Raw genomic sequence first — 120860 nt, 5'->3', positions numbered from 1 at the left:
CCACAATTGAGCTATAACACTGCTGAGGCTTTCCGCAGCTGTGCTGTATCACAGTTGAGCTGTTTGCACTGAATACAGTCTCCTCACTGACTTGAATTGACGCCAACAACCAGCTAATTAAGTGGCCTTTGCATTGCTACATTTTCTTCTCTTGTTAAGAGTGTCTGCATCCTGTTGCCCAATCTAGTGGCTTTTCCTTTAGCTCCCTCCCAAAAGCACTTTCTGACTCTACCCCATGCCATCCTTAGCCTCAACTGCTGGGCCATCCATCTCTAGGCTTCTGGGCCCCAGCACTTCCAATCCAGCTGCCAGGAACTCCGATGGAGCCCCTGCTTCATCCTCAGTGCTCACATGCCCACAGCAGGAGCCCCATAACCCACCCAGCATGCCCCTCAGATGCTCGTCCTTCAAACCCCTGCCCCACCTCTGTCTCACATCACAGCAGTCACTGGTGCAGGAATGCTCTCACCCCTTTCATGAATTCTCGCCCTTTTTGGTACTCAGCTTCTGAAACTCCTATTGGTCCATGGAATTTTCCTCGGCTAATACAGGAGCAAGAGCAGTTCTCCACTTTGCTGGTTCGGAGTAGCCCCTGGGTTCTGCTGTTTACTCGCCCTGGAAACGGGGGAGGTTTTTAAGCCTCAGTATCCTCCCCTCTGGCATGGGATGATCACACCTACAGTCAGGATTGTTAGGACAATTAAATAAGATGGCCCATGAAATGCTCCTAGCACAGAGCAGGGCACAAAGTAAGCACTCCCTTCATATTAAGCTAGTATTATTATCTACATGTACAATTTCCATGATTCTTATTATTTCAACATTTACTAAGAATCCACCACGAGTCAGACACTGTACTAGAAATTCAAAATAGCAAGACCATTAAGCCCGGCTGAGCATGGCCCAGCTGTTGAGCACCAACCTATGAATGATCCAGGAGATCACAGTTCAATTCCCGGTCAGGGCACATGCCTGGGTTGTGGGCTTGATCCCCCACAGGGGGTGTGCAGGAGGCAGACGATCAATGACAACTCTCTCATCATTGATGTTTCTCTCCCCCTCCCTTCCTCTCTCTGAAATCAATAAAGATATATTTAAAAAAAAAAAAAAAGAAGACCATTAAGACTCAATTCCTTTTGTGAGCAGCTCTCAATCCATTGAGGAAGACAGACATACCAGTAACACAATGGGATGTTAACCATGTCCTAACATAGTTAATACTATTCACAACTGCACAAGCTAGTAGCTTCATAGTAGATGCAGGGAAATGAGATTTGGGGGAGTTAGACAACTTGCCCAGTTTCCAGCAGCTAGTGGAAGAGCCAGGACTTGAATCCCAGTGTATCTGAAACCAAAGCTGATACTCTCTGCCGCACCCTCCTGCCAGTCTACAGAAGTTTCTCCCCCAGTTTCCATCCACAAGATGTATTTGCTCTGTTGTTTACACGTAACGTTCACATTCTATTTACATATGTTCCTGTTCCCTTATTTCTTCAGTATCATCTTGCTTAAGTACGTCTAGTGTATACTGTAAACTATCTGTCATTTCCTATTTATAGCCCTGCACTCACTGCACAGGGCCTGGTGGTTGGGGGACGTGACATCCACTCTGCTAGTCCTACTAGGACTATGTGGGCTGGGTGCCAGGCACTCCTTTGCAATTTATAGTTTCAGATACATTTAGTGTGCAGTCATAACCCTTAAGCATGAACCCCAAGGGATAACATCTAGGCCTCAGTTGCGTTTCAGCTCTGGGCCCAGGAAAGCAGTAATACCAGACAAGTGATGTCATAGCTGACCTCAGGACCAGCTGCACTGACTAATGACCCCTGCTCCGGCACCAACCAATCAGTGGAGACCACAACCCTGAAAGAACACACCTGGAAAGCTGATGAATTTTCTACTGAGGTTCTCCCCTGGGACCTCCCCTAAAATCACGGTCCTTAAAAGCCCTTAGGACAAAGGACCCAGGGCCTCTCCCTCCCCTCCTCTCCTCCCAGGCTCTTACCTTAATCCTTCCTCTCTCCTAAGCTCCAAGGGCCCTTCTTTTGCCTCTATAAGTTGTTTGCTGAGTCCATTTCTTCTAAGGCTCACTTCTCCCGTGGCTGTGACTTTCTAGATAAACTCTGTCGTATAGTTTGAGTCTTGGCTCTGAATTGCTTCTCAGCCGGAACCCAAGTCCGAGGCTGCTGACACCGCCTGTCTGACGCCTGGCGCGGCTCTTGCCACAGCCAACGGGATCTCGTGTTTTGCTTCTTTTCCGAGGTTCACAAAACGTAGCCCAGTGCTGCGTGTACATTAATAAAAGTCAACAGTTTGAGCATTCAATAGTAGTTTTTAGAATCATTAGATATTGGCAGTGGCACATGCGCTCACAGTTCTACTAATACTCGTTTTGTTTTGTTTAAAGGAAACCCTGCATTTTCGAGACCTGTATTCTCATTGACTGCTGTCATCCAGGTGAGGCAGGAAGATAACATTTAGGAAGCAGGAGAAATCTATAAGAAGCCAAAGTAATGTTTCTATTTGGTTTATGCAGACAAAAGTGCAGGCAGTTAAGTGGGGTAATAGTTCAGTTGGCCAGTTCACGGAAGGAGACATCTGTTCTCATCTCACTGTCCTTTGCGGTTTGGCCACTGACCACGTAGGCCACGGGAGATTTCTTTCTCAACGGGGTGTCAGGTAGAGTTCATGGTGTTAGTGTCTCAAGCCTAAAGGAATTCCTGTAATTCATTAATAAGGTTATCACTACTTTAAACAGCTTCCGGGCAATCACTATCTCAGATAAAGATAACAAAGAACAGAGCAGGAGCATCGAGCAGGATTTCCGTGCTCAATTTATTGTATTTTCAGAGGAGATTTGGGTACAAGGTACTTTGGGGAAACACAATTATGTCCATCTGTGTGTTTGGTTTGGAAGGTGCCAAAGTTTTCAGGATAAAGTCTAATCCTTCTGTTTCTACATGCTGTTTTCCCCTCTGCACCTCTTGCGGGGTCGCTGTCCTCGGACCTCCACCAGAAACTGCCTGGGCTCCACTTGCCCTTTGTTGTTGTTTTAATGTTTTATCTAAATTTATGTAATTTTTAGACTTACATAAAAGTTGCAAGAATACAAAAATTCTCACATACCCTTCACCCAGATTTCCTCAAATGTTAATATTTTACCACGTTTGCCTTCTTTCTCCCCCTCTCTCTCTCTCTCTCTCTCTCCACACACACACACACACACACACACACACACATATTATCTAGACTATTTGAGGGTAAGTTGTGAACATTAGGCCCCATTATCTCTGACTACTATATATTTCCTAAAAACTGGAACATTTGCTTACATAGCCACAATACAATTGTGGCCAAAATAAGGAAATTAACACTGATTATATATAGATACATAATATATACAATCTATTTGTTTTTTGTTTTTTTTAGATAAGCCATCCTAATGGGTGTGGGGAGATATTTTTTGTGGTTTTGATTTGCGTATCCCTAACAATCAGTGATGTTGAGCATCCTTTCCTGTGCTTACTGGCCATTTGTGTATCTTCTTTGGAGAAATGTCTATTCGAGTCCTTTGCCCATTTTGAATTGGGTTGCCTGGGGTTTTTTGTTGATGGTGGTCATTTTTTTAAGTTCTTTATTTTGCAAATTTTTAAACCTTAAGAAAATTGGATAAAGAATGCATCCCAGAGCACCAATTGTTAGGATTTTGCCACATTTGCTTTCTCTCTTTCAATGTCTCTCTGTATGTTATTGTTATTTGCATAACCATTTGAGAGTAAATTACAGGTACCATGGCCCTTCGTGCCTAAATACCTGAGCATAGGTCTCCTTAGAACAAAGACCCGGAATCATGGTTAGGAAATCTGACACTGACACAATCCCATTATCTAAATACATCATCCACATTCAAGTTCTACCAGTTGTTCCAATAACATCATTAGCAGGAAATTTTTAATGATCCAGGGTCTAATCCAAGTTGTCCTTTCCTTTTAGTCTTCTTTGATCTAAAATAGGTCCTTGGCCTCTTTTTGTCTTGGATGTTACTGGCATCTGTTAGAAGAACAGGTCAATGGTTTGTAGAACCCAACCTCTATTTGGGCTCGTCTCATAGTTTCCATGTGGTTAGGTTAGGGTTGCACAGTCTTTGGCAGCCCTGCGGGGCTGAGATGGCTTTGTTCTCGCTGCATCCCTTCAGGAGCCACGCCACGTCATTCATCCGGTTATCCCTGGTATCGACTCTGATCAGCTGAAATCAGTGTCTGCCAGGCTTCTCCATTGGATTTTTTTTAGAAAGTAAAATTACCTATTAAGATTTCAGTAAGCACCAGAATTATTACTCTTATTGTTAACAAAGATTTATTATCTTTCACATTTTCAGGGTTGGTAAAGCATCTGCATGTTTTTAATTCCATTTCCAATCATGGTTTTTCGAATTTTTATTTAATATCAATTTTCTTTTATATTTTTATCTCTATAATTTTTTGTGAGAATATTTTTATAACTATGTCATGTTCCATGACAATGTTTATCCAAAGACAGTATTACGGGAAACTACTGAGAGATTAATCTCAAGAGCTTATATTTATGGCTTCTCAGAGCCTGTTCTTTTTTTAAAAAAATATATCTTTATTGACTTCAGAGAGAGGAAAGGAGATGGAGAAAGAGATATAGAAACATCAATGATGAGAGAGTCATTGATCGGCTGCAGCCCGCAACTCAGGCATGTGCCCTGACTGGGAATCGAACCCCAATCGTCTGGATCCTAGGTCAACGCTCAACCGCTGAGCCATGCCCGCCGGGCTCAGCTCCTGTTCTTAATTTCCTTATTTCCACAATGGATTTTCCTTATTAATTTAATCACTATCAATACTCTATGCTGGTCATTCATTCTTCATTAATATTTATTGCGCACCCACTACCCACATGACATTGTTCTGGGCACTGGGACATACCCGAGGACAAAAATATCTCAGTGGAGAAGATGGACAATAAAGGAACAAATAAACAATTATATTGTGTCAGTGGAAAATGAGTGAAGTGCTATGAACACAACTGTATTAGGAGTGACGTGGGTGGGTGGGTGTGAGACGGATGTGGGAAGTTCTCAAGGAAACACCTCTGCAGCAGAGGCCTGGGCAGTGAGGGAGGAGCCCTGCGTGCAGGGAGGAGAGCTGCAGGCAGAGGTCTGGGCGCCGCCTCGGGCCCTGGGGCCGCAGAGGTCAAGTCCATTAGCAAGAATGAGCTCCCTCTGTTCAAAGGCGGTAAGAGGTGGATGAGCTGGGTGAGCGAGGGGTGGGCCCCTCAGCCCTGTAGGCCCCAGGAAGAGCTTCTGACATTAGGAAGCACCAATATCAAAACCAAAGGGAACCAACCAAAGTACCAGAGTCCGCATTGTCATGACGGAGTTCACTGCTGCCTCCGTTGTGGAGAACACTGGTGGCAGGAGAGTCCAGAAGAAGGGAGCCGGGAAGGGAGATGAGTCCAGTGGGAGGCTAAAGGAGACATGGTCACTGGGAAGGAACAGCTACAGAGAGCAAAACCCTACTGTTTCCTCAATGAGTTTAAGCACAGTCAGCTCTGCTATAATACTAGCTCAGAAATGCAAATCTGTCCCAACAAAAATGATATTAGGAAATAATTAATGTGGTTTTGCATATTTATGTAAAATTTTATCTTCAAAAAACACCAGATGAACACAGAAAACCGCCTCCAGTTGAACTGAGTGGTGAAGGAATGGGTAAGGGCCCAGGCGCCCAGCTCTGGCACGACACCCAGCTGCCCGGCCGCTGGCTGGGTCGCAGCTTCCCGGATTCAGGGCCTCCTCCCACCTGACAGGACACGCAAGCAGCCACCTTGGTCCTGGCCACCCTGGCCTCTGGCCCAGCGATCCTCTGTTCTGTTTCTCCTCTGTGTCCTCTGTCCCTTTTCTCTACTTATCTCTCATTTCTCACACTTTTTCTCTTTTTTGTTCCCTTCCCCTCACACAGCAGTGGGCCTGGGCCTCAGGTCTTTCCCCAGGTAACATGCTAGAGCTGCGTGTGTGTGTTTCTTAACCATTTAACCTGCACCAATTGCGCTACCATTTGTATTAGGTTTCTATGTTGTTGTTTTTAAATTTCAGTGATGAAGTTTTTGAGTTTTATGCCCCAGCCCTGTGGTTTTTATTTCTGCAGCGATTTTCAGGAAAACACGTGGCATGTGTTACAATCAGCAGAACTGATCACATTTCAGTAACAGACGTCAGCACAGCAAAGATAACTGACATTCCTTGGATGCACCTGGCTCCCTCTGGTGTCAAGTTTTCAAGTAAGAAAAAGGTGATCTGCTGATGCTGTCCCTGAGAGCGATGACATTTAGGCCACTGTGGGACTGAAGGGCACCTGGCCTATTTCCCCTCTTCAGCTAACCTTGTCTCCCCACAGATGGCCATGGATTTCCCCTTCCAGATCTTTCTCAAAGCATCAGCCTGTCCCCATGTGTCCTCCTGGAGGTGTCCCTTGGCTTCCTGCCCACTGTCGTCTACTTAGACGGCAGAAATTACCTTCTGACAGCAAACAGTGAGCCAGGGGACTCATTGGACAGGAGGGTAACTGGATCAGCAGGTGAAGTGAGGTGGGAGAGGGGCTTCAGGGACAGACAGACTGGGCAGGACTAAACGCAGAGGGACAGGGGAGGTCTGGCCAAGGTAATGCTTCGCCACAGGAATCTTAAACAAGTCAGAGCTGCCTAGAGTAGGCACAGGGATACTTTGGGGGTAGTGGCAGGCTGAGGAAGATTCTGGAGCATGGTTTCCGAAACGTGCCTCGTGTAAAAGGACTTGGGCTGTGGTTTTCTGCTTGTCCGAGTGTCATGCTGCCGGTTGGACCCCAACCAGGGTCTTATCAAGGCTCTATACCCACAATCACGTTCCCTGAAACTGCACTGGGTTGTAAGAGAGAGCCATGTCCTGGACATAAAACTCAGGGTCCAGGCACAATTTCATACTACATGAGCAGAGCTGACCACAAGTGACGAAGTCATCACACATGCAGTCCCGCTGCACTGTGTGACAACAGCCAATCCAGAGATGTGGAGGCCAGGTGGCACGGAGGGCTGGAAGAGCAGCCTGGCGCAGCCTGGCACACGAGGTAGGGCAGGTGTGTCTCAGGTAGCCAGGAGCCACCAGAAGTGTGTGAATGGTGACATCAGCTGAGGTGTGCTCTGCAAAGATTCGTCTGTCAGTACATTTAGGGGGGATTCGTGAAGAAATCACATGGAAATAGGAGTGTCAGAGACAGTGGAGAAGATACCAATGTTACAGAAGCCACAGGAGGAGACGGAGGACAGGAACGTGGCAGCCTCGAAAATGCGCTCAGACCTGGGACAGGGAGCAGTGCTGACAGCCGGCCGCAGGCACCGAGCACCCAGCACGCCACCCGGGCCGGTGGGTGCTGTGCAGGCCCGTTCCTGCAGGTGTGCGCTCCTCTGCCAGGTGACTTTGTCAAGAAGTCCCATCTGCCTGACCAAGGGTCATGTAGCACCTGAGCACCTTCCCCCCCACCCTCCTGCCTCCTCCCTCCCCCTCAGGTGGGAGATCTGCACTGAGGGCCTGTGCCCCTGCCTCCCCTGCTCCCTCCCTGCATCTTTTACAGGCCAGGTAAAAGGTGAGGTGTGGGGACTGTCTCACTCATTGTCCGCATCTGTGCCATTTACAAGGCATGTGGTCGTGTGTGTGACATCATCTGATCCTTACAGCAGCCCCATGGGATAGGAACGATGGCCTCTACTTTCCTGGTAAGGACGCTGGGCCGAGGGGGTGTAAACAGTTGCCCTCGGTCTCAGCAGCTACTATGGGCATGGCTAAGGCTAAAGCACAATCCCAACTCCAAACATCACCATCTTTCCACCAGAGAGTGATGCTCAGGTCTTGTTTAAAGTTTCTAAAGCAACCCGAGACAGCTACCCTATGCCAGTATTTTTCTTTTTTGTATTCTAACGTTATAATATGCAAATGTTCCGACAGGCCACACGCAGTACACACAGATCCTTCTGTGTTCACTTTTTTCCAATCAGCATGGTGACACAATGATTCACATGTTGAGACATCACTTTTATAATCATTATTTTGCAGACATTGCATTTATTAGAGTAGAATTAACCTGACCATTTCCCTACTTTTAGTATTTAGGCCACTTGTATTTATTTGGCTATTATTTTAAAAAATCTGTAGTGAATATTGCTCTTTCTCTCTGGGAATTATTTCCTGAAATCCTTTGCCCTCAAGTGGGATTACTGGGTCAAGGATGTGAACGTTTTTTGGCCCCAATATGTCATTCTTGGGAGTGAGGAGCAAGGGCGTTGAAACGCTGGACATGGAAAAAATCGCCACCAGCACTGGAGAGACAGGACGTGTGCCTCTCTGCCTGTCCACAGGCACAGCTCACGTCTACCTCCCGCAAAAATCCTCCCCAGATCCCCCGACAGAGCTCATCTCTTTCCTATACCCTGTTAATCGCATCTCAGCTGAAAGCTCTTTAGTTTACAAAGTACATCTACAATCTCATTTAATATGCAGTATTTTCACCCCCATTTTATAGATGAGGAAACGGACTCGAAGTACATGTGTTACCCAGGGACGCCCAGTTAACAAGAGGCAACACCAGGCCTCTAGTCTGGGCCTTTCCATTACAGAGCTAGGAAAGGACAACTCCCGTCACCGTGAGCGTCCCTCTTTGCTTCTGAAATATGCTGACTTCGCCACGTGGCCAGGCCGCCTCCTCAGCTTTCAGAACCTCTGCCAGGGACAAGAGCACGTCCAGCTGGTTTCAGAACCTGGTTCCCAGTCGGGTGATGGAGAGGCCAGAGACTTTGCAGATACCCTCTCCCTTCAAACTGTGCAGACCTAAAGTCCTCCAGTACAGTTAGATGATCTAAAACAGTCCCCCATCCACTCATTTCAGCCAAATATGGTGCGACAGCAAGGCCCAGACGCATGCCCTCAGGCTGTCACGCAGCTCAGGCTTGCGAAAGTCAGCGCTTCTCTTCCCCCAGGAACTGGAGCGCTAAATATTTACAGATGCAGAGGCCAGTGCTGCCACTCTCAGGGAGGCCTGGTTGACTCAGGGGTTTTTTTCTTTCTAGGTTTATACTGAAGATACATTATGGCAAAACAAATGATGAAAAATGAGAAATGTGTTCAACGGGTTGTTTGGACAACAGCAGAGCTGGCTCATCTGACCCACCTGGGGGCATTTTAGTCCCATCTGCTCTTCTCAGCACCAAATCCATCCTCTTGTTATAATGTTGGGGCGCAGTTGGGCATCCTTCCTGCTTCTCTGAGACTGAGTGAGCAATTGGGCCTGAAAAGCAGATTTTTTTATATTTTCATTTTTTAGTTGCATTTTAAATTAATGTTACCCCTCTCTAATGTGTGTTTTTCATTAAAATATTTAGACTTAAAAAAATACTTTCCCTTTTCTAAATTGTAAAAATAATGCACGACTGTTATCCAAAATGCAAACATTCAGAACCGTATAAAGCAAAAAGGAACGCTTGTCCCCTCCCCTCCCCAAACTACACACTTCAGTGGGAATTTGGGATCCATATTAGGAACAGGGCTCTGGAGTCAGAGGGCCTGGGTGCACGTCCCAGCTCTGCCACGCTTCTCGCAAGACCCTGGGCAAGTTACTTGACCTCTTCATGTCTCCCTCTGTCATCTGCAAAATGGAGACAACAATGCTACCGTCAGGTGATGGCGGTTGCTGCCAATTCAACACCAACAGGAATCCTGCATGCGGTGCCCTGAACAGCCGCCTCCTCCTTCGGTGGGAAGGGACAGCGCCCCGCCCCACCGCCGGAGAGCTGGCTTATATAGGGAGAAGGCCCTGCCCCTGCTCCCTGATTGGCCTGTTGCCATGCAAATGAGGACTCTAGATCCTTGCAGTTTGATTGGTTCAGCAGGCACTTTCCTGATAGGCCAAAATGGAGCTTCTCTGATTGGTCAGTGAAGATGTTGGGGGAGGGGAACGGGTATAGCTGTGCGGCTCTGATTGGGTGGGGACAGCCCCAGCGCCCTTGGTTGGAGTGGGATTGGCGCGCTCCTCTGCAGGGCGGCTGGGTGGCAGGAGCGGGCGCGGGCTGGCGGGTCCGCGCGGGCTTCTCCCAGAGGCGCGGTTTGCGCGAGAGGCTCCTATAGAAATGGCGGCTGAGCTCTGTTTTTTTTCAACTTGAGCCCATTTAGTCACCAGGATCCCAAATCGGCGTCTTCTTTCTCGGGGTGCACCCTACTCACCTCGCAGCGTTGCCTGGAGCTGAAAGGAGTCCCTGCGCGTCGCGTGCCTGGAGCAGTGCGTGGCACGCAGTGGGCGGTGGCTGGTGTCAGCCGCATTAGCGGGCGCAGTGTAGGCCCGCGTCCCACTCCTCAGGGCTCGGGCTTAGCGGCTGCACAGCCCGGGCTGCAGGGGCCCAGGCAGGACGGCCTCTCGCTGGGCGGCTGGGGGTGGGCCGGCGGGCAGCTGCCTGCGCTCCGCCGAGTGTCGCCCCCAGCGGGGTCCTCGGCAGCCCCCCGCGTTCTCTGGGGTCCGCTCGCAGGAAGGGGGCAGAGGAAGGACAGCTGACTTCCCTTCGAAGGGTGTGCCGCTTCTCACATCCTGCTCACCCGGGTTTAGGCCTCCTGTTCCCCCTGGGCGAGGGGAGGCCTTGCCTGCTGCTGACGTGCCCCCCCAGCTAACACAGTCCTTGGCTGCCCCCTAAAATGGGTGGGGGACCTGATCTACTAAAGGAAATGAAGAAGGCTCGCTGCGGCGGGCTGCCCGCCCCGCGCCTGCGCCCCGCGCGCCGTGCCCCGCGCCTGCGCTCAGCGGAGCGGGCAGGTCGCCCCAGGTCGGCCCGCTGGGGTCCAGCCTCGCTGCTCGGCGCTCACAGTGATTTTCACTTTTGCTTTTACAGATCAAGCATCCTCTACACACACTTTTTGCAATTTTTTTTCCCCAGCAGGTCTATAGCATAGGTTCAGAGGATTAGGTTGCTAAGGAAAATCCTAACATATAGGATTTGGTTACATATTGCAAAATTCCACTCTGGAAATACTGTATCAATTTAGGCTTCTCCAGGAATATATGAGAGTCTTTCTGTCTTTTTATTTACAGAGGAGGAGTCTGCCCTTTTCCAACGGATGACCTGGGGGAGGGGCTGCAGCAACAACGCCCCTCCCCACCCATAGGTGGCCATTCTGGGCCACCCCTCCTCTCACCCGTCCGACACAGCAGGGACGGTGCTCGTGCCATGAGTGACAGGTTATCTGCCGGAAGAGGGACCTTTTGAAAGAAAGAACCCGGTAGCTGTGAGGCCCGAGGGAACAGAAGGCCAAAAGGGGAAAATCCGTGTGAGTTCAAGGGCAGGAGCTAGAGAGAGCTAATGGGAAGAGGGACGGGGTAAGAGAGATTTCCACTTTTAAAAAAGCTGTGCGAAGCGAATCGAAACACAGGAGATTATACAGAGATACAGCACGGGGACTTCTGAGAGCTCGGGCACTGAGGAGGCTGCAGGGGTCCAGTCCCGGCTCCACCACCTGCCTGCTGTGCTGTCGGGGTGAGCACTTCACTTCTCTGGCTCAGTTTCCTCATTCGTTAAATCAGCTAATAACAGCATCTACCGCATCTGCTTGCAAGGGTCAAGTTATTGCGGGAGAAGTGCTTGAAACCACACCTGGCCCATTCAGCATTCGGGACGTGTTTAGTCTTTAACCATCACCTTCATCCCTCGTCCCTACGCACCTGTATGTTAACTAAACTAACTGTTTCATTGGCACCCCTTTCCTGACACAGGACCAAAGCAACAAGGTTATGCCGAGTCTGTGCACCTGCAGCACCAGCAGAGCGGGGGACACGAGTCCTTACAGGGCGAGCCCCCAGACTTTGATTCAGGACGGTGTTGTCCCCTCCCTACGGGGAGCTATCGGCAGCATCTTTTGCAGGTTTGCTTGGGGGCTTTTGCATCCCAGTGGGGAGGACCTGACCAGCAATGGGGCAGGAGAGGCACAGCTCCGCACTGAGCTGCTGGGGTGTGAGCAAAAGTTAAGCATTCCCACCCACTAGCCCCACTCCAAACACATGGGCGCCTGCCCCAGATCTGTGTGGCATCACTGCGCAGCGGGACATGCTGTAAAGTTAGTCTGAAGTGCGCGTAGCTTTGCAAAGCCGAAGGTCGCACAGCAGGCGCATCACATTCCCACAGACCCCGCTCTCCCTGCCTGCCTGCCTGCCCCGCGCTAACTCCATCTCCACGTCCTGCCCGTGTGGGTGGAGTGCGTGGGCAGAGAACACACAGCCCGGCTGCCAGGGGCTGGACAGCTGGCCTGGCCCCGCCGCCCAGGTAATGCATTCAGCAGACCTGTTCTACCCCAGGGCGGAGCCCCTGGGCGCCTACCCTAGAGGCCAAGACGGAGATGGGCAGAGAGATTATGACGATTATGTATCCATAAGGAAGAGAGAAAAAGGAAGAGAGATGCCGAATGCATACTTGCCGCCCGGTTGAAGTGAGGGCTTGTAGCTCCTGGGCCTTCTGGTAAGTTCTTTGGGGCCAGAAAGCCGGCACACTGAGGCTTCTGGGGAGCACCCAGTCCCGTCCCCATCCCGCCCCTCCCCCTTCCCAGCAGCCTCCCTCCACCCCTGGCAGTCCCAGCATCTGGCTGGGCACCTGCCCTCTGGCCCCTGTGCTGGTGTCTCAGTTCTCTCCTCTTCCCACTAAGGGCTCTTTCCAGATGCACATCCTCTGCTGGCTCACTGTCCTCTCTGCCCGACTCCCCCAGATCTCCAGCTGCAGCCAAGATCTTGCTGCAGAATGGCCAGAGGACATTTCCACCGATGTCCCGCAGGCGTCTTAGATTCAACCTCTCCAAAGCTGGAACTCAAAATTCTCCCCCTCAAGTGTGCCCCCCCATTCCTCATCCTTCCCCTGACTGTATAGAAACTTGTCTCCCTGAACTCCTCCTGTCCCACCTTCTGCCATGCTGACCTAACATATTCCCTGGACACCCCAATTATACGAGGAAGGTCGGTACTCTTACGAGCATCATCTTATAGATGAGAAACCGAGGCACAGAGAGCTTGCTCGAGTTCACGAAGCTAGTGATCAATGGACTGAAACTTGGGTCTGTTTCATTCTAAAGCTTGAACTTCTTCACCACCCTGACAGCGCCCCCTGACCGCGCCTCACCTGTGCACACTTCTCTATGGCTCCCTCCCGCCCTTCCCACCAACGGAGCTACTCCAGGAGCTGCCATCCCAGAGGAACTGCCTGGCAGGTCTTGCTGCTCAGACCTTTGAAATGCTAAAACCTGGAAATATAACCTTTGAACTGAGCCTAAAGCACCATTGTATTCCAAACAACTGTTTACTGTATGCCCACCGGGCTGAAAGCTAACGCCACTCTCTAGACTAGCACCGCTGGCCTCCGTGTGGCTTTTCCTGACAGGTCTTGGGTGTCATACCCCCAAGTGCACCACTGCTCAGGACTGTGGGGTCTCAAAGGCCAATGAAGGCGCCTCACTCAGGGCCTTGTTATCACTGATGATGAAGGCATCCTTCGCCAGAGCACCAGAAACGGCCTCCCTGGTGGCTGCTCTGTGGGTGACTCAGGCTAGTTCACGTTTCCCAGTCGGCAGACAAATGCGGGGAGTGCGCCCTGCTGGCTGGAAGCCTCATGGCCAGAAGAACTGAGGAAGGTTCTCTAAGCAGAAGTGAGCACTGGCCATTAGAGGGCCATGCGGCAGTGGGCGGCCATGAGGACAAAACCTCTTTGCTGTTGTTATGCTTGAAGCACTAGCTCTTACACTCAGCCTGGGTGTAGCGTGGGGCGGGTTGGGCCTCTCAGCCCGGGGGTGGTGTGGGGCGGGATGGGCCTCTCAGTCCGGGGGTGGCGTGGGGCGGGATGGGCCTCTCAGCCCGGGGGTGGCGTGGGGCAGGACTGGCCTTTCTCCCTCTGGAGGAAACAGCCTGAGCTCTCAGAGCTGGCCAGCTGACGTGGGCAGTAGCAGGCACTACCTTTGACCTTTCGTAGTTTCTATTAAACTTAAACTGAGAAAAATAAGATTAGTATCACTCTGTTAGCTTACTGCACCTATAAAAATGTCTTCTACTGGTGCAATTGTTCTCCTTGCCTCTGTCATAAATACCCTGTTTATAACAAACCGGCAACCTGGTAAGCAAACTGTTTCCTGAGCTCTGTGAGTCATTCTAGTGGGTTATTGAGGAAGGGGTCATGGGAACCTCCAGTTTATAGTTGGTCAGAAGCACAGGTGACAACTTGGACTTGAGGTTGGTGTCTGAAGCGGGGAGCAGTCTCGTAGGACTGAGCTGGTGTGGAGAGTGGATTGGTATGGGGAACCCCCCCCCATGGTCATTCACACCCATCTCACCTTCGATCTAACTGAAAGCCCCCGGGCCAGCACAGGATCCACTCTGCTTCAGGTCCTGGCTCCACAGTGGTCTTGCGAGTCAACCCCTCTCCCCCGCCCCTCAGGTCCAGGTGTTCTTGAGCACATCCCTGGAGCGTTCTCCCTCCCCAGATCCCCAGAGCACCTGCTCCAGCAGCCTGGGGTGGGGGTGGGACAGCAGTCACCCAGGCTTTGGTGAGGGTGACCCAGTCGCCTCTCCACATGACATAAGCCCCACCTGGCCCCTGGGTCCCTAAAAGGCCCCGAGGGGTGCCTGGGAGTCCAAGGGGCTGGTCTGTGTGTCTGGACAGCACACTGTGCCTTCTCGGAGCCTCAGTTCTCATCAGTGGCACTAGGAGCAGCACCTTCCCACCCACCTCCCAGAGTGAGTGAGGTGACAGCCAAGACAACCTTTGAAAAGCATCAAATGATGCAAAAATATCAAGTAATGTCACTGTGGAAATAGGTCTAGTCTTTTGGGGGAAAGAAAACATTTATCTGTGTCCTACCAATAAGCTGTTGAAATGAATTTGGGTAAAGTAGAACTCGAAAGAGGGAGAAAAGAGCATCGTGAGGTTTCCCGAAGCTTCTCCCTGAGGTGGAGATGCAGCTGTGGGCTTGAGTTCCACCTGGGCTCCAGGATGTCACCGGCCCGGTGAAGGCTCCTGCCCCGTCCTGGCCCTGCTATGGGCAGAGGCTCCCCAGGAAAGCTGTGGGGATGTGGCCAGCGGCCCGTTGGTGCCAGCAGCTGGCCTCCTTTGCTTTTCCCGTTTTGCTGTGCTTGCCTGGCTTAGAAGCTGCTGGGAGGAAGCTCTCCTGGACAGGGCTGTGCTGGCCCGCAGGGGGTCCCAGCCTTTGCTTTTCCCACTGTCTCTTTTCTCAGCTTTGGCTATTCCACTGGATATTAGTACCTGAAGGGAGGGTAGGTTGGAGGGGGAAGAAAGTAGAGTTAAAATTCAATCTGATAGCAGATTTGATAAATGTTTTAGGAGAGAAGTTAGTATTAACTAATGTTTTATTAAATTTATGTTTTCCATATTTCTTCGTATAGGAGATGTTCGACCACGTATCAGAAAACAATACAAAGTTTCTATTTTGTCAGTTACTGAATTCGTACATGGCATGTAAAAACAGGAGCTTCCAGCAGATGGCGCCAAAGTCTTTCTCCCCCTTCCTCCTGGCTCTTCATTGATTGACCCCGCATTTCACCCTCAAGATGAACCTCCTTACAGCAGAGCCCGGCTCTGGGGACGATCAGCGGTAAGATGTTTCAGGGGGAAAAGTCCCAAGAGTTGTAGCCTTGGGTGGCAGAACTAGCAAATTCCAGGGTTCCCAATTAAGGATTTTGTGCCAGTTCAGCTTTGAAGAAATGTACCAACAGGCCTGATGTTGCCCTCACTCCCCCACCCCCCATCTGCCATCTCCACCTCCCTTTGACCCGTCAGAGCAACGGCCCAGATGTTTCTGGAAACAGTGAGGTCCTGGGACCCTGGGAGGACGCTTGGTGTTAAGCGACTGTGAAGCGTGACCCCTGGAGCCCACAAGGCCTCCCCTTCTCTCACCATCCCCACGTCTGTGCCCCAGGCCACGGCCAGGACACAGATGGAGATGGGGAGAGGGAAGCAGCAAAGTGACAGGGCCGTCCTCAGGTACTCCCCCAAGTCCAGGTGAGAAAACTAAAGAGAATGAGAGACAGAAATGGCAAAGCCGGGCTGAACATTTATGCCCAAACGTCTATTTATTGCTGTCTCTGGTGTGTCATTGTGAAACTGAAAAAATACACAGTCCCTAGACTCCAGAAGTGAATAGTTAGGTGGAAAAAAAGTTTATTCCACTCAGCATTAGAGGCAGCTGGTTCCTGGGCACTGACAATGGTCATATCCAGGTGCCATTAGCTTTAGGTCAGCCTGTCAGAGTCACACCAGGGAATCAGCAAACACTGTGAGTCAGGGCTCCTGCCCTCACAGCTCAGTGTTAAACCAGCACACCCGTGACTGTCCCATCATAGCACAAGCCACTTAGATAACATGAGGCAGGGCATTTCAGAGTTGGGGAGCAATGAAAGTATCATGGGGGTCTGGATTCAAGGTCAGGCTCCCCCACTCACTGACTGACTGTCCCTGACCACGCAGCCTCGGTTTCCATCTCTCTTTAATGGGACTGAAACTCTACTTAGTTGCAGAGTAGTTTTCCCTGGGTGACAGAGGCACCTGTGAAGTCTGTGAAATGATGGTGATGATGCCTATCTCACCCCGGTTTTATGAGAAATACACAAGATAATGCATTTTCACTGATTTCTTCATTTATTCAGCAATGTTCAGTGCTGTTTCCTACACGCTAGACACTGCTATCTGGGCAGTCACAGAGACGACGTAGAAACCTCTTTTACGTAAAAGCTTTTATGTGAAAACAGAAGCACCGCGTGTTGTTTTCCCTCTCACTTTCTTCACACTTTCTACCTGGACACACTCACGTCACTGTCGCACATCTTGCCAGAACGCTGTCCTCTGCGCCTTCATTTAAACTATGGTCCATCAGCTGTCACTAGCGACATGGGCACAAAACTACGACAGGAAGGAGCCTTGCAATATGTGGTTGACTGAAAACAGGTAATAACAAAATTATCTGCACTTATACAGGGACCTGGGAGAATATACATGAACACGCTCACGGTCACTTTCTCCAGGTGGTAAGAAGGATGATTTTAATTTTCCTTTCTTCTCAATGTACGTTTTACTTTTTCTACAAAAATTACTGATGTAGTGTTTTAGTTAAAAATAAAGAAATTTTAAAAATCAAAAATAGCCCTTGCCCATGGGCTCAGTGGTTAGGGCATTGGCCTGCGCGCTGAAGGGTCGCAGGCTCAATCCCTGGCCCGGGTCCGGGCGGGTGGGGGAGGCAGCCAACTGTCAACGTTTCTCTCTCTCTTCCCCTCCCTCCTTCCCTTCCACATGCTCCAAAAATCAATGGAAAAAATATCCTTGGGTGAGGATTAACCTAATAATAATAATAAAGAAATAAAGAATTTAGCTATTTTCTTACTGAATTTTAGATTTGGATGATCATCGATGAGGAAGCCTGGGGGGGTTGAGCCCCGGGCCAGCGGCTTCTTTCCCTAAATTCATGGTCCTCTTGCTCTCTTTCCAAATGTCTTTGCTTCTGAATCTAAACTTACATGCTCTGTAATAAGCTTCTCATCTTTAATTATTTTTCTGACTTTTTGATGCATCTACTTAGTCTTGGATGGTAGATTTTCTTTTCTTTTTTAAAGTTCAACTGACTGCTGTTTGGTTTCTTTGGCTTTTCTCTTTGAAAGACTCCCAGGGTAAATAAGCCTCTTAATTCTATTCTCACATTTGCCTCTGGCCTCTACCAGCTAATATTCTCAGAAATTTCCAAGGACGAGTCATAATTCCTCAAAGCCGTCATACGTGGAATGAGAACTTTTTTCCTCTATTTGGTGTGAAGTAAGGGGTTTTCCTGCAGGGCGTACGATATTATTTACTAGAAGGCTTTTGCCCTCCGGGGCCAGGTGGATGTTTTCCCAAGTCGCCTGATGACTGTTGCTTATTGAAACATCTTCAGAAATCGGAAGCCGTTCCAGGCGCAGAGGACAGACCCTGGTCTCTGCGCTCCTCAGGTTGCACGAGAGCCAATAGCTCTGGGCCAGGTGTTGTGCCAGAAGCCCGAGAAACCAAGCCACCCCTGGCCCAAGCAGTGCGGGGACAGGGGGGCCACTCCGTTCTCCCCCAGGCGGGGGCTCTGTCTGCCTCCCCATCGCAGCCTGTGACCATTTGCTGATTCCTATGGGACAGGGAATTAGCTGAAAAGACGCCTTTCTGCAGCAGGACACTTCAGTCCTGCTTTTCCCAGACCTGCCAGCCACTGGCCCCGTGACCTCACACTATCAAGAGGCCTTCTCCGTGTATAAAACGAAGGGCCGTTTAGATCTCTTCCAACCGAAATACTCAGAAAGAGGGGACATTTCATTTAAAGATTGTTCACCACATCTAAGGTTAAATTGGTGCACGTTTTGCGGGGTGTCAGGGTCGTGGCTCACTCCTCCGGGTGCAGTAACCACAGACCCCACCCCTTCCTTCAGCACCAGACCAGCCTCCGGATTTCTGTGGCTTCTTCCATCAACACCCTATAATTCCAGGCTCTTCTCTGGAAGTAGGAACTGTGACTGCTCTCTCGCTTTTAACTGTTCTCGTATGTGATGAGCTGAAGTAAATGGGATAGTTGATCAATGCATGTGAGATACATCCTGCTTGGGGTTCGTGGAAGGGTGACTATGGCACTGGATGAGATCTGGCCTGTCCACAGCAGAGAGGGGGAGGGCGTGGAGGGGGGGAGGGGAGAAGGGGGGAGGGTCTGGAGGGAGACAGGGTCAGGGTGTGGGGGAAGAGGGGCTGATTTCCTCTCAGACCCACATGGTTTCCTCAGTGGTTGTCTGTGGTTTCCACAAAACCCACCTATCATTTAGTCAGGACTGTTAATTAGGGGGCACAGGTTTGGACGGCTGTCTCTAGCCCCGGAGCTGGCTGTAAACCAGGAGGCTGAGCTGCTGGCTGCCCCAGACCCTGGGACCTCAGCCCGAGCTGCCCTGGAGCCGGTCCACCTGCAGCCCTAGGTGGCTGGGCGGGTGTTGCATTCCCCACAGATCTGACTTCATTACAACCACCCACGGCGTAGAAGACAGAGGATTTAATTTCCAGATTAGGAAACTGAGGGTCAGAAAGGAAAAATAACTTGCCCGTGCCACCCGAGTGGGGATTCGAAGCCAGGCCAGGACTATGGCCCCACGCCCCCATCTCCGCACACCCAGGCCAGCACCTCGGTTCCCTGCCCGCCAGGCCGCTCGGCTCCAGCATCTACTGAGCAAACCACTCCCAGGTCCATCCGCCTTCCACCCCTCACTGTGGTGGTTCCACCGGTTACTGTCACCTCTCCGACCAGGAGGTAAGTTCCTTCAGGTCCAGAAGCACTCTTCCCGCTTTGTTTTTCATCCCAAGTCACCTGGTGCCATGCGGGCACGTCGCTATGTGTGTGATAGCTGAGGGGCCAGCAGGGAACCCACAGGTTTGGCTTCTGTCACCTCCTGTCTCAGACCCTCTAGCAGCTCCTCGGACCTCAGCGAAATGTGTCTGTCCACGGGCAGGCGTGAGCCCTGCGCATGCCCTCCCGGGCGCCTCTGCCCTCTCCCCTCTCCCCTCTCCCTCCCCCTCCCCCTCCCCCCCTTCCCCCCTCTCCCCTCTCCCCCCCTCCCCCTCCCCTCCCCCCTCTCCCCTCCCCCTTCCCCCCTCCCCTCTCCTCTCTCCCCCCTCTCCTCTCCTCCCTCTCCCCTTTGCCCTCTCCCCTCCCCCTCCCCCTCTCCCCTCCCCCTCCCCCCCTCTCCCCTCCCCCTCCCCCCTCTGTCGTCGCTCCCCTCTGCCCTGTCCCCTCTCCCTGTCCCATCCCCTGTCCCCTCTCCCCCCTCTCCCCTCCCCCTCCCCCCTCTCCCCTCTGCCCTCTCCCCTCTGCCCTCTCCCCTCTCCCCTCTCCCTGTCCCCTCTCCCCTCTCCCTGTCCCCGTCCCCTCTCCCTGTCCCCTGTCCCCTCCCCCTCCCCCCGCGCACGTGGTGCTCTGTCGAATGTGTCCTGTGTAACCCCGAGTCCTGAGCTCCCTCCCCGAGCCCTCCCCCTGCGTGTGAGGGACACTGTTCCTGAACTTGGGCGTTCCATCTTGCTACCCTGTCTTCCAGCGCACGGTGCCACCTGAGAGTCTCTGAGGAGCAGCAGGACATTTTTTCCTGCCCTAAACTACGTCCTGATTGCTTTTCCTTTGTTGTTTCTTTGGGTGTTTGCCTCTCAGCGCCCGGCGGTCCCGCCGGCCTCTGCTCTGAGCAGCAGCCTCCCCTTCTCGTGTGGAGGGCTCCCAAGCGAGGAGTCGGAGCCGGGCTCCGCTGTGGGCTCGGCCACCCGTCCACACTTTCCCTCGGCCTCGCTCTTTGCTCGCAAAGCGGGGTAATGGTTCCAGCCGTCCTTGTTCTCAGAGGTGAAGAAAATGGGACAATTCTAGACTTACTGTGTCGTTAAAGTTAAAGCCTGATACAAATGGGGCTAATTCCGGGTCCCTCCAGGGATGGGCTCGTGTCTCTTTTTTTCTTTTTAATTTAATTTTTGTGAACAGGACATATAGATAGATGTGTGGTTCAAACAAATATTGAAATACACAAAGAGGTATAGAGTCCCCTCTGCCCAGCTCCACCCACAGTGAACCACTGCTGCTGGCTTTTGGTTCCAGGGTTTCCCTGCCCGAGTCCCGGCACCCGTAGCCCTGCCCAAAGGGACACATCTTACCCCTGCCAGCTCTCCACTCCCCGGCTCTGTGCCCAGTACCGAGCGCATCCGCAACAGATGCCTGCTGATGAATTTGATTAACTGATGGGTATTGTAACCAGAAACGCGCTGAAGACGGGGGACACCGACTGTCGACCATCCCAGGGAGCAGTCTGCCGGGACTTTCCTGCTCCAGTCCAGGACCAGTCGCTGCATCTGGCTTGTTTTGTTTTGCTTTTGTTTTTTAATGGATGTAAGCGATTCGTTGGTTGTCACAGGGGTAAAGGTAGCTACTGCATGAGAAAGTCTTAGAACAGTTTCTAGCCCAACAACACTGGAAATGGTCATCACACACCCTCTCACCTTACGCCACAACTTACCTCAAACGACCTGCTAATCCCATGCCATGGGCTGAATTGTGTCCCCTGAAGTTCAGATGTTGAAGCCCCAACCCTCAGGACCTTCAGAATGTGACAGTATTTGGAGATAGGCATCTCTAAGAGGTAGTCAAGGGAGCATGAGGTCATCATGGTGGACCCTTACCCAGTCTGACTGGTGATCCTATAAGAAGAGATTGGGACACAGACACACGGAGGGAAGAGTGTGCGAGGACACAGGGTCCCACCTTTGCCTGGTGCCTCTCAGGCCAGCCCCAAGTCTGCACTCCCTGACTTTTGGTTCCTTGACTAATGGACCCCTTTTGTGCTGAAGTTAATTAGAGATGGTTTACTGTGTCTGCAGCACAGAGAGCCTGTTGAAGGCAGTCCTACAGTAAGACCCCAACTCAGCCGCTTCTGGCCAGTGGCTGCTGGCCGGGCTCCAGCCTCCCTCTGGTTCTGGCCCAGTAGTGTGGGGAAGTTCCAGGGGCTGGGGGTCTCAGGCCACTGACCAGAACAGCTGCCCTCACCTCCTGCTGACACCCACCAAGCCTCCCCTCCTGGTCATGCCACTCGGATTCTGCCCAGGGACTGAGCCTCCCTCCTCTGGCTTCCCCGTGTCACATGGGTGTGTGTGCATCTGTCTGCCTTGGGCTCTTCAAGGCCCACCTCTGGGTGGTACCACCTCTGGGTTCTCACACCTGCCACAGGCCTGGTGTGTTTTGCATTTAATCAGCCTGTCCCCGGTAGCCTGTCCCTCAGCCCCTGGTGTCCTTGGTGCTCACAGAGGTGGGATCCAGGCCGAGCCCAAACAATCGACAACTTATAATGCAAATGCCAGGGCACGGTGGTCATTGCTTGGAGGGCACTCAGCAGCTCTGACTGGGGCGGGACAGCTGGCTGCCTGCTGGCCCCGGACTCGAAGTCCAGCACCCGGTAGCCTGTGAAAGGCCAGCAGGCCGGATGGGGAAGTAACAGTTCACAAAGCCGCCAGCTGCGTGGCCCGAGTCGGCGTGGGCTTGCCGTGGGCCGGTGGCAGGGCCTTCCTGTGCTCCTTGGGCAGCACTGGGCAGTGCTCAGCACTGGACTCGGGCTTCCCGGGCCAGCTCTGCCCTCAGAGGGCTGTGTGCCTTTAGGGAAAGCCCCTCACGTCTCTGAGCCTTTCATCACCCACCATTCAGAGAGTCCAATCCAGTGGAACCTCAGTTTTTGAACTTAATTTGTTTAGGAAGGCTGTTTGAGATGATTTGTTTGAAAACCAAATCATTTTTTTCCCATTAAAAATAATGTAAGTTGAATTAATTCACTCCAGACCTCTAATGATTCCCTGTTTTAACCTTTCTTATACATAGTACATGTCTAATGTGCTGTTTAATCTATAAACGAACACTCATTTTCTTAAATTTATTGAACCCCCCTACTAGCCTTAACTGAATGACTTTCAGCACTGGTTCCAGGGTGTCTTTCAGGAGCCAGGATGCAGCATCTTGGCTTTTTCACGTATCACTGCCTCTGAAATGCTGTCCCCGGCTAACTGCTTTTCCTTTATCCGAATCAGCAACAGTGTTTCCACCTCCTCAGTTGCCTGTGATCTTATTTCCTGAGCACCTCACACCCTTAGCAACATCAGCACGTGATGTGTCTTTAACTTTTAAAATTGTGCTGACCATCCATTTCACCAGCAACAAAAGCAAAAACACACGACGGTATTCACAGCGCAGTTTCCTGAGATGTTAACCTAGAGGTTTAGCAGTGAACTGACTCCTACTCTCTCCTTTGTTTGTGGCCCGAGAGACGCTTTTGTCATGCTGATATGTCAGCAGGAAAGGGCTGTCAGGTCAAGAACTCAAGTTTTGTTCAACAACCAAGACATTTTTTCCCCATGAACAACTTGGTTGAGAACTGAATTGTTGGAGATGGGAGATGTTTGAGAACCGAGGTTTGACGGTATTATAAATTGATGGAGATGTGCTTAGGAATGAATGAAATACTGTGCTTGAAATGTCTTACTCCTGACACTCTGAGAATGATTGTTGGTTGTTTGCTTTTCAGGTTTCCCTTAGACTTCAGTCCCTGGCCTCCTCACTCCACCTCCCCGTGTTCTGACCTCAGGATGGTCCCAAACCTGCTTGATGTCCCTCCTGACAGCCCACAGGGCCTGTGACATCAGACCCTCTTCTCTTCCCTTTACTGGACGTTTCTTTTTCTGCTCACACTCGAAGTTCCCACTTGTCCCTCAAGTTCTCCCTAACTCCCCACTTCCTCCTCTTTCCATCTTGATCCTGTGACTCTCAGCTCCGGAGCTGGGGGATCACATGTCTCCTAAGTGGCTGCTCGTCTCAGGGCATGTGCAGCTGAGTCACCTTTGCTACGGGGGAACGAGACCGGAGCAGGGGGACAGACCAGCACACAGCCCTCACCATTGACATAATGGCAGCCCACAGCTCGTCACCGCGGCTGAGTTGTCAGCAGCAGCGCGGTTCACTGCTCCAAGCTGGTGGTCTCTTCCAGACACAGGGCTCATGTGCATATTTTATTTCATTTTCACAACGACCCTATGAGGCTGACTGCCTAGTCTGAACAAGAAGAGCCATGGTGATCAGCCAGGCTGTATTTAAATCAGTAAGGGGAGCACCTGTCCATCCCAGGTGAGCCCAGAGCCACCCACCTCCTGCCTCAGCATCCTAGCGTGGGGTGTGCCAGGGGCTCCTCCTCTGGGACCCCACATGCCCCAGCTCAGCCGTATACTCAGCTCACTGCTGGGAGACCTCAGGCTGCCGCCCTGAGCTGGGGGGGGCTCCCACCGCACTATCTGGGAGATCACGCTGAAATTTGGGGTTGAGCTCGTCAAAGCAGAGGCTGGCAGTGTCCCGTGACCCCAGTGTGCTGAGGACGCGCATGTTGGCAGCTGCAGCCACAGGTGGCTCTTACTATGGGGGGGGGGACAGCCGCTCACCCGCCCACTGGCTCCCCAAGCTGCTTCTCAACCCCTATGACTCCTCCCCAGCTCGTCTGAGCTCCTTTCCTGGACTTTCTCCTTCCCTCAGTTAATTGGTGCTCTGCTGAATTGTGTCCCCAAATTCATATGTTGAAGCCCTACCTCCCAGTGTGATGCAATTGGGGACTTTGGAAGGTAACTGGGTTCATATGAGGACATGAGGGTGGGACCCTTATGACAGGATTAGTTTCCTTATACGAACAGACACCAGAGAGCTCTGTCCCTGTCCACCTCGTGAGGTCACAGGGAGAAGGTGGCATCTACAAACCAGGAGGAGAGCCCTCAACAGAAGCCCACCGCACTCGCACCCTGACCTCGGACTTCCAGCCTCCAGAACTGGGAGAAGATAAGCTCCTCTTGCTTAAGCCCCCAATTTGGGGCATCTTGTCACAAGGGCCCCAGTAAATGAATACAGTTAGTTGCCTTATTCTCAGTACAGCACAAGGGCTCAATCACGATTACTGCTGGAATTGTTATCCCTGCTGCTGTTTTCACATTTCCAGAGCACAATTAGCAAGAACTTGGTTCAGGATTTGCTTCTAGATGCTCTAGGACCAGGTATGAATTTTCTGTCTGCTCTAGAAGGGTCAGTCTGAAGGTCTGATCACAGGCCACCTGCTGGAATCCAGGCCTCTGCTGGTCCTCCCCGTGCAGACTGCCCAACCCCCAGGAGCCCAGCCTCCCACGCAGGGCCCGGGTCGGCCTCCCTGCCTCCTGTTCCTCCCCTTTGTCTCCACAGGAGAGGGTGCCGGAGGCTGGCACGTGGGCAGGGAGCTCCTTCTTCTCTTTCTAAGCACAAATCAGTCACTGTGCCCATAGAGGGACAATGCCAACAAGGCTCTGGGCGTGGGCCCACGTGCTGGCATTTTCTGAGGCCTGCCTTTGTTTTCCCTTCAGCAGCCTGGGCCTGAACCGGGAGGGTAACAGAACTTCATCCCCCACAACGGGGACAGCACAACAGACTGGGTAACAGGCGTCCTCAGTTCAAAGACTATTTAAGATCGACCCCTGCCCAAGGCGGCGTGAGGTGCCTGAAAGCTGTGGGTCGCAAGTGACAGAGAAGTTCACTAGGTTTCCCAGCCACAGCTGTCCTAAAGGCCTGCAGGACTGGCAGTTGTGAAGCCAAAAGTCTCCGGAACTTCAATAAAAACAGGACTTAACCAATCCTGTGCTATTGAAAATGATCTTCCTGTTCTCTCGGCAGAAAAACATGTTGCAGACTTGTTCTTATGTGAAGAAGACAGGGTAGCCATGGCGAGCAGGGAGGGGGGCTCAGAAATGCCTCGGACGTTAACAACGCTGCATGATTCTTCTGGATTTTATAATTTGTTGTTCTAAATAAATATTCACTGTAGTACCTAATTTTGTACTTGCAGTTTTTTTCTTAAAGAGGGAGGGTCTCTATCATCGAAGAAGCTTCCGACCTGCGACACAGGCTGTTGCTGGGCCTCCTGAGTTCTTTCTCAGAAGCACTTTTTCCTGCCTCATCCTTCCCCCTGCACCCATCCTGAGCTCTCAGCAAGCCCTTCTCCTTGGCCCTGGGCCTGCACAGCCCGGCCACCTCAGTGCCCAAGCGTGTGTGCAGGGGGCCGGGGGGCTGTCACTAGAGCCAGTTCCCTGCTGGGCATGAATCTCGCACCCTCGGTATCACGGTGGGATGGGCTCCCACTCCTGGTCCCACTACTTGGAGCACTTTTTCTGGAGATGAACATGGGAACCGAGAAGGTGAACAGGGGGGACAGCAGGCAGCTCAGGGGCCCTCCAAGGACTCTGGAGAGAACTCGGGCCAACAGAGTGACTGCCCTGGAGCGGAGGACAGGGCATTTCATTCTGGGTTCAGGTAAATAAGCCTTCTGAGCTCTTGACCACTGTGGGCCTCAGTTTATACTAAGTTCCCTTTTACCCCAGATCCACTGAATGCGATTATTGAACGATTAGCAGAGCACATGTGAGCCCCGTCTGCCTGCCCGCTTCGTGAGTGGTCAACGATTTTCCTGGATCTGGAGCTTGTTACAAACCATCCCGCTGGGGCTGCTGACTGAATTCGAGCCTGGTTTGCTTATGCTGGGGGTGGGGAATGAAACACTCGAACCCAGGTGTATGGCGATAACTGCAGCACTAGGGAAAGCTACTGAAAAACCACGGCATCGTACGCTTGAAATGGGTGAATTTTATGATCCTATAAAGTTGTTTCAAAAACCTGATATGCTTCCTGCGCTTTAAATTTAGGAATTACAAGCATGAGATAAAAACGGATAGGTGCATAAATCACTCATATTTCTCAAAAAGTCAGATTTGTTGAAACAGGAACTTTTGGACAAAAATAACCTTGGCCTGCAAAACCCTCATCACTGGGGCCATCTTGCCTCCTTTCCCTGGAGCCGCCGGGGATCCTGAGGCCTCCGGAAGCCCCAGCGTCCTCAGCTTCAGCTTGCAGTTTAGACACAAAGCCCACAAGAAATGCTGACTTTGTCCTCAAGGGCTAAGAACAAAAATCATAGCCAGCAAACCAGTGGCTCACTCAATAGTAAACAAACAGCTAAATGTTGACCGTGGACATGAAGGGGTCACCGTGTCTCTGCACCGGATCTGATGGAGCATGACAGCGTTGCTTAGAGCAAAACAGTCTTTTAGGAGTAGAATCTGGAGACTGAAGCCGTGTGACACCAAGATTCCAGGGGTTGAATTCGAAATATGTAGAAAAGCTTAATTCTGTGGCCACTGTAGCTGCCGAGTCATTTCATCTAACAATGTCTACCTGTCAGTGAATGTGTGTCCAGGGCACGTCTTTGCAGTGACTGCCACTCCTGACCAGTGTGTCCCTTCGGGGCCTTGACCGAGCCGGCTGCGGATAGTGACCTTGTTTCTCACCAGCTGGAATCAGCCATACCAAATACAACAGAGGCCTCTTTCCCAGGAAAATACCAGCAAGGATTTGTTCCTTGAAATGAGCTACTCATCGTTAATGTTTCTATCTCTCTCCCTCTCTTGGGAAGTCTCAGAAGTGGAGCCCAGGCGGATGCGCTAACCTGGCATGGAGCACGGGCCGGGCACGGCACAGGTCAGGGGGCCAGGGCAGCCGCGCAGTGGGGGTCCCAGGTACCTGGGTGTGCGGTCGGGACATGAAGTTCAGAGCTGGGAGAGATGCCTGGTTGTGGCTGGGTCTCAGCGACCAGCTAAGGGTCAGCACAAATTCCTTTTTCGTCTACCTTCTCCTCACCCCTTAAATAAAAGAATTTCTGAGGACACCTGACAGATAATTTACAAAGGTAATTTCATGTAAATGTTATATCTGTCTCCCGAAAAGCTAAGTCTAAACTTTTAGCTATGTGCCCATAATCATCTGGGAAGGTCTCTGACATATGGGGAGATATTTGTCATCATGTCAGCCCATGGAGGGACTTCCTACTGTAGGAAGTAGAATGTGAAGATGCTAGATCCTCACGTTCCCAGCCACAACTGCTGCCAGGATATGGGCACACAGCCTAGGCTCTGTCAACCAGGCGGCTCTGACCCAGACTCTGAAGTGGAAGCTCCTGACTCAAAGACGCATGGACTCATAATCTAGTCTAGATTCACTCACCCAACACCTTTACAGCCTGCTCCCCCGCCTGCCCCATGCTACAGGAGCTGGTCCTGCCGAGTATGTGGGCTCCTATATTCCTCTGTAACACTGGATGGCTGTAGGGTGCTCTTCTGTCAGGGGACATAGGAGGAGGCCTGTTTTGAGATTTCTTGGAAAACTCTTGCCTTCCTGATACAGGAGTCACCCTTTCTGTCTTCTCCCAATTTCTGCCTTGAATGCAAATGCAACATCTAGGGCTGCAGCAGCGACCTTGCAACCATGAGGGAATAACTCTGAGAATTGAAGCCAATATGCTCAGGGTAGTAAAGCAGATTGAAAGAGCCAGGGTCCCTGGCAGATTTTGTTTTTGCACAGTTGAATCCATGCTTGCCACAAAGGACTTCCAGATTTTTTTTTAAAAAAAAGCATTTATTTTATTTTTTAAATATATCTTTATTGATTTCAGAGAGATGAAAGGAGAGGGAGACAGAGAGAGATAGAAACATCAATGATGAGAGAGTCAGCTGCAGCCCGCAACCCGGGCATGTGCCCTGACTGGGAATCGAACCCCGATCTCCTGGATCCTAGGTCGATGCTCAATCGCTGAGCCACGCCCGGCCGGGCAAAAGGATTTATTTTTAAATAACTATTGCCAGGTTTTCTGTTCTTTGCAACAGTCTCCATTCCAAGCTAATACAGGTAGTTTCCAGTGCCCAGCATTGCGTGGTCTATGGTGCAAATTAGCATGTCCAAGCCAGTGGTGGGAGCAGTGTTGTCAAACCAGTTCTGCAGCATTATTTCTGCTGTCACTCCTCTTTCTAGAGTCCTGAAGATTTCATGAGCTACATAACATGTCTTTTAACACATTCTTTTTCGTTAAATTCACCAGTCTTTTTTTTTTTTTTTAAAGATGAGGTCATTAGGGTGGGTCCTAATCCACTAGGACTGGTGTCCTTATAAAAAGAAATTTTTGGACACAGAGATGCACACAGAGAGAACACTATGAAGATAAAGGCAGAGATTGGGGTAAAAAACCCACACAAACCCAATGGCCCGGCCTGCGCGGCTCAGCGGTTGAGCATCGACCTAGGATCCAGGAGATTGAGGTTTGATTCCTGGTCAGGGCACATGTCCTGGTTACGGGCTCAATCCCCAGTCGGGGGCGTGCAGGAGGCAGCTGATCAATGACTCTCATCATTGATGTTTCTATCTCTCTCCCTCTCCCTTCTTCTCTTTGAAGTCAATAAAGATATATCTAAAAAAAAACCCAAAACCAAAAAACCCAATGCTTATTTCTGTTGCTTGCAATCAAGAATCCTGAGAAATTCCGAAATTGACACCAGGAGTGGTGGCAGCAACGTACCCTCAGGGAATGGGGAGAATTTGAGATTATGTGGTCTGGTTGGATCTTAGGACAATAAAAATTCAAGCAGTATTAGGACATTTCAGGACACAAATGATCCTTTGTGGTCACCTGCAGTGAAGGTCACCAGTACAGTGAAGGGGCCACTGAGGTTAAGGCATCAAGAAACCAAGAGAACAGCCTGAGGCATAAAGAATCTAGAACTGTGGGTGGAAGGGTTGATGCTAATGGCTAGAAAGCTTAAGAAGTGAATGGCAGGGTCTTGAATCCTGGTTCAAGGCAGTCTGAAAACCAGGGACTCAGTGACTTTGAAAAGAATGTCTTTTGCAACTGCAACTAAACTGAAAGGGAGATCTGTGGGTTCCTGAGTCATAGCATGTTAGCGTCACAACCTCCTCTTGTCCCATTGATGATCTGGGAGCTGATTGGAAATAGGATCAGGAGACTCTGAGTGGAGACATACGAGACTGAGGATGCACGGAGCACACAGCCTCCCTCCTCCCTGTGTAGACACTGTTCCTCACTTGCTTCAAGACCTATAATGTTCTTGCCCCAGGAAGTCACTTTACAAGGTGGAATGCAAGTTCTTTTGTACCTCCCCTCTTCTCACTGCCTTTCTACCCAAACCATAGCTAGGCACTAACATGCTCTTCATGCTAGAAGACCAAAGCTGGATGCAGGAGACTTTTTTACCAAAAGAGTTGCAAGATTTTGCTTTTTATCTTGGTAAAAGTCTTGGAAACACACGTGGGAATCAATCCTGAGGGTGCTAAACCATGGAGAGAAGTACAGGATGTTTCCTTCCCAAGACAGTGCAGCTCAGTGTGCTTCCTAGAGCCGGGGGTGTGGTTCTGACCATTGACTTGCTTGGTCGGTTGAATGAATCCTGGAGGCCCACACAAGAAAAGCCCAGATGCCTGAATTTTTTTGGCATAATGTAGGAGCAGGAACCCAAGGAAACAGGAATGTTGGTGTGGATATACTGTGTATGACTCACTCACCAATCTCCTAACCCTGTGCCCTGAGAGGGACCAGAAGATGCTCCTTTCCTCAAGGCATTGAGAAATAAAGTGCCACCACTTCTCATAAGGACTGTCATGGCTATCAGTATACATTAGGAGGTGCTGTGGGAAGCTGCTGGTATTAAACAGACTCCCTCACATTCACCAGATTCCTAGGTGTCAGAGGCCAGTAGGGGCACAACCACCAGGAGAGGTGAGGTCATCTCAGTAGAAGTCATGGTGACCACGACCATTCCCAGGGCCAGTCTGGGATCAGAATTGTCTGCACATCAGGTATCTTTGAGAGAAATGAACTGATCATGAGCCCGGGACCAAAATAGATGGGCAGCCCTATATGCTCCACATAATCCATGTGATGGAAGGAAATCTAAAGCTCTCCAGGTCCGACTTCAGTCATCAACAGACAATCTGGTACCCATACCAATTCTTAGACCTGAACTTGAATGCTACTGGGATGTTAAATTCCTACACGATCTCCACCTAACTGTCCAGTTGTTTAGAAGATGCATAGGTCTTGAAGAGTGGCCATGGGTTATCATAAACTTAATAAGGTGGAGATTTCAATATAGCCCCTCGAGGAAAATAATTTTTTCTCATTCCCAGTAAGCAAGGAACTCCGAAAGCTGCTTTGTCTCAGCTGGCAGGGATGCCTCCAGCGTACTTCAGTTATGTCACTCTGGCGCCACGCCACAATTTGATCTGCAGAAACTGTAATCACCTGGATGGATGTTCCTTAGGGCAGAGGTCACAGTGGTGATCGCATGCAATGGGAACCTCAAGACCAGGAATAGTAGTTACTCTAGAGGTTGGTAATTGTAGTGTTAGAAATAAACCTCATGAATCTACAGGGGCTGTGACTTAGGGAAGCTTTTTAGGGGGCCCATAATCTAGGTTGAGAGATGGCCTACAAAGGGAAGGATGGGTTGTTGAACCTCACACCACCAACTATAGGAGAGATACAATGCTTGGAGGTCCTCTTTATGGAAGTAATATTTGTCATAGCCTGGGGCTCTCATGACAAACTACATTCTTTCAGTATAATAAAACGAAGATAGTTTTGGATGTTCAGGCAAGCACAGGGAAGACACTGGTAAACAACGCATAGTTTCTATCTTAAGGAAACTTCTAAACAAGTGGAGTGACTGACAGTTATGCAAGGGTGCTCTGTAAGTATACAGGTAGTGCACCTAGCCTACACCTGAGTGGATGATGGGTGGTGTGGTCTGGGAAGACTTCCTGGAGGAAATGACCCTCTTACAGATGAGGATTTGCTCAGTTTTTGGAGGACAGTGTGGAGTTTTCTTGGTCTGGGGAGGTAAGAGGTGTTAACTCTCCTCTCGAGAGAGGTCAGAGAGGGTAGGAGTTTGGACTTTATCCTTAGAACAATGAGCGGCAGGTGAAAGGAATGTAAGAGCAGGAGTGACATGGTCAGATTTATTCTTTAGAAAGAGTTTCCAGCTGCTCTGTGCAGAAAGGGTTGAAGGGAACAAAATCGGAGGTGGGGAGGCCAATTTAATCTTTTCTGTTTAAATAGTAAGGGAGAGAGAAAAGGGGTAGAGGAGCTAGAAAAGGAACTTGACACCGAAGGCACCTTTGGCCCTGATGAAGCACCTGAAACAGAGGGAGGGTGTAAACACTAAGAAGTTGGGAAGAAAAGCAGGGCTGGATTCAGGCTCCGAGGGGCCCTTCTAGGAAGAAGACCGCACAATTAGGTAGGAAGCTGACTCCAGACATACCTCCTTTTCAGAGCTGCTCTTTGTCGGGCTTCACAGGTTTTGTGTTTTTTACAGTCTGAAGATTAGCGCTCGCTTTTTGGCGGTGCTCTGGAGCCGAACTGGCACTACCTCCAAGGTCGGCCTATATTAACTTTAGATGAGAAACTAAAACACAAGAAATTACTGGAGCCTTGAAGAAGCGGGTCCCTTTCTTCTCTGCACCCGAACTGCTCACCTAGAAACGCTTCCAGAGGCGGCTCGGGATCGCCTCCTTGCGCAGAGCGCCCTACACCACAGGCACCCCGGGCAAGCCCAGGGAAGCGCCCTGGGGCGTAAACTTGGGCAACTCCACCACCCCTCGAGCGGCCAACCGCCAGGCACAGCGAATGAGGGGCTCGTTGCTCCGGCGGAGGGAGCGTCCTACTGGGCGGGTTGGGTTGCAGCGGAGGCCGGGCCGGAGAGCGGGGCCACTTCCCTCGGAAGCCTGGGCTCCGGCCGCCGCCGCCCCGCGCTCCCGGGCGCCCGCCCCGCTGGGAGGCGAGGGGCGCCGTCCCCGCGCTGTGCGCCAGGGCGCGGTGCGGGGCGCGTGCGGCGCGGGTCCCGGGAGCGAGCGGCCCCCACCCGGACCATTCCTGCTTCCGAGGTCACAAACTTGACCTCAAAAACACAAACCCTGTCTTGGGCGTTTCTGGGTTTAGAAATAAACATCACCCCAGCGTGAGCGGCCACGGAGTCGTAAAGTTTTATTTTTAAACGACGAAAGGACTAGCGAAGTTTGTTGTTTTTGAAATAAAAGGTTTAACTTCTGCAAAACAACAAGTAATCAGAAAGCGCGGGGCGCGCAGCTGTGCCCCCCAGTAAGACACGGCCGGGCGGTCTAGAGGGCTTCGGGGGGAGGGGCCGCAACCTGAGGCTTTCAAGGGGCATGCGGGGCGCAGACACGCAAGGCAAGGGGTGCAGCGCCCCGGGACGCGCGGGGCGGCGACGCGAAGCGCGGGAGAGGGGGGCCGCGGGGCGGGGCCGGTGGGGTACGGGGCGGAGACCCGCAGTGTAGGGGGCGCGCTAGTGGGCGCCCGGGGCTGAGCCTGGGGCGCGCCGTGCGGGGCGCGCGCGGGGCGGGGGCGCGCAGTGTACGGGGCGGGGCCGGTGGGGTACGGGGCGGAGACCCGCAGTGTAGGGGCGCGCTAGTGGGCGCAGGGGGCTGAGCCTGGGGCGCGCAGTGCGGGCGCGCGCGGGGCGGGGGCGCGCAGTGCGTGCGGGGGCGCGCGGGGCGGGGGTGCGGCGCCGCCAATCCCAGACAAAGGCCGCCCCGTAAATCATGTGGTGCCGGGAGGAAGTCGGCTTGTTGTCTTTCCTCCCGCAGCCGGCCGGGCGGAGCGATGCGCGGAGACCCCCGCGCGGGCCGCCCACCCCGATGAGGCCCGAGCCCCCGGCCGCGCCGCAGCGCCCCCGGCCCGATGGCGGCCCCGCGCTGGGACCCGCTCCGCAACGACTCGCTGCCGCCCACGCTGACCCCGGCCGTGCCCCCCTACGTGAAGCTCGGCCTCACCAGCGTCTACACCGCCTTCTACTCGCTGCTCTTCGTGTTCATCTACTTGCAGCTCTGGCTGGTGCTGCGCTACGGCCACAAGCGGCTCAGCTACCAGAGCGTCTTCCTCTTCCTCTGCCTCTTCTGGGCCTCGCTGCGGACGGTGCTCTTCTCCTTCTACTTCAGGGACTTCGTGGCGGCCAACGCGCTCAGCCCCTTCGTCTTCTGGCTGCTCTACTGCTTCCCCGTGTGCCTGCAGTTCTTCACCCTCACACTCATGAACTTGTATTTCACGCAGGTAAGTGGGGCGAGCGGGAGGCGCCCGGAGCGCGCCCAGCCTGATGCGCAGCGCTGGGGGCGGGGGCGGTGCCCGCGCGGGGCCGGCCGCGGAACCCCGGGCTGAGCGCGGGGGGCGGGGGGCACTGGCACCTACTTGCAGGCCTTTCAGGGAACGCCCTCCCGTCTCCGAAAGGGGTGAAGGAAGACAGTGAGGGCTGGAGGCCACCTGTGCGTCTCTAAGTGAACCGCCGTCCAGTGGGTGTGGGGCTCCCTCTGTGCCGGGCGCGCTCCAGCCGTGTGCACGCGCCAGAATAGGTACTGATGGCAGGAGTGCCCCCTGGACGACTTGAACTCTAGAGTTCCCCTCCGTGCTCTTACTCCAGCCTGGAAAGGTCATCTATCTGCACGTTTGGACCAGACTGACTTTTTCGAGTGATGGCAGGTGGGACCTTCCTTGTTTGGATGAGACCTTTAGAACCTCCAGCCCAGCAGCCGCACTGAGCTATGACTTACTAACTCACTCCCCAGAAATGCTAAAGAGCAGTCCTGGGTGACACCCAGCTCCCCGAGCTGTTGCAGCAGGGGTCAGACCCCAAGCACAAGCCTGGGCCTTTACTGGGGCGCTTTTACAGGAGTCATTTTATGGGGAGTATTGTTAATAAGCTAATGGGAGAGCATGCAAATTGGCTTGGCTGCTGTCTCCTTGGAGTTAATGAAAGTGGAGTAATTGTAAAGTACTTTGCAAACACTGTGTTAAGTATTGTCTAAAGTCTAATAGCACGGCCACCATCACATCTGCACCGGCTCTGATTGTCATGAGCTTTCCAAGCACTGAACTGTCCGTTTTCACTAGGACTCTGCCCAAGGCGAAGGCACCAGGCATGTCACCTGCTGAGGGTAATTGAAGAGCTGTCTCATGGTGCAAGTGGGCATTCCATTCCTTTTAACAGTGTCTGTTTCTCTAAAGAAAATGCCATTGACTGAATAAAAAAAGAAAACAAAAAGAAAAGGTAGAGAAAGGATTGATTGGAAAGTGGGAGCCCCTGACTAAAAATTTGGAGGAAATACTTGTGGCTAATAAATAGCATGTGTACTGTTTAGTAGCTGTTATCTCAAAATGGATCTACACTAAAGCCTTCTTTGAAAAAAAAAATCTTTATGATTTCAGAGAGAGGAAGGGAGAGGAAGAGAGAGATAGAAACATCTATGATGAGAGAGTTGTCACTGACCGGCTGCCTCCTGCATGTCCCCCATTGGGGATCGAGCCTGCAACCCGGGCATGTGCCCTGACTGGGAATCGAACCTCAATCTCCTGGATCCTAGGAGATTGGATCCTGAGCCACGCCTGACCAGGCAGACTAAAGCCTTATTAGTTCCGTATAACAGTATATTTTCCAGTCCACCAATAATGTGTATTATTTCTCCAAATACTAGTTTTGAGCCCAAAGACCAGTTCAGGAAGTCAGCTCCTCTGCAGACGCTCAGGCTTTTTAATTGGATTGAAAGGCATGATTCCAGCAAGACACAAAGGTCAGGTGGGCTGATGTTACTTCGAGAACTGTGACAGCGGTCGAATTCCACACTGAGATCTTCTGTCCCTTTGTGAGCTGGCCATGGCTCTGGTAATGACATGCAAATTCTGCTGGATTGGGGCCAAGTGCACGTTTTTTTTGCACCATCTGCTGGTTGGGGAGTAAATGCTGAGCGAGGGAAAGACTGACCACCAGGCAGACAGCTCAAGCCGCTCAAGCCCAGAGGCTCCAAGCCGTGGCCCTTCTTCTTTATGTCCCTGGGTGTTTTTTTCTGTCTTCAGGTGGCTGGCAGGAGGAGATGGTACCTAAGTGCTGGCATCTCGGATGCTGGCAAGACAAAGCCATTCCCTGGCTCCCTGACAAAACTCTCATACTCTGGGGAGTCACAAAGGAGCCGCCTTTTGGCTCCCAGTGTCCAGAGGGACACTGCTCTGTCCCTCTCCCTCCCACGTCTGCTCTTAGACTTACAGAGGTTCCTACCACCAGAAGCCAGGGGAGCTTAGGAATTACTGCTGCTGGCCCCGTCTCATAGCAAGTAAATCAGATTTTGGAGGGGGAGGGTAGCAGCCACCAATTAAGCAGGTACCCCGTGGTAGGCACAGTTCTAAGTGGTGTCTCTTGTTTATTGTTTACAACAACCCTGTGAAAGTGCCGACGTGTCTCTATTTTAAAAAAAGGGTTAGAGAGGTTAAGTCACTTGCTCAAGGTCACAGAGTCAGTGCACGTGGAGCCAGAGTCACCCACGTTTGTGACATCTGAGCATGAGGCTTATCCTTTATGGTAGAATATTTGAAACTCTTATTATAGAAAACATAATCTCCTCTAATGTAACACCTGGTTCTTCAGGAGCAGACCAGTGGGGTAGGGACACAATGTGTGCACACGACACAGTTTAGTGATAACCCTAGGGACTTCCTGGGGACATCCAAACTTTGGGAGACTTGAGCGGGACCTGCATCCTCAGGAGGTGGGTTTGCACCAGCCCCTGACGCCTGAGGAGAAGGCATGGCATGAACTGGAAGGTTCTTTCTGACACCCTTTATGCTTCCCAGTGCCTGAGCTTACCTGCTCGCCGCCCTGGCAGCCCCGAGGGGGGTGTTAGTAACTCTCCCCTGAGGTCTGTAGAGTACAGGCTGCATGCACACAGTGCAGCCGGGTGGCACCGCCATGAGGTGGCTGTGGGTGCCCACCTGCCGGCGCAGCCACAGCTCAGTCTGTCCAGGGCCTGAGTGCAGGTGTGTCCTGTGCTCTTAGCCTTTCCCGTAGTCATCTTTGGAATCTGGCTCTTCTGGGGCTGGCCCGGGGAGGGGCAGGGATATCTCATGTGACTGTGCCTGTCTGCCTCTGGCTCTTGCTCTGCCTGTGGGTGACTCTGCCATGTGGCCGTGTCTATATCATGGGGTCAGCTTCATCCTGGCGCTCTCTCCTTCTGTCTCTGTCTCTTTTCCATCCCAATCTCTTCTTCAGGTGGGGCCACACAGGTGACAGGCTGCTGCCCACCCAGTGTCTCCTCCCAGGCCACCACCTGCCCCTTTTCATTCCCCGCCTGCCTAGGGGCCCTGCCACCTGCAGATTCCAGGTGGAAGCAGGTGCTGCCCTCCCAAGTTCCTGGGACCCTCATATATGCGTGGCACGGGTTGGTCTCTGCCAGGGCTCTCTCTACACCTGCTTTGCTCTGTTGTCTGCACCTGTTGGGCAGCACACTCCCAGCTGGGCAAGGGTCTTTCCGGGGAGTGGGGACCAGCTCTCTTCCTGACCCTCTGAGTAGGACCCTCTGACTCCTCAGTGACCTGAGGCGAGGGCCAGCATCGCCCGCCTGACCACTGTGCTCCTGCCCACAGGCCGGTGCCTTCTGCACTCTCCTCCACAGGCTGTGAAGGCGGGAGGTGGTGGTGGCTGGACTGGTTCTGCTGACTCCCAGCAGGCCCTCCGAGTGTGTGTGTGCGTGCGCATCTGGCCCGAAGTCTTACATCTCTCCCGTTGTTTGCATCTCTGGGCCCTCACGCCAGGTCTGGGGGACACTCGGCTCCCTGCTGTCCCAGTGGTCAGGCCCAGGCTTGAACTGGCCTCCTCCAGGGCCGTCCCTTCCAGCATCTTGTTAATGTGTCCCTTTGGTGGGGTTTTGAGTGGGGCAGGCTCTTGAGACCTTAGCATGAGGAATTGTGGTAACCTCCACCCCCAGGCCACGCAGGAGCGGCTTCTGTGCTGGGGCAGCCCCTGGGGAAGCAGGTCTGTCTGCAGAGCTGTGGCAAAGGGTTGTGGGGTGGTGAGTCGTGATGTGGAGGTGGGCTCTGTGACATCCCGCAGCTGTCCCCTGCTGTTCTCAGAATCGAGGGTCTGGGCCACACATTCAGGTTCCTGAGTTGGGTTGAATGGAGAGGCCCAGCTTCTCCTTTGTCTTGAGCCCTGTGACAGATTCCTGCCGTCACCAAGGGGTAGTTCAAGGAAGGGAAGGAGAAGTGAACCCTCTTGAGGGGGGAGGTGCTATGACTGAGGGACATTGACGCAGGAGCTGGACTGTACCACACCTCAGAGGGCGGCTGGGAGCCGCGAGGGGGCTGTTGTGCGGGCCAGGGGTACATGGGGGCCTGGGGGCACATGGGTGGTGTTGGAGCTCACAGTGGGCCTGGGTATGGCGTGCTAGTGAAGGCTGGTGACTCAGGAGGCAGCCTGGGAGCAGGGATCCTGTGGGTAGAGTTGGGTTCGAATACCTGACCTGGCCCCCAGGGGGGCTCCCGTGGCCTAGGGACCTTCCTCACCAGGAGTATGGCAACCACGGTGCTCACATGCTCACACGGGGCTGGAGCAGGTGGAGGAGGCACTTCCCGCTGCATCTTCTCCCCTCGGTCAGGCCGCTCTTTCTGCATCTGAGGGCGGGGACCCAGGCTCCTCTCCCACACCCGTCCCGAGGGGCGGCCCAGCTCGCTGCCCACATCACCCACCCTGTCTTCAGACTTTTGCCACCAGGCGCAGCTTGTGCTTGTGATGGCAGCGACGCCGGCCTTCCCCGGGGGTGGGGTGGGGGTGGTACCGGCGCCTCGCAGCGCAGCCCCTCGGCCGCGAGCTGACCACACCGGGGGATCCGACAGATGGGCCTCCAGCGCCTGGAGAATTCTGCCCAGGTCACCAGCCAGGCGGGCACGGCCAGGCTGGGGCCGGCACCTTGCCGACCGTGACACCCCCACTTGAAGTGTGTCACGGCGCCCTCACCCCGGCTGATTGGAAACCGGGTGGCAGCCGGACATTCAAGCCGCAGCCCTCTCTCCACCCTCCGGGAGAGGGGCGCGTGGGCCTCTCTCATCAGGGAGGCTGGCCGAGCGCCTGCCGTGTGCCCGGTCTGGGAGCTGTGCAGGGGAGCCTCCAGGCCTCTCGGAGATGAAGAAAGAAGCGTAGAAACACATGAGCCCTGCCTGTCCCCAAGTGCCTGACTTCAAAGCTGGGGCCTTGCGGTCACACTGGGTGGGGGCTGGCTTGGCCTCTCCCCTGGGTTCCACAGCATGGCCTCCTGGCTCAGGCACTGGCTCCTTTTGGTCACGCAGAGGGCTCTCAGCCACCAGAGCTGTGTATACAGAGTGGGCAAAAGCAGGTTCACAGTTGTGAGTATGGAAAATAATATAATAGTTAATACAAGGATAAACTGTTTCATGTACTCATAACTGTAAACCTGCTTCTGCCCCACCCTGCATGTGTGCTCCTGTGTACATACTTCTGCGTGTGTGCCTGTGTGAGCCCTTATGTGTGTGGCTGTGTGCCTGTTTGTGTGACTGTGTGCACCTGTGTGTCCGGGTATGTTCCTGTGTATATGCCTCTGTGAGCACATGTGTGTATATGCCTGTGTGTGTGACCTCCTGCATACATGTGTGTGCGAGTGTACACACACGGGACTAGGGAAACTTTCCTTGTTAGTGTTCAGTCTGCCATCCACCACCAGCACCCCCAGGAAGCAGCTTCCTAATTTTACGTCTACAGCTTCCCTCCGAGAAGCAGCCTTCTGAGTCCCAACCCACTTTTCCAAGACTCCTCAAGGCACCAGCTTCTCTCTGCACTGTTGCTGCTGCAGTGCCTGAGGGTCCCCTGGCAACCGAAGGTGACCAAATTTCATTAATGCCCTCAGCGCTCTTGGGGACAGTGAGACTCTCACAGTGTAACTGAAATCCAACCCCAAAGCCCGTGCAGCCTGGGTTTCCCACCAGCAGAGGTGTGGTCCTTGTGTAGCAGCCTCGCCAGCCCCTGGAACTGCCAGAAGCCTGCTCTGGGCTCCCCACACTCTGGCACCTGCCAGGTTTGGCTCCCTGGCCTTCCCCACAAGCAGGGACTAGCGGGGGTTGGGGACAGAACCCAGTGCTAATTCCTCCCGGGGTTGCCGTGGCTGTGTCCATTGGCAGAGGCCCGTCCCCACCAGGGGGCTGTGCTGTGTCCTCAAGGCGCACCCAAGGCTGCCAGTCCCAGGAGGGGCTTATCTGGAGGTGGCGGGCAGGGCGGTGAGAGACAGGCTGACAACATTGAAGGCTACTCCTCCAAAACGTCACTAAGGTGCTTAGGTTTTTGAAAACGACATATGATGTGATCCCCAAAGCAGCTTTGTCCGTTGGCTCCTGGTCACCTTGTCCAGTGCAAGGGGACACTGTCTTCCTGGTTTGTGGGGCTGCCTCCGGGCAGGCGTTGCCTTGGCAGACAGGCCGGACAGCCTGGCACAGGCACCACGGAGTCTGCGGAGGTTGTGCATCTTCCACGTGGTTTTTCCCCGTGGCTGAAGTTCGGAGGACAGAAAAAGTCCCTGGTTGGACCGTCCTGTGGGCTGATTGCCTCAGACATGGGCACCAGGTTTCAAGAAAGGACGTGTGGTCAGAGCTGAGTCAGGATTCAGGCCTGGGGAGCCACATATGGTCCCTGTTGCATATTTTTATAACATCTCTTTTAAAAGAAAAACTGTTTTAAAGTTCACAGTCCATATATATATATATATATATATATATATATATATATATATATATATTTAAAAAAATTAAAAAAAAAAAATTCTTTATTGACTGTTCAGAGAGAGGAAAGAAGAGGGAGAGAGAGAGGTAGAAACATCAGTGATGAGAGGGTCATTGATAGAGCCCACAACCCGGGCATGTGCCCTGACCGGGAATCGAACCCTGATCGCCTGGATCCTAGGTCGACGCTCAACCGCTGAGCCACGCCCGGCCGGGCCACAGTCCGTATAAACCCCGGCTGCGGGCTGGACGTGGTCCCCGGGACGAGGTTAGGACGAGCCAGTGTGTGTCTCCAGCTGCCCCCTCTTTTGCTCTGTGATTTTCCCTGGGAAAAGTTGGAAACAGGCTTTGGAGTGTCGTTTTGTGGTTAGAATCATTCACTCACTGAACACATCTGATTTTTCCCCCCTCAAATGTATTGTCATTGATTTCAGAGAGAGGAAGGGAGAGGGAGAGAGAGACAGAAACATCAGTGATGAGAGAGTCATTGATCGGCTGCCTCCCACATGCCCCTGACTGAGGATGGAGCTGGACCAGGAATCGAACTGCGATCCCGTGGATCCTGGGTCGATGCTCAATCACTGAGCCACGCCCAGCTGGGCGAGCACATCTGATCTTTGATGGTCACCCATCCTCAGGTGTCTGGGGTCAGAGACAGTAAGTTGGGATTTTTTTCCTCAAAGGCCACCGGCTATTGGGAAGGACAGACATAAGCAGAAACAAGAGTGCTGCGGGCCACGGGCACCCACAGCAGGTACAGGGAACCTCTCCCCTGCCTACCAGGGGCTCTGGACATGCAGACCAGGGGTCTAGACCATCTTGACAACGTCATTGCCCCTCCCCCCTCCTTCAGAGGCAGACATACTTGCTAAGCTCAGCCCACCTCACACTCCACTCTGCCTGCTTTCCATACCTAAGAGTGTCGGGGTTGTTGCCCATTGGGTTCCTTTGTCATGTGTGACTTGAGGCAGAAGGGGAGATGTGGGCAGAATGAGCCCTGGCCAGAGCCGCCCTCCCATCCTGATGAGACACGCATGTGCCCTGCAGAGGTCCTGGTGTCCCCGGCTTCCACACAGTAACACGGGCTTCCCCCGGGACATGGAGATTCGTTCATTCAACAAGCGTGTTTTTAAAGTTGGGTGAAATTCATGCAACACAAGATTAACCTTTTAATAAATACAACTTAGTTGCATTTAGTCTATTCACGGTATTACACAACTCTCATTTCTACCTAGTTCCAGAACATTTTCATCACCCCTAGGAGACACCCCACAGCCCCTGGGTACTCGCTCCCACTCCCCTCACCCCAGCCCTGGCTGCCACCAGCTTGCTGGCCTGTGGGTTCGCCAATTCCGGATACGTCACATCAAAAGAATCACACACACGGGGCCTTCAATGTCCGCCTCCTCTCACCTGGTGTGATGTCTCGGTCCCTCAGGTTGTGGTGCATGCCCTTCCTTTTTAAGGCTGAGTGGCACCCAGTGTATGTGAGCCACAGCTTGCTTACCCCGCCACCCTGGATGGGCATTCCAGTGGCTTCATCTCCTGGCTCTGAGGGCCCGTCATTCTCCAGACGCTGTGTAGATGGAATTAGGTCGGACATGCTCCTGCCTTCCTGGAACTTGGCACTGGGCAGGGAAAGCAGGGCACCTGTACATGAACAGTGTGTCCATCGTGCCACCGGCCAACATTAGTGACAGTCCTCAGAGTGGTGATGAGAAGTCTTCCTCTAGGATACGTGCTTTAACAAGAACCAGCGGCTTTCGCTACTGTTTAAATGTGGGTCGAATCCATTTGCCCTGGCTCTTTCATGACAGCTTTCTGGGGTCCAGACCAATATTAGGGTGGACACGTGGTGCCTGGGAGGAGGCCGGTGACCCCCATTTCCACCCTGGGGCCGTGCGGAGTAAGCGTAGTCCCTCCTCCCATGACAGCCAGCCTTTCCCAGGCTCGATAGCAGGTTCACAGGTTCTGCTTGGGGTGGAGTAGTCTCAGTTCCTTTCCTTGTTACTGATGGGATGTGGTCTGTCCCTCACCATCCTGGTCCCTGTCCCCAGAGGTCCCGCCCCGTGTCCACAGTGAGCTGGGGGCAGCTCCAGGTACAGACGAAAAGCCGTTACTGTTACCATGTGCTTCCTCTGGAGCAGGTTCAATGGCAGTCCTCTCGAGCAGGACACGGGAGTGTCATCTAACACTGTCCCAGCCAGCTCGGGCTGCCATATGGAATCCGATAGATGGGTGGCTTAAACAACAGACATTCATCCCTCTGTTCTGGAGGCTTGAAGTCTGGGATCGGGTGTCACATGGGTGGGCTGGTGAGGGGCCTCTTCCTCTTTGTAGATGACTGACTTCTCCCTGTGTCCTCATGTGGTGGAGAGAGAGAGATGGAGACAGAGACAGAGACGCAGCTCCCAGCAAACCAAGAGTTCCAGGAAGCCTCAGGATTCTCTTCACTTTGGAGGCAGAAAGTTATTTTGGGGGAAGAAACGGAGGTGTACTCAGAGTAACTTATTTTGTAGTTTTTGCGTAATTTAGCACAAGCACCAGGTGCAGTGGTGAGACACTCTGCCTGGAGGGAGCCTTTCCCTCTGGAGCCTTTGGCCTGGCTGGCTCGGGACCCTGACAGCTTCCTGGGCTGTGACACACCATTTAAGCTCATTTGGAACAATTGTGGGTGGAGCCCCGGCTGGTAGACTGAACTGCAGCTGTGGCAGGAGCAGCTCAGAAACAAAATGACAGTAATGGTGTCTCGTGTGGTCGCTGCTCTGTCCATTCATGAGGCCGAGAGGGGAGAACCCTGCCAGGAGGCAGATCCTCTCAGAGTCCTCCTGGGCCAGTGAGCAGGCAGGTGCTTGGCCCTTGGAGCCAGCGGGGTGGCAGGGACAGGACTCTGTGTGACCTGGCCGTGCCTAGGCCACTGGGTCCACTCAGGTGCAAGGCTGTAGCTGTATCTGTCAAGCCTCACGGGGGGGGGGATGCAGGCTGCCGCTGTGCCTGCCGGGCCTCGTGGGGGGATGCAAGCTGCAGCTGTGCCTGCCGGGCCTTGTGGGGGGATGCAGGCTGCAGCTGTACCTGCCGGGCCTCGTGGGGGGATGCAAGCTGCAGCTGTGCCTGCTGGGCCTCGTGGGGGGATGGAGGCTGCAGCTGTACCTGCCGGGCCTCGTGGGGGGATGCAGGCTGCAGCTGTACCTGCCGGGCCTCGTGGGGGGGATGCAGGCTGCAGCTGTACCTGCCAGGCCTCGTGGGGGGGATGCAGGCTGCAGCTGTGCCTGCCGGGCCTCGTGGGGGGATGCAGGCTGCAGCTGTACCTGCCGGGCCTCGTGGAGGGGATGCAGGCTGCAGCTGTGCCTGCCGGGCCTCGTGGGGGGGATGCAAGCTGCAGCTGTACCTGCCGGGCCTCGTTGGGGGATGCAGGCTGCAGCTGTACCTTCTGGGCCTCGTGGTGGGGATGCAGGCTGCAGCTGTGCCTGCCGGGCCTCGTGGGGGGATGCAGGCTGCAGCTGTGCCTACTGGGTCTCACAGGGTGGGGAAAGGACGTGGGCTGCCCTCTGGGAAGGCTCTTCCTGGCATTAGGTTCTCAAAGTAGAGGCACCTCAGTGAGTAAGGTACTAACTTTTGATCTTACAGATGGACACTGAGGCCCGAGGTAGAGAGAGTTCAGGGGTCCAGTTTCATAGCCGTTGCACTAGCTGTGCCCCCAAGTTGAGACGCTCAGGTGACAACATGGAAAAGCGGGGAAACTGAGGCCAGGGGGTCTGTGTTGTTAGGTTGACTGTGGGAGCCTTTGGAAGGAGGGGCACTCTCCTGGGCCCCCTGCCCCTCACGGGACCAACCTCGGGTGGCCTGGCTGGTGAGGGCACTGTGGGTGGAGGCTCGTAGGAGCCCTTGGAGGGTGGAGGAGAGAAGGGAACTGGAAACAGGAGGGGAGCCCATATAAAGGGAGGAAGCCAGTGGAGATGGCTTCACCTGCAGGACCTCTGATTCTTAACCATCTCCTGAACGAGCACGGAGAGTGGGGTCACCCAGGTGAGGTGAGCTCCTGCTGCATGAGGCTCCCGGTGTGACGGGGTGAGATGCACACACTTGCACACATGCGTCCATCCCCACACGTACACACCCATACATATGTGCACACACATGGGTGCACACACGTGCACATGCACACACACTCCAAGTAGCGCTCTCTGGGGCTGGGTTAGCTGGACAGGACAGGACAGTGCAGCTCCCTGGAGGGCTGGAGAGGCTGAGGATACCACAGGGACACTGTGCTTCATGGAAGTCCAGAAGAGAGACATTGTCACTATTGGTCTGAGGCCACAGATGAGGGAGCCTAGGTGCAGGGTCAGTGCAAGGCCAGGAAGTGAGCAGGATTTGCTCTGTGAACCATGCACTTGCCAGGTTCAAACACAGGAGGTGACATGGTGAGAACCTGACCTGGGAACCTGTCACCCCCAGACACAGAGCCCACATTCTTCAGGCTGCTGCACCTGAGTTCTGTGGCCAGAGTGCATGGGCTCCCATGGCTTTGAGAGTGTGAGCAGTCTGCAGATAGAACCGTGTTTTCTCAGAGTGGACCTGACTTGCTGCACAGGGAGGAGTCTGCACATGGGTGTGAGAACACACCCAGCAGCTGACAGATGTCACCAGGACACCAGGCCTCAGGTTTGCGTAACTTCTGCAATCTGCCAGGAAGTGGCAGCACAGAGGAACCACGAGAGAGAATAGCAAGTATGTCACTGGTGCCCAGCTTTGGGAGAATGGGGGAGAATGGGGGTTCCTTTTATGGTCAAGAAGGCGTCTGTGCTCAGCTCAGCAGTTGTGCACTTAGAGTCACGGTTTGAGAACGCACACGAGGCGACTGGCAGCAGCAGGCGGCAGATGGTGTCCAACTATCCTAATTGACTTAATCCGCACAAAGCCCACAAGGTGGGCACAGTTACTCATCTCACTTTACAGATGAGGAACTTGAGGCACAGAGAGGTTAGGTACTGGTTCCAGAGTCACACAGCTTGTCATTGGGGGAGCCAGGATTGAAAGCTGGATGAGCGAGCTCCAGAACCCATACTCTTGACCATCTCTGGAGTCCCTGTGCCATAGGTGGACACAGCTGTGGCCTGTATGTGGCGAGACACCCCGCCTCAGTGAGGGTGCATGACCTAGTGCTATGTTTCAGCGTCCACGTGGCAAATGTCACAATGGGTGAGCACACAGAGTGGCAGAGGGTCTGGAGACCGTGCAAGGTGGGCCTGGATGCTGTTGTGAACATACACACTCAGTTGTGTAAGCCGGCCTGGTATAATAGCACCAAGTTCAGTGTGGTCACCTTGCAGAGGGGACCCTTGGAGCCTTGGAGAGGCCTGCTGGGGCTTCGTGGTACCAGGCGGCAGTGTCACGGGGTGGCTGAGCTGGTAGTGGGGACAGGAGTATTTGCCATGTTATTTTTTCCTGTAGACTGGACATAGTTTATAATAAAGTTTAAACCTACCATATATTTGTAACATTTAAAATGAATTTGAATAGGTACTAATTTAAAAATTGTGTGTGTGTGCTTAGGAGAGAGAAAGATAGATACTGGTTTTCGTAATGTTGCCCAATTTCTCCTTGTTATTTTACTAATTGCAGTGAAACGCATTGCACTCCACTGATCTGTTTCCTCCCCTCCCCCATCCCTGTACCCTCGGGCATCCGTCAGCTGTTCTCTGCCTCCGGTCTGTTTTGTTTATACATTTGTTTGGGGGTTTTTTTAGACTCCACATGTGAGATTGCACAGTATTTGTCTTTCTCTGTCTGACGTACTTCACTTAGTCCTGTACCCTGTGTCCATCCATGTCATCGCAGGTGGCATGGTGTCATTCTTTTTTATGACACTGTACGTGTCCCACGTCTCCTTTCCATTCGTCTTTCAGGGGGCACCTAGGTTCTGCCATATCTTGGCTGTTGTAAGTAACGTGCTGGTGTCTGTAGACTCTAGTCTGCGCTTGGGGCAGTTATTCCTGGGGTCACCCAGGGGTCTCAGCCCACAGGCTGAACCACAGAACATAGGATCTGGGGTCTGGCTTTGGGGTCCGGAGCCTGTTGAGGTGGGGGATTGTGAAGTGGCGAAGGCGCAGGAGTGGAGACACGGAGACACAGGCGACGTCTGGTTGGGATGTTTGTGGACCAGAACGGCAGCAGAGGTCCTGACTAAAGTCCACATCTGGACGCACAGCTCAACATTTAGTCGTCACACGCTGCCCCTGGGGACAGAGGAGGTGACTTTGTCGGTTTGCTGAATGCACAAGGGACACTGTCCTACCCACAAAGAACATCCTGGAGCTTACGTGGCATTAGGAAAGTGACTGTGTGAGAATGCAAATGCCAACTCGAGTTAGTGGGAGAAAAGCAGGCAGGCCGAGTTCATGGGCGGGAGCAGAGTTGTGACATCCAGGGGCAGATTTATTAGGGAAGGAGGCAGAGGTCATCTCTGCTCAAGTATGTCACACACTGATCCCGGGACTCCTGCGTCATCCGAAAGGTGGTGTGAGGGTCTTGGGGTCACCGAGGCGGTCTGGGCCCTCAGAGGAGGGAGCAGAGGGGGACCAGCAGGCTCTGCAGCCTCACCTCCGCCTGCCTGGAACTCAGGCCTGAACTAACCCTTACAAAGTCACCTGGTTTCCCTCATTGGCATTAGTTCTAGGCAAGACCTGTGACACAGGAGAAATGATGCTAAGGCTGGAGGGATTTGTGATCTGGGGAAAATACTTCATTTCCACGAGATGGTGGAGTTTCTGATGGAAGCTTCTGCTTTCCCCACTGTCCCCTTCAGTCCCCCCGTCCTGGTTCTCCCATCCCTTCATCACCCTGGTGATCCTAGAAAAACCCTGCAGTTTCCACAGACAGTGTAGATGGGGAAGGGAGGGGAGGGAGAAGAGGGGACAGAGGGGCCTGGACCCTCCTCCACTCACTGTGGGTCCTCATCACGAGTCCCTGAGAAGCAGCTGGGTCTCTCCCTCCACCATGGGTTCTGGCCCCAGCCCACAGTCCAGGAGCGGCGGCCACCTCGCCTCCGTCCTGCCTCAGTTTCTAGCCTGCCTGCCTCCTCCACGGGAACCCTCCACCGCACCTCTGCTCTGCATTTCTGGGGCCGGGCTCCTCCGCACACAGGCGGCTCCCAGTCTTAGAAGCAAGGCCCATTGCCCTGAAGAACCTTGCATTTCACAGTTTTCAGAGGTGCTCTGGAGTTGACTCACTCTGCCCACTTCCTCCTGCCCGCAGCCCACCGCCGGCCCTCTTCACCCCAGTCCGTAGACAGTTGCCACTCGCCAGGCTCACGCTGTCATCCACTGGGCAGCTTGGGATGCCTCGGTTGTCGCCCTCCCAGGCCCCTCTCTTCTGGGCTCTCAGGGCCCGACCACCAGGCGCCGCCCTGTTGCTGGCCTGCTCCTTGCCTTCCTCCCCTCCTTTGCCCGACTGAGGCATAATTCACATTCCACGCAGTTCCCCACTTACCTGTGCTGCATTCACGTCCCCACCGTCACCTTTAGAGCCCTTAGTCACCCAGAAGAAACCCTGTAGCATCAGCAGTCACTCCCCAGCCCGAGCCAGGCCCCCCTCATCACAGCCCATCTTTGATTTGCCTGCAAACACGTGTGTTCTTGCCTCTCCTGTGCTTCCTGTCCCCACGCCTGCCCCCATTTCAAAGCCCAGCTGGATTCCTCATCCTGTTAACTCCACTGACCTCCTGCTGGCTCCCCGACCTGGGAGGTGCAGGCCCTCACCTGAGTTCAGGCTGTTCCCGCGGCCCAGACCTGCGTGCCAGCCTCCCTGCGGCGGGTACCGCCCCCGCCCCCGGGCTTTGAGGCTTCCCGGCCTTCTCTCTGCACCTCCCCTCACCTCCAAGAACCTCCTCATGCCTCCAAGCACCTCTGAACACCTCCCCACGTCTCCCCTCACCTCCAAGCACCTCTCTACATCACATCACACCTGCCCACACCTCCCCACACCTCCCCACACCTCCACTCCCCTCAGACGGCTGGCATGTCTGCATCTGGCTGAGTTTCTCGAGGTCAGGGACCAGCGTTTCCTTATTTCCACAGTTCTTGCATCCAGGTTTAGTCTCATTTTCAGCTGAACCATCGTGAACCCGCCACCTGAATGTGGGGATATTTGAGTTTTGTCTGGCATCAGGTGTTCCCCAGACCCTCTCACAGTGCCCTGTCTTCCTCCCCTCTGATTTCGTGGGCCTGGTTCTGTACCTTGCTGTGGGCAGCACTGTGAAATCCACGGCAGTAATCTCCCCTCAGGAGCCAGCCTCTCCCAGCCGAGTCCCTCCGAGGTCAGCGGGAGCCAGCGCAGACTGTAGGAGGAGGTGGGTGGCAAGCTAAGGGACCTCAGGCCTCAGCCCTGGAAGTTAGCTCCAGTTCTGGGCCCTAATCAGTCTTAGTGGAGTCTCTTGGCGCACAGTCGGGGTAGGGTGGGCTGGGCTGGGTAGGCGAGGTTGGATTCTTTAATTTGAAAACTTGGTCCATTTATGCACTTTTATTAGGACAGAAATTATGCTGTAATTAATGTACACATACACATGTATATGTATATGTGTATATAGAGCAGACCCTATGCCAGGAACTTAAATACAACTTTGAGGAACTCAGGTTTAAGGATGAGCTTGAAGGGTAAAGGAAGTGTTTCCAAGCACAGCGTGAGTCGGCCAGTCGGAGTCAAAACGTGATTGTCAGAAATGCTGAGAGTGGATGGACTTCCACAAATCACGGTCCAGGCTTTTAGCTTGGAGAGGGGCAAGTGGTTTGTTGGTTATCTGCTGGTCCTCACAGGCGTGACCGTCCTCAGGCTGGGGGCCATGTGATTTGAGCTTGAGTTTCGTGGGGTTGCTCCATCTTTTATTGCACAAGTCATTCTACAGGTCCCTAACCCTGAGGACCCCAGTGCTCGATTGGTGACCATGTTCACGGGGCAGACACTCAGAATAATTTTAAAGTTCTCATTTGTTGTGGTTATTATTGTCATCATCACTCCTGTTTGGGCTGCAGTGGCCGTTCCATCCCTGCTTAGCGCCACAGGCAGTGTTGCCCAAACTGCGTTCCCTGGAGCACACCGGGAAGACCTGACATGACCGAATGGTTGGGAACTGGCGATGTTTCACCTGAAGGTTTCCAACGTGTGAGGCTCTCAGAGGCCCTGGGAACCGCTGCTGGAGGAAAGGTGTTCAGCCAGCTGCTCTACATAAGTTTCATCATGATGCTCATTTCCAGTGACATTTTAAATTCCCAGTTCTGCGGGAACCTGTGGGAAGCCCTGCCTCCAAATAATTTCTTCCAAGTGGAATTCTTAAGGCTAAATGTCTGACTGCTCATGGGGCTTGGATACTCGACCAAGTATATTTGGCAGTCCTGGTGAGACTCCTGTCCCTCCCCGTGCCCCGGGCGGGGCTTGGATACTCGACCAAGTATATTTGGCAGTCCTGGTGGGACTCCTGTCCCTCCCCGTGCCCCGGGCGGGTGTTCCGGGGTCCAGCCTGGCCTTCTCGGTCATCCGCTGCACTTGACCCCGTTCTGTCCGCCCACCGCCAGGCCTGTGGAGGGAGCTGCAGGGGCGGGGCTGGGGAGTCAAGGAGTGTCCATTTTGTTTGTAAAGAGGGTGGCGGGTGGGGGCTGCAGTTCCACCTGGGTGTGTCACCTGCTATTGCAGCTCTTGGCTGGCCGGGTATGTCATTCTGCGGGTTCCACATCCCAGAGACCCAGCTCTGGCTAAGGGGTGGGAGGGAGCTGGGAGCAGCCTTGAGTTGACCCTGATCCACATACAGACTTGTGCCAACCTTGGGTGACCAGGAGCTGGGGCAGAGTGTGGCCAAGGAGCAGAGAAGAGCTCATATGACCTCGAGGCTGAGCCCACAACCTGCGGGTCAGCTGCCTGAGCTCCCAGGAGCAGAGGCCAGAGCCTTCTGGTTGGCATCAGCTGTCAGTTCCTCTGTGCACATCTACTCTCCACTTTGTGAGCCCGTCGACAGCAGGACTGTTTCTACTTTTCTTTTGTTCCTGATGGCACTTTGCTAAGAGTTGAGACCATAGTCTGTGTGTGTGTGGGCGTCCGGGGGCCGTGGGGGGTGTGTGCTGTGATAGGCATAGCCTGTGAGTCAGCAGGGACTCAGGCGAAGTTACCTGTCCCTGACTGAGCCCCCCGAAGTGTAGCAAAATATTAAACAATATTTTCACATTTCCTCAACAAGGTCAGACACTGTTTAAACTCTGTAGTTTCTTCTCACTGGTATCTATGAAGAATTCTCTTGGTTGTGGGCAGGAGATCCTGAGCGTTGCTCAGCAGGAGAGCCATTTCTGAGAGTTCTGTTCTATGCAGGAGCGGGTTTGTGTTTGTTAACAGACTTCGGAGTCATGGGTTAGTCTAGATTTGTAACCTCTTTCCCTCCTATGGGCTGCAGAGAAACACCAAAGGCATGTGCGTTGCCTGAAACCCCACAGGAGACTATCAGACAAAGCTGACTCACTACTCCCTTAAGTAAGGGCCCTGGACTGATGTCTCTGTTTGTATTATTAGGTATTTTCATTTATTTACGATGCTTCCTACCAGCTTCCAAAAAGGATTTAGGGCAGAGATGAAACTCGTGTCAGAAACCAGGTGATTCTCTCTTCAGTTTGGATGCTCACCTGTGACGCTCAGGAAATGCTTGTTTCAGAGGGGGAGGTGGATTTGCTTATTGTAAAGTCTGGGAAGCTGTGGTCCCCCCTCAGGCCCTGATCCTGTGGGCTAGGTCCTTCCTGGTGACATACAATTGGAAGTGGAAGTGTGTGCAGTGGGGCCGCCCCTGGACCTCCCGCTTTTCATCTGTCTTCACACCATCTGCCTCGTTTGGTGTCATCTGGTGACTGTGGTCACTGTTCCATGTTTTATGTTAGCGATTGCAAGGCTATTCCAGAATGTCCGGCCAGGCCATTTCCTTCCCGTTAGGTTGGTATTTCTCAGGAGGTGGGCCTTGGGCTGGCTGCCAATCACCGGAGGTGGGGAGCTTATTAAAATGCACATTCCTGGGCCCTGCCCCAGACCCACAGGGTTGGCAACTCTGCAGGTAGGACCTGGGATTTGCCTCTTCCACAAGGTCCCTGTGGAAGTCCGAGAACCACAGCCGAAGGCGCCAGAGGGTGGGCTTCCTGGGTGAGCGTCGTGTGCTCCAGGGACTGGCCCGTGGTCGGCGGAGGGTCCCTGCCTCTGTGACAGCTGCGTCAGCAGACCTGGCCACACGCTTGGGATTCACGGGGGGATTCCGGGGGTTACTTTCCTGTATCCCTGGAGGAAACGGCTCTCTCACTGCTTCCTCCTCAGACCAGAGGGCAACAGCATCTGATCCCCGTGTGCCCCACGGGTCCCAGAGCGGCCTGTCCCCTCCTCCACTCCCACCAGAACCAGGCCCCTGCCCCTCACCGTTTGCCGTTGTCCTTTGTGCCCTGCAGTTCGGGTAATTCCAGCTCCAGCAGTGTCTCTCCCCCCTCAGATGCTGGGAGGCTGAGCAGATCCTGAGAGGTTCCGAGAGAGCTGAGCAGAGGGGCGGGCGCGGCTGGGGCTGGTGGGGAGACCGCGGCCTGGGCGTGCTGGGGGGCTGCACGCAGAGGCTTTGCATGGAAGCAGGGGTGAGGTCGTCTGATGCTCACCAGATCTCTGAAGAAGTGTCCCCTTCTCCGCTCCTCCAAGTCTTTGTCTCCTTCTCTCAGTGCCCCCTGACCCGGGAACCAGGATGGCAAATGCACGAGCATATCCCTGCTGCCCTGCCTCCCCTTCCCCGAACCCCCAACCAGCCCCCGAACCCGTGATCCACCCAGAGAGACCGGCCCCTCTGCCGGGGCTGGAGCCAACACCTGCCTTCGGCCCCCTCTCCGCCTCTTGCTCTGCCTGTGGCATGTGGGGGGTTGTGCAGGCTGCTGCAGATCCGGGGGGCTCCCAGCACACATTTCTCCCGCAGAAATGATCGAGCCTGATACGTCTGTGGTCCAGAGACAGTTCTTCGCGCTGCAAACTTTGAGGCCTGGGGAAATGGACACTTACAGTCAAACTACATTAATTCGGTGCAGTGAAACTTCTAATAATGTGGGAGGGCGGACAGTTTATCTCTAGGGGAAGTATGGGTTCAAATACAAACCTCAAAGTGAGAGACCAGTAATACTTTTACTTTTTTTTATTTTACCATTTTAGCTATTTAAAATATCTTTATTCTAAAATTGTGTGCACAGCCTAAAAAGCATTTATCTTAGCAAACCTGAGCAAGCAGACATCTAGCACCTGGGAAGGGGGGGGCGGGGAGTCCTGAGCAGTGACATCAGCTCCCCGGTGTCAGCTTGTTGCATCCCCAACCCGCCATGTTTTCTGTCATTGCAGGTGATTTTCAAAGCCAAGTCCAAATACTCTCCAGAATTACTCAAATACCGGTAAGTAGCGGCTCCGCACGTCCAGCACACACAGTATTGACCATCAGGTGCTCAGCTGGGCACCAGGAGGTGAACACTGACAGTAAAGATGCCCTAATCGGCGAAAACTTGCAGAGTCAGGCCAAGTGCCATCCATGACGTGTCGGGCTCCCAGGAGGTCTGTGTTGCAGCCTCTGGGGACCATGGGAGTCACAGGAATGTGGTGGAAGAAGCGAGGCCTGTGCTGGGGTGAACAGGAGAGGCTCGCAGTCTAGAAGGGAAGTCCTTAGACACATGCCATGTTCATGTGCAGAGGGGCTGTGCATGGAGAGGTCACAGCTCCTCCCAAGCTTGAAGGGGCTCTGGGACTCCCAGCAAAGAGCCAGGGGCTGAGAGAGGTCAGACTTGGGCAGAGGGGCAGGGAGACCCGGCGTCCAGGGCCCGGAGGCAGGTGCAGCGGGAGTCAGGGTGTCCTGATGCCCCAGCCTGGGAGACCTGCACCCCGAGGGCATACATTTCTGGAAAGGCGACTTTCGCCACTTCTTGAATCAAAATGAAAATTTCAGTATTTTGTTACTTTAAAAATATGCAAAAATGTATACATGTTATATTTTATTTAAGTGTATATAGTAAGTTTATAAAGACTTTTTATTTAAAATCCTGAAAGTGTATATTTTAATCCCCATTTTATATCCAGAAAACTGAAGTTCCAGAAAGTTACATGACAGTATTGATCCACGTAAAGAGAGTGGTGGTGCCACGTTGCTTTCCGCTGACCTTGGCATCTCCTTCCACTGCTTTTCGGGTTCTTTGGTTCATGTTTCTACTGGACTGTTCAGCTATGAAATGATGCTGGTCCCAAGGAGGGAGTTTAAAGTAGAGAGTCCCCTGTCTCTGATAAGTAGCCTCTCCTCTGCATCCATTATCTTGACACCCCCCAAATGTGGGCCGGCTGGGGTGGGGGCTGGGACCAGAGAGCAGTGAGGGTTGGGGTGGAGGGAGACATTCTGACTGGATTGCAGGGCGACCTAGCCTTGGAATCTTGGAAATGCTTGGTTGAGGCTGGGAACTAGGCGTGAGAGCTTCTGGCAGTGGACTGGGGGAGGCCTGGTCAGAAAGGACTTTCAAACGTTTCAACCCCTGCACTCGGGGGATGGGGCCTTTCAGGTGAGATGTGGGGGGGGCAGTACTTGCTCCTGGAACCAAAGTGCAGACGGAGAGACAGCTACACTGGTGGGGTGACGGCTGATATTGGGAGGGGATTTGCAGATACAGATGTTACAGGTGAAATTTTAGGGCTGAGAAGGGTGTCCAGAGCCAGGAGGCTAAGGTTTCATTGGGAGAAGCCTGTTAGCTCAGATCTTGTGTTTCTGCACGGCTGTCGTCTCCTCTAGCGCCCCATTCCTCTGAGGCCAGATGCCACTGCGACGTGCAGGCCATGGTTTAGCCCTTGAGACGCTTTGATGTCCGGCTTCTAAATGGATCTCAAGCCATAAGTCTCCAGCCGGTTAAACGCCCCCCCAGGCCATCCTGTGGCAGGCCTGTGTTTCCGAAGGTGATACCCACTCACCCAGCCCGCCCGCTTCCCCCACGGCCGCTGGCTCTGAGTCTTGGGGAGTCACTGCCCATTTCTTTCGGTTTCCCTCTTTCTCGGTCTGTTTTTTTGGCTTAGGAAACCTGAATGCTGAGTGTTGGAGCGCACAAGTGGACTTTGATTTTAAACATTTTCAACTGCTTTTCCTCCATCTTTGATTAAAAAAAACAGCACATGGAGCCAGGCTTTGCTTTTTCCTTTCTGTAAGGACTCGAAGGTGCTGGATATTCATGAATACTGGCCCCTCGGGGTAGGAGGCGTGAAGTACCCAGGTCTGGCGCTTCCTGTCCTGAGGACAGGGGAGTCTAGAGGGGGTTTGTGGGGGGCTGCCCTGAGCACTCCTCGGCTCTGTGCTTGCTGACCCCCTAGAAGCCGCACAAGCACAGTGGTTTTCCCAGATGCCAGGTCCCCGGCTTTCTCATCCTGTGGTCTTGTCATCGTGGGCTCTTTACCCTAACCCTGAGGTTTGGGTTGAAAAGAAGTTGCTTTCAGGCAGTGTTCCAAATATTGTTCCTGTGCAAACACCCCCCTGTGATACGGTCTATTCTGCCCCCTTTAAAACTCTGTCCACACTCCAGATCTCTCCCTTTCTTCCAGAGCTGCAGGCCAAGGGGCAAGTTAAGTTTTGTAAGGTACTTTTTTTATTATAAAAGTTACATAAGCTCACCCTGGCCGGTGTGGCTCAGTGGTTAGAGCAGCCCATGCACTGAAGGGTCGTGGGTTCGATTTCTGGCCAAGGGCATGTACCTGGGTTGCAGTTTCTCCCTGGCCCTGGCCGGAGCATGTGCTGGAGGCATCCGGTCGATGTATCTCTCTCACATCGACGTTTCTCTCTCTCTTCCCCTCTTCTCTCCTTTCTGCACTTCCTGAAAAAAATTAATGGAAAAATTAAACAAACAAAAATTATGTAAGCTCACTAGAAAAAGTTATAAAATAGAAAAAGAAAAGTGAATTTACACACATGGAAAGAAGTAAAATATATCTACTGAGCCCCCCACCGCTAGTGTAAACCCCTCCAACCCTAAGGGAGCGAAGTAACGTGTTTCTTTGTAGGTTTTCATGTACGTTTTCCAGGACAGAGCTGGTGTTTTATCTCATGTTCAGTTTTGCTTTCTGACTTTTTATCTTAATGTTAGGTCATAAGTACTTTTTCCATATTGTTTCAGGTTTCACAGCACAGCCCGTTTTTTTAAGATGACAACAGGCTTTTGTTCAGCAGGTGGTCCTGTAGCCCCGAGGGTTGGAATGGGTAGAAGTCAAGGGGCAGGAAGGTTTTAGGTGGAAAGATTGGCTGGTGTAAAGACAGGGAGGTGGGGACACAGGACAGGCTTGAGGACAGAGAGTAGACTGGTTTAATTAGCACACCAGGCGCCCATAGGTTGATCTGGCTCTGGACGGCAGGGACTGGAGGATGGGGGGTGTGGGGTGTGGGGTGTGGGGGGTGGGGGTGAGTTAGGACACTGTCACGTTAGTTCTGGTCAGAAGGCGTGAGGCACAGCTGGGGTGGCGAGGATGGGAAAGGGGCCCAGATCGGGGAGCAGGGAGTAAGGGGTCTGTGCAACTCGATGACTGATTAAATTGTGTGTGTGTGAGCATGCATGAGTGCATGTGTGTGAGTGTGTGTGTGGCTTTGTCAGTGTGTGAGTGTGTAAGTGCATGAGTGTGTGAGGGTGTGTGTGTAGGTGTGTGAGTGTGAAGGTGTGTGTTACTGTGTATGAGTGTGTGTGTGACTTTGTGACTGTGTAGTGCATGTGTGTGTGCGTGTGTGAGACTGAGTATGAGCGTGTAAGTATGTGTAAGTGCATGAGAGTGTGTGAATGTTGGATGTGAGGGGGTGTGTGTGTGTGAGTATGCGTGAGAGTGCATGTGAGTGCGTGTGTGTGGAGAGAGCTGGGAAGAGCCCAGGGCCTCAGCAGAGCAGCGGCGGAACCACGTCGGGGCTCAGGTTCCGCCCGCCCTGGCCTGTCCCCTCTGGAACCTCCCTGTGTCCAGCAGCCACGTTCTGCTTTCATAACAGAGAGAGAGGAATGAACATTTCTCTCCACAGTTGATTTCGAGCCACACCCACGGGGAGCCATCTGGAAAAGTGCGGTGCCCGGAGGTGCGTGTTGCAGAGGCCGCCGTGTGGGTGGGGTGTGCACCCTGGCCAGGGTACATGTCCGGCGGGTAATAATAGAACAGGAAAAAAGGGGGCTTTCGAAGAACCAGATGCAGATTTTTGGTGACTCCCAAAGACCCTGCCTCTCCATGTCCCCCGGCTTCCCCATCTATGAGAACAGGGTGAGAGCAGATGACAGCCCTGTAATCCATGAGCCATGCCGCCAACTGCCTGTGTTCTGTCCCTGCGCCCCCAGCGGCCCTGCGCGGCCGGTGGAGCCCGTCTCGTGTCTCTGCAGGAGGAAGCAGAAGCGTGGCTGGCCCAAGGTCACCTGCAAACTTCCTATTTCCCTACCTCTGACCTACCCGCTTCCCCAAGGCACACCCTGGGCCTACGGGAGATTTCAGGGAGAGAGGAAACACTCCCGCATCGGGCTACAGTGTTCCATGTGGCAGAAGGATCCTGATCTTAGCAACGGGAAAATGTGGAAGTGTCCTGGACCTAGAGACTAGGGCAGGTGTACTGAGCACCCGCATGGCCCAGCCTGGCGTTTGGCACTGGGGACCCAGTGGGGGCGCCCCTCCTGAGCTCAGTGTGCTGGGGAGATGGTGGCCCCAGAACCAAGCAGCTGTATCGTGTGCTCTGTGGTGGCGCACAGTGGGCACTGCGAGGGTCTCCTGGCCGGGAAAGCAGGGCCCAGGACAGCCAGTGAGAGGGTGAGTGGATTAAAAGGGCCTTTACCAGTGACCACATCTCATAAAAGAACCTGACTTTAGTAACTAGCTCATACTTATTTTTCCAAAATAAACTTGTTGCTGCTTGAAAAGCTTTCAGTGTGTAACTGCATGTGAAGTTGACTCTAAGATGGCAGAGCACCACCTGTCACCATCCCCCACGGCACCCTGTAGAGAGGGGTCCCAGGATGGTGGGGTGGCTCTAAGCCCCCGGGCCCCTCCTGCACTGCTCTTACCTCCTTTAGTGGCACCACCTCTCCAGGTCCCACTGGTTACGCTCCCTCGTCAGCTCTGGGGCTATCGTCTCCTGACTGGAGTCCTTGCATCCTGTCCAGCTCCACTGTTCCTTTGCTACCCACCTGTGGGCCCTCCCCTGCAGCTTCTCTCCCACCCGCCTGCCCCTGCAGGTTGTGATCGGGCCCAGCATACTGACCAGCTCAGACCCAGTGTGGTCCTTCCTGCCTTCCCGAATTCGCACAGACCACACCCTCTTCTCTCCCAGGCCCTTTGTCCACCCCTCCAGTCTCTTCCCCGCCACCCTGGGCTGCCAGGCCTCAGGCCACATCATCTCCAAATTGTTACCTCTGCTCCAGCTGCGTAGGGAAGAACCTCCATTCTCTGTCTCCACCTTGAAAGGTGCAGGTGCTGAAGTTCAGGTTTCCCCAGGAAGGGTGGTCTCGCAGCAGCTCAGTGGAGGGCTTGCAGGAGAGAAGAGGGCCACCTGGCTAGAGACCCAGTGTCGTGCTTCTGACTCAGATGCAGGTCTTCACCTGGACTCACTCTTTACTCCCCCCGCCCCTTTCCCTCTCAAACAGATTTATTGAGTTCCTACTGTGTACAGTGTGGACAGAGGGGTGAAGGAAAGAGCCCAAGTTTCCATCTTCTGGAGCCCACCACCTAGATAGGAGGCATGTTGGTCAGACTGCGTCCATGTGCTTTAATGTCAACTGTGACCAGTCTGTGAAGTTAAAGTGCAGGGACCAGGAAGGCAGATGTCAGAGCAACCCAGTGGTGTGCATGTGTGAGTGCGCACGTGTCTGTGTGTGCACATGTCTGTGTGCATGTGTCTGCATGTGTCTGCATGTCTATGTGTGCATGTGCATGTGTGTATGCGTGCACGTTTGCATGTGTGCACGTGTTTGCGTGTGTGCGTGTAATGGGGGCGGGAGTCAGGAGAGCCTTTGGGAGAGTGGTATTTGAGCTACAACCTGAGGAATGAGGAGTGAGTTTGGCAGAGTTCCTTTCATAGAATGTGGGTTCTGAAAAATTCAGTGAGAGACTTTGCCAGCGGGTAGTAAATTACTAATTGCAAGACAAAATCCTTTCAAGTTAGCTGTGGGCTGTGGAGGTTATTATATGGCCCTGACCCCTGTGAGCAGGAAATAAAACCGCAGCTGCATCTGTCTCTCCTGTATCTCTCTTTCTTTGCTCCTGTCTGCCTGTTCCTGTCTCTCTGTGTCTCTCTGTTTCTCTTTTTATCCCTCTGTTTCTCCCTCTCTCTCTCTCTCCTTTTGTCTCTGTCTCCCTTTCTCTGTCTCTGTCTCTCCTTCTCTCTCTGTCTCTCTGTCTCTTTTTCTCTCTCTCTCTGCCTCCCCTCTCCCCACTCATCACATGGCTCCTGTCGGTGTGGTGTCTGGAGCTGGGACTAGAATCCGGTTTTCGTGTCCTGGTCTGTGATGGCTTTGAAACCACTGCCACTGTCTGGCTTCAGAACCACTTCTGGTGGGTTTCTGCTTTTGGACTTGCAGACAGTCACCTGAAGTCAGTCTGATTTTGAGCCCAGCATGCCTGGGCCTTGTTCACGTGTCTGTTGAGTGATGTCTGCCCGAAGGAAATGTGCCGTGGACAGACTACTGGTTGGGTTTTAGCGAATCTGAGAAATCTCCATACAGACCTTACACGGGACTGCGTGGCTCTGAGAAGCTGCTAGTTCAGAGTGGCCAGTGACCAGGACAGCTGCTAGCATTCAGCCTGGGGCAGGGTGCTGGGGCTGATTTTTAATCCCGGCATCCGGCAGTGAGGGTTCCCAGGTACAGGTGGAGTGCTGCCCGACTCCCACTTCATCAGGGACTTTTCTGGGTGAAACCCTTTATAACATTATCTCAGTCCTCAGAGACAACCTGCAAGGTCATTATTACTTAGTGTGTTTTCACTTGACACCGAGGCTCAGGCAGGTTGATTTTGCCCAAGTGTCCAGGGCGCAGGGTGGTGAGCTGCTCATCGGACCAGCTCTGAGCCGAGCCCGCGCTCTGCCCCCTGGGCAAGCCCCGTCCCAGGGAGCGAGCACCCGGGTCTCATTCGGTGCTCAGACTGCCCAGGGACGGAGGCCAGGCTCCCGAGCTAAGGCACCTTCCCAGGCTGATCTGTCCTTAGCCTGTGATTCGAGTCCTGGACCAGCTGCCTCCTAAGCCCACCTCTGAAGTGTGTGCTAACCGTGGCATGTTCTGTTCCTAGCAGGTCACTAAAAAATACCAGTTTTCTTCCTCACTGCCCCGGACTAAGCCGCAACCTGCAGGTCGTGGCGCCCTAACCGTCTCCCTCGCCCCCCAGGCTGCCCCTCTACCTGGCCTCGCTCTTCATCAGCCTCATCTTCCTGTTGGTGAACCTCACCTGCGCCGTGCTGGTGAAGACAGGAAGCTGGGAGAGGAAGGCCATCGTGTCCGTGCGCGTGGCCATCAATGACACGCTCTTCGTGCTCTGTGCCGTCTCTCTCTCCGTCTGTCTCTACAAGATCTCTAAGATGTCCTTGGCCAACATTTACTTGGAGTCCAAGGTAAGGTGCCAATGTGGCCAAGAGTCTCATTCAACTTCTTCTGAAAACAGCACCTTTCACAGCTGACCTGCAAATGATTCGCCACGCCGTGGTGGCCAAAATACAGAGCGACGTAGGTCACTGAACTTCGTGTGCAAGAAGCGTTTCGGTTCAGGGGCTCAGTGCGTCGGAGGGTGCAGAATTAACTCCTGGTTTAGAGAGGCAGTGGCTTAACCACTATTTTAAAGGGCAGTGGGGTTGATTGTGCTAAAAATGTCACTAGAAACACACATCTGTGTCCAGTGTGTTCCAGGCACTCTTCTAAGCACTCGACCGCGGGAGTCCGTCTTATCTCCACTTTACGGATAGGGAAACTGAGGTGCAGAGGTGACTGGGCTGCCCGGCACGCAGCTGCTGGACGCAGGGCCAGGAGTCGGCTCGCAGTCTGGCTGCAGGGTCTGTCCTCTCCCCCTGGGCCTCACTGCCATAGAGACTTGGGGGCAGACACGTCCCCTGATTGGCAGTGCCCGCGAGGGTTTCTGTAGCCATGGGAACTGCCCCTGGGGTTCATTCCTGTCACTGGCTGTTCGGGGATGGAGCCAGACAAGCCCCTGGCTTGCTCTCTTGTTCACTGCAGTGCCTCACACCCCAGAATACTTCTCCTTTCCCGCAGTTACACAGCGGCTGATGTGCTGCCCAGAGCCCCGACCAGCCTGACCCCAGCATTCCCTCCATCGAGACGCCTAGGGGAGTGTGGAGGGCGGGGAGCAGGGGCTGGGCACTGGCTGTGGGACCCCAGCCCCGAGTCGCTGGGCCTCTGGCCTTGGTTCTCCCACGTGTAGGATGGTTGAATGGTCTCTGTGGCACCTCTGCTCCTGGAATTCCGTGACTTCGTGTCCCGAGGTGACCTCGTCTGCTCCTCTGCCACGTGGCCCGTCTGGCCGTGAGGCTGCTGTCTCTGACAGCATCGTGCCTTCAGTGACCAGTAGATTGAAACTTGTCCCTCTAACTTCAAAATATAAAGCCTTGATCAGAACATTCTGTGAATTGGCTGAGCTCCTGCAAAATCCTGAAAGTTAGTGTAGCAGAGAGGTTTTCCATTTATAAGTTTTGATGACTTTTTTCTTTTTATATATATGTCTTTGTTGATTTCAGAGAGAGGAAGGGAGAGAGAGAGAGAAACATCATGATGAGAGAGTCATTGATCGGCTGCCTCCTGCACTCCCCGCACTGGGGATCAAGCCCGCAACCCGGGCATGTGCCCTGACTGGGAATCGAACCGCGATCTCCTGGATCCTAGGTTGATGCTCAACCGCTGAGCCGCACCAGCCGGGCAGTTTTGATGAACTTTAAACCTGATTTTGCCTTAACTTTCTCTGTTACTTATATTGTTTCACACACAGAGGCTGCCCAAAGCTTTTAAAAACAGAATCTTGGTTTTAAGAGCAGGGTTGTTTTAAACTGTCAGATACCGTTGAGGTCACTTCCGTGGCAAACAAGCCAACAAACTCCTCCTGGCAGAACCAAACCCCTCAGACTGAGTTCGGGGCTTCCAAAGGCGAAACTCAAACGTGAGGTTCAGCCAGGGGTCCTTTAACTGATCTTGGAGATTGACAGCTCCATGATTTGGGTCACATTACTGATTTCCCCTAACCCCATGCCCAGGTCACGTCGGGCCTCTGTCTGCCCAGCCTGGAGGACTCTGGGTGGGGAAGCGCTCCCTGTCTCTCCTGACCGCCAGCCTGTGAGCGTGCTCGGTTGGCCACAGGCCCCAGGCAGGCGCTGAGCTCGCAGGCCTAGAGGGTCCCCTTGGGGCTGCACGGTGGCACTTAGAGATTTAACAAAGAAGCTGTCTGGCCTTGTCCGTACAAGCCCAGGCCTCAGGCCAGTGGCCCACATTGTAACCCTGTTAAAGGCACCTCCAGATCCGCTCACAGGCTTGAAGCGTCTGTGTGCAGATAATTTGAGAGTTTAGGAAGGGCCGTGGGATTGAGGTCTGGAGAGGGCCTCAGGCCTGCGGGTGAGGGTTCTGGGGGGTCGGAGCACAGGGGGGTTCTGGGAGGAGGCTGGTGTCTGCACCTGGAACGGGCGTGCCCCTCACGGCTGCCGCTTTTCCAGGGCTCCTCCGTGTGTCAAGTGACGGCCATCGGTGTGACGGTCATCCTGCTGTACACCTCCCGAGCCTGCTACAACCTGTTCATCTTAACCTTCTCGCAGAGCAAGAACGTCCACTCCTTTGATTACGACTGGTACAACGTGTCGGACCAGGTGGGTGGGCGCGCTGGGCGCCCCGAGTGGCGACTGCAGCATCCCGTGTGGCAGAGTTCGAAGCTCTTTGCTTTTGCTCTTAAATAGCTGGGTGGCCTCGAGAGTCACCCATGTGGTGTCTGTGTCCTCATCTGTAAAATGGGATCGTAGTACCTGCGGAACCAGGTCACGTGCGCGCATCACACACACACACACACACCCCGTCTCCGCGCGTTACACACACACACACACACACACACACACACACCCCGTCTCCGCGCGTTACACACACACACACCCCTCTTCGCGCATTACACACACACACACACACACCCCGTCTTCGCGCGTCACACACACACACACACACCCCTCTTCGCGCGTTCCACACACACACACACACCCCGTCTTCGCACGTTACACACACACACCCCCCGTCTTCGCGCGTTACACACACACACACACACACACACACACCCCGTCTTCGTGCGTTACACACACACACACACCGCGTCTTCGCGTGTTACACACACACACACACACACACACACACACACACCCTTTCTCCTTTGCGCCTCGGGGGGGGTTCCTGTGAGGCGGCACTTAGAATTTTCTCAGTGCTTCCGTATAAATGTAAATGGTCTTACCGAAGGGTGACGTTTGCGCAGGTAAAACCGATTATATTTAGGTTTCAGAAAATACAGGAAACTACAAAGTTGTGAGAACTTCTTCGAAGGGAGCGTGAATGCCAGTAGCAAAGAGGAAATCCCACGAGCGAGCGCGGACCTTGGGTGTGAGTAAAGGCGCGTTTTCCAGTGGCCTCAGGATTCTCTTTCTAACATGTCCTGGAAATGCACAAATTATAAAGCAGACGAACAAAGGTAGAGGATTGCCGTCTGGCATCCATGTTCACAGAAGCTCAAAATAAAAGTAGTGAGAATGGGTTAGATCCTCTCATTGGAAAAATACCGCTTCTGGTCTCCGGCCCCAGACAGAGGGCTGGGGATATGAGGGCGAAGGACTCCGTCCCTGCCTGCAGGGGTTTCTGTCCCCTGGAGAGAGAAACACAGAGGAGCCACTGCCGAAAAGAAACAGAACTTCTAGAAAAAAGTCTCCTGGAGTGGGTTGCAAAAGCCTTGGCTTTTCCTAGAAGAAGACTGAGTACCCAGCAGTGCACAGCGCTTCTGACGTCCCAGCAGCGCTCGGGCCCTGGACTGGATCCGGACGGGGAGTGAAGTGACCGCAACACGTTAGGCCTGTGAGGACAAGGCGTCTTCAGGAGACGCACGTGCGGGAGTTCCAGTGAGACGGGATTAAGACAGTGATACACCCCCCAATCCAGACCAACCCCACAGACACAGGGCGGGGGGAGGGTGGGCAGGGCTTGCGGAGGGTGGGCCCGTTATGAGAACATCAACTATATAAAAATATACAAAAACCTGAACTTGAAACAGTGATAGAGACTTACTCATAATACACAAAGGAGTTTTATTGTAGTAAAACACAAAATTTACTTTCTAACCATTTGTAAGTGTGCAGCTCAGTGGTGTTAAGCACAGTGACATTGTTTTACCATCTCCAGGTCTTTGTCATCAGCCCAAACGAAGCTCTGAACCCATTCGACACGGAGGTTTGGTTTTAACAAAATAATTATTTTGTTTTTTCTTTCAAGAAAGAGCTTATAACAAATTTAAAGTAAGATCACAATTTAAAAAATTCTGTAGTTTTAGGGGGTGTTTATAGATATCCAGAGCTGTGTGTTGCAGCCAGTAGACTCTAGGAACAAAGCACGTGGCCACAGTTGCACGTCGCCTGCGTAGAGCGGAGACACCGTGCTGTTGAGACGTGTCACAGGTGGAAGGTGAGAGGCGAAGCTACCGAAGAGCACGGCTAGCTTTGGCCCTTAAATACGACGTGATGGAGAAGGAAAGGCTTCCGTTTAGGTGGTTGGCCCTTTATGGCGTGGTTTCGGCACGCTGTCCTTCTTTGAAACGATGACCTTCCTGGTAGAGCTGCCCAAACACAGTGCGTTTTCCTCACGCACCTTCTGCCTGCCCCGCGGGAGAGAAACTCCACACCGAGGCCGCTCGGCCACCTCTCTGGTCCAGAGGCCTCACCTCCTGGACTCTTGTGTTCCAGAGCCTCACCTGCAGTGGGCTTTCAGGGTGAAGACTAGGATGAGGTTACTGCGGACAGAAGTTTAAAAACTGATACGTTGCCCGGCCAGCGTGGCTCAGGAGATGGCAGTTCGATTCCCGGTCAGGGCACATGCCCGGGTTGCGGGCTCGATCCCCAGTGGGGGGCGTGCAGGAGGCAGCCGATCAATGACTCTCATCATTGATGTTTCTCTCTGTCTCTCCCTCTCCTTTCCTCTCTCTGAAATCAATAAAGATATATTTTTAAAAACCCCAAAACTGATATGTTTAGTCTCAGCCGAGGGGTGAGACTAAAGGTAACAGTTACACGCTTCTCTCAAGAGTTTGGGTGAAGGCAACATGTTCTCAGTATTCAGTTGTGGGAGAAAAAACCAGCTTCAGTTTGAGACTCAGTCTGGGCATAAGGACGGTTTTGGAGGGCGAAGGGAGACACCAGACAGCCGCAGATTCTGAAGAGGAGACCTGGGGTCCCGGCCGTTAGTGTTACCTGATTCCAACATGCACGTGTTAGGGGCAGGGGTCCCGCTGTCTCAGAGGTAGCCTCTGTCCACGTCACAAAGAACCGAGGCCAGCTGACGTCCTCGGCCCTCAGTCCTTGACTCCACGCCCCTCTCCCAACAGGCCGACCTGAAGAACCAGCTGGGAGACGCCGGCTACGTCGTGTTCGGAGTCGTGCTGTTCGTGTGGGAGCTCCTGCCCACCACCTTAGTCGTTTACTTCTTCCGAGTTAGAAATCCTGCCAAGGACCTTGTAAGTAAGCCGCTTTCTATTTGCAGAAAGTATCGCCTGATTCTACTCACAAACATACCCTTAGAATTGTTTCTTAGATTTTCAATAGAAAGCCGCCTCCATCCTGTTGTGATATGAAAAGTTCCCTTATTTAATTTAGCCTTTTTTACCCTCGATTCTCTTTTGAGGGAAATGTTTTTCAGTGTGGCTTTATGTACTTTACAAGAGAAACAGAAGTAAGTTGCATCTCAGGCCCGGAGAGAGTGATCGACTGTTCCCCTAATGCAGCAGCAGGCTCACTGGTATCTGAGCCTTGGCCTGCTGTGAACAAATCTGTCAGCTTCTATTTCAGAAAACGAAGATAAATGGGAACTTCGGGTTTTTGTCCGTCTTATGCTGTAGGGGCGATAGGGAATTAAAAACATTGTGAAGCCACTGCCCCAATCTGGCCTCCGACCAGATTTCTGCTCAACCGACTTGGTGTAAACGTCTTTCTGAGGACAGAACAGAAAATGCAAACCGGGCGGAGAGGAAGCTGGGAGCTTTGCTCCATAAATTACTCCAACCACAGTCACTGGGGGTAGAATTTTGAATCACTGGTGTATGAAACGCATGGGAAAGTATAAAGAATGGTTTTTGTCCAATGGTTTTTGTGAGCAAAATGCAGGTGGAAGGAAAGGAAAGCTGCAATAACCAATTCGTTATGTCTTTTTCTTAATTCATCTCTGGATGGTCACTAGCGAGCCAGGAATAGGAGAAACACGAGGCCGGAGCGGGGCAGGTGGTGAGCCAACCTGACGGGTGGGCCCTTCTTTGGATGTTTGGTGACATTCACCGATGAGGCCCTTGGTCCAGGGCAATGTTTCCTCGACCTCAGGATCCGTTTCTGCCCTTTCATCGTTGTCATCGGACCTTAATGTGCGTTGGGAGCACCTGGAGGCTTCTGTAAAGTCAGACCCTAAACACATCCTCATTTTTTTTTTAAAGAGCTTTGAGATATAATTTTTATACCATACAATTCACCTATTACATGTGTACAGTCCAGTGGTTTTTGGGGGCTATTCGGATATTTTTATCAGCTCACAGAGAAACCCTGTACCTCTCATCACTCCCATCCCGTCCCCAGCCCAGCCCACCCTCAGCGTGCTCTCTCTAGGTTTCCCATTCTCTGCTTCCACGCGAGTGGGATGGCATCGTGTGCGGTTTCCTGTGACTTCTTCCACTTAGCATGTGTTCAGGGCTCCTTCACGTCGTAGGCGCACGGGACTCGGTCCTCACTGCGCGCACCGCGTCTCGGTCACCTGTCCTGCTTCCTCTGCTGCTGGGCACTGGGCCGTTTCCGTCCTCGGCTGCTGTGAACGCTGCTGCTCTGAAGTCACTGCAGGTTTCTGTGAACGTGTCTTCATTCCTCCTGGGGATGTATCTCGGGTTCAGCTGCTGGGTGACGTGCTAACTCTGTGTTTAACTTTTGAAAAATTGCCAGGCTTTCCTCCGCAGAGGGTGCAGCAGTGTGTGCGGTTCTGGTTCCTCCCCAGCCCCCAGCACTTGTGCTCTGATCCTTGACGCTAGGTTTCCTGGCGTTAGTGCTGCCTCGCTGTGGCTTTTGACTTGCCTTTTCCCCGTCACGTGCTCATTGGCTTTCCTGGAGAAATGCCTTGTCAGATCCTTTGCCCATTTAAAAAAAAAAAAAAAATCTTTATTGATTTCAGAGAGAGGAAGGGAGAGGGAGAGAGAGAGAGATAGAAACATCAATGATGAGGGAGAGTCATTGATCGGCTGCATCCTGCAGGCCCCTGACTGGGGACTGAGCCCGCCACCCGGGCATGTGCCCTGACCGGGAATCGAACCCTGATCGCCTGGGTCTTAGGTCGACCCTCAGCCGCTGAGCCACACCCTGCCTGGCCCATTTTTAAATTGGGTTGTGTTTTTATTATTGAGTTGTAAGAAGTTCTTTATATATTTTAGGTGTGAGTCCCTTGTCAGATACGTGATTTGCAAATATTCTCTCCTATGCTGTGGCTGTCTTTTAAATTTCTTGACGATGCCCTTTGAAGCGCAGGAGTCTTTCACTTGGATGAAGCCAGTTTCTCTGCTTTTCTTTCTGTTGCTCACGCTTTTGGAGTCTTAGCTAATTTGTTGCCAAATTCTAGGTCATGAAGATTTGCTCCTATGTTTTCTTCTAAGAATTTTATGGTTTTTACTCTTACATTTGGGTCTTTGGTCCATTTTGAGATCCCTTTTATATGAGGTAAGGGTCCAGCTTCATTCTTTGCATTCATCCTTGAACTGCTACAACAGCAAATTTTGAGGCATCACACCTCGTGTAAGTTCCGCCTTGCTCCCTATATGTGGTTGATTAGTCTCAGAAAAGCAGGAATTCACATGCGGACACCCTCACACAGCAGCTCTGTTCCATATTCTGCTGGTTGACTTTTAAATGGACCACTAATTACATGCACAAGGATGTCAGGCAGATGCCGGGTGTGACGCCAGCTTTGCTTTGCTGTATCGTATAGTTCTGATCTGCTTGCTTCAAACCAGTCATTTGAACATTTTTGAGAGGTAAACCCAGCTTGGGGACAGAAACAGGATGAAATAGGCAGGTATGGAAACTGGATAAGAAATGTTTTCAAAATTATTTCATCACTATTATTTCATTATTTTAATTTGTTGTGAATGCCCACATTATTTGGGCCATCTGGTTTGGCTAATTTGGGTGTTGTCTGGTTTTCGTTATGGGGTTAATACTGTGGTAATTCATAGTTGTAAGCAGAACTCTGGAAGATTTTGTCCATATGGATAAAAGAAATAGGACCTTTTAAAAATAAAAGCAAGAGAAATGACCTGCAGCTGAACAGGGAGAGACTCTGTCCGGAGGAGCAGCGCATCTTTTGTCTCCTGCAAAGGACCTGTTTTCCTTTGTCCTGTGAGCCCCTTCTCTGAGCATGTGCTGAACAGTAACTGTCCTTTTAGACCAGCCCTGGATTGGTCCCCAGCCATGGATTCAGTCCCAGGTCCTACTTCTTCGACAACCCTCGAAGATATGACAGTGACGATGACCTTGCCTGGAACATCGCCCCTCAGGGACTTCAGGGCAGGTAAGCCCCTTGCTCAGGTTAGGAGGGCAAGGGCTGCCCTGGGGAAGTGGATTCCAACTAGAAAAAAGTGCCCGCTCGGAAACCCTGGAGCTGCAGGTAGCACCGGTGAGCAGCAGAGGACACACCTGAATGTGTGGGACCAACCTCAGCCCGAGCTCAGACCCCACCCGGGCTGCTCCTCACCTGGGCCAGGCCGCCCGCCGCACAGTGTGCACAGGAGGGGTGGTGGCGGCTGGGACCCCCTCCCCTTTCCTCCGGCCTCTGATGCCTCAGCCACATGCCACTGCCCAGTGATCATGTCCCTCTTTCTACCTGCTCATCTGGGACTGTGAGGCCAGCGGGCGGCGAGGCAAATGGGCCGACCCAGTGCTGTCCCAGGGCCTCCCTGCCCTGCTCCTGCCAAGGGGAAGTGCGAGGCCGCCTGTTTCTCAGAAGAGAAAGCTATTGTTTGCAGTCCTTAGTGGATTTAAAGACCTGGCGTTAACAGTTTACCCAGAGTCATCCTGACCCTCCTCCCTAAGACCGGTCCCTTATCCGGTTACCCCGTCGCATTTCCTCAGCCGTGTGGTTCCCTGTGCGCCCTCCCCCCGCACCTGCCAGAGCAGCAGAGCCCAGGGAGTCTGCCTGCGTGGAGGAAGGAAAGACCCGTCCCCCACGCAGGCAGGGGAGAATATAACACTAATAATACTCGTACATTATTGTTAACTCTACATTAAGGTACTGCTCTAAGCAGTTTATAGGTATTAACTCAAAAAAGCCCAACAAGATAGCGACAGACAATAAAACTGAGGCCCAGAATGACCTGTCCAGACACCCAGGCGGTGAATTCTATGTGCTCTGCTTAGGATTCAGTTTGTTGCTGGGACCTTTTCTTATGTTGTGATTGGCTTATGGTTCTAGTATCTCTGTACCTGTAGACTCTGGTGAGTGGTCTTCTAGCCCCTGCACGTAACACTCCTTAAAAACCCGTGGACTTGTTGTTTATACGAAGTCATCAATCAGTACAATATCTCAAGTCACTGAACTGCCTCTTTTTCTTTTGAAGTTTTGCTCCAGACTACTATGATTGGGGACAGCATGCCAACAGCTTCCTGGCACACGCAGGGACTCTGCCACCAGACTCAGTTTTGGATCCTGACAAACCCAGCCGTGGGTAGCACCAGTTGACAGTTTTACGGAAGATTCCAGAGTTGAAAAGCTTCAGAAAGACTAACTTAATGACGGCTGAATCTTTAGGGCACTTTTCCTTAAGAAATAGGACTTGATTTTCATTTGTTACAGGTTTCTAATGGCTCCATAGGACTAAGCAATAATTTAGATCGATAAAACCTTATTTTAGTACTAAAAAAGGGGGCCTGGCTGCCTATTTCAGTGGGTATAATTTAAACTTTAAAAATTCCGTACTTTTATAAAAATGTATTTTATATAACTTAAGTAATAATGCTAAAATGTACTCGGGGTTTTTGAGAATGTTACTGCAATACATGTAATAGTTTGCACAGACTTTTATGCATAATTCACTTTAAAAGTACACAGTATGTGGTCTGAGGGTTCTTCAAGGCTTCAGGACTAAAGTTCCTCAAATCCTTACCTCTTCGGGTCACTCAGACTCAGCTCCGCTGGCAGACTCCCCACACGGCTCCCGGGGGAGGTTAGAACGTAGCCGAGTGTAGCACTATATACGGTCACCGGGCCCTCAGAGTCCCTTAAGGCCCGGTAGTCGATGCCACCTCCGGGACTCTCGGGGTTGCCAGACGTCGGGTTCTCCTTCTCAGGGGCGCTGATGTGGCTCCGGCGATCATGCTAAACTCTTCGTAGGGTTGGTGTGACTCCTCAGCCGCCTCTGCAGCTTTCCGCCGGGTGAGATTAGCCCCCATCGCCTCGGGACTCAGTGAGAATGCTCCTTCCCCAGCCCACGGGACGCCCGCGACACTGAAGGGACAGGCGGGGTTCTCAAAGGGGGTGAAGAGTAAATACCCCTGGCCCTGGAGCCACGGGCTGCGGGTCCTCTGTGTCCCTTTAATGCCCGGCCGTGCTTCATTGTCAGGTAGCTCTGAAGGCACCTGCGTGGAGGAGGCCCTCGGTCCTGTCTCGCCGGCTCCCGTCTGTCACGTGAGGGGCCCGTTCCAGACAACTGCCCCTTGCATTCTGTCATCTTTCCCTTGTGAAACATGTTGTGAAGTGCTGTTCTCCGACCCCAGTGCCCTCCCAGAACCTCAGGATGTATTTGTGTGTGTAGTATGTGACGTGTGTGCGCTGCAGTGTAAAACTGCCTGCAGGGGAGACGGGCTCTAGGGAGGCCAGTGCTCTGCTTTCCTACAAAACCGCAGAGGAAGCCCCTGCTCTGCCCGAAGGCCCACGGGACAGGCGGGTGAAGGGACGCACACCCGGGAGGCTGCCTACGTGACGAACCCCTTCAGATGTCTCCCCACTTGTCCTCAGGAATAACTTCTCTCTGGCACCGAGTTCTCAGAGATCAAGTTACTTCTCTTATCTCGAAGGTATTTAAAGCTCGTCTCAAGGTTTAGTAGGTCCTGACTGGTTCTCATTCGTATAGAACCCCTTTCCCCGCCAACCCCACCGACAGTCTCGCCTTCCAGGAGATGGAAGAACTTGGGAAGAATTTAAGTTATTTCAGGGGAAATTCTACGCTGACGCAGATCTGCACTGATTATTCAGGCTGCCTTAAGATATAAGTTGTTAACCTAAGTAGCTCTAAGATCACCCTTACCTGTCACTTGTCACTGTCTTTGTCACTGATACTTATAACTTATGGGGGCAGGCCCAGCATATGCTCAGAATCAGTCTTCCAGAAGGTACTGCAGTTGTTCAATGTTAGCTCATTCAAGGGTAGACGTTTTTTAATTTTTAATTTATTGATTTTAGAGAGGAAAGGAGAGAGAAAACCACCCATTCATGCACTCACTGGTTGATTCCTGGGGATCAGACCCGAAACCCGGGCACATCAGCATGATGTTCCAACCGAGCTACTGGCCAGGGCAAGGGTAGAAAAATAGTGATAGAAATATCACTAAAACCATGGAACTATTACACTCATCCTATGATGTATAACACTTTATTATTGTCATTACTGGCAGGAAGATGGAAGTAGCCAGCACTGATTGGTAAAAGCCATAGTCTGCTTTGTGGTAAAGCTGCTAGTATTCATCTGCGCTGTTACTTCTTACTGGAAAGGGTAAACCGCTCTGAATGCCCACTTTTCTCTCCTTCCCCTTTTTAAAGTAACGCTAAAGCACAAGTGTCATAAACCTGCCCAGAACGTTGAGAACTGTACCAAGCTTTTTCTCGTTGTAAACGGTGATACAGACCCTGTGAAATGTTGCAGATTTGGATGGAGAGGAAAATTAAAGTTCTCGTGGCTTCCTAACCGACGTGTCTGCTAAGTGCACTGACAAGCCGACCCTGGGAGAGATACCAAGTACAGACTAGTGCAGGAGCGGGGCGGGCGGTCGCTGCTTCTGAAGCACCGGCGTCCCCTAGTTGAGGACACGCGATGGAGTTAGCTAACCCTGCGGGGAAGTGCCAGCATCCCTGCGCGATTTGGCCCGTCGTTCATCTCCGTCTGGTCCAGCTCCAAGGCGCCTGTCGAGTTTTTGTGGTCCCATCGCCCTCTGCAGAGGAGACCCCCCGAGTCCCAGCCGATGGGGGTTGACAGCCCTCTTGGTGCCTTTTCCTTTTTACAGTGAACCCGTTTAATTGAGCCGACGATGAAAACACCCCGTGTGTGTCACACAGCTGTGGACTGGACGAGGCTTTGCTTCTGACAGTGTCCACGTCAGTCACACTTAGTTACGTCTGTTCCTACTTGAACATGGCAGGCGGTTGTTAACTACGTTGGGCCCTGTCCTTAGCTGTGAAGGTCAGGCCCGGCCTCCACTCCTAGACTCCTATGAAAATCCAAAAGAACTGCTCTCGGGTGGCCTCGAGCACTTACGCCCTGTTGAGAGGAAAGCCCTGGTGTGAGCAGCGCTTCAAGAAAGGGGCTCTCATTATAGTTACATAATGACTATTTCCAGAATATTGCTTTTGTTTTTTTTAACAATAAAGGTGAACTTACGTTAGAAGTAAATGGGTCTAAATATCTGAAACTTTATCAAGATTTCCAACTAAAGAAACTTGGTTAAAAAGGTCCCTTGCTCTCGCTTTACCGCATGTAAAATATGGACTAGTGTAGGACGGTGGGGCACAGCTGATGCGCGTTTCCATCTTACCCCAGGTGACGGAAGTTCATTAACTGCTTCTGCCTGTGCACGGTGCTGCTTCAGGCTTCTCACGGCAAGGCTCGGGCGCAAACAGGAATTCTTGTCCAAAACTACATGAACTGACTAAAGTGGGGACACACTTACGTAGAAAGGACAGTGAGAATAAGAGGAGGAACTTGGTCAGTATCTGCTAAGTACACTGGACACTGGGCTCGGGGCCTGTCAGTGTCTGGTCCAGTCTAAACTTAGACACACCTTTCCGTTAACCCTCCTCTTGGCCTTAGCAGGGGTGTGTAAAGAGCCCTTGCACCAGAGGGTCAAAACACCCTGAAGTCTGCTGGTGGTGTCCCTGTGTCGCCAGCCATGTCTCTTCATTTTCCTTACCTGGCGTCTGGCTGCTCTGGGCCTGGGCACCGCTGGGGTTTACCCAGTGTAGGGTCCTGAGACTTCCTGCCCAGGTCACCAGGTCGGGGTTTGGTGTCCTCAGACCCAGATCCAGTGACTACCCAGCTCCTCCAAAGCTGGATTGCTCATCTCTGTCCCTTGACCTATGGTGGGACCTGTCCTGGGAACTAAGCGCATCTTGCCAGCACTAACTCTGTAGCCTCCACACCTGGCCTGCCCTTTGGACCTTGGCTGCCCTACCACTCAGAATATTAGCCTCTATCCCTGGGCAGACTTTCCGCCTCTGCACTTGAGCCTGGTCAGAACTGGAGCTCAGATGTCTGGCTCTCTTTAGCCTCTGAGCCTCACAGTCCTTCCATTTCTCTGCTGGTCCCTATCACTGTGACCTTTCTTGACTCAGTCTCAATTTCCCATGAACCTTGTTACCCTACAACAGCCCTTCTGTCTGCAGTTCCAAGTCAGGGTGGACCTGGAGGGTTTTAATTGTGGCATAAAAGGTATACTTAGAACACAGACTGCTCCCCTAGGCCATTCGGTTTGTGTCCCTGAGTATTCCTGGGCTGTGCCCGAGGTGAGTTCACTGGCCCAGGCTCTGGACTTCAGGATTGCAGATTTCAAACCTGTCAAAGGGAGTAGGACACTTACCCATTTGGGGGTGTATTCTGGGACGGAAACCCACATGGAAAATTAAATCACATCGGAATTCAGTGAGGCGAATGCTCACAGTGCGTTGGCCTGGTCGTAGGGGGACGGCTTTAATCTGCGACAGTTAACTGAGGGCATGTCGGGCCTACCCTGAGGTTCACTCACATGGAGGACCCTCTCCACCAGTTTCCACGTTAGCACCTCATCCTTGATGGACAGAATCTCCTCTGGGTGCATCTCTATATACTAGATATAACTTAGTTTGGCCACAGCCCCTAAGTGCCACGCTGGCAGGACACTCATCTGGAACAGTGAATGCACAGGGGACACCGTCTTGTAAGGTAACTCCCTGCACCTGTGCTTTTACCCACCCATGTCGACTTCACAGGTCTAATACTCATTTAGGGGCCCCTCCGTGTTTTCTTATGAGTCTTTGACAGATGTCCAACTTTTGGACAAAGAATTCATGATGGAATAAAAAAGGAAGTAAGGATTCTATAGATCTCAAGTTAGTCTTAGAAGCTTCTAAGTCTTAGAAGCACTGAGATGAAATTCTGTCTCCACAGGCAGGACACATCCTGCCTCTCTGCCCTCTCGTTTGGGCCTGGCAAACAGTACTGAAATAATACAGCAGGCAGCAGTAAAAAGTAGATCTTTATCAGGTAAAGTATCAAAAGAATAGTGACACATTAAGTGGTTAAAAGTGCAACCCTTGGGAGGAAACACTGGTTGGGCAGTTTTATTACGCATTATGTTAAAGGATTTTTAAAGGTCATATGGCATAAACAAGAACAGCTAGAGAAAATTGTAAAAAAAAACAAGGGGGGGGGGAGACAGGACCAATGAACCTGCAGCAGCGCAGTGCTGGCGCGAGGTGAACGGCCAGAGACAGGCGTGATGAACATAATACCACACAGCGAGGGGAGGCAGACTTCAACAGATGCTGCTGGGTGCCTGGGCAGCCATCTGGGGAGAGTTAGGTTGCATCAACCTCTGGCCAGGATATACTCCAAATAAATAAAAATTTAGCTTAAAAAAACTAAACCATAAAAACTGTAGAAGAAAATATAGGGAAATCATTGCTGTGGAATGAAGGCAGCATTCTAAGTATGACTCAAAGTCCAGAAACCACTAAAAACCGACAGATTGCATAAAAATAAAAATTCACATGGCTAAGCCACCGTAAGCAAAGTCAAAAGACAGAAAAACAATTTTGCAGCTCATTAAAGTAAAAGGATTAATACCCCTAACCAATAAAACACTCCTAGAAATGCAAGAAAAGACCAACAAGGCAGTATAAAAATGGGTAAAGATGTAAACACAAAAGGAAGTACAAAGGCAGTCAACCTTACTTGTAATAAAAATGTAAACTACAATGCACTGGTGTGTAATTCTCCATCTATCACAATGGCAAATACAGAAGTTTTTAATAACACCTGTGTTGTGAGGCGTGGGTAAGCGGGCATTGTCTGAATTACAGGTGGGTATGTGAACTGGTAACTTCCTACGGAGGGCAATGTTGTAAAATCTTCCACACAAATGTGTATGTCTTTTACCCCAGAACTGTACAACTGCATAATCATATACATGTGAAATGATGTCTCTACAAGATCTGGAAACTATCCAAATGCTTGTTAACGGGACTGGTTAAATTATTGCACATTCGTATAATGGAATACAAGCAGTTACAGAAAAAATGAGACAAAGAGAAAGCTATCTATCTAGAGATAGCGGAGAGCTGCCAAGAAAAATTAAGTCAAGAAAACCCCCCCAAAAAACAGTCTGTGTATGATGCGGCTGTAAAAACGAGTCTGTGTGCGCCTCTCAAGTGTGGATGGGAGCCTTGAAGCCAAGGCCAGAGGTTATTTTTGATGGGCAGGGGAGGGGTGCATATGGCTACAAAGAAGACATTCCACCGTAAAGCTTTTCTATTTTTTGGTTTTTGAACCATGTGACTGTATTGCCTATTCAAAAAATAAAATAAAATAAGCATACTCAAAAAGCCTTACGACTCAATACAATTCAAAAGATGCTGAAAGTCCCTAATTTTTAGTGGAATGGCAATGAGCCAACTTACAAAATCACAGATATAGCACATTCTGAGATGAAGCTCGGGTCAGACTTCCTGGGTCCAAGTTCTAGTCCCACAACCTAGAACCTATGACCCTGACAGTGACTTAGCCTCTCCCTCCGCTTTCTTGTTTATAAACAGTGACTGCACCTGCTGTGCTGCGGGGGGGGGGCTTCACCCAGAGCCCTCGTTCAGAGTCTGCCATCCTGACAGGAAGGAGCAGCCCCAGGCTACTTAAGACTTTTCTCCCCCTTCTCCACAAATTATAACCAAGCCCTCTTCTCAAGGGAAACACTTAAAAGGGGGGAAACACAAGAAAGAAAGGTGGGAGAAACATTTACTTTAATTCACATTTCCGCCGTAGGGTGGGTACACCGCCACAGTATTTGCAATTCTGTTCAAAGCAAAGGTGAGCCTGCAGATGTGACCGCAAACAGCACACGCGTGGGTCTGTGCTGTTCCACGACACCGTGCCCCCAGTCTGCTCTGGCGAACAGCTATGGTTTCCACAGGTACTTGAGCTCGAAAACTGCTGAGAGGTTTACCGTGAACTATTCCAAGCTTCCAGCTGAAGGCAACATGGATGAAGGTCAAAGAACTGTCCTTTCTCATCCACAGGGCACCTGGTGGAGGCGGGAGACACCACGTGCTTCAGGACAGGCAGACACAGGCGCCAAGAACGCCGAAGCGTTCACACTCACGACGCCTGGCTTAGCAAGTTTCAGAACTATGAGAACTATTCTAGTCTGTCCGGTCCTCCTCATAGCCTAGGAATCAACACAGGAGAAACACTAACATTTTACAATTTTAATACAGAGTATTTCTAACAGAGATGCCACTTAAGAAAAAAAATAAACTCATGCCACCGAAGGAAGGGGTCTTGTCCTTCCTTCATTTCGTTACTTCATCAGCAGCTAAAATCATTTCTGCCATATTATCAAGTGCTGGATTTTCAAATTAGGTGAAGAGATAACGAAAAAGGCCCAGAGGTGCTCTGGCCAAGCTCCCCAGAGAGCGGGCTCCGCTCCAGCACTGCTCGTGGCAAAGGCGAGGGGGCCAGGCAATGGTGAGCGCAGGAGCCTGGGAACGTCACCCGGCTCACGGAACAGTCTCCAGCGCAGAGATCATGTCAGGAACACACCCAAAACGCAGGCTGCCCCAGCCTAACTTACGGTAAAATAAGCGAACCAAATACATTTCAGCTTAAATATACTTCATTTGTTTATTTCTTCGTAGTGAAAGAATCTGTTTAAACTCTGAAAAGAACGTTTTTTCTAATGACTTCTGAATTTCTTAGAACTCACTCTAAGCTTGAAACAAATCAAAGTAAAGAAAAAAAGCGGCAAATGGAAATGACCAAGGATTTTCTCCAGTAAATTGAGTGTAAATAATAGGCTTTATCTTTAGCTGAGAGAATGGGGAAGACACACCACCAAAAAGATTTTTAAGCTTACAGTAAAAATAGACAAAGTGCAAAACGTTCACATTTTCTTAAACTCTGAATGAACACTAAGAATAATTATTAATTACCAGCGATATTACATATTCACTTTTAAACAAGTTTACCTTAAGGTCCCCCTCTCCCATCATAAGATATTTGCATCCCTAAAAATGAAAGGGAAACATGGAGGCAGCTCCAGTCAAGCCAGCCTGTTGTACTCAACTGAACAAAAAATGTCACCACTACCATCAACAACAAAACCCAGCTCTATAAAGGCTAGAAACTGGATAAGAAAATAGTTAACAAGACTTTCCTCCCTCCGATCACATCTCTCCCTCCAAGGGTGACTAAATATTTTTAAAAGAGGGGTGAGCCAACTAAACACAATTTAAAACATGCCCCTAACTCAATGAACACACCTCAGGCTTTGGCAGGAGAAGATAGGGGTTTAAGAGCACTTATTCACAAACGACTGAAGAGCCTTAAGAAAAAACTATTCTGTGCCTACATTACTTCCACACAGAGGCAACCTTCCAAATTAACCACATTGTACCTACTAACATCTTTTAAAAGAATCAATACTTTAAATATCAAAGATATTTAAATCCCAGGTTTAGGAAATGACTGTTAGGACAATGAGTCATCTGTTGGTACAAATCACCCGAAGTACCATTTATATACAAGGAACCAGAAAAAGAGCGAGGAGAGGGGAAGGTAAAAGGCTTGAACTAATCTACCTACTTAAATCTCCTACCAAAGAAAATCAGACTAAGAGGATTGCATAGATTTTGTCCCAAAATAAAACCTTTAAAATGCTTACTTTAAAGTAGTAAATTTGTGCATATAATGTTTTAAATTGGCATTATAAATTCATAAAATCCCATTCAAATTTTATCAAGATGAAAACTGTTAAATATTTATGCAATTATTTTTTTGGTTTTTTTTTTTTTTTTAGAGTAAATAAAAATTTCTAAAATTGGAGTAGAAACAAAGAAACACAAAATCAAAAGCAACTGATGCCTAGGCTCTAAGTAAAGAACCCTCGGAGCCAGGAAATCTTGGCGGGGGACATACTTACTCACCTTTACCGAAACAGGTCCTTTAGACCGAAACAAAACTACAACAGCAACTAAAAACTTAAATAAAAAACAATGAAACTGAAGTTGAAGTCCTGGGGATTCTTAAGTAACTTCTGAAACTATACACTTAAAAGGCCACTCATCACACTGACTCCATATCCTAGAAGGTGACACAGAGCTAGGCAAGGCTGCGCACATTAAAGTCACTGACAAATTTTCACACTGAGACCAGCCCTAAACAATGTGTGTTCCCTGGCTCTCCTTTTTCACAACAGACTGTTAACAGTGTCATTAGGATGGAGACATAGTCATTTAAGTTTGACAACCGGAAATAAAGCATAATGCAGTAAGAACAAAACCAATTCTAAACAAACAATAGCAGAATATTCAACAGATGGAAACGCATGAAATTAAACACAGAATTAGCATAACTTACATGTTTTAAAAGTACATACTTCATTTATAAATACCTCTAATTGACATTCTATTAGGAATCATAAATATTCAAGTGAACATCTGAATTTTCTCTTTAAGAGTTCAGAATTCTTGAAGTCTTTGAAGATTAGTCTCCTTTTGCTGAATGTCCAAGAGTAAAAGTCCTCACAGTCACTTTATGTCTCTAATTAGACATATAAAAGCCTTTATTACCTACTGTGTTGTAATAAGACTTTAAAATTCTGTAATTCTCTTATACTTGTAGAAAGCCTATAGGAGGAAAAAAAAGCGTATTAGCACAGCCAAAATGATGTGCACATATTTCAAATGACTGATATTGTACATGGGCTATAATGTGAAAGCAAAATCCAAAATAAAAGAATGTATTCAACATTAAACATTGAAGCTTCTATTTTAAAATAATATGCTGTACTTACTTATTAAAGATTAATGAAACACAGTGCTGTGGTTCTTTAGTCTTGGTTTATAAGGGGCCAAGGAAGCCAGTTACTTCTTATCACCAATAGATTAATGATGGCAATAGTGATAAGAGTAACTCATTACAGTAAAGGACCTCAAAACATTTACATTTAGTCGATAAATTCCTTTACACATTTCCCTCCAAATATCCACTCCTTTCTTATTGTTCCCCAAACACACTAATTTGTTTTATACTGTTAGCTCCACAATCTTTAAGGGTAAAGACTTGTTTATATTGCCTACCACTGAATCCCACGTTCATGGTGTTCTATAAAGAATGAATGAATGAATGAATGAATGAATGAATGAATGAATGAAAGAAATGCTCTGGCCCCAGGTCCAGCAGTAAAACTCTGGAATGGGAATCACAAAATAACTCCATAAGCCCAATTATCCTTATGTACAATTCAGGGTGGATGCAATAAAAGTCTAACGTTTCCTTTCTACAGCTTAGGATAATATAGTACACAGTATTCAGCTCCTTCCTTTATTCTAAGTACATAATAAATGATAACTGTTCTTATATCAAGAACTTAGGATATGCCAGGCAATGTTGTAAGCACATCACACACATAATCTCATTAATTGTAAAAAACAAACAAACCCTATAAGGTAGATAAAAGTAACCCTGTCTTTCCATTCCAGGAAAGGTGAGGCTCGAACAGATCATGTAATTTTCCCAGGGGCACCCAGCTAGCAGGTGTGTTCCAACCAGTTCATCAGATCCAAGACCACATGGCTGCTCAAAAAAATCTAGGCTGAGGTCTCAATGCATTTTCTTTACATTCTGACAAGTTGTGGGATTAACAGAAAATGAGTTCTTACTCTAACCATCAGAATATTAAGAGATTGAAACAGTTCTTAATTATTAGGAAAAAACAAAATATGATTATTAAAATAAATGTATAAAATCATATGTTATACCTTAACAAAATAGCTGTTTAAAAAATCTACCAAAATATATATGAAGATGAGATAAAGAGACCAAGGCCTAATTAACTAAAGAAAAGGGCTTAGTAAGGAGCAGGTGTGATCAGAATGTAAAACCACACCCCAAGTCTGATTTGGACACAGAGAGGAGCAGACTCTCTAAAGGTTATGGGACAAGTTAACTACAGGTGTGTCCCTGTACCCGGGAGCACACTGCCCAGCGCCACAGCACAGTCTCTGTGGAGATCAGTCCAGACCTCCCCAGAGATATTTCCCATGTTCTCTCTTGTTATTCTAAGATATGCACAGGAGGGCACACAGCATGCCTGCGTCTACCTACTATTACTTTACCCTCTTATGGGGGCACTAAAATACAATGTAACATCCAACAGGTATCATAAAGCCATATCTGTCTTTTTGGAAAATAGACCATTTGATATAAATGATGAAACTATGCAAGATGGATGTTAGTACAAGAAAGACGTTTGGAGGGTATTCAAGACAAAGAAACCATTTTCCAGGATTCATTGGCCAGAACCAAAGACAATGCTCATTGTATGTCTCTGCCCAGTAGCATCCTCTGACAGGGCGATGCTGTGCCGGGCGCCCTAACTGAGGTGTTAAACAGGTATGAAAAAGTATTAACAGGTTGTCAAAAAAATTACCAATTCACTTAAGGAGGACTAATGCATAAACTCCCCAAAGTTAGCAATTTTGTGCGTCAGTACAGCCCAAATCATTTATTTCAATTGTATGATAATTAGGTGGAACATATAATGACGTTAACAGATCCCATGAATAATTAAGAAAAACTCCATTAAGGGAGAAGGAATGTATAGAATCTATATGAAGGAAACAATAAAAATGTGTGTCTTCATCCCTAAGAGAAGACAGGTTTCTCATGTCTTGGCTACAAAAAAATCTAAGAGCACTAACCACCGAGTGGTGACTGTGAGTCACCCTCACTGCCACCCGCACGGCCACAGCTTCTGGCAGCAGCCTTCGGTTTCAGAGGTGCTGTCACATGTAACCTCGTTTTACCCTCACGTGGGCTGTGAGAAAGGTTTTGTCCGCTTCACTGTGCAGAGCAGGCAGGCAGCTGGAGAGCAGGCCCGGGCTCCAGGACGCCAGCAGCCCTGGCTGAGGCCAGCGCCCTCTAGAGAACAACACAGGTAACACCAGGCTCTCAGGTGGAACTACTGCGTGAAGGTGGCTGTTAATATTCTTTCTCAAGGTAATTTTATTTGGATTTAAAACGTTTAAATTGTTTAAAATCTTTTTCATTTAAATTGCATTTTAAATAATTTAAATTTAATTCAGTTTCTCCTGTTTTATCTTACTAGAGGCCTCGTTAAGTGGGTGGACTGAATTTTTCATAAAATGCCAATTACGGGTAGACATTCTGTGTCTATCCTGTTTGAAACCTCTGCTTACCCAGTCATCTTTAAATATAGGGAGGCAACAAGGTGAAATCTTTGCTATTAAGGTGGGGAAGGGGCAAGTAACTTATTTTTAATTTAACTCCCTCTTTTTAACTTAAAAACGTATGTTAAGAAAATATAAGAAATAATCTCTATCACTTGATTCCCTATTTTAAAAAAATTGTTCTTTGACTTGACTTTTCTGCACTTTTCCCGGGCCACTTAGGTTACTCTCTCTGAGAATATTGTCTTATATTCCTTAGCTGGCTGGCACTGCATGTATCTCTGCAGGCAAACTCAAGTTAATTTTGGAACCATCTGTGATATAAACAAAAAGCAAAATACATGTAATCTGCATACAGAAACAGGGGGTAAGAACAGCAAGAGAAAAATGCTCTTCAGGTTAAGAAATAAGAGCTGCCATGGCCCGTGTGGCTCAGTTGGCTGGAGCGTCGTCCCATATGCAGGGTTGGGGGTTTGATCCCAGTCAGGGCTTGTACGGAAGGCAACCAATAGATGTTTCTCTCCCCCACCCCCACCCACCTTCCCTTCTCTCTAAAAATCAACAAGAATATCCTCAGGTGAGGATTTAAAAAAAAGAAAGAGCAGCTGAAAGGTTTCCTCTCTCTCACTGCCTCTCAGCCAAGTCCTTGCAGCTGCCACTGTTCTTGAACAGTGATGGTCAGCTAACGGGGATACTGTTAGGGGAGGACACCTTCCCCACACAACTGAGGCCAGCTGGGAGCCACTGGCAAACACAGAAATGCTGTGAGCTTGTGAGTACAGGCATGATAGCACATGATAAAAATTTCTTTGTCCACAAAACAAACTACCTTGGCAGAGATGACCTTGCAGGTGGCTGGCTGAAAGCAGCAGAGAAACCGGTCAGTTCTTACCTCCCAAAAGCATTTACAAGAGCAACGATTTCCTGTCGAGTGAGCTGGAAGCCTTTTGAGGGGCTGTTCTCTGGAAGCTTCTGGATTTCCTTTTCAGAGAACAGTATCTTCAGCGCAGTTCCTAAACCCTGAGTCTAAAGAAAAGAGAGAAACTTACAATCAATTCATATCATAATCACTACAAAGGCCTAAAGAAAAACTCAGTTACTGGGATGAGTAAGAAATGCCCATGAACGGAACTTTGTCATTTTATTCAACTACACAAAATACAGTTTCTACTTCCTCACAGATGTGCACATGATACACTGATCTCAGCTGAAGAGTTAACACATATCCTACTGTTCTCAGCCACTAAAATGCCTCCTAACCTAGGAAATATCACAGTAGGGTTACAATGCTCAACATGTCATGGTAAAAGCACACTTCACAGCTCCTGGCAACTCAAAGCTTAAAAATTATTAGTCACACCTACACTTAATACTTACTTACAGCACTAGAGAAAAAAAAAAAATCTGATTTCTGTGTAGCCTCCATTAAAATAATTCTGTCCCCTGATTTTCTGACTTGTCATCTTGGTGAAAAAGCAACGAAACTACCCATCCTTTTTATAGACTACGCAGGGGAGTGAGCTGCTTGGCAGAACTTTCCAATTCTGTGACCAGGTGGCCTTCTTTTCATCACTGAAACAAATTCAGTGACCAAAATTTCATAATTAAGTCTTTCGATATTAGATAAACTAATAAAGTTTACATTTTAGATAGGTATATAAAATAGTAATATGCCCTATTTATAACCACCGACTTCAGAAAGGAATCTGAGATTGTGTTAGTAGAAACAGCCAGTCATCAACACAGAGTAACAGGAAAACACCCTTGCACACACACATATACCCCACAGCTTAATGCTGTCTTCAGTAATACTACAGAAAACCACCCTCTGGGTCTCTAATGCAATGAACAGCGAGGGCATCTTAATAAAAAGTGTCAGCTCCTCAGTGGGATAATTTAAGGTTAGTAATAGTTTCAAAACAGAAGGCCACACACAAACCTGCAGTTTTCCCCACAGTCGGCATTTGTCACATCCAACGCAGTCCATTATACGAGAGATATTCTTGAAATGTAACCGGAATTCCTCCTAACATGCAGGAAATATGTGTATTCTAATTAGACATTTAAAATGAAAGTACGTTTGTCTGAATTATAAGAAATAAAAGTTTTGAAGTTTATTAGTGACTGACTTGTTTTTCAACAATGAAGAAGGAAATTATTTGAACTATGTAGCATAAAACATTAATGAAAATTTATAAAATTCATTCCATGCATTCGTTCATCAAACTTCACTGAAGGGCAACTCTATGCGAAGCACAGATATGCACTATAGGGACAAGAAAGTAAATAACACACGGTTTTTACTTTCAAGGAGCTTCGTGGGCGCCTCCATTCAGTGTGTGCGTGCGGCAGAGGTAAACAGTCACGTCATGCCTCAGTTATCTCTGGCGTGCTGCTTTGTGCGAGTGGAAATCAGGAAGCTGGCCTAGAACAATGCTAATCCCCACCTCTCTCCGTGGCACTGCATTGCTTGTGCCAGGTGCTCCCCCGTACGATGAGCGCAGGCTGAACAGGGGTCTCACGGCCCCACACCCACTAGGGCAGCTGCTCAGGAAAGGCCCTGGGTTCTGGGGTAACAGATTCCCACACAGCGAGACTCCCCCTGTGCGCTCCTGGGCATGTTTCCACAGCTAAGGTCAGCCTCATGTTAACGAGGATCACACTAGCTAAGAGAAAGTTTCCTTATCTTTTCAATGGCAAACTTGGAAATAAAAATCATTTTCCTGTTCTGAGGTGAACATCTTATTGCATGACACTGGAAACCTGTAGTCTGAAAACTCTGGCCACCTCAAGGTCTGAGGAACCAGTACCTTGGCTGAAAGAAAGACAATATAAATAGGACACAAAAACTCCTTTGCTCTCCATTCTCATGCAGTTCATGTTCTTTGGAGCAGATGAGGAAATGGATCTGAGTTCTACTTTACATGCCTTTGAAAAATAGTTAACAAAAGTTTCAGCCTCGCCTTCCTCAGCTAAGGTCAGTCTCTATTATAACACAAGGGTGTTCAGAAGATCAAAAGTATAATATTTATATAAACACTTAGGAAATAGGAAGCATTACAAAAATGAATTAACATTATATTAAATACTACAACAGCAATACACCTCTAAAACAACCATAAGACAAAACAAACTTCCAAAACTAAAATAGAGCTGTGGCTAAAACATTTCATTTCAGAAATATCGAGAAACTCTCACAATGGAGAACCACTCAATGCTAATGTATTAGCTCATGTAGCATATCCACATCTAAAATTTCTTGGGGCCAAATGTGTTTCAGAATTCAGCATTTTTCAGACTTTTGAAACACAGTACTATTTATTATGAAACACTCCACCAGAGTGTGTGGCAACACCCTGTAATCAAATACATTAATGTGTCTGTAAGAATATTTATACAAACACACAAGAATATTTACACAAAGCAGAAATTTTTTAAAGAAGACTATGAATATTCTTACATCAGTTCAGGACAAGTTTTGCTAACTAATTTACACCAAACACAAGAAACAGGTTTCGGTTTTTGGAGCTCTCTGGATGTTGGTGCTGCATGTACAAGACTGTGGAGCTGAACTAGAAGACGATCTGCCAGCCTATTTCAAACAGTTTCACAACATTTCAAGGGCACAGTGTTTTCCTAACTGTATTCACTGTAGGCAAAGGAAACAAAAGACCTCCTCACATAAAGTGTCATAATGTCCCTAAAATAGTCTCCTTCTGATATCACAGGTTCACAGGTAACTTTTGCCTTTTATGTTAGTCCATAAGGACAAACATGTTTCATAAACGGTAACATTCCATAAAATACACTTTAGAAAAATACACTATTTATTGTCTTCAAAGTGGATTACAGCTCATGATTTTTGAAGGATGAATCAAAACAACAACACACACTGTGATTTTAAATTAAAGTAAGAAAACTCCTTAAAGACGTTTACAAAGGTGCCATACTCAGTCCCAGTGATGGCTGAGGACTTGCTAAGCAGCTGGTAAAAGGAACAGAGAAGGAAGTGTGGAGAAGGGGCTTATTGTATCATTTATAGTAAATCCAACCTGACCAACTCCACCAAGAACTGGGAGAGAAGAGCTCAGGAGAACAGGATTAAAGCACCACCAGTAAACTGCTCCCCAGCCTGTCCCTCCCTGATCAAGAACTTCTTACCTTTAACGATTTGGCCCCCTTTTTGTCACCTGCGAACATGGATTTCTCATCAAAGTGCATGGGAAAGGACCTGATGAAAGGACAATGTTGTAAGTTGCAGATAAAAAATTTAAGTTATATTCAACATATAGCCTATTCTCAAGTGTGAAAGTGCGGTGATGTTATAGATGATTTTCACTTAATGTACTTGAGCTCTGGTAGAACTTTCTATCCCTATAGGTATTTAAAATTCATTATTTAGTCATACGGAAGGTTAAGTAAAAGGAAGGTGGCCAACAGTTCACATAAAAACTATTCAAAAAAGACTAAAGCAAGATAAAGATACCTTTGTAATGTATGAGCTCGTAATGTTCTAAAAAAATTATGATAAAAATAATCTAAAAATTAACTAAAAACCATTTATGTGAAAAATGTACATCACTCTATTAATATTTTAAAGTATCTTTTAAAATTTAAGGCATAATTTACTTTCAGCATTTCTCACTCTGACATTGCTCCATGTTTATTTTAACAGCAGTAAACTCAAGTTTCAGGCCCAGCATTTTTATGGGTTATATTAAGGCAAGGCTAGCAATGTCCCTTAGGGGTCTACTGATGTGCTAACAGGACATCATCCGACCTTAGACAGCAACTGGAAGAAAAAGCATTAAAGTACCATTACACTTTGATGCTACATAAAATGTAAAGTTATATTCAACATATAGCCTGTTCTCAAGTGTGAAAGTGCAGTGATGTTATAGATGATTTTCGCTTAATGTTTTTGGAAGAAATTTCAAATACTGCTGTTCTACTGACCATTCTCTTCTCAGCTCTAACTCTCCCTTTTTCTAATTAACTTTCAGAAGCCAGTTTCTATTGTATTTCAAGCGCTTCCTCGTGAAAACCCAGAGCAGAGGGTTTCAGAGCCCTGATCCGACTCTTACTTTGTGTCCTGGAAGATATCCAGCAGGAGGGTTTTTGTGTCTGCATCGTCTTCCACGTTTCCAGTGTAAAGATCCACAATTGAGCGCTCGAAGTATGGGGCCACCTTCAGTAAAGCGCGCAGCTCAATTAAGTACAAGAAGTACAGGTTCTTTAGCCTCCTTGGGCCTTCTCCCTTGGTTTCCACAGGGTCAAAGCGGCGTTTAAATTCTTTTATATTAGGTCCCCAGCTAGGTTTGCCCCAGGTTTCTAAAGAGAAAGAGCAATACAGGGTATAGTTTTAGTAGACAGGATTTTTTAAAATACAGAATCAGTATTACCCCCCAACAACTTCCACACTAATAGAGGGCACGTTTCTACATAAAAACCCGATTACCTTCCAAAAGATAATTTGAGCACAGATGTAAGTTGATACTGGCATGAAGTCCCGATATAAGCTTGTAGAAGACTCTTTTCTCCAGACATAACCCTATCCAGAAAAATATTCAAAAAGATGTCACATCATTTAGATAACAGAAATACTGACGGTTTATTTTTAAAGTTAAGATTCAAGGACATTAAGACTAAGTCAAGGAATAGTATGAAATAATTGAATCAAGATCCTCTCAAACAGAGTGGCCTGAATAATAACTGAATGCAGAACAATGCAGAACAAGACAGAAAGTGCTGGGCTGCTGGAGGCTCAAGCCCTGTGGATGCACTTGGCATGTTCCCACGTTCCCCAGGAGGCAACAGCACAGATCTTCACGGTTTAGGCTAAACCAAAGCAAATGTGATGATAAAGTCCTGCTTTGGCTTAACAACAGCTGTTTCTCCTTTCTCCCTTCCCTCCAGAGGCTTTCTTTGAACCTACCTGGTAAGGGAGGAAGAAGAGACTAAGTCTGGTCTCTCCCCTCCCCCAGGCCCTTTAGCATGTCTGGTTAACCCCCGCCCGGGAATTCTCTAATATGCTAACTGTATGTTCCACTTGTCAGGAGCCAAAGCTGGGAAAACGGTTTTCTGTGTGAGTAGAACCACATCAGGTGGAGCTCAGGGATATGATGGGAAAATTATTTCCTGTGGCCTCAAAGCCACACAGGCTTCTGCTCAAAAGGAAGGTCAAGAAAATCCCACCATCCTATCCCACCCCTGCTCCATTTTAAAAGATTTACCTTATTATAAGAGTAATATGCATTGTGAATGTACTTAATGCCACTATATGTAAATTTAAAAATGGTTAAAATGGTAAATGTTATATTTAATATTTTTTAAGAAAACATCCTGTATAGAAGAACTTAAAAATAAATAAAAATGAAAAAAGTAAACTGTAAGAACCCACTGGATGTACAACAACTGACTTTTTCCTCCCTGACCCCCATCAGGTTTTGTTTGTTTTTGTCATTTTTGCTCCCCCCCCCCATGGGGAAAATCAGCTTCAACAGTGGAAACTAAGCAGCAACCACATTTCTGTGCAGAGGGATTTTTTAAAATGTCAGGGTATATGTGTCTGGCTCGCTTTGCATCTTTTCAAGATTGCTTAGATCTTCAGTTTACTCTATGTTCTATCATAGATGGTCCTGAAGAAAGTAGCTTCTAATAGGAAAAAATAAGTCTTCTGAAATCTCATTCCCTAATTCAGAATTTTTGCTAGAATATTCCCATTGTCATGGATAGAGACCAAATGTAGAAATTAAATTCTATTTTGTAGCCCTGGCCAGTGTGGCTCAATTGGTCCCATGCACCAAGAGGTCACCAGTTCTCAGTGGGGGCAAATGCCCAGGTTTAGAGGGTTGATACCCTGTAGGGGGTGTGCAACACTCAGCCAATCCATGTTTCTCTCTCCCTCTCTCTCTCTCAAAAAAAAATCAATAAAAACATATTTTTAAAATTCTATTTTGTAGCTTCCTCCTAAAAGTATATAGCCAATTTGGAATGTTTATGGTTAGAAGAGATACTATCTAAATTAATTTGGTAAAACATTAGGTAAGGCCCTAGCCAGTTTTGCTCAGTGGTTAGAGCGTGAACCCGTGGACTGAAGGTTCAATTCTGGCCAAGGTCACGTACCTCGGTTGCAGGCTTGACCCCAGCCCTGTTTGGCACGCATGCAGGAGGCAACCAATCAATGTGTCTCTCTCACATTAGTGTTTCTCTCTCTCTCTCTTCCACTCTCTCTGAAAAGCAATGGAAAAAAAATATCCTCGGGTAAGATTAAAAAAAAAAAAAAAAAAAAAAAAGAAAACATTAGGTAATAATTTCTCTAGTAAAACTTCTAATCGAGTCTGTTATCAGGTGGCAAAATGGGCAGGTTTGAAGTTCGTTCACTCTTTTCCTTCCCACCCACCTCTAACCAGCACTGACTTACACCCAGGAAAATGTCTGAAGACTAGAGAAGGGAAAGCAGGCAAAGCAAAGCTTGTGAAGTTGTTTAGGCCCAAAATGAGACTGAAAACCTAGGTGGAGATTCTAATTTGCAAAGGCCCTAAGTGGAGGTGGGGGATAAGTGAGGAGGGAGGAGTAGAAATATACTTCCATACGTGTGAAAATCAGGTAACTTCAAGCAAAATGGTTATAGTAAAAGATAAACCAGCACACACACACAGAGGCAGCTCTGGGCAGCGCCTCCTGCTTGCAGTCTGCTGCAGCCGAGCAGACACCTTCAGTCACATGCTTAAGTAAAAAGGAAAGTTCCAGCAACTTCTACTCCTAACAATACAGAGCAAATCACTACCCCATTCAAAAGTGGTTCTCCTCTTTTTTTTTGGTTTCAGTTCATTCAAATTCATTTTCAGCAACTGGATTGATTATAGGACACTGATATAATTTTTCCTTGCACAAAAGGGTGAGAGCTACTGTTACTTGGCATGTGGACAATGCTTGGTGGTTTTCAGAGGAAGTTTTACAGGCATCTACACTCACAGTTGGATGGCTATTGCCACTTTCGTGTCTCAGATGAGGAAACTGAATCTCAGAAAATGTGAGTCAGTTGTCTACAAATAAGAGTGCTCTCCACAACCACGTATCAACACTCAGGGATTCCCATCACTCAGATCCTACAAGAGCGGTGGCTACAGCATACCCCAGAATCCCATACTGCCCATAAATGTCATTCCCATCCTCCATTATCAATATTCAGAATCTCTGCCCACCTCTTGTAACTGAAGTATTACTTTTCGCAATTTGTATCTTTAGAATAAAACTAACTAAACAGAGCTAAGCATCTTCTTGCACATAGGCCACTTACCAATATAATTCCTAGCAGTATTTGCACATTAATAATGGTCACCTTAACCACAGCCAATATATGCACATAGTTCATTAAAGACAAAGATAAAACAGAACTAACCACTTAGTTTAACTCTGCAGCATTCCTGTCAGGTTACAGCTATGAAATACCAATTTCCCGCCATCACTCAACTCACTCATCTTTCATTAATATATTTTAACTTTTGGTTTCATAAATTAATGGCAATTTGGTAAATTTTTTAAAAGCATAATATATCCAGTTGTTAAAATCCTAGAATGTTTCAGCTTTCCATTAGTAACATTTTACATTTCCAGTATTTTCAATATTAGAAAATATAAGAATGCAAAAGCTTCTAGTGTATTGGGATCTACACTGCTTCACCCTTTGGCTAGACAAGCTCAGCTTATAGTAACATGTGTGAGTGTGCATAACCCTCCTGAACTCAAATCTACCTTCCCTCAGCTTCATATATAAAAACACTTCCTTCCAAAAGGAAGGTGTGCTCTGACCCAGGTCTGCTTGCGGCTCATCGGAACTGTGTCTGGGCGAGCAGCACACAGAGTGGCAGGAGGACTGGGGAGCCTGCTGACAGTATCTGCCCTGCGTATTTCCATCATGCGGGATTTTGGCCTCAAAAATTTCAAATAATTGCATCCCAAAATGTAATTATCTAAAACATGTTATTTTCTTTCAAACACAGTCAAAATTAGTTGTCTAGGCAATGAATCCTAAAACTTAAAAAAATATATTAAGTAAATCAATACATTTCTTACAAGAACCCAATAAGTTTAAAACGCAGACATAGTTTACCTTCTAGCCACGTGTAGAATGATTCTCCTTTAAAAAAACACACACATATAGAACTGGGTTAAAATAACTTAAACAGTTATTATAATAAATTAAGTCTATAAAATATGAGAGATTAAGAAATATCCAGTTTCATGTGAAGTAAAAAAATAGGCACATGGTTCTAGAAAATAAAGCCCAAAAAGAATTAAGTATTGAAAGAATGTTCTTATAAATGATATTTTGACTAGTAAAATTTTTGAGAAAATATTTCAGTCAAAATATTATCTAAATCTTATTCATTAGAATGCATAAACAACCAAGGGTATGGGAGGAGAGTTTAACAATTTTAAATGCTCTTGATGATAACTATAGCACTCTTTTAAAATTCCAGAAGAAAATAGTGGATTATAATTAAGACAAAAATCTAATTATTATTCTATTTTTCCTGATTCAGTAAAGGTAGGTATATGTACTCAATTTTCTAAGACTACTAAATTTCAAGGGATAATTTTTTTAATTCCTTTATTTTCAAGATATTCTTCAGAAAAGCTACTGACTAAAACACAGAGGGCCCTGACTTCTCTGAGCACTGTTGCTAAAGAACTATTTCTAGACCAGCACTGCTGTTCACTGAAAACAAAACGGCAGCCAATAAAGATTGAAAGAGTGAATGCACTTCCAAAGTTCCCTATCCTTACTTTATTTTAATTAAGAAAAGCATGATAAAAAATTCTCAACACAGGTGAGCTGAGTAAGAATCTAAGGGATAAATTAGATGGTGGGAAATTATTGTGCCTCCTGAGACTCTACACACTTTGCAAAACTCCATCTTCCTACAGATTCATTCACTCAACATCCTCTTACTAAGGATCATTCATCATCATCTCCCTTTTTTATTCAAAAAACCCCCATGCTAACAGGAAAGTCTAGCTCCCAAGGTTCTCAATAATGTGGCCTCCACCCGTCTTCCTAAACTACCCCATACAAAGTCCTTCCTGCCGCCCACAGGCCTCCCTGCACATGCTTGGTTTTCCCTTTGTCAAAGCCTTGTCCGCACCGTCTCCTCCAAACAGCACGTACTGCCCGGGTCTGCGGGCCTAAGCTCTCCCGCATCACTCCAGTGAGGTGCGGCGTCTCCACCTCTGCAGAGCTGTGGCCAACTGTCTGAGCTATGCCTGAGTGGTCGGTGCTTCTCATCACTGTGGACAGAGCTTATCCTTCCTGCTACAACGCTCGTCTCCTAGGGGAGGCGACACGTGTTATGCATCTTTCTGCACATCACAGTGCCTCTGAATGTCCGTTTAAAATAACTATTCATTTGAAATAGGTATTTTGGCAGTTTGGGGGCATCTTAAGACCAATGGTCAGTAACCCAGAGTAACCCACTGTTGTTGATAAGTTAGTATTACTCATCAGATTAAGTACCATAATGATGACTGAGGTTATACGTTTCAAAGTCAGTAAGAAAATACATAAGTCACAAGACACACTATCTGGTCAAACTAGTACCTTGACTTCCGTTTCTTCAGAGTGTAACAAGTAGATTATTATAACCAGAAAGTGGAGAAGTTGGAATGTGATCATGGTTGCTACACTAAACATTTAGCAAAAATGACCTTTATACTTTTTTTAACATAGGGTAACTTTATATTATTAAAAAATACTCATTTTTGTCACCATCCATTGGTAGCTATGTTCTGAAAAAATAAGATAAACACTTTCTTTGGAATTATAGGAAAAAACAAATTTTGATCATTAAAAACATTTCCTCTACTTGAAACTAAAACACAAGAGTTTAACTCACCATCATCTTCTCCTGAAAGAGAAAATAAAAGACAAGATTTTAGAAAATGTGTTACACAACTCAGATTCTAATCCTATTAATTTTAACACAGGATTATGCCTAACTGTGTGTTAAACTATTAATTATACCATGAACCTTGGTCAGTGTGTAGTTATCCTGCAAATGAAACTTCTTAAGAATATAGGCCAAACAGTACAAGATTTTCACGTTTTATACAATAAATGAGAAAGCAACTAAAAATAATCATAAAGACCACTAGTTTCAAAGATTAACAACTGTACAAAGCCACTGCTCTAATCATCAGGCACAGGACCCTCCTGAGCACTGCTGTTTCAGGCCGGGATACTTCTGTCTTAAATTACTGCTCCTTGGCACATACACATCTTGACAGAAGTGCTTCCCAAACTGTAATCAGCGAAACCCTCGCTGCATTTCACATCTGCAGAAAGGTTCTGCTGTTCAAACGCTGTTGGGGGCTGGCCATGGAAGCCTAGAGTCCTGGCTCAGGAATGGCCTGGAAGAAGCAGTCACGATACTGGAGCTGCCAGTCAGCGGTTGGCAGTGTCAGTGGAGACAGCACTCAGTCAGCACCAGCAGGAGCAGTTTCATTGCTTCACGGGGCCCCTTCTCTCTCACCTAATCTTCTGTCCCGCTCTTTCATATTTTTCTTTCCTTCTTTTCGCCTTTTCTCCTGTTTTTTTCTATAGAGCACTTTCCTTCCCTCCTCTCCTCCCCAACAGTCTCATGACTCTGACTTATCATAATATGGAAGTGAAGTATTTCTTAGGACTTGATGGTTTTATTAAATGAACAATTATATTTTCTGCTTTAAAAGTAAGTGATCATATTATTCAGCCATCAAAAAAGAATGAAATCTTGCTATTTGCAGCAACATGGATGGACCTTAAGAGCATTATGCTAAGTCAGAAAAAGACAAACACACTATGGTCTCAGTTATATGTGGAATCTAAAAACAAAAGAAAACCAAAACACCAAACTCTTAGATACAGAGAACAGATAGGTGGTTGCCAGAGGCCAGGGGGGAAGAGAGTGAAATGGGTGAAGGAGGTCTTATAACAGATCTCCAATTATAAAGTAAGTAAGTCCTGGGACATAATGCACAGCATGGTGACTACGGTTAATAACACTGTATTGTATATTTGAAAGTTGCCAAGAGAGTAGGTCTTAAAAGTTCTCACCACAAGAAAAATAAATTTGTTGCTCAGCCGTCGTGGCTCAGAGGTTGAGCATCAACCTATGATATAGGAGATCAGGTTCGATTCCTGGTCAAGGCGCATGCCCGGAGTTGCGGGCTCGATCCCCAGGGGGGCTGCAGGACACAGCCGATCAATGACTCTCATCAATGACTCTCATCACTGATGTATCTCTCTCCTCTCTCCCTCTCTCTCTCTCTCTCTCTCTCCCCCTTCCTCTCTCTGAAATCAATAAAGACATTTGAAAAAAGAAAAAAAGAAAAAAACAAATTTGTAACTGTGTGGTGACGGATGTTAACTAGACTCATTGTGGTGATCATTTCACAATAGATACAAGCAACAAGTCATTATGCTGTATACCTAAAACTAATATAGTTATACATCAATTTTAAAAAGTTTTGTAAAATTCTAATCCTTAAGGGAAAAAAAAGCAATCAAACAGAGGAACAGTCTGGAAGAACACCTTCCGAACCACGTATGGTGGCAGTGGGGGTCGGGGTGGAGAGCATTCCCCTTTTATGTTATGCAAATTTTGTATTGTTCTAATTTTTAGAAAATCTCGTGAAATAAAAACATTTAAGTTGAAGACAGAAAAGTTGTGAAGTACAAGAGACAAGGGTAAGGAGCCATGCGTGCCTGCCCCATGATCCTTCTGCAGGCAGGGTGAAAATGAACTTGGGGAGGAATATTTGCCACACTGATAGAGCAGGCCATTCACTCAACCTTCCTAATCTCTCTGGTTCTCAGAAGTACACAAAGATATAAACCTAGATCGGGAAGTTCAAGTTCTTATATCATCCCCGGTATGAAGAAAACACTGGAATGGCAAGACAAGGGCAAGGGTGCTCCCAGGGGTTGGCTCCTCCCAAGTAAGAATAGATGAGGAGATGTTTTATACTGAGTACCTCCCACTGTCTACAGCAATGCCGTCCCACAGAGACACAATGCCAGCCGCATATGTAGTTTAAAATTTTTTGTAGTAAAATTTTTTAATAAAATATTTTCTAATATCCATAATATAGTGTACATGCACTATAATACAACAAGAATTTAAGCAGTCCTACCAAAATAAAGTTCTGTTTAATTGCAAAAATATTTTACACTGCTTTTTCAGTTTAAATCAACTACATTTAAATCAAATGTAAAATTTAGTTTTATGCAAGACACGTATCATGTGCTCAGTAGCAGGACATGGCAAGTAGCTGCCTTCTCAGACGGTGTGGGTTCAGAGTGGTGCTTCAGACAACCTAACTTCCCAAAACTGCTCTGCATCTTGAGACTCAAAGTGTGGTGCACAGTCAGCACCCTGGGCATCGCTGGGAAGCTGTGACAAGCTTGGGCCTTACCCAAGACCTACAGAATCAGAACCTGTATTTTAACAAGGCTCCTCGGTGATCTGTAGGCACACTAAATTTGAGAAACACCGCTGCATACTAGAGTCCTGGAGAGTAAAGATTACCAACACCTGGGTCCAATCCCAGAAATCCACTTAATTGGCCTGGGATAGGGCCTGGCATCCAGGATTTTAAAAGCTCCCAAGAAACTGCCGGTATATGGATTACTCATATATTCTAACTAATTTTACATAAAGCTCCTAGTTTAGGGCCTGGCACATACCAGGTGCTCAATGAAAACATGTAGAAATCTTGAAACTTAACTATGGGCATTTAATATACTTTTGATAATTCAAATTATTAAAACATAAAACAGTTGAAAACTTTCTCAAATTAAGTTTAGTTATAAAGGCATTTTGTAAACAATCTCTAAAAGCATGAAAATGTATTAAAAAACCCACCTCGGCTGGGCGCCAGAGGATTTAGAGGACGATAAACAGATCGAGGCCTGAAAAAGAAACCCCCACAAAACTCAAACATAAAATAATGTGAGTTTGTTACAGGATTTTTTCCAACAGAAACACTCTCTTCCCTCCCCTTCCCTCCATCCAGCCGTCCCTCCCCTACCCCTCTAGTTACTTGAAACAGTTTTCTTCGTAGATGCTGTTCCACACTCTCCACGCAGATGGCCCTTTGTAGCCAGTGTAACGCTCTGGGTTCAGCAGCAGGTCCACATACTGGGCAGCTGGAGACCTCTCATCTAAATAAGAAACAATTCGTAAACCATCCCTATTTCACAATTATCTCAAATTTAGCATCGCAAAGCCAACAGGACTACCACAAGGTTAGAGAACTGCTACACTTTTCAAGGAACCTCTGACTTAACCGGCAGAGTGGCTGGACTTGTGACTGCACTGGACCCAGGATTTGTGGTAACCTGGTTGGAAGAGGGCACACTCCTCCCTCCTCTGAAGTCATGCGGAGCCCTCGCCTTGCTAGAGGCATCCACTGTCTTCAGTTTACCACCAGGACTGAAAAGACCTGGCAGAATCACTACTTGTTTTAATATTTATTTTCTCTCTTCCCTAAGTATATACCTATCCACACACATGCTTGGAAACATTTATTTTGTAAGCATGTATTATATTCAAACTAGAGATCCTGTTACTCTCCACTTTTGACTTATGATGTACATGGCTCAATAATGTGATTCAAATTTGATCATTCCTAGGCTTACACATGGTCTAGTTTAAAAAAAAAGTGACTATTTTTACCAATGTTAACATATTAAAGTGGTTTTTTTCCCCTCTCAAACTAATACAGTAGGCACAATTTCAAAAACTTGTTAAGATATTTAAAATTAAATAACCATTTTCCATGTTAAAACCTAAATGACCGTTTACTAGATCTCCACTGTTTGGATACATTTTAATAGAGATCGCTGAGGGCCCCAAGATAAAGAAAAATGGTATTTATTACTGAGGCTCACATTCTAGGCAGAAAGGGAAACACATGCTCTCATACTCATAGAAAAATTATAACATTTGTTCAAAAATGTATAGTCATAATGCATAGAAGCTGAAGTGCCATATGTTGGCACTGACGTATTCCTTTATTCATGGGCTTCCTACCTACTAAATTAATAGTATGTGAGCACCTGACTTAAAATAGTGGCCAACCCGGCGGGCATGGCTCAGCAGTTGAGTGTCGACCTAGGATCCAGGCGATGGGGTTCGATTTCTGGTCAGGGCACATACCCGGGTTGTGGGCTCGATCCCCAGTTGGGGGCGTGCAGGAGGCAGCCAATCAATGACTTTCTCATCATTGATGTTTCTCTCTCTCTTGCTTCCTCTCTCTGAAATCAATAAAGATATATTTAAAAAAAAGTAGTGGCCAAATATGGTCATTAAAATATTTAGTCTCTCTTCTTTTCATCACCTGATAGTGTATTTTCCTGTCAGCCAACATTCATTACCACTCACTGACCACAGACTGAGCTAATCCATAATCATAAGGGGAAAATGGCACCTGATCCATGCCTTCTAAGAACTACCTGGCACTTTCATGATATAGGAAGAGTACAAAGAGAACTACAACTTATCACCACTAAGTGAGTTGTGTCAAACTTAAAGACAATGGAAACCTGATTTGGAGAACATCGGCTCTATTTCTAGCCCTAACATCTGGCTACCCCACTCTACAAGGCACTGGAAACAGTTAATTTACAGATGGATGAACAGACACTGCCCAAGGTCAGAAATTGATTCAAGACTTAAAAACTAAATAAAATTTTTTAAAATTCTAATTTAAAAACAAAGATTCAAATTATGAAGTTAATAAAAGTATGGCTTTTATATATAGTAAAATTCCAACAAAAGTTTACCAATTCACTAGCTTTTATAATATATTTTTAATTTCTTTGATCTGTTCTTGAGTAAATTTATTTGCAAAATTAATTCAATTATGTATATAAGCTTCAAAAATATTATTAAATATTATTAAATATACATATATACTGACATACAAATCTATGTACACATGTATAAAGAGTGTGTGTGTGTGCGTGTAAGCCCACACATATGTAGGGCCATCTATGAAAGTGCAGACTGGATTAGTATCAACATTTTTGCCAACAAAAACAACCAGATTCAGATATTAAAGTATAAAGATTTAAAAATAAGAGCAGAAGAATCACAGAAGCAAAATAAATTATATCAATTTATAATTACCTTAGGTAAAACATACTTTCTCAAGGTTCTTAACATGTAGTCCCTTAATTCAATCAAAAGTTGTTTAATAGCCCTGGCTAGTGCTGCTCAGTGGTAGAGCATCAACCTGTGCACCAAAGGATCTTGGGTTCGATTCCCAGTCAAGGGCATGTACCTGGGATGCAGGTTGGCAACCAGTCAATGTGTCTCTCTCACATCGATGTCTCTCTCTCTCTCTCTCTCTCTCTCTCTCTCTCTCTCTCCCTCCCCACTCCCAGGCACTGGGGATACAGTTGTGAACCAAAAAGGCTAGGCCCTTGCCCTCGGGTGGTTGGATCAGACAGACACGAACTAACTAGGTAACAGGCCAGGCACTCCCAGGTAGTTCTCTGGGTGAGCAGGTTGCACGCAGAGACAGAAGGCGACTGTGGTTACCATTTCACAAGGGAGTGACAGCAGGCTTTCATGAAGTGACATCTGAGCAGAAAGCTGAAGCAAAGAGGCAAGCCACGTATAAAGACAATTAAAAAAAAAATTGAGAGGGGTTAGGGACAGCAGCTTACCCTAAACTGCTAAATTATTTAAAAACCTACTATTTGATCTGTAGGGATCTTCTTCCTTTCAAATGCTGACAGAACTAAATAGCAGAGCACAGGGCTGTATGATGGGTTCCAATGAACTGGGTGTATTCTTCAGAATTTCTGTTTTAGTCCAATGATTTTAGAAAGTGAAATAACTCAGTGACTTGAAACAACCTTCACAGTGTTTGAATCGTACATATAAATTACTGGGATGCACATGACTGTTACTACCAAGAAGAGTGGTCATCCAGCCAGGGGCATGGTGCGTGTTTAAGAACTACATAAAATATAAAAGCTACTAATTATTATGTATTACAGGAGGCTAATGTTAAAACATTAGTTAACACTGTTTATACTGATGACAAGGAATGAGCACATCACTTAATAATAGAGAGTGGTCCCTGAGTAGTACTCTTTATTAAATAAATACCTGTAAGACAAATAAACCATAATGATTTATCTGAAAACCTGTTAAATAAGCACTGTTGAAATTTTTTTATTTTAATCAAATAGGTGAAATGAGAAGCTGGAGAGCAGTGACTGTAAGTGCTACACTCTCAGCTATAAACGAAATGACAAGCAAAGGGCAGGTGAAAGAGTAAGCGGCAGTGTGCACTCAACCTGGGCACCACAGCTTCGATGAAACCTCTGCTAACAATTCTATGCACCATTTATAGGGGTATTTTACTAATTGCCCATTATTATATCCAGATAACCCAAAGAAACTGTTCAGATTTCTTAAAAATTTCCTTGCTGAAACCATATGAACCATGGCAATAACACTGCATCTCTCAGCATCTTCTCAATTTTCCAGGCGATTAAAGAAGCTCGCTGTCAACTGGTCCACCACAGCCTGGAGTGATAGCATAATTGAGGAGTCTTTAAAAACCGCCAGGAAGCAGAATGACCACTCCAGATGCTTCAAGCGTTCAGAAGAACGTTTGCTGTCTGTACCAACCCTACTTGAACCCCAAGTTCTTTTTCTCTACCGAAAATACTAAGGTAAAAGGTGAAGAGAGAGGCCTAATGACTAATTTAAGCCTACTTAACACAATTCTTGGGAATATTCTCCTATAGATAAAAATTCTGAGTCACCTCAATTACCTTCTGTTAAGAGCAGCAGCATCCTATACTTGTCCCTTTCCAGGAGATCTGGGAAGAGGGCTGTGGGGAAGTAATTAGTCTTCCCTAATATTGGAAGGGTTGTTGAGACCTCCAGTGCTAACATGTTTATAGTATGTTCACAGACCTGCAGCTAAGTGGCCTGAATTGGAAGCCCACAGGAGACAGACTTCATAATGGAAAGATCACAGGCCTTGGATTCAATCAGATCTGGGTGAGATCCTGTGATCTTGGGCAAGTTACTTGGGCTCTCTGAGACTGTCCTCAGACATAAAATAATATACATTTCATAAGGCAACTGTAGAGATGAGAGGAATGTACTTAAGGCAGTTAGCACAGGGTTGGAAGAGAGGCTCTCAATAAATGCCATTGTGAACAAAAGATCCACACAGTGACGTGCAGCGCGCTACAGCTGTAACTGCTGATACAGTAATTGATTTCAATGTCTTATAAAAAGGTTTAAGTAAAATAATGGAATTACAACAGTTTATTTCATTACCATCAAGCTCACAGAAGTGATCCTGTGAGTCATCGTATCTCGCCCAGTCGATGAAAGCCTCTTTGCTTTGATTACTATGGGAAGGAGGAATAAAAAAGAAAACGATTAGTTTGGAGTTGAAATTTTTAAAAATATATCTTTATTGATTTCAGAGAGAGGAAGGCAAAAGAAGAGAGAAAGAGAGAAACATCAATGATGAGTCACTGACCAGATGCCTCCTGCACGGCCCCTACTGTGGATTGAGCCTGAAACCCAGGCACGTGCCCTGACCAGGAATTGAACCCTGATCTCCTGGACTCTAGGTCAATGCTCAACCACTGAGCCACGCTATCCAGTCTGGAGTTAAAAATTTTAACATTGTATTCTAGTAATTAAAAATAGATAACCTATGCCCTGGCTGGGTGGCTCAGTTGCCTGGAGCGTATTCCCACATACCAAAAATAGCTATCCTGAGGTCTCTTCTTTATTAATCAGATAGTGTCACAAATTCAGCTAGTGGTTACATGAAGGAATGGTTAAAACAAGGTACATGAAAAACAGGTATCAATATTAACTTCCACAGATACTACCTTTTAGTGTGCATCACACAACATTATCAAGAAAGCTCCAAGTAGCACAGTTTGTAAAAGTAAAAAATTTGAAACAAACTAAATGTCCATCAAGTAGGGGGAATAAATAAATAAAATGTGGTATATTTATATCATGAAAACTATTCATCAGTTGAAAAGTGAGACAAATCTCTGTTTAACATGGATAGATCTAGAAAGCAAAATGTGCAGTGTAAAAAGAAAGTTTCAGAATGTTAAATACATATAGGAAAAATAAAACTATGCACAAAACTATATACATATATGTAGTAAAAACAAAATATGGACTGGACACACACCAAATTCATGATAGTAGTTACCTTTAAGAAAGAAGGAAAGAAAACACGATTGAGGGCTAGAACATGGGGGATTTTAATATCTTTTATATTTCTCTTTTCTTAAAAAACAGTTTCAAGAGGTAGAAAATGTTAACATTTATTCACTGGAGTGGAGGATATGTGGGTATTTATTGTATTTCCCTTTCTAATTTTCTATACTGAAATGCTTCCTCAATAAATAAGATAAATAAAATTGCTAACTTTATTAAGTCTATAACAATTGTAGTACATAAATACAAATCTAAACAGACAGGAAAATTAAAAAGAATTTCTGTACTATTCCACTACATATGTTCAATCATTTTATGCTGCATAATCTGAGACTACTTACAGATTTTTATGTTGGCCCTCAAAAGCAAGTTTGTACTTAGAGCAAATGAGGAAAACTCAACAGAAAGAAAAATCTAGGAAATTTAATGGTTATGTAATAGTAACTTTTATCATTCAAAATGTAACATAAATTGAATTACTATTTATAAAAGACTGAGAGGTTCAAGTTCCTTTTCCCTTAATAATCAGGAAGAACAGACCCATAAACCCCACTAGCTGAGCAATCTTCTAAATGTTCACTTTTTAATAGGCACTCATGATGATTCAGAAATTTAAAAACAAATCAGCCGAGAAGCTGCAGCAAAGCTATCATGAAATTTACGGTAAAGAATAACCTCTTCCTTTTAAAAATTAGTTGCAACTTTTATGTTTTTAAATCACAAGAAAAACAGGAGATTTCTGATATAAATGATAGAATTTTTTTAATACTACTAAAACAAAACTTACCTTAATGTGCTGTTAATTGCTCCCAGTTTACTAGCTTGCTCACAATCTTCAAATTCTTTGGTATTGTTTGCCACTTTCAAGTACTGAAAGGAAGTTCATAATAAACTAGTTTTAGTGATAACCATCACCTCTCCTCCTTATTTCAGGCTCATCTGGCAGTGATGATATACACTAACTATAGATACGTCCTATTACTGAAATAGGTAAGAAATACAAATGAAATGAGTCACAAATTTCTACCTAATAATTAAGCAAAGGCAATAAAAACATAACAATCAGGAAGCTGCTGCTGATGTAAACAGAGAAAACCCTCTTGGGAATGTAATTTGACCACATTTATTAAGAGCTGTAAAAATGCGTAAACCCTTGAACCAGCAGTCCCACTACAGAAACCAAATCCAGAGCAACATTTAAAAGCAGAAACAAAAACAATGTACAACCACTTTCAAAAGTCATCTGGTACTATCTTGTGATGCTGAGATAGGCATCCCCCATGGCCCAGCAACCTTATTTCTACTTACAGACTCAGAGAAACTTACATGTGTGCACAATGGGACAAAAGACAAAGATGCTACGGCATCACTGTTTGTAATAGCAAAAAAACCAAAGGCAATTGAAATGTCCATCGATACAGCACATGATATAATCATACAACTGAATATTATGCAGCTGTTAAAATGAACTAAACTGACATGTATCAACAGAGACAAAATTTCAAAGGCTTAATACTCTGTAAAAATACAGACTAAAAAATGTTTTTAATTTTAAGAAGTACAAAAATATACTATTTAAATTTTTTAAAAATTTCATAGAAAAAAATCTATTTATACTGTGGGCACACGTACAATAAAACAAAGTATAAAAATGAAAAGTGTCACAGAAGGATACACATGGACTTCAGAAAGAGTCTAGCTCTGGGGAGGGAGAGGACACAGAACAGGGTTGGGAAGGAGTCCAGAAGGGATTCCAACTGTCTTTATACTGTTTGTCTGTCTACTTGAGATCTGAAACAAAAATAAATAAAAGGGTGAACGTGAACGAAAGACCGGACGAGGGAGAGCGCCAGAAGAAAATGGAGAAATGATGGTGCATCATAAGGAAGCAGAGGGGGAGGAGACGAGGACCTTCCCGTGTATGCGCAACAGTGGAAAACTGCAAGAGTACTGTTATCTAAAATCACGTGAGTGACGGCAAATTACGGCACGCTCAGAAGAGGAAAGGGTAATCTTTAATAAAGAAATATTTTCATTCCATTTAAAAGTACTAGGCTCCAAATATCTCGATACTTGTTTACTCTGACCAACCTAATCCTGAGTATGAGAGGCAGGCTGCTGAAACACTGCAAACGCGCGAGAAAACGCCTGCTGGGGAGGCCATCCTCACCGTAGAAACTCTAGATCTTATAGAGGTTCCAAAACAGAACTCTGCAATTTTAATTGTAATAATGTACAACCTCTCTGCATGCTGCAGGAATTAGGAATTAGGGAGGCAAAATGTACCCATTCCCAACCAGCCATGCTGCTGCTCTCTTCTGCAACCTCTGGCGAGCAGCTGGCGAGCAGTAAACGTCAGTTTCACCACGTAAAGCAGAAACACTCAGGAAGAGCAACTCACCTTATTCGATCTCCCAGCTTTAATTCCGACTGGAACTTTACTCTTAAAACAACAACAAAAAGTTTTAAAGCAATCTTCACTTTTTTGAGATTTCTTCACAAATTAACAATGCTATTTGCTCTAATAGAAAGCCTATTTTATTCTATGAGGAGAAAATATACATTCATTCAAATTCCATAATCATACTACCTCTTTAAGGTAAAAGGTAGAGTTACACCAATTTAGACCAGTAAATCATAGGATAGGAAACTGAATGACATACACGAAATCAGCTCTAATTTAAATGCTCAATGCAGTATTTAACAGTTTATATAATTTTTAGGTATATAAAATGAAATCATTTCTTCCATAAACTTTCTTACCACAGAAACAGAGCTTTAAAAATTTCAAAATTATTTGAAATATGTTATGTTCAATTTTAATTTCTGCTCTAAAGTGACATTTAAAGTTTAGGCAATTTTGGATTAATGTCGATGGCAAGAGTAAGTTCTTTGGCCCAAATGATTAACCTAGAGTTTATCAACGGAAGAACTGCATGTGGGTTCAACTTTTTTCCTCAGCTGAGGAGTAAAAGAGATGAGGTGCGCCATGCAATGGATGTTACTCGGCCGCAGGAAGGAAGTCCCGATACACGCTGCCACAATAGGATGAACCCCGAAGACGCTACGCTAGGCAAAGCAGCCAGTCACAAAAGACCACGTGCTGGAGGATTTTATTTACAGGAAACATCCGTAAGAAGCACAGAAACACAAAGTGGATTAGTGATTTCCAGCAGCAGGAGGGACGGGGAAATGGGAGTGGCAGCTAATGGGAAGGGGGTTCTTTTTGGGGTGGTGAAAACGTTTATAATTTAGACAATGGTAAAGGTTGCACAATTCTTTGAGTATACTAAAACCACAAAATCGTACATTTTAGAAAGCATGAATTTTATGGTACATGAATTATGTCTCAATAAAGTAGTTGTTAAAAAAATAAATAATAGCCCTGGCCTGTTTGGCTGAGTGGTTAGAGAGTCGCCCGTGGACTGAAGGGTCTTGGGTTCCATTCCCACTCAAGGGCACGTACCTCGGTCACAGGTTGGATCGCGGGCTCCGGGCAGGAGTGCATGCAGGAGGCAACCAATCCATGTGTCTTTTTTTTTAAGGCTGTTTTTTTAAATATGTCTTTATTGGTTTCAGAGAGAGGGAGAGAGAGATAGAAACATCAATGAAGAGAGAGTCATTGATCAGCTGCCTCCTGCACGCCCCCTGCTGGGGATTGAGCCTGCTACCCGGGCGTGTGCTCTGACTGGGAATCAAACCTCGATCTCCTGGATCCTAGGTTGATGCTCAACTGCTGAGCCATCCTGGCTGGGCCATGTGTCTTTCTCACATTGATGTTTCTGTTTCTCTCTCTCTCTCCCCTTCTCTCCTCCCTCCCTTCCACTCTATCTAAAAAGCAGTGGAAAAAATATCCTCAGGTGAGGATTAACAACAAAAAAACCCCAATAATATATTAATTAAAATAATAATTAGAGTTCATACTGACATAAGCATACTATTAAATAAATAAATAAATAAATAAATGGAAAACAAGAAAAATCTCTTGCTTACAGTAGAATACCAACTAATAAACGTAGAAAAAATGGAATCAGAAAATCACTATTTGGCCCAGCCAGGCATGGCTCAGCGGTTGAGCATCGAACTAGGATCCAGGCAATCGGGGTTCGATTCCTGGTCAGGGCACATGCCCGGGTTGTGGGCTTGATCAATGACTCTCTCATCATTGATGTTTCTATCTCTCTCTCTCTCCCTCTCCTTTCCTCTCTCTGAAATCAATAAAGATATATTTTAAAAAAAAAAAGAAAGAAAATCACTATTTGGCAAACATCACATAAATAATTATTTCAGGCAGGAATCATCAATGAATGCTAAAACTATAATGGTAAATGTAAGATGAAAAATGGGAAATTTTCAGTCTCAAAGATTTTTTTCCTATTTTACAGTGAAGAAATCTGGCAAATACCATCTTAACCAAGTGATGAAGATGACATCATGTGACTCCTACTATGACACCTTGAGGAGGACACAGGGACACAACATCACTTGTATGGTATACCCACCAAAAGTTCATGGCCCAAATCTAATAATTAGAAAACATGAGAAAAACCCACAATAAGGGTATCGTACAAACAACTGGTGATTGGAAGGGAAAGAGGCAGGGAGGGAAGAAGGAAGGGAGGGAAAATTCAGGACGTTGGAAGTAAAGAACCCCTGAGGGACTATCCAGGTTACAAGAAGACTGAGGAGACATGGTGACAAGTTCTCCAAATGCTTTAGGATAGGAAACTTTCCTTTTCTATAACGCACATTATTAAGTCAGTTGGCAATACATGATTAAGGCCTATAGATAAGACATCAGTGTTATATTAATGCTAATTTCCTAGTTTTGTTAATTATGTTGTGATTAGGTAAGATAATAATCTTGTTGTTAAGGAAATACACACTGAAATGTTTAGGCGTAAAGGATCATACTGGTAACTTATACCTACGTGGTTTAGAATACAATACTAATAAACATATACATATAGAGAGCAAAACACAGCAAATGAGATAAACACTAACATTTAGGGAACCTGAATAAAAAGTCTATGGGACTTGTTTGTACTATTGCAACTTTTCTGTAGGTCTGAAATTATTTCAAACTAAAAACTTAAAAAACGCACTATATTCTTAAAGGGAAATGAAGATAGTATCTTTTTCAAATGTTTCTCATTAGGAAGGACATTTGTTCAGATTTTTTTTTCATATTTTTAAGGAAAACAAACTAGACTGACTGGTAGGTAAGAAAAGCAAAAAGTGAAATGAAAATATATAGCTAATAACTTATTTCTGATGAAAAAGAATTAATTATGCCAGATGCCAAAAACCTAAATCGAAAATGTAACATTCCATCACTAACAGTGTGGCCTTTTTTCCTATTATAAGAAGACCAACCCAAGACCTAATTCCTGAAATTTTCTCACTTTATGCACTTTTTCATTCACACACTAGATTTGAAATTTAAGGTTTCAGTAGCATTTTCTTTGCCTATGAAACAAGACACAGATTCACGAAAGCGTGAAACAAGAGTCAGCCAGCTGTAGATCCTGTCCCAGCACAGGCCTCTGGTTGTATTACCTCTGGACAAGGCTCCACATGGCAGTCTTTTATGGAACAATGGCCATCTTCTGCCCAGAAAGGACACGGTCGCTTCAGATTAACCTTGAGGGAAAGAATGAATTAACATGAGCAAACGTGTCCCAGTTCACTGTCACCATGCTGGGCACCAGGGACACAGTGTGAGTGAGGAGCTTCCTGTCCCGAGGCTCCTGTACAGTTAAGGATTTAAATGACTGCCATTCTCCAGACACCCAGATGTAATATTACTTTTTAAAAATAAGTGATGCTATTAGTCCTCTGACACTTCAAAAAAGGAATAGAATCAAGTGCACAGCTCATCCTGAGAAGTGGAAACCATTTTCAGACTCCACACCTCAACATCTTCCAAGGTCTCCCAAGTGCCCATCACCTAACAAGTGTGCGTGAGCCCACACTATGTGTCCGTGCTGGGTGGGCTCTAGGGGAAAAGGCAGGTAAAGCACAACCTCCCCCCCCAACTCACCCTCGACTGGAAGGAACAAAAATTATATATTTGTATGTTTCTTTAGTAACAAACTGTGGTGAGTGCTACCAAGCAGAATGCAGACCTTTCTGATGGAAACGATGGGGCCAGAGGCTGGTGGCCTCGGAGGAGGTAATATTTAAGGACGGATGAATGACGGGGCAACAAACGTGTTTGGCTAAGGTGACAGAGCTCTGACACTGCTGAGAACTGAAAACAACGAATTCCCCGACTTTTGGTGGGGGAGGGGAGAATGGCAGGGAGGGAGGGACAGGTCGTGCAGGGCATTTTAACCATCGTAAAACCTCTGGAATGTCGTGTTCTAAACAGGACAGGAAGACAGTAACAGGACTTGCAGATGGATTGCTCAAGTCAAAGACCACAGTCTTTAAACTGTCGTTTCCTTCCTTTTCCATCCCCTTGGCACCCCTTCCGCTGCCACGGTTCAGTTCTCGCCTAGGCTACTGCACGTCCCTCTGCTTCCACTACCTTCCATCCTTACACAGCAGCCACAACTGTCTCTGAAACCGACATCATTCAGATGTCGATCCCCACTCAAAACCTTCCTGTGGATTTATTCCCAAAGCCTGCAGCCAGCTCACCAGGCCCTCTGCCACCTGGCCTCCCGTCCTGCCACATGCCTCCAGCCACACCAGCCTTTCTAGTGGGCACACACAGTGCTCCTTTCTGTCCCCGGGCCATTACAGAGGCCGTTCTTTGTTCCTCCAGGTCATCTATGGCTCACTCCCCTCACCTCTTCTGCTCTCCACTGGACAGTCAAAGGCACCTCAGACTTACTAACGTGCAAAGCTGGGCTCTTCCCTCTAGCAATTCCTGCCATCTCAGAAGTAGAACCTCCATTATCCTAGTGCCTCAAGCTAAAATCGTGGCATCATTCTTATTTCTTCTCTTTCTCACCCCACATACACCACCTCTGAAAATCGGGTTAGTTCAAAATCCAAGTTCCTACACTGGCTGAGAAGATTCTGTGTGGTCTGGTCCCTGCTCTCTGCCCTTGTTCACTCCCAAACACAGGAGGCACCCTATGGCCACCGGGCCTTTGCTCCTGCTGCTTCTTCTATTTGAAAGCTCTCTCTCCAGATACCAGATGGCTTGCTGTCTCACTCTCTTTAGGTCTTCAAATACCACCATCTCAGTTTGCTATTTTAAGTTGCTAAATCCCAGGCTAATTTTTTATGCAATAGATAAGGAACACACAGGGAAGGAGTGGGCTGTAAAAGACGCTGCAACCTGCTGCTCAGACCACCCGTCAGGATAAAGGGCTTCTGGATGTGTTGCAGGCAGAGAGCCACTTTGCCCAAGGAAGGCCACCCACCCCACCCAATGACTGGTGTGGCGACATAAAGGCCTGGACCCTCCCTCAAGTGGGGACAGCTCTGTCCCCACCATCTTAAGAGCTCTCCTAGGGGGTCACCGAGGTCTCCACTGAAGCTGCGTCCCAGCCTTCCTTCTCCCTCTCCCCACCTTGACTTCCTTCCTCCCTTTTCCTCCTCTAACTCATCAGTTCCAAGAGCAGTCCCTAATTTGCCTCTCACACACTAATCACTGTCTCAGAACTGGCTTCCTAGGGGACGTAACCTGTGACAACTTGTCCAGCTCCAGAAAAAAAATATTGGTACTTTTAATAGGATCCCATTAAATTTATATATTAACTTGGGGGAAAATTACCATCTTCATGCCACAGAAGACACCTGTCCATTGGTCAAGATTATTTTTGTGTCTTTGAGGAGTGCTCTGGAGCTTTCTTACTTCAGGTTTTGCACATTTCTTCATGCATTTATTCCTATATATTTTATTTTTATTTGTTGCTAATGTAAATGGGTCTTCCTCTTCTATTAGACTTTCTAACTTGTTACTGTTTGTAATTATGAAGATACTGATTTTTGTTTATTAAGTATATAGCCTGCTATGCATTTTTTATCATTTGTGTTCATTTTATTATTTCCTCTGAGTTTTCCAGGTATACTTTTGTCCTTTACAAGTGAGGCAGTTTTACTTAATTCTTTGAAAATGTTTGTCTCTAGTTGTTTTTTCTCATTTGACTTACTGGCTAATCCCGCCAATAGTTCAGAGAGTGGGTGCCTTCTTCCTGGCTCTTGGCCTAAGTGAGAATTCCGTTAGTGTCTCCCCAGAAGTAGGACGCTGCCAGTGCTAATGTTGGGACTGAAACGATCATGGTAAGGAAGTACCCATCATTCTTATTCTATCGAATTTTCTAAACATCAGGAATGTGTGTTGAAAATCTAAAAGATCATCTTGGAACAAAATCCACTTGGTCATGATACAGTTTTTGGTAATATGCTCAAAATGTAGGCATGATGTTTGATTTTACTTCTACCCTCACATTCAACCATAAACAAAGCCTGTTGGTGTTACCTTCTACATACGACACCGAGGGATCATCCTTCCCCTCTTCCAACTCTACTACCCTAGGCCAAGCCCATACCCTTTCACCTGGACAGCCTCCTAAATGGTTTCTATTTCCCGTCTCACACCGTTCGGTCTCCTGTGTACAAATCTCTCCAGTAGCTCCTATCGCATCTACAATAAATCCCAGCATTCTCATGTGTTTAGCAGGGCCCCCCAACTTTTTCTTCTGGCCCCATCTTCCCCTCCAGCTCTCCCTCTCTCTCCGTCTACGCAGACCGCCTTCCTCCTCAAGCTCTCTTCCTGCCGGCAGCTCTGGGCCCCTTCCCGGGAGTGCTCTCCCCCAGGCACTGGGGCTTGTTACTCTTGCACATTAGAAAGGTCTCTGCTCAAATGGCCCAGCGTGAATACCTTCCCTTCCTGCCTACCTCTTTTCAATGGGGCCACGATGTTCCCCAGCCCCATTCCTCTATCTCCCACTTTGCTTTATTTTTCCCCATGGCCACTTATCTTACAACCATAGGCAATTACATTTAATTGTTTACTTGTTTATTGTCTGTCTCTCTTTTCAGAATAAAAGCTCCATGAGGTCAAGGTCATTGTCTTGTTCAGCACTGTATCCATGGCACCTAGAATACAGCCTGCTACTAACTAATCATTCATAAATACTGGGTGACTAAAGAAATGGAATGGATAGTACAAGAGAGAAATTATAACTGCCAGCTCCAGCAGCCAGCCAACCAGTTGACAGAGGCATACTGTTACTTCTGCCTATAATTCCTAACTGCATAAATATGAAGACGTGTTGAAAATTAATCTCTTAGCTTTCCTTTTCTGCCACTATGATATATAGAGTATACTGGTTACATTTCCTTTTTGTTTAATTCATAGGTTGACAGAACTAGGAGTAGATATCAGCCAAATATCCTAGACCTGGAGCTAAATACATTAACCAGATCACTGCATTCCTGTCCCTGGGGAGAGGATATGGATATATTCTGGTTACAGAGGGAGGAATTTCACTATATTGTTAGGAACATTTTTAAAATTTCATGCATCAGGATAAACTGTATGTTGGCTAGCCAAGGACCACGTTGTAAATTTTGCCTGTACAACTTTCATTTTCCCTTTTTCTGTAACATCCTCTAATTTCCCTTTGAGAAACAATGACTTCCTTTATGTCTGTGCAAATAGCACTGTTAACCAAAGTGTCTTTCCTTCTTTTGATCAGGAGGTCATGACCCTACCTAGACCAATTAGGCTCTTTCTCCCAGGAATCTGACTCTTATATGAAGTGTTGCAAAAATATGGGGAAATGGTGAATTTGATCCAAAATTCTGGGGGTACCACAAAGAAAATGGTCCTTAGCTCCTGCTCTAGTTTCTATCGTTTCTGAAGTGTGCTGCTTCAGCTTATTTTTCAATGGTGTCGCTGCCCCACACCTTTTCTTAATAAACTTCTACCTAACCACTCAAACCACTGTTTCTTCATTTGTAAAAATGTGGCTAACACTGGCCTGACGGTGGCCAGTATAAATAATAAATGAGATATTCATTCACTTATTAAAATGTATATATTTTAAAAAACATATCTTTATTGATTTCAAGGGGTGAGGGAGAGAGAGAGATAGAAACATCAATGATGAGAGAACTGTCCTTGATCGGCTGCCTCCTACATGCTTCCGACAGGGAATCAAACCGCAATCTCCTGGATCCTAGGTCAATGTTCAACCACTGAGCCATGTCCGCCTGGGCCACTTACTAAAATATTTGAGTGCATACTATTGACCAGGCCTGTGAGGATATGGAAATAGAAGCTACAACCCCAAAAGTGAGGGGTGAAAGAGCAAGGGCCATGACAGACTGCACGGAGATGTGACCTGGACGTTCAATGAAGGGATGACCTCTGACAAAAGGGACGTTTCCTCCACTGCACTGGACTGAACCACACGACACTGGCAATATTCAACCTTTTTGACCCATAACAGCAACTATTTCATATGGTTAAACCTGGTAGTAGAAAGGAAATAGGAGAAAGCAGCTACAAATGCAGACAGGTTTATGATTTAAGGTGAGAATTAGAAGAAGCTATTTTAACCCAGCTTATTTGTATGTAAAATGCCTAGAATACTAGACACTTGATAGTTTCTTTGGCATAGATTACTCTTTGAAATGTTTGTGGAATCTGCATTCCTAAAGAATTTTGTAAAGAGAAACATTCACCTTTTTTGGGTATTCTTGGTGCTGTGGTGGTCAGGGGGGAGTGCTAATCTTTAATTCTCCAACTTATCTTTCTGCACAACTTAAACCTGCCAAAATACTGGATTTTTTAAATCCTCAAAAATATTTAAAGAACTAGGAGAGCCTATTCAGAATCAGGATAAAAGAGAAAGCCATGCTCAATTTTTAAAATAAACTAAAAATAAAATCAAAGAATTTATAAACCCAATTGAACATTGAGAACAAGAGCAGAGACAAGGCACAGGAGTGGCTTTAAAAATGCTGTTCTATAATTTAAAACGCTGTTTCTTTAAATGCTGCCTTTAAACTACCACTGGTTGCTCTGGAAAGGTCTGGATAGACTTGTTAGATTTAAGAACCGATCCTGCAGGATTACTGGGGATGGTGTTCTGCCTGTATCCTCAGCCTGGTCAGCACCGTCCCAGGGTGAATGTCTAGTACTGTGGTACTTTACATGGCGAACCACGCTGGCACATGACACTGTCATCAGCTCAGATCAGCTTAAAGCCTGGGCAGGTGTGTCTGGATGGCAGAACCTAAGTTACAAGACAGGATGACAAAATAAGTCCTTGGCATTTTCAGCTTCTGTGGAGGGAGGAGTCTCTGCCTCAAACCGAAAGTGAAAGATGAAGAATTCTCCAAACACAGGAAGAGGGTTCAGATTCTTAGTGTTTAAATGACTAACAGATTTTCAGCCCTGACCAGTGTAGCTCAGTTGGTTGGGTGTCGTCCTGTGCCCTGAAAGATTGCAGGTTTGATTCCTGGTCAGGGCACATGCTGGGGTTTCAGGCTCAATCCCTGGTAGGGGGCATGCAGGAGGCAGCCCATTGATGTTTTGCTCTCACATCGATGTTTCTCTCTCTCTCTCCCCCTCTAAAAATCTTTATTAAAAAAAAAGCCTAATAGGTTTTCAGTATAATACTTAATACATTCCAATGACAAAAGATATACACAGGGTACTGAGACGAGTAAAAAATGGGCTTCCAAATAGGTGATAAAAGTCGCACCTGTAGACAGTTATATAAAAATCTTTGGTACCCCTCTGGCCGGTAACGCTCAGTGGTTAGAGCATGGGCCCTGTGCACTGAAGGGTCTCAGGTTCAATTCCGTCAAGGGCACGTACCTGGGTTACAGGTTTGTTCCCTGGCAGGGGGCTCAAGTGCGAAGCAACCAATATGTGTGTCTCTCTCACATCAGTGTTTCTCTCTCTCTCCTGCCCTCTGTTACATTCTCTCTAAAAAAGAAAAAGAAAAAATCAATGAAAAAAATCCAACAGAATACATAATTATAACCATACCTTGTAATAACGGAAGTAGTCTCGCTCTTGCAGTTTCTTAATTTTGGGGAAGATCTTGAAGGTGTTAAAGTTATCGATGCTATCAATATCACACAAACAATCATCCAGGACTCCGATGACCTAGAAAAAAAAAAGTATATATAAAATTTAAAATAAGTAAATGATGTTTGAACCTTAACAAATCTGTACTATTACATAAAAATATAATTTATACAATTAGCTAGTATTTGCTAATTAAGATACATAACAAAGTAGTCCCTTTTTACTATGGTCAAGTCAATAAAAAACAACAGAAGAATTAGCTATACCAATTCTAAAGAATTAAACAACTAAACGTTGTTTAGTGGTCAAAAAGAAGGATATTGAATGCTCTTTCCCATGCATCAACACACACCGAATCCAAGCAGTTGCCCTGGCGGCAGGCTCAGTTGGCTGGAGCTTTGTCCCATTCACCAAAAGGTTGCGGGTTTGATCCTCGGTCAGGGCTCGTACAGGAGGAAATCGAGGGATGCTTCTCTCTCATATCCATGTTCCTCCCTCCCTCTCTCTCTCTAAAAACCAATGAAAACACGTCCTCAGGGGAGGATAAAAGTCCACGCAGTTGCTGGGCTGCTAAAGCAGTTTCTTCCGAGGCTGACCTAGAAGTCACCGACTGAAATAATGTGGCCACAGGAGCTCTCCCTCAGACTGCCATTTGTGGGCAGGTGACAGGCATGGTGCTGAGGGCAGCGCACATGCTACCACATCCTCTAAATGCTCAATGAAATAGGTATTAGCTCCACTTTACATACAAGGAAATTAAGGCTTAGCAAGGTTAAAATAATTTTCCAAAGTAGGAATGAGACTTAGTCACAAGTCTGTCGCACTTTAAAGCACATGCTCTTATTCACTAAAGTATATGTTAACTGAAGAAAAACTGGTATTTACAAAGTGAGTACAAAATCCCATATAACATTCAGCTGAATTTTAAAGTGGGACTCACTGACATGCACAGCTTGGACAAAGCTTCAGGGAATTATGCTGAGTGAAAAGCACTAATCCCCCAAAAAGTTCCATACTATGTGGTTTCATTTTTGAAATGTCAAATTTGTGGAAAGGGAGCACAGATAACTGGTGGCAGGGCTTAGGGACTGGAGCCGGGGAGGGAGCTGGAGTGGAGACCCGCAGGAGGGAGGTGTGGCTATAAAAGGGCAATAGGAAGGATCCCTGTGGTGACGCTGCTCATCGCTCATCGCCTGGGCTGTGGTGGATAAACAAACCCACACATGTGATGAAAGGGATGGAACTCACACATCATTCACCAATGCATGACACAATGCGACACACAGAACGGGAGTCTGAATAAGAGCCGTAGACGGTGTCAATGCCCTGGTTATACTATTATTTTGTATGTTTACAAAATGTTACCATCGGGAAAAATTGGATAAAGGGTACCTGGCACTTCTCTGTACTATTTCTTAAAACTGCATGGAACCTGCACTTATCTCAATTACACTTGAAATGTAAAAACAAAATGTGACTCAGCCTGTTACAGGTTACTCAGGTGACCCAATACAAGGAATACGCAAAGAATGACCAGAAAATGGAAACCAGTCCTCCCCAGTGGTTTCTTTCTCATGCTTTCCCCCCAGGGAGTAAATATGTGTCCCCAAACTTGTGACAGAGTGTCAGAACAGTAGTTGTTATCAAGAATTTGGCCCTGGAATTCTACGTGCTTTGCTAAGATCCTGTGGCCAGCTCTACCGAATTTCATTCCACTGCTCTAGCCAACTACCTAGAAAACTTCAATTCCAGCCCCCTAATAGGACAAAAAAATACAAACCAAAACACTTTCTAGGTTTTAAAAACATTTTATCCAGCAATTGTGCCTTCTTGTGACTTTTTCTTAAACTGTTGCCTTTTAGTTAGTAAATTACCATATTTTGTTTTATTTAAAAATATTTTAATTATGGTAGGGACTGGGGTAAGATATACAAAATTACCATGTACATATTTCTAACTTAAAAACTACTACTAAGACAAAAACCTATGTATCACCAGACTTTAAAATTTCCCCCTTAATTACAGTCATCTCCCTCCCTTGGGGGTAAAAAGTATTATTTTTGTTAATTTATTTATTTTCTTTGTAATTTCATCATATATGATATATCCCTAAACAATATACTTCGAGGTTTATTTTTCTGTTTTTGAACTTCCACTTGAAAGGAATCTGATGTGTGGATTCTTCTGCAGTGTGCTTCTTTGCTAACATTTTATTTTCACATCTATCCAAGATGATGATTTTTATAGTAGAGCATTCATTTTCCCTGCTGTATTATATAAAAATATCAGTTTCTTTCTTTTATTGTTGATCCCTATGCTAGGCAGAAAAATGGCCCCCAAAGATGCCCATGCCCTAACTCCTGAAACCTGTGAATTTACCATTTTACATGGCAAAAGAGATTTTTGCAGATGTGATTAAGTCAAAGATGGTAATATTATACTGAATTTTTTTCATTTTAAAATTATTTTTATTTTTCAATTACAGTTGACATGATATTAGCTTCAGGTGTACACCCCAGTGATTAGACATTACATAACTTACTAAGTGATCACCCTGATAAATCTCCCACCATCTGACACCATGCAGTTACTAGAATATTACTATGTTCCCTGTGCTGTACTTTACATCCTCATGACTATTTGGTAACAACCAATTTGTGCTTCCTAATCCCTTCACCTTTTTCACCCAGCCCCCAACCCTCTCCCATCTGACAATCGTCAAAATATTCTCAGTATCTATGAGTGTGTCTCTATTCTGCTTGTTCCTTTGTTTTTTAGATTTAATTGATAGATATGTATTTATTGCCATTTTATTGTTCACATTTTTTATCTTTTTTTCATCTTCTTAAAGAAGACCCTTTAACGTTTCATATAATACTGGCTCTGAATGATGGTTGTTCTGTAGCTGAGCTGTCGTTTTGATGTGACTCTGGGAGGAGGTGAGTACCGCATTTACCTACCCTGCCATCTGGCCCGGGAGTCCCTATCCTGAATTGTTAAGAGACGAAGTTTAAGAGTCATACAGAACGATGCTACACTGCTGGCTTTGAAGATGGAGAGAGGCCACAAGCCAAGGAGTACAGTGCCTCGAGGAGCTTGGAAAAGGCAAGGAGGGAGCCTCCAGAAGGAATGCCCCCTTGCTGACCCTTGATTTTAACCCTGTAAGACCCATTTTCAGAATTCTGGCCTAGAGAACTATAAGATAATAAGCTTATGTTGTTTGAATCCACTAAATTTGTGGTTATTTGTTACGGCATCAATAAAAAACTAATATAATCTACATTTAGGTTGTTTCCAGATTTAGCAAAAGATCAATGCTATGCACACATTTTTGTGCATATCTCCCTATAGATATGTGAGAGTTTCTCCAGACTATATGCTTATGAATGGAATTACTATAGGTTCAGTTTTACTAGAGAATGGCAGGTGTATTTCCAAAGTAGTTGTACCAATTCACAATCCTACCAACAGTGGATGGGAATTACCATTGAGTCATATCCTCACCGATACTTGTTATTAACCTAGGCTTTATTTTTTTTGCCAATCTAGTAAAAATGAAAGGGTATCTGCTATTTTTATTGCACCAATGAGGTACAATGTTCTTATGCTTTATAAGACGTTTGTATTTCTTCTTGTGTGAAGTGTCTGTTCATGTCTTTTATTGGGTTCTTTTTCATGTTAACACGCAGGACGCAGGACTACTTTTTCTCTGTTCTATCCTGTCCTTCTGGAACTCCAATCAGACATGTCAAGCCTTCTCTTTCTATTCTCCATGTTTCTTAAATTCTTGAATATTTACTATCCGATATCTCTGGGCTTCATTCTGAATAATTTATTTTACAGTCATTTATTTATTCATTCAACATATTTACTAGAGGCCTGACATAAGGCTTGCACTGTTCTAAGTGCTGGAAATACAGAATTAGAAGAAAGGTGGGGGGGGTGGGACAAAGTCTCTGCCCTCCAGGACCATACAGTCTCATAAAAGGAGAGAGAAAACCATGAATGAGCAAAGTACAGAGTCTGGCAGGTGATAAACGAGTGACATAGAAGAAAACCAGAAAATGGACCAGGTTTCACACAACTGGGGCTGCTACCATTTGCAGGGGTATTAAGGAAGGGCTCATGGCGTCTGGCAGGACATGAAGGTGAGAAGAAGGCAAGTCGTCCTTTTCCTGTGGGCAGGGGACACGTTCCCCACACTGGGAGCACTAAACTTGAAGGCCCCGTGGCAGTAAGCCGGCACCATGTTTTTGAGGAACAAAGAGGAGGTCTATGGCCCTGGCCGGTCTGGCTCAGTGGTTAGAGAGTTGGCCAGTGGACTGGAGGGTCTTGGGTTCAATTCTGGTCAAGCGCATGTACCTGGGTTGCTGGCTTCTCCCCAGCCCGAGTCAGGGCATGCGCAGGAGGCAACCAATGGATGTGTCTCTGTCATATCGATGTTTCTCGCCCCGCCACTCTCTCTAAAAAATGAATGGAAAGAATATCCTCAGGTGAGGATTAAGATTATATATATGTAATTCTAAAATTTATAATTAATTATAAATATATAAATTATGTATTTACATATATAATTATATATATAAATAAATACAAGGAAAACTACTTCGTATGTAAAAAAGAATTAGGAGACCATTACAAGATTTTGGCTTTTCCTGAGTCCAGTGTTTTCTCACACCAACCAACTCTCCAACACTAACTGCGTGGGCAGTTCAACTCCGCTATTATCTGGAGTTCGAGCAGACCCCAGATTAAGGGCTCAGTCACACAGGACTTCCCCCACTACAAAGGCCAGTCTCAAGCCCCAGGCCACCTGCACTTGAGGACCATAAACCAGGGTTTCCCATGACTCCTCAGTTTGATAATTTGCTAGAATGGCCTACAGAACTCAGGAAAACACTTTACAATGTTTACTGGTTTATTGTAAAGAATACAACTCAGGAACAGCCAAGTGGAAGAGATGAACAGGGCCAGGTACTGGGAGGTGCGAGGCAGAGCTTCCTTGTCTTAGAGCCACCCCCCCCCCCCAAGTCTGTATTCACCAACCTGGAAGCTCATGAAACCTCATGGTTTTAAGAGCTTCTACAGAGCTCCGTCTCCAGCACCCCCTCCCCATCCTGGAGGTCAGGAACAGGGCTAACCACTCCAGTCTTCTAATCATTTGGTCTTTCCAGTGACAAGTCCCATCTTAAGGCTACCTAGGGGTTCCCCACCTGTCACAATATTAGCATTAACTGACTGAGACGGGCTTATTATGAATAACAAAAGGCATTCCTAATACTCAGGAAACCTCAACGGTTGCAGGAGCTCTGCGCCAGGAACAAGTGACAAGGACCTAACATGTTGTAAAATCCCACACTGAGTGAGATGGGAAGCCCCTGGAGAGTTTAAGTGGACAGTAAAAGGAACATGAAGTAGAAGGTGAAGTGGAGGGTTTTGCTTTTATTTTGCATCATTAGGGAAGGTAACAGTTCAGATAAGTGGGCATGTCTGATAAGGTGACGCTTCAGCAGAAACCTAAGTGAGCAGGTGAGCCACAAGTGAGCTACATGAGAAGAGTGTGCGAGGCACCCAGGCCTCAAGGCAGGAACACACTTGCCATGTTTGAGGAACAGAAAGGTCAGCGTGGCTGCAGTATGTTTAGGGGGAAAAGACTGGGACGAGCGGATTTGAGCCCAAGCTTCAGGGTGAGGCCGCCTTTTAGTTTCCTCTCCCTGGGCAGACAGGGCTTTGTGTCTTGTCCATTCCACCCCATGCAGCTGTTAAAGCAGAAGCTCAAGGTCTTTGGGGTTTGGGAAAATCCCCAGAGTAATGGACTAAAACAGCACTGTTTGTTTGAGTCCCAAGGTTAGGCTTTCCTTTGGCAAGGGGGGGGGCACTCTGTGTATTTCTGGGTTTCATGCCACTTCAGACCTGCATATAGAAAGATTTTAAAATATATCTGACTGAAACTACTTCTTTACAGGAAAACTAACTTGTTATATCACTAGTAATTTTATGCTTTTATTACAAGGAGATATATTCAATATATTCATCTCAGTGATTTCTTGTGAATAGAAGTATTTTTCAAAAAAAATCTACTCTTTCCTTTATGCTTTACTGTTTTGCTTCCAATTTAGTATATGAAAGAGAAATGAAAGAACTGTCTTAGTTTCCCTTTTTCATTTTCCTGGGTCTTCCTGCGCTTTATTTCTATACGACAAAGAAGCAAGCACATTGGGATGCACTGTTCAGATCAGAAAGAGGCCCGCTGGGGCTCCGCTTCACCCTGCGCGCAGACTTAAGTGTGATATTAGTCATGTGAGCTCTTTGAACTTCAGTTACTTCAAGAGCCCCATTTCTGAAATGTATCAAATAAAATGAAAGTATATGGAAACTTGTTACAGATTAAAGTACTATCTAAAATATGATCAAACGCTATATTAGAAAGTACCACTGGAAACAAAACCAAACGTATTCACTTTTGAGGATCGTTTGGCACAGTGCCACTTAGAATATGCACAGATCTTTAATGTCACTGGGTGAATGAAATCAAAGAAAATTACATGTTCACTTGGGTATAATAAAATTGTAAGGGCAGAGCAATTATGAAGCATTAATACACATAATTAGTGGTAGGGGAAGAAACCAAGAGAAAGAGAGAGAGAAAATGAGAAAATCTCATGTTAGAAAAATATCTAAATGTAAATTCTACTCAAAAACAAGCATCCAACTAGTAACCAGAAAGCAATTTTGCCAAAGTTTGCTTTTCATAACTCTGGTAGGTGTGCCCAAGTTCCCCCATCTCTATTTCAGGGTTTTCCAAGCGGGGTTGAACACGCGATGGGAAGGGTAACAGTGCCAGCTACCTGCAGGGCTGCTGGGCCACATCCAGGGCCACTCAATCAGGACATCTGGCAGTGGGGCCACAGAATCTGCACTTCCAACAGGCCCCCCAAAACCAAGTTTCTCCTTTTTATTTTTATCAAAACATTCACTAAAAAATATTCGAACATGGCCAGGAACAGAACACTTAGCATTCTGGGATTCAGTGCACAGCCCCGTAAGGCCCTGAAAAACGTGTCTGAACCGAGTCAGGAAAACGGGCTTGCACGGCTACACTCGCAGTGCCTCGAGTTTTTCTTAGCAAGGAGCATTAACTGCTCAAATCATCCCTCCCCCGGCTCCGGCCGCCCGAGGCACCCTGATCCTCGGGCAGCTCTGCCACTTCGCGGCAGGTGCGCCCAGCAGCCCTTGGCAGCAGCCGGTCCAAATCCGACCGGTAACCGAAGCGAGCGCGCCTCTCCGGGGCGGAGACGGGGTCGCCAGCCCCGCGACTGCCAGCGGCTGAGGACGCGGGTCTGCCCTGGCTTCCGACCCGCACGCGGCTGCACCAGGACGCCGCCGGGGGCGGCGCGGCGGGCGAGACAGCGGTCCCGCGCGGGGACGCCGGGGACCCTCCGGTCCGAAAGTTCGGGAAGTGAGGTCGCGTCCGCGCCGGCGCCCGGCTCCCCAGGCCGCGGGTCCGCCTCCAGCCCCAGCCCCCCGCGTTCCTGGGCCCGTTCCCGGCCAACCGCGGGGCCGTTTTCGCGGCCGCCCTCCCGGCGGCTCCACAGATCCTCTGGGAACCGCCGCCTCCGGGCCCGCACCTTCTTCCTCTTTCCCCGCCGCCACCCGAGTGTCGCCGCCCCGCGCTTCCTGGACGCGTCGGGTCGCCCGCCGCCCTCAGGCCGCCCGGCCTCCCGCCACCGCCGGCTCACCTGGGCCTCGACGACGCCCCGGAGGAGGCTCAGGGTGACCAGCAGCCGCGCCGCGGCCACCCCCTGCCCCGCGCCGGCCCGCCGGGCCCCCGGGTTCATGCTGCCCGCTCCTCGCACCGCGGCCGGCGGGGCCCCTCCGGGCGGGGGAACCGTGGGCGGCCCGGGCGACGACCCCCGGGGGCTGCTGCCAGCGGCGGCGAGAGTCCAGGGTCAGAGGTCCTCGCGCGCCGCAGCTGTGAGCGAGGCGGCGAGCCCGGCGCCCCCACCACATCCCCGGCGGCCCCGCCCCCGCCAGGCCCCGCCCCGCGCCGGCCCCGCCCCCGCGCCGGCCACGCCCCGAGCGCGGGGCCTTGTGGGAACTGTGGTCCCGCGCGGAAGGCAGGGCCGCGGCGAGCGAGGCGGGACCTGCGGCGGCCCAGGCCGCTCCGCCCCGCCCCCCCGCACCGCCCCCCGGCCCCGCGGCCAATGAGAAGGGACCACGAGGGCCCCAAAACACGAGCGGCGCGGGCGGGGCTTAGAGGGGCGCCCCTCCCCCCGCGGTCGTCCTGGAAACGCGGCCGGGCCTCCTGTGTCGTGGTCCCCGACCGCCGGCGCTCGCGAGTCACCTCGGAACCGGGGCGCTTTGTTATTTATTCACGCATTCCCCGGGGAGCGCGCGAGGCCGGCTCACCTTGTCCGAGATTTCCCGGGAGGACGGCGGCGGGCGGGGAGAGGACGCCTGAGGGAGGCACCGCCCCGCGGGCTCGGGACGGACGTGGGAGTGGGGAGGACCGCACGTGGCGCGGCCAACGCCCCGGCCC

The 120860-nt window shown here is 48.2% G+C and overlaps 2 protein-coding genes across 2 annotated transcripts; one reads left to right on the top strand and one right to left on the bottom strand.

Moving 5' to 3' along the window:
• The first annotated feature begins 33209 nt into the window (after positions 1-33209).
• GPR137B (G protein-coupled receptor 137B) lies at positions 33210-75181 on the top strand. The gene is made up of 7 exons (XM_016199881.2): positions 33210-33602; positions 52473-52522; positions 59478-59700; positions 61798-61947; positions 64701-64829; positions 67782-67906; positions 68952-75181. The coding sequence occupies exons 1-7, from the start codon at positions 33234-33236 to the stop codon at positions 69061-69063; spliced, it is 1158 nt and encodes a 385-aa protein (XP_016055367.2). The 5' UTR covers positions 33210-33233; the 3' UTR covers positions 69064-75181.
• Positions 75182-76042: 861 nt separating this feature from the next.
• ERO1B (endoplasmic reticulum oxidoreductase 1 beta) lies at positions 76043-120189 on the bottom strand. The gene is made up of 16 exons (XM_087828937.1): positions 120061-120189; positions 112280-112399; positions 105871-105954; positions 102713-102754; positions 101099-101181; positions 99397-99470; positions 95126-95246; positions 94948-94994; positions 91939-91950; positions 90156-90182; positions 86499-86591; positions 86125-86371; positions 85202-85271; positions 82980-83066; positions 81933-82066; positions 76043-78475 (listed from the first exon to the last, which is right to left on the bottom strand). The coding sequence occupies exons 1-16, from the start codon at positions 120157-120159 to the stop codon at positions 78415-78417; spliced, it is 1401 nt and encodes a 466-aa protein (XP_087685063.1). The 5' UTR covers positions 120160-120189; the 3' UTR covers positions 76043-78414.
• Positions 120190-120860: the final 671 nt, after the last annotated feature.

The sequence above is a fragment of the Miniopterus natalensis genome, chromosome 21 (assembly GCF_054644295.1).
Source record: "Miniopterus natalensis isolate mMinNat1 chromosome 21, mMinNat1.hap1, whole genome shotgun sequence".
NCBI classification, from domain to species: Eukaryota; Metazoa; Chordata; class Mammalia; order Chiroptera; family Miniopteridae; genus Miniopterus; species Miniopterus natalensis.
Note: the sequence above shows the minus strand (reverse complement) of the source record. Positions and strands in the feature narration are given on the sequence as shown.

Bases quoted from the DNA above. Each gene is read 5' to 3' on its own strand.
- GPR137B (XM_016199881.2), top strand. From the start codon at position 33,234: ATGGCGGCCCCGCGCTGGGACCCGCTCCGCAACGACTCGCTGCCGCCC. The intron at 52,523-59,477 runs GTAAGTAGCGGC...CTCGCCCCCCAG, and splicing joins CCAGAATTACTCAAATACCG to GCTGCCCCTCTACCTGGCCT. The intron at 67,907-68,951 runs GTAAGCCCCTTG...TTTCTTTTGAAG, and splicing joins CCTCAGGGACTTCAGGGCAG to TTTTGCTCCAGACTACTATG.
- ERO1B (XM_087828937.1), bottom strand. From the start codon at position 120,159: ATGAACCCGGGGGCCCGGCGGGCCGGCGCGGGGCAGGGGGTGGCCGCG. The intron at 105,955-112,279 runs GTATGGTTATAA...CTTTCCCTCAAG, and splicing joins ACTACTTCCGTTATTACAAG to GTTAATCTGAAGCGACCGTG. The intron at 94,995-95,125 runs GTAACTAGAGGG...TTTCTTTTTCAG, and splicing joins TACGAAGAAAACTGTTTCAA to GCCTCGATCTGTTTATCGTC.